The 126,904-nt window shown below is 38.9% G+C and overlaps 2 protein-coding genes across 3 annotated transcripts in view; one reads left to right on the plus strand and one right to left on the minus strand.

Moving 5' to 3' along the window:
* NRAP (nebulin related anchoring protein) overlaps positions 1 to 46,839 on the minus strand; it is an 84,274-nt gene extending 37,435 nt beyond the window's left edge. Inside the window, exons 1-25 of one of the 2 annotated variants that reach the window (XM_069099010.1) lie at positions 46,532 to 46,839; positions 46,086 to 46,180; positions 44,881 to 44,968; positions 39,656 to 39,760; positions 37,286 to 37,390; positions 35,398 to 35,499; positions 34,466 to 34,570; positions 31,578 to 31,685; positions 29,822 to 29,929; positions 26,097 to 26,201; positions 24,747 to 24,863; positions 22,675 to 22,779; positions 19,750 to 19,857; positions 18,875 to 18,979; positions 15,940 to 16,038; positions 13,850 to 13,954; positions 10,009 to 10,116; positions 9,627 to 9,728; positions 8,597 to 8,794; positions 7,788 to 7,892; positions 6,243 to 6,341; positions 4,621 to 4,725; positions 3,765 to 3,872; positions 1,471 to 1,782; positions 199 to 303 (exon numbers count right to left, since the gene is read on the minus strand). In XM_069099010.1, the coding sequence (XP_068955111.1) occupies positions 199 to 303; positions 1,471 to 1,782; positions 3,765 to 3,872; positions 4,621 to 4,725; positions 6,243 to 6,341; positions 7,788 to 7,892; positions 8,597 to 8,794; positions 9,627 to 9,728; positions 10,009 to 10,116; positions 13,850 to 13,954; positions 15,940 to 16,038; positions 18,875 to 18,979; positions 19,750 to 19,857; positions 22,675 to 22,779; positions 24,747 to 24,863; positions 26,097 to 26,201; positions 29,822 to 29,929; positions 31,578 to 31,685; positions 34,466 to 34,570; positions 35,398 to 35,499; positions 37,286 to 37,390; positions 39,656 to 39,760; positions 44,881 to 44,968; positions 46,086 to 46,180; positions 46,532 to 46,603 (2,874 nt within the window). In that variant the 5' untranslated portion in view covers positions 46,604 to 46,839. Of the gene's footprint in view, positions 1 to 198; positions 304 to 1,470; positions 1,783 to 3,764; positions 3,873 to 4,620; positions 4,726 to 6,242; positions 6,342 to 7,787; positions 7,893 to 8,596; positions 8,795 to 9,626; positions 9,729 to 10,008; positions 10,117 to 13,849; positions 13,955 to 15,939; positions 16,039 to 18,874; positions 18,980 to 19,749; positions 19,858 to 22,674; positions 22,780 to 24,746; positions 24,864 to 26,096; positions 26,205 to 29,821; positions 29,930 to 31,577; positions 31,686 to 34,465; positions 34,571 to 35,397; positions 35,500 to 37,285; positions 37,391 to 39,655; positions 39,761 to 44,880; positions 44,969 to 46,085; positions 46,181 to 46,531 lie in introns of both variants that reach the window. The other variant, XM_069099009.1, reaches the window with a different exon arrangement.
* A 7,559-nt stretch (positions 46,840 to 54,398) lies between these two features.
* CASP7 (caspase 7) lies at positions 54,399 to 115,056 on the plus strand. The gene is made up of 7 exons (XM_069099012.1): positions 54,399 to 54,660; positions 70,927 to 71,042; positions 106,078 to 106,223; positions 107,556 to 107,684; positions 109,494 to 109,669; positions 109,956 to 110,085; positions 114,395 to 115,056. The coding sequence occupies exons 2-7, from the start codon at positions 70,927 to 70,929 to the stop codon at positions 114,616 to 114,618; spliced, it is 921 nt and encodes a 306-aa protein (XP_068955113.1). The 5' UTR covers positions 54,399 to 54,660; the 3' UTR covers positions 114,619 to 115,056.
* Positions 115,057 to 126,904: the final 11,848 nt, after the last annotated feature.

Here is a 126,904-nt window from a genome sequence, read left to right on the forward strand (position 1 = left end):
AAAGGCTATATGGGCTCCTACCGGCGTGTGTTTGGTATGTGGTTTCCCTCTAATTACCAGTCCTAGTCTGGGTTTGGAGTCCTTTCATGTGGCATTGCCTTTTTCTTTGCCTTTTGAGTGGAAATGATTTTAATTTTATACAGGAATTTTGCACACATAATGCAGCCAGTTCTGTTACATGCTGTCACGAAATCTCACCTCACTAATGAGTTCTCCTGCCTTCTTAGCCTGTTCCACATTTAATGACCCAGTGGCTATCCATCCGGCTCCTTTCATCCAGTTCAAATCGGCTCTGTATTGGTTCTGACAAAGAAAAAAAAAATGCACCATTGTTGGTGCTCAGACATTTAAAGCGCCATTAAAGGATCCTGACATAGCCCAGAGACCAACTGAGTCAAATTAGCTCCTGCTTTTGTTTTATCTGCTTCTGCACAGTCACAGGTAGGGCCTCCCCTCCCTCAAAAAAATTAAATTAATTTTAAAAAATTGGAGCCATCCCCGCTTAGGATGACTTTATGTGATACCCAGTAATATGAGGAGGAGGGGGGAACTCAACCTTTTTCCTCATTATTGACTTCAATCCTGACTCCAGCAGCTGAAAGGAGCAGATCTCATTGTCTGTCTTACCAGTTTTCTTCTTTAAAATGACATGCAGGGGAGAAGAAAATGAGAATGCACAACAGAACGCAGGTGGAAAACTATTTGATGGAATTTCACAAGACATTCAATGCTTCCTGTGGTTTCAGTTCCTTCCTACACATCTCCATGGGGCAAAATATTCCCTTACTTGCCATTATACAAGGAGTTTTAATGGGAATGGCCATTTAAATGGATCCCTCATTGAAACTAGTTCACCTATCTACGGTGGACTAACCACACTGGTGAGGATGTGCCTGCCCCCAAAGTGCAATATTCAGCAGCATCTGTCCCGAAGCTTTGGTTCATGGCCACTATCAGGCCATATTGAGCTACATTTAAAAAAACGAAAATTTTTTAAAAGTACAGGTAGGGGTCAGAAGAGCAAAGAAGGGAGGAAATAGCTGATGATTTTCACCATTGAAGCCACTATTTCCTGGAAGGGCAGTATAGGTGAAACAAAATGTCAATCAATAAATACAAATTTATAAAGGACCTTCTACATTGCCAGGTCCTTTTCCCAACAGCCCACAAACCAGAGCCTACTCATTCCATTATAGCCTCTTTTTCCATCATAGTTCTACATGGGAAAAAATTTGAATATGGAAATATTCCAGGAATATTTGAAACTGTTGTGAAAATATCCCATGAAGAAGAAGATAGCCCCACAACTTCTTTGCTGGTGGGAACCTAAGTTTGTTGATTGCATGGGCAAGAGTGAAATAACTGGGAAACTAAACATTTTTAATTGGATCTATAAACAGGAGCTTCTAAGCACACAGTTGTTTTGAATCAACAGGAATCAGGTAGTGTCATTTAAAACAAGCAACTTACATCGCTTTGCAAACCATATGCCTTTCTTGCCCATTCCACCTTCATGTCTGTTGGCAGAGCGGTAAACTGATGCTGGGCCGTCTTATATCCAATGTCTGTGGCTAAATGTTGGGCCTTCTTGGCATGGACAAGGTGGATCATATCCATGGGAACATGGCAATGAGTTTTGACATCCTCAAATCTTCTCTTGTATTCCAGATCACTCTGCAGCTTGGACACTTGGAGAGAATGAGCCATCTGAGAATCACCCTGTACACCCTGGGCTCCGATCAGTTTGCCTCTGGACTTCTCATAGTCCTCCTTATACTTTATCTAATAGGAAGAAAGCACAGAAGGGCACATGAGACTTTCCCTGAGAAATGATCAAACCTCAGTCTGCAGTCAATACAGGTTACAAAACAAACCCCCAGAATATTTCAAACCCAGATCAGGCCTGATTGAATATATTTCCATAAACCCAATTAAATGAATGTTTACTGAACACCTACTATGTTCAAAACCCCATACTAGGCCTGAGGGAGATGCAAAGTTGAAAAGACACAATCTTTGCCTTCAAGACAATCTGGTAGGAGGGAGCAAACATATGCTGGAGGAATTTTATACAAACAAAGTAGGATAATAATAGCCTAAGTACAAACAAAATACTCTGAGAGTTTAGAAGGTTTCCTCTATAACAGAGGGTCTTTCTTAACTGGTGGTCTTAACTTGGATAGGAAAAAAATTACACATTAATTTTTATTCATCTCTAACTGAAATTTAGAATTTCCTTTAATAATTTTTGAAACATGGTTCTGAGAAGGGGGTCCACAGGCTTCATTGGACTGCCAAAGGGGTCCATGTCAGACAAAAGTGTCTGGAACCGTGGCTCTATACCAATTAGGTCAGACACTCAGTAACAGTGAGCAGATCAAAAAAATATGCTGTCTGGAGAAAAACTCTGGAGTAGGAGGGGAAGCTAGAGGCATCAACTAAAAGCCTCAGACACTTGCTATGTGACCCTGGGCAAGTCATTTAACCCTGTTTGCCTCAGTTTCCTCATCTATAAAATGAGCTGGAGATGGAAATGGCAAACCACTCCGCTGTCTTTGCCAAGAAAACCCCAAATGGGGTCACAAAGAGTCAGGCACCACTGAAAAATGACTGAACAAGTATAGTGGACAGAACATTAGACTTTGAATCAGGAAGGCCTGGGTTCAAATCCCACCTCAGATATTTGCTAATTTTGTGATTCTTGGTAAGCCATTTAATCTCTGTTTGCCTCAGTTTCCTCATCTGTAAAATGAAGATAATATTAGCACCATCCTCACAGGGTTATTATGAAGATCAATTGAAAACCATGCAAAACATAAAATGCTAAACAAATGTTAGCTGATATTACATCTTTTAAAACATTTTAACTTAAAAATATTAAATGAAAGAACTGATACTATCTGAGTACAGACAGTTTTTCACTTTCATTCTCTTTTATTCATCTTCTTGTACAAAATGACTAATATGGAAATGTTTTACATGATTGCACATATATAACCTATATCATATTGCTTACCATCTCAGATAGTGAGAAGGTTGAGGGAGGGAGGAAGGGAGACATCAAATTTGGAACTCAAAATTTTTTTAAATGTTAAGAAATTTGTTTTAATATGTAATTGGGAAAAATAAAATATATGTTTAAAATGAAAAATAAAATAGGTCTAAAGAGTACTATATGAATGTAAAGTAATATTACTATTACTTTTATTATTATCAGGATATTTGGGTTCTAGTTCCAGGTCTGACTACCTGACCTTGGGCAAGTTACTTGAAAGGCAACATGGTATAATAATAACAATCGTTTATATTTATGAAGTGCTTTTTGTAATTTCATTAGACCTTCACAACATTGAGGTATGTGCTTTTTTTGTCTCCATTTTAGAGACAAGGAAACTGAGATAAAAGAAGTTAATGTCGGAGGCAGGATTCAAACCCAAATCTTCCTGCCTACAAATCCAACATTCTATTGGATTGAAAGTCCAAAAACCTGGGTTCAAATCTTGACTGTGTTTCAGAGGCACCTTGTGGCCCTTAGCAAGACATTTCACACCTTTTGGGCTTTTGTAATATCTTTAAAATGAGAGAATGGGACTAAATGATCTCTAAATCCCTTTTCACTGTAAATTCTTGGATTTCCCCTCTCTGATTCTCTGTTTTATCGATTGTAAAAAGAAAGACTTCAACTAGTCAGTCTCTAAAGTGTCTGGGAACTGTAATAGTTCATGATTCAATTATCCATTCTAAAAGCTTGAGTAACCACTCACATCACTTGCTAGGTCCCTCTTGGCCTTGGCTGACAGAAAAGACAAGGAGTCCAGACGAAGTTCAAATCCTTTTGCCTTCTGTTTCTCCCAGCTGCTCTTATACAGTTTCTAAAGAGATATTAATTTTTTAAAAAATTAACCTTTAGGTGAGAGGTTGGCTTCAGACTTCTTAATAGCCTCATTAGGAAGGGAAATTAAATCACCAAATGTCACCTGCCAATACCTAAGAAACTACAATGAAGCTCATTAAAACTATGTGAGAAATAAAAGTATTGATTCTTAAGTCACCTGGTTGGGAATAACTCATATGTCTCTAAACTATCCACAATTTCATGCAGTCCACAAACATTTATTAGGCATCTGTGTACTGGACAATGTGTTAAGTACTGAGAGAGAAACATAAAGTTCACATAAGACAGGGGCCCCTGCTCTCATGGGAATTTACAATCTTGTAGTAATTAGGACATTTCTCTCACTGAATGATGTATGAATAATTGAATTATGTCACCAAATAGCTTCTCCTAAGGCACCTTTTTCTCACCCCAAACTCGAGTTGATCAGAAATAAAATATAAGTTAGAGGTAGGAAAACCCCTTACAACTTAGTTACAAAACCATAGATAGGTTGCAATCTGTGTTGTTGAAGGGACTTTCCATGCTGGTAGTCCCCCAAATCACCAGGTATTTCATGGACTCAAAAATGAGTTAAATTACGATCTAATCCAAGCACACAATACACGTAACCTTAGATGGCACTAACACATTGTCTGTTGTCCACAGGATTTCAAATGAAGCAGGTCACATAAAATCCCATTTAAGGAAAAAAAGAGTATAACATCCAGTCCCTCTCCTAGTACCTCACTGAGATGCTGGGCATTAGCCCTGGCCTGTAGGAAGAGTGGTTCATCTTTGCTGATGGTGTATTGATGAACACAATGCTCATTCCCGGACTTGTAAGCCACCTAGCCAATAAAAGCAAAATGTCAGCAGGAGAATCAACTCAATTCAATAAGCATTTAATACATATGTAAATGCTGTGTATTATACTTCTACATAGCTGATATTCATCATCTGTATCACTCCATAAGAAAAAGAAGCTAGGAACAACCATTCAGTAGTATGTTGTCTTTCCCTTGGTATCATGCTTAGGGGACTATCTTTGTAACTTCTACCCATTGCTCCTATTTCTACATTCTATTACTAAGCAAAATAATTTTAATCTTTCTCCCATTTGACAGCTCTTCAAATCCTTGAAGCCAATAGCACACTATTTTCCCCTCTACCACCATCTTGCACTAGTGCCTTCAAGAGATTCCCATATGGCATGATCTCAACACCCCTTGCCAACCAGGTTGCCCACCCTGGACACTCTTCATTTTATTAATGTCTTTCTTCAAATGTAGTACTCTGAACTGAATACAGTATACTTAAAATGTGGACTGACAAGAGTATGGAGGACCATGGCTTCCCTAGGCCTGGGAACTATGCTTCTCTTAATGTAGCCTCAGATCACATTTGTTTTGTTGGCCCCATCACATATGTTGTTGAGCCTGTAGTCCACTCAGACCCTCAGATCTTTTTCAGATAAACTGTTGTCTAACCATAGCTATACTATAAAATACTTTGTAAAGTTGACTTTTTTAACCCATATTAGACTTTGCATTTCCCCCTATTAAATGCTATCCATCCTAACTTTGTATCACTTACAAATCTGATAAGTGGGTCTTCTATATTTTTTAATTTCACTTATAAAAATGTCAAACAGCACATGCCCAAACAGAAAGAGATCCTGAGCACACAATTAATGACCTCCATACAAGGAGACTTGGATTAGATATAGTTAACCCTAAGAGAGCGAGAAAAATTCAAGGCAACTTCACCAAAATGAAAATCTAACTTCAGTTTGGTCCTCAAATACGTCCTCAAGTGTGCTTCATGAAGATGATAGAGATTAGGGATTCCAGGAAACTAGTCTTATAAAGGAGGTTTGAAAGTCATGCTAAAAAAAGAGACAGCCCATTTTAATTCTTGGTCAACTTCTTAGAAAGCTATTGCATCTGTCCCCGGGAGTTCACCAGGTTCATGGTAGAAGAGATCAGTGGAGATCGGGGAGGCAAGGTGACATAGGCAGTAGAAACCACACTTGACTATGAGTCTAAGTTGAAATCTCTTCTATATACATGGGAAATAATTTCACATACATGCACATGCACACGCACACACACAGATCAGGTTTTCCATCTAGAAAATGGGCAACATATTTTGGCGGAGAGGCAACATAGTAGAGGGGATTGGGTATAAGCCATGTGGACCTTGGCAAGTTATTCAATATCCTTTTGCCTCAGTTTCTTCATCTATAATATGAGGAGGTTGGACTTAATGACCTTTAAGGTCCCTTCTAGCTATCAATCTATGAGACTGACCCCTAAGGTCCCTCCAGCTCTAACCTTCTTACTCCAAGGACCAACTCAGTACTTACATTACTCTGCATCTCCTGGCTTCTCTTGGCATGTTCCATCTGGGAACTGTCCGTCACACTGGTGAACTTCAGAGCATCAGCTCTCTGCCTGTACTTTTTCTGTATAAAAGAGAAAAAAAAAACAAACAGAAAAGGAAAATACCATGATACAAAGATAATATTGAACATTCATTTCATTAAACAAAATCTTTATTGGCTATTCCTCACGACTCCTTATAGGACAGGGGCATTGCTACACATAGTGTTTAGCATAGTGTCTGGCATACAATAGGTGCTTAATAAATGTTGACTGATTAGTTGATCCTTAAATTTAAGTATTATCCTCAATTACTTGTATCTTGTAGGAGTCTCACAAAGGGAAGGAGTCTCCCCCTTTTGGGTCTAGTATTTGCCATTATTAAAGGGAACATTTTACTTTAGGTAGAATGGGTCCCCAAATCTAACTGTATACCCCAGGTAATGTTCATCTTAGAAGCAATGGAAATGGCATAAAAAAGGAAATTGGGGGGGTCAAGATTAGGATTTTATTTTTACTATTCTGAGAATATTTCAGCCTCTTGACTATAAGCAGGACTGAGTCAGAAGCATCTAAGCCACATGGGGAATCTAACTGTCACTTTGTGGTTTTTAGCATGTTTCATAATGAACTGAGTTACAAGGACCCAAGTAGGTGTTTTTGTTTTCTCTGCCCTCCTCTGTATACATGAGTTATCCAATTTATCTCTGCCACAAGAGAATGGTCAGTATCATGGGAAGTTTTCAGGACAAGGAATTCTTGTTGAATTCAAGTTGAATTCTTGTAAGAAAAACATCTCTTATGTGAACTTCAAAGAACTTTAGTAACCTGTTAATACAAATATTTTAAGTGGAATTAGAATTCAAATGCTGCTTTCATTTAAAAGGAGGAGGGGGAATAAAACTTCATTGACTTTATGTAAGAAGCTTCCCAAGGAGTCTAAGTAGTAAGAGGGGTGAAACTCAGTAAGATAAAAACCTTCCATTCTTCTCCTTTCCAGGGTATACTACTGATTCTCCTGGACTTTACTATGCCACAGAAACCTCTTAACCCTGGATTTCACACATTAGAACTAAACCTCTGCCTCTTCTTCTGATTGACCGGATCCCTCCACAACCTTGATTTTAAGGACGATACCCAGGTCAGCCATGTCTTCATTCCTCCCCAGGCTATACTCCTGACTCTCTGGGCTTTCTCTACAATACCCTGCCCTGAATACTTTTATTTCTTCCCCTCCTAATCCCTCATTTTTTGATTTGTGTTATTTTCACTCATACTTCTTGAAAATAGGTAGGGGCTATCTTTCTTTTGTATTTCTGGTGATTAGCATGGTGTCTGGCATACAGTAAGCACTTAATAAATGCTTGTTGACTTGACTTGATGATAAATGAATGGTGTAGGGTCTTTTATTCATCCTATGTAAAAGTTAGTGGAGGGAGTTCAGGGAAATTAAGAGATTTCATCAGGTCTCTCAATGTCTCCAGGACTGAACAAGGTCTGAGAGACCAAAATAACTGTATTTTGGGTACCTCACTAATCAGCTCTCCGGCTTTCTTGGCTTGTTCTATATTGAGACTCCCCTCTGCCAGCCACCCAACTCCCTTCATCCATGACAGGTCTGCCTTGTACTGCAACTGCAAGAGAAATTGAAACAGATATAGGAAAATTACCAGAGAACTGAAAAAGCCCCACACCTTATATGTGCCTTCCATTTAAAGCAAACAAACAAAAAATCTTGGGTCCTACTCAAGCAATGAAACAACTGGGCTAATCTTGTGTCCAACCCAAGCATGTAGTTTGTATTGCCCCACAGGGGCCCAATCAAAGGTGAACATTTGATGCTCTTTTGATAAAGGACCTCTACCCTTGCTATATGACTAAATTCCCAGTCTTTCCCCCATCTAACATCCCATTGCTAATACCTCTTTACCTTCCTAATATCTCCAGGCACCAACTCTAATTTTCTCTGCCCCAGATGCTATTCCATTCTCTCAAGCAGGGTCAACATCTCCAAGTTCTTTTTTCTCTTATCTTTTTTTTCCTATCTGGAGTCAGCCCTAATTCCTCCTTCTCTCCCATTACTCTAGGTGAATCAGAGAAGATCCCAAAGTGGATTTTTTTAGACTTTCTACTCTGAGGAACCAACCCTCTGCTGTTATATACTCGTGTCTTTTTAATTCTAAAAGATTTAAAGACTAAAAATTATCTAAGACTAAGACAAACTATCTAAGACCTAATTATGTAAGACAAAGACTAAGGATTATCTAAGCAGTCTGAGGTTACTGTGCATAGAGATCAGTTTGGGAATGCCTGAAAACAGGATGGATAGAGACCTCACCTCACTCTGAAGTTTGTAGGCTTTTTTGGCCCAGTTAGTTTTTATGTCCTCGGGGAGCACTGTATAGACGTGCAGCTTCTTCCTGTAGTCTAGGTCGCTGGCAAGAGCCTGGGCCTTCTTGGCATGCTGGATATTGACCATATCCATAGGCAAGTGGAAATGAGTCTTACTCTCTTCAAACCCTTTCTTGTATTCAACCTTAGGTACACATACACACACACACACACACACACACACACAGAAATGTCTGATTTAAAACATGACTGCAGAGAAGTAGAATGAGCAGGTAGAGAAATAAGTAAAGCTCATTTAAAGGAATTAGACATCTTCTAGGAGTTATCAGTGCCTAGGACAGGGGCTTGGCACATGGGAGGAGCTTAGTGGGCAGCTAGGCAGTAAAGTGGATAGAGTGTTGAATTTGGAGTCAGAAAGACCTAAGTTCAAATCTAGCCTCAGACACTTACTAGCTGTGTGACCCTGAGCAAGTCACTTAACCTTGTTTGCCTCAGTTTCCTCATCTGCAAAATGAGCTGGAGAAGATATTCTTGGAGTGACTTCAGGTTTACAAAATCTGGATTTCATCTCATAACATCTCTATGTGTTTTTTTGTAGGGAAATGGGTTCAGAAAAGTCAGTTGCATTGATAGTCACACAGCCCATCAGGTTTCAGGCATGGGATCTGAGCTCAGGTTCCTCCTGATTCCAAGTCCACTGCTCTTACTTTCCTAACGTAAGATGGAAGTCTTCTCAAACCCCATTCTAATGTGTAAATGAACTTCCAAGGCTATATTTATTAATTATTTCTCACTCTCCTGAACCATCCCTGAACTACTCTGAAATTATAGCAACAAGTCATGGCTAATGAACAAAGGTTGCACCCCCACCAACCTCTCCCTCAGTTCAGTCAAGGAACGGGCTTCAAGCAGGAGTTTCTAACTGGTTCATGGTCTCATAGGGTGACCAACAAAGAATGTTCACTGAAGAAGTTTTCCCTAAAATACATTATAAGTAACAGGAAGAAATACTTTACCTCACTGCTCATCTTGGCCACCTGCAGTGAGTGCAAAAGCCTTGAATCTTTGGTTCCCATGGCTCTCCCTTTTGTTTTTTCATAGTCTTCTTTGTATTTAATCTTGAAAAAAAGAAGAAAGTCTCTTGTGAGTGGGGAGAATGGGGGAAGAAGTCCGCCATCTAAAGAGTCCAGGCTGTTCCAAGTGCAAGGCGAAGGATACCAGAGGAAAAAAAAAATTAAAGCATCTCTCAATGTTTATCAAATCCAGAATAAGATGAAAGTATTAGAAGTTCTGCAACTTTAAAATGCAACCTAGCAATCATTATTTTCCCCACATGACCACCAACACCTCATTGGAACAATTTCTTATGCATTTACAAGTTAACGAGGTAAAACCTACGTTGCTGGCAAGCTCCCCCGAGGCTTTGGCAGCCAACAAAGGCATGGCATCCAGCTTCATCTCAAACCCTCGGCCCTTTGTCTTCTCCCAACCTTCTTTGTACTTAACCTGATAAAGGAAACGCCAGGTGAATAGGAGTAGCTATTGGCAGCTTTGCTCAAAGTCAAAGTGAAAAAGTGAAAAGAAAAGAAAGCCTCTATCTTCCCCAAGATACGGAAAAATGGGCTATCAGAATTAGAATTTTTACTATTGTACTGTCATTATTATTTTTATGATCATTAAGAGCTCATGATAACAGGGGCTATGCATTTAAATAAAGATAATAAAATTTAATATTATCAAGAACATATAAATATTATTAGTAATGTGAATTTTATGAATAGTGATAATACAACTAAGTTTAATATTATTGATGATATGGGAATATCATCAATCATATAAATATTGCAAATATTGATAACATGTAAATGGTGGTGACTAGATTTAATCTTATTGATACTATGTGAGTAGTATCAATAATGTAGATATCATTAATATTGATAATATAAAAATAACTATTTAATAATATTATGGTATATGCATATAATCAGTGACATAAATGTTGCAAATATTCATAATATGTTGTTCATAACCTTGTCTTCTTTCCCTAAGGTCCCCTATACCTCCCCAACCCTTCTTCTCATAACAAATATCCTCACCTCCTACTTGACTGGGAAAATGGAGGCCATCTGTTATAAGTTCCCCCACCATCCCCACTCCATATACAAAAACCCCTCTACAACACGTATTCCTTACTGCAGTAGCCCTTCTCCTTCCCAAGCATAATCCCCTGTCTCCTCCAGGGGTTTGCCCCTTTGAAAATATTTTCTTTTGTCTCTGTCTCCCTCTCCATATGTGTGTGTGCCTCTCTCTCTTCATACCTCTGCATGTTTCTCTCTCTATCTCTCTGTCTGTCTCTATCTCTCTGTCTGTCTGTCTCTGTCTGTCTGTCTGTCTCTCTCTGTCTGTCTGCCTCTCCCTCTCTCATCCTGAATCCCTCCTCAACTACTGGTTCTTTTCCCCACCACCTACAAATATGTTCAAGTATATAACCCATCCTTAAGAAAAACTTCTTTTGACCCTGCCATCTTCCCAAACTATCATTCTCTCTTTCTCTTCTTTTTTGGTGCCAAGTTTTCAGAAAGAATTTTCTACACTTGGGACCTTTTCTCACCACAATGTACGTCTCAATCCCTTGCAGTTTGGTTTCCAACCTACCCACTCAACTGAAATTGTTCTTTCCAAGGTTGCCTGCAAACTCTAAGCTGCAAAAATTGATTCTCAATCCTCATTCTCCTCAACCTCTCTGTGGCCCAGAGTCATACTAAGGGAAGGGAACCAGAGCTTTCCCCCAAGGGATCTGATTTCAACAATGACAGAAACAGAAAACAATGACATTTTCAGTCCTTCAACTGTTCAAAACCAACACTCATACAACAATTTAGCTCCTAGTAACCAAGAAGAATTCAAAGTAGGATGCTACCATGATGCAGACCAAGGTGATGTTTCTCCCTTAACCCTTCCTGAGAGTTTTCCATATACCACCTCATTTAAAGGCATGCTTGTCCTGGAGGGATCTGTCACACTCCTTGCTGTTGTTATTGTTTAGTCTTTTCAGTCTTGTCTGACTCTTCATGACCCCATTTGGGGTCAGACAGAGATAGTAGATTTGTTTGCCATTTCCTTCTCTGTGAGGAGCCAAATAAGCCTGGTTCAGAACTTAGATATTAAATCCTAATAGTGGATTTTAAAACAAGAATCTCTTTGAGATGCAAGTTTTCGTCAAGTTAGCTCCTGAGTTCTTTGATATGGGTTACACTTATAAGGATGTTACTTGAGTTCTGAAATCAATAGGCTATACCCCAAGATTTTAGTTATTAAGAGCTAAGATATTTGATTCAGCACTCAGGTATCTTTGGGTGGTCAGCTCTAAACGTGATATCTTTTGAGGACTGCAGCTCTGGCTTTGCAGTTTGCTCTCAATTGTATCTGTTTATGACTATGGCTGCATTAGCAGGTACCTGAGATCAAAGGTCTTACCCTAAAACTTTAGTCTCCTAGATAACAAATCCTTAACAAATTATCTATTCTGTGTTACTTTCAGCATATAACAGACTAAGATAATGATAAGAATACTTGAATCCCCTTCCTTTGTCTCATTGCTCTATAAAAACCTTGTCCTAAGAATCAATAAATGGAGTTCTTTGTTCTTCCTTGAACTTCCCATATGGTCTGGTCATTTCTTATTCACATCTCCGAATCATGCTAAGTGCTAGACACTCAGCAGCCCACAGCACTTCTCCAGCTCATTTTACAGATGAGGAAACTGAGGCAAACAAGGTAAAGTGACTTGCCCAAGGTCACATAGCTAGGAAGTATCTGAGGGTGGATTTGAACTCAGGAAGATTGGCTTTCCTGACTCCAGGCCCAGCACTCCATCCACTGTCTGCCACTTTCTCATCCTTCTTTTCACCATAATCTCTCCTCCCTTGGCTTCAGTGACACAGGTCTCTCCAGCCTGCCTGACTTCTCTCTCAGCCTTCTCTATTGCATTGCTGCCCATCTCATTTCCCCAAAGAGTGAGGGTCCCTAGTACTCTGCCCCAGGACTGAAGCACTTCATGCTGCCTCCCATAGCGATCCCACCCCATCCTATGGATTCAAATACTATAAGCTCTATGCTTTAAACTCCCACATATTTCTACCTAACCCTAGTCTGTCTCCTGGACTCATTTTTTTGTTGTTTTCAACTCCTTGATGGATATCTCAGCCTGGATATTCTGTAGACAAAGCAAATTCAGTATATCCAAACCAAAACTAACTATCCCCCTCCATACCTTCCCCCATCCCTCACACCCCTTCTTCCTCTATACTTCTCTAGTCCTGTTAAGGACACCACCATCTTCCAAATCTCCCCTGTCCATCACTCTGAGGTCATCTCTGTCTCCCTTTGCCCTCAGCTCACATTTCCAGTCAGTTCAAAAAGCCTTCTTGATCTAATTTCCACAAAATCTCTGACAATCATCTCTCTCTCTCTCTCCATTTACACAGTCCCTCCCCTAATTCCTGCCTTCATTGCCTTTTGCTGAAGCTATTACAAGAGCCTCCTAACTGGTCTCTTTGCTTCTAGTCTCTGACCTCTCCTATCCTTCCTCCTTGTATCTTCCAAAATAATCTTCCTAAGCCATAGGTCTGACATGTCCGATTTCATACCCTGCTCCACAACTTTGCCTTGGGTTAAAATGCCAATAACTCAAATCTGACAATTAAGGCCTGTGACTCCCATTAACCTTCCCAGCCTTACTTTGTACTACTCCCCTTCACCAATCCTACATTCATTCCAACCAAACTCAACCACTGGCTATTCCCCAGACTTGATGTTTTATATCCTGTATTCACACAAATCATCCACCATGCCTAAAGTGTACTTTTTCATTTCTGCCCTCATTTCAAAACCCTCACCTTTCTTCAAGGCTCCTCTCAGGTGTCTCCTATTCCATGAAGTTTTCCATGATTCCTTCCACCCCCAATTGCTAAGTCGTTCTGCCTCCCCAATTTTCTTTAGACTGTACTTATTTGCAAATATATTCTATTCCCCAATAGAAGGCAATTAAGTTCTTTGCACTTCATTTATGTCTTGTATTTCTAGTTTCTAGCAAAGTGATATGCACACAGTAAATATTTAATAAATATTTATTAAATTTAACTGAACTATCTCCCATGTATTCACGTAACAAATGAACTCAATGCATCTTTGTTGAATTGATTGAACCTGCTCCCATTCAGACACATTGTTTGCTTACCTCACTGAACAGCTCAGCATTGGCTCTTGCTTTTACTAACTGAGGTACATCTTGTGGCAGGGTATAATTTAACTTGTTTTTCTCATAATCTGCCCGGTAATTCACCTGTTAGGATCCCAAATACAAAGTTCTGAGTGCAAGGTTTCTAAGCAGGTCAAATGTAAACATGTGCCCTTAATTTAGACAAAAAGAATAAGGCTACAGGCATTCTCCTCCAATTTGAATCAAATTAGTAATCCTGGAGTGGGGTGAGGAGGAAGCTTAAGAAATAGGAGGAGGAAGAGGAAGAAGAAGAGGAGGAGGAGGAAGAAGAGGAGGAGAAGGAGGAAAAACAGGAGGAGGAAGAGGGGGGAAAAGGAAGAGGAAAAGGAAGAGGGCAATCCCAAAATGACTCCATAATTTGGTGAATGATGATACTTTTAAAAGGGCAGAATAGAGAAGCCAGATGGTAACTAAAACCACCAAGAAATGAAGGAAACCTTAGAGGCCATTATGTCCCACCTGTTCAGTTTACAGATCAAGAATCTCCATTTCAGAGCAGGAAAAGTGGACTGTGACAAACAGATCCGAGACATGAACCCAGACCAACTGGGCTCCCAGGTCTGCACAAAAGGAACTGGAGAAGTCAGAACAATTTGAAGAACTTCTCATAATAAGTTATGATTCCATTGCTTCTTGAAAGTCCCATGAGGACAGAAGCAGCCCATAGTGAAAAGCACGCTGGGATTGGAACCAGAAGATCTGAATTCCAGTCCCAGCTCTTAGACGCTTTAGCCAAGTGACTAGGGACAAATGACTCCACCTCTCTTACTCTGTTTCTTCACCTTAAAAGTAGATTCGAAAATTCTTGCATTACCTATTCCATAGGGCTAATGAGATAATGACTCCAAAAAAAAAAGACTTTATAAAATAAACCTCAAAGCATTATATAAATATAAGCTGTGGCTATATTGGTGTTATAGTTTATTATTATGACTGGCATAAAGAAAGTGCTATAGAATGTTAGCTATTCGCTATTATCATTATTATTATTATTAAGTTGCAATTTCTCTATTTATTGAAAAGCTTTGTATAATCATAACCCCCACTTACCTCTTAGGAAGGTTGGGAGAGAAGCTCTTGGTAAAACATTTAAGCAAGATATAAATGAGAGGTTTTATTATACTTTCATATTTACTTAACACCTAGTGCTTTAATAGGCACAAAGTAAACATTTATATATCACCTACTATGTTCCAGGCAAGAGCTAAACATTTAATAATAATAATAATAATAATGGTTAATATTTATATAGTGCTTACTATGTGTTAGGCACAGTGCTAAGCATATAATAATAATAGCTAATATTTATGTCATATTTACTATGTGTGCTAGGCACTGTGCTAAAAGGTTTACAAAAATTATCTAATTTGATCCTCACAACAACCCTGCAAAGTAGGTACTATTATCATCTCTATTTTTACAGTTGAGGAAACCGTGGCAAACAGGGTTAAGTGACTTGCCCAGAGTCACACAGCTAGTAAGTATATGAGATCAGCTTTGAACTCAGGTCTTTCCAACTCCAGACCCAATGCTCAATCCAATAATCCACCAGCTGCCTCAAGGACATATTGAATTGATGGAGTGATTTGACTGATTTTACGAAAAAAAATAAAATAAAATAGGAACCATTTCTTCAAAGGCAACATAAAAGATAAAGCACTGAGCCTGGAGTATGGGTCAGTCAGGTACAAATCATACCTCAGACACTACTCATGTGACCCAGAGCAAATCAACCTTTCTGAAGCCCTTTCTTCATCTGTAAAATGGGGTACTAATTGCATCTCCTTCACAGGATTACTGTTATGACAAAATTAGAAAACACATAAAGTGCTCTGCAAACATGGACATTATAAAAAATGAGAGTTGAGTCTGTGAAAAGCAACATGATGTCAGTTTCTCCATGTTTACACGGCTGATCATCAAGGGAGAAATTCAAGGTGGCCAAAAGCCCAGTGGATAAAGAGAAGTAAAATGAAGGTGATCACAATGTTCCCAGTTGACTGCCAAGAGTCAGGAATAACTCAGTGGTCAGCAGCACCCCCCCTTACATGACTGAGCTGTTGTGCATTGATCTTGGCTTGAATGATCTGAGGAGTATTTGTCACGGAGCTGTACTTCAACTTGTCAATGCTCTGTCTATAGTTGACCTGGGTCAAAAGGAGACATCAAAGAAGTCAGTTTGTTCTCATAGAAGGTAGACAACATTTACTTAGTTGTTGGATAGTAGTCCTAACTAAATATTTACTCATTGACTTGCTAAAAGGAGGCACAAGATAATTCTTGGAGACAGAAGACAAGATTCAGAGTAGATTTTGTAAAATATAAAAAGCCTGTATACGCTAAAAAGAGAGAAAAATCACAACAAATGAACATAATTGACCTGACTTTCTACAAAGGGGAATGAAATATCGATTGCTTTATTTGGAGACATTTCTAATTTCTCTTTCCCTTATATCCACTGGATCATCCCAGAATCATTTCTCAGTATTCTTCTTGGTCTATGAATAAATTTATGAACCTGCCTTCAGGGATAAGATGCTATATTCCTGCCAACCAACTGGACTGACCAACTCCTACTGTTGCTGCCTCATATTTGGGGTTGGTTCAGCTGGCTAACGCCTGAGGAAAATGAAGACAAACAAGGTTATGGACAACCCAGTGGGGCAAATGGGGTGGCTCAGGACAACTTGAAGGTACCCTCAGAGAGAGGCAAGAGGAGCATAGAAAGGGAGGCTGACGAATGCCTAAATTTTACCTATTTAAAAATCTCGCCAAGGTCTGTCCCTGGAAACCAGAAATAGGGAGGAACGGTCCTCCTTGTCACCTCTCCTTTCTGTGTGGCATGGCCCATGCTTCTAGCACTACTAAGGCCACAGTCCACCTTCATTATGGTTTCAAGAGGCTGTTTTGGGTTGGTCCAGACATCTAGAAAAACTGTTTTCAATGTTCCAAACAACCAGCCTGCAAAGGAACTTGTCACTTGTGAGGTGGCACTACCTGTACTAGAAATAATTCAAAGTATATGCCAATCTAGCAATGGTCTAGTAATAGTCTTGTGCCACCTTTGTAAGTCAATAGTAGAATTACTATTAGACATTTAGTTACTGATTCAGAATAAAGTTTGTGCATGGTCTGAGATTGGGGTATAGGGAAAAGTAGAAAAATTAAAGTTATTTCAATGTCAACCACTAATGAGATTAGCGTATGCTAGCTTCCTAATGTATTAATTCAGTAGCAGAAATGATCATCTTATAGGAAGTGAATTAGGATTCTGAGTTATGCAAGATTAAATGTAATGAAAAATATATTTTTTAAGCTGCATATGCCTTCCAGATAACTAGGCATTAAATACGGAGCAGAACACAATTATTTTTCACTGTAGGACATAATTAACAGTCAGCACAGTTAATCACCTCCTTGCGACATCAGAAATGCATGTATATTGCTTCAGTCTAGGTTCTGAAGGGGCTCCTTGCCATAGAGTGAAGTCTAATTTTAATGACATTTAATGTTGACAAAATCCTTCTAAATGGAATTCCCTTTAACTAAGTACTTCTAACTCCCATTTCATCTCCATTCTCCTTCCTTCATGGTTCCAGGACAGAGACAGAGCAGGGATAAGATGTTAGTACTTCCTGGGCAAAATTGTAACTCCTTGCATTTGAAAATTGAGTTCCTTGTCTGATACTGTCCACATGAAGCTTTAAGTCTACTCTATAATATACACAGAGTTAAAGGACTGTGTGTCATGGTAAGCCAGAATTTCTGGCATTAAAATATATACATTTTTAAAAGGAATCATAAAAAGTATTCCTCGCTGTGCTCCCTGAGTGTTTTACCTGGGGCAGTTGCTTGGCTTGTCTACCCCTAATTCTGACTATAGTTAAGAGAACGGAAATGCAATAAAGGTGGTTTTTTTCATATTTTTGTCCAGCAAGACTCTATAATGCTAGCAGTGGAAGACAGAAATAGGATGATAGGATGGATCATGGATTTAAATCTGAAAAGGCCATCAAATCCAACATCTTCATTTTACAAATGGGGAAACTGAGGTTGAGAATAGTTGATTTGTCACACAGAGAGTAAATCTCTGATGCAAGAAATGAGCCCAGCTCTTCCTAATTCCAAGTCCAGTCCTCTCTCTGTGCCATCACCTACCTCTACACAAATTGATAATAAGAAACATGTTTAACGTTTAATATTATATCAGATGTTTCCAACACATAGCAGGTAGATTTGTGGGGTATTACCTGACTGAGATTCCTGTTTATATCCAAATCCATACAACAACAAGTCTTGCTATTTTGTGACCTATAAAACGTTTGACCTATTTTGTGACTATATAAAGCTTGAAGACCTCTACTCTGAATTTTCATATGTCTAAATAAACCTGTTGGTTTTGAAGGATTCTGTCCTGCAAGGGACATGCTAAAGTACCCAACCTTTTCTAAGTAATTTTGCAGCAAAAAAAAGTCATCCATTTCTAGCAGATAAATTAAAGTCATCTGTTTCCAGAAGAAAAATTAAAATGTTGACCACAAAAAGAAACAGTGAGAACATAAGACAGTGGAACAAAGTCACAATAAGACAGTAAAAACACTAGCCAGATGCCAACTTTCTTATATTCAAAACTAACATTTTCTTCTTTCAATCAGCTACTTTAAAACATTCAATTCTGTTGCTTTCTCTCATCTCCATTAGGAAAGTATTAAGCTAGGTGGCACAGTGGAGAGAGTGCTAGGCCTGGAGTCAGAAAAACTCATCTTCCCAAGTTCAAATCCAGCCTTAGACACTTAGTAACTGGGAGACCTTGGGCAAGTCATCTATAAAATGAGCTAGAGAAGGAAATGGCAAATCACTGTAGTATCTTTGCCAAGAAAAGCCCCAGAATGGGTCACAAAAAGTAGGACACAAGGGAAAAAATGACTAAGCAACAACAAAATAAGCAACAAAAGTAAAAGAGGATCTTGGAAATCAACTTACATCCTTTAAGGGAATGAGCTTCATGGTTGTCTGATAGGAAGGAGTAAGAGTTGCTGGGTAGTTGTAATCAATATTGTCGTGTTTATAATCAGATTTATAGGCTATCTGAAATACACAGAAAGCAACAGCAGCAAATTCAGGGACTTGAGAAAACCTTAGTGATAAATTATTTGACTATGAGTTATAATAAAAACCAATGCCAACGTGAGTTCAAGATCATCACCCAGTAAGAAAATGGAATTATTTGCATGGTTTAAAAAAAAACACTAATTGATTCTATTTCTTCTATTCAATTGATATATCAGCTGCCTTTTATCTCTGATACATCTAATATAGCAGAAAGAGCACTGCCTCTGGAGTCAAAGAATTTGGATTAAAATCCAACCTCTGATATATATGATGCCACCTCGGGAGGGTCACAAGTTTTCTGAGCCTCAATTTCCTCATCTATAAAATGAGGGAAATGGGCTAGATGATCTCTATGATCTCTTCCAGTTATAAACCTATAACTGCATGATCCTTCCCCTCCCCCCATCTTACCCTTTCTCCAACTTAGCACCACATGCATAATAATTTAATAATAGTTTATTTTATTGAATACCAGTATCAATATGCTTCCTACATAACTCATTTTGATGAACTGAAAGTTAAATAAATTAATAAAAATCCTTTGGGAAACAGAGGCAATAACATTTAAATTCTAGGGGTTAGTTCATTTTAAAGCTCTGGTGTTATAAATGGGTCAGTGTTAAAATTCATCTTCTGATAGAAAAAAATATAAAAGAAAATTGGTCAAAATTTCCTTCCCCTTTCTTGAACCATCACCTGTTGTTCTGTGTTGGCCAGTTTGGCCTCAAAAAAAAAAAAAAACTTACATTGCTTGCCAGATTTGCGACCTTCATGGCATGCAGAGTACGCCGGTCCATGCCAACCCCTTCATAGTGGCCTTTCAGTTGGTTCTGATAATTTTCCTTGTATTTATTCTGTAAAGAGTCATCCGACATTCAATTTTGTCATTCTTTTACACAAACAGTACAAGAAAAACAATTCTCATTTTTTTTGTCTCAAAATCAAAAGAGAAATGATGAAATATGATTTTGTTAAAGTGTTTATTATTCTAAGCTATTATACCAATGCACTAAAAAACTTGTGAAGCATTTTTTAAACTCAAAGCTCTAGCAAAACACGAGAACATTGGTTGACTACATCCTGGCAAGCATATAGATAAAAAATATAGGTTTTTTAAAGCCAAGAAAACTGAATTTTTAAAGCCTCATCTGCAAACATAGCAATTTTCAATTCCCTTCTTCCAATGTGAAAACCTGTAGCATTTTAATCAGATTATGATCACTTAACTCAGTCAGTATTTATAGGTACCTACTATGTGCAAGGTCCTGTTCCAACAGGATTGTAACAAGGCATTATAAGCCACCTCTTTTCTTGGTGTTGCATTTTTTAAAAGTTCAGATAAAGGTGTATGTATATACATACATATATTTTTTGGTATCTACTCATCATATATTATATATGTGTATATAAACACACATATGTACAAAACCAAGCATAAACACAAAAATATATGCTATATATGTATGTGTGTATATCCACACAAACACAAACTAAGTTTGGAGATAACTAGTTAGCTACCTAGCTAGCTATCTGTGTATCTCTCTATATAAAGTGCATATCTGCATATCTATAGAGAGAGATATATAGATATCTATCCAGATCTCTATCTTTATACAGATATATTTATCAATCTGGATCTCTACATATCTCTATATTTTATATACATACATGTACATATGCATATATGTATGTATACATGTACATAGATATCTCCAAACTTGGTTTTTAATCAGAAACTTTGGTTTTGACCAAATTCAATTCAATCCAACACAATTTATTACTAAATACCTATTATATGGCATTCATATATCATGCTAGATATTGGGGATATAATGACCAAAAAAAGGCCCAGGCCTTCCATGTGTTACTAGGGAAAACAACCTATATACAGGTAAGTAGATACAAAATATATGCAAAATATGTATGAAATATTTTCTGGGAAAAGAATATTAACAACTGAGTGAATAAGGGTTCAATCTTGAAGAGAGCTGGGGTTCCCAAATACAGGAGAGACAGAGAGCATTGCAGGCATGAGAGCCAGCCTGGGTAAAGGCATCAAGATGGGGGATAGAACTGAAAACAGCAAAAAGGTTGGTTTGGGGAGAACATAAAAGTGACTGCCAAGGAGTATTATGCAATCAGCCTGAGAAGATAGGATAGAAACAGATTGTGAAGTGCTTTAAATTCCAGACAGAGGAGTGTGTATTCAGTCCTAGAGAGAACAAAAAATCATTGAAGCTTCTTGAACATGAGAGTAACATGGTTAGACTTGCATAATAAATAATAATAAACATGGCCCAAATATATCTAGCTAAGTAAGTGGTCTTGGTCTCTTTCCCTGCAGGGAAAAAAACCTTATCTTTCCTAATCACTCTGTATAGTATGAGTGTAAGCAGGCACTTGTGAAATCTTTATGATATTAATGATCACTGCTCATAGTAACACATTTTGCTTTTCAGAACAGCCTAATAAAAAATAAATTTTCCTATTACATTTTAAAATATTTCCCAAGCTTGATCTATTAGAATCAGTGGGCAGAAGAAGGCAAACCAGAGCCAATGGGAAGAGAGGAAAGGTAGACCAGATCTAATGGAGTTAAAAAAGAAAGATTCTAGCTCAACATAAATGAGAATTTATTAATGAATGCAACCATTGATTAGTGGAACAAGTTGTCCTGATAGGCATCAAGCTCCCTTTCTCTGAAGGAATTAAAAAGAGGCGGCCCTCTGTCAAAAATACTGTAGTGAGATTACTCAATGCGTAGGTCAAACTAGATTATTTCTAGGATACCTTCCTACTCCAAAGGCTATGTTTAAGTGAAATAAGGTGATAGAATAAAATCATGTACAAATCATGCATAGAACTGCGATATACTTATCACATCCTTTCACATGGGTTAGGAATATATTGTACACAAAATCAAAACTAGGATAAGACAACTGGAAATTTTCCCCTCAAGAATGGAAATTTAGAGTAATTTAAGTAATTTAAAAGTAAAATTTAAGTAATACGTTTAAGAGTATGTGATTTTTAAAATAATTTTGCTTTCATTTTTATAGAATTTTTATTACATTAGCTTCATATGAGTTACCAAGAATAATTAATTAAACTAGGAAATTATCAGATAGTGAGTTTCTCCCACTGTCACACACTAGGAGGGCTCCTTCCCCACTCAGCATTGCCTTGGTCCTTCTCCAAATAGAGTGGCCTCAAGAGGGTTTCTCCTTGACCCTAAGAAAGGGTCTCCCTCACCACGAATGATTTGAGAACATGTTTACTGCTACTTGACCAGAGCATTAAAATAGCTAGTTATCGCTCTAATTTAATTATACGTAATCCATTTTGTCAGTAGTGACTACTACATTCAAAAGCCAATGATGGGGGAGGCTAGGTGGCATAGTGAATAGAAACCAACCCTGGACTCAGGAGTACCTGAGTTCAAATCCAGCCTCAGACACTTAACACAAAAACTAGCCTTCTGCCCTTGGGCAAGTCACTCAACCCCAATTGACCTCCAAAAAGCAAAAAAACAAAAATATAAAAAGCCACTGATGTTCCTGCCATGCTTATCTTAAACACATACATTCCCGTTAACAAAAGCATATAGGTAGCCCTAGAAGCCAGGAAGATAATAGCTACAAGGCCTACAGAGTAAGGCATTAACAACTCACATCACTGGTGAATTTTGAGATCTTGCTGACGTTCCTGAACTGAGGAGTCTCACAGTAGTTAATACTGTGGCCTTTACTGTTTTCCAGATCTTTCTTATACTCCACCTGAGAAACCAAAATATCATGAGGTACAATATAACCAAACCCCAAACTGACCTCTAAAACCTCTAAAAAAAATTGAGAATGACTTAGAAAATTTTCAACCCAAAAGTTAAAGGATTTTAAAAGATTTTTTAAATAAGCATGTATTCCTCACCCTCCCATATCAAGATAGCTCTAATCATCCACTCCTTACCAAACCCCTCCAAATTTTTATCTAGTTCAAACAACATAATGAAAAATTTGCAATTGTTTAACAGATAATCATTGAAGACAGCACAAATAGATGAGGAGAGTTCCTTCTAATTTATGACTGCTTGAGAAACCCTGGATGACAGAATGGGAAATGCTATACAATAGCTATTAAATTGTCCCCAAATGGGGCGGCTAGGTGGCGCAGTGAATAGAGCACTGGCCCTAGAGTCAGGAGGACCTGAGTTCAAATCCGGCCTCAGACACTTGACATACTTACTTAGCTGTGTGACTTTGGGCAAGTCACTTAACCCCAATTGCCCTCCAAAAAGCAAAAAATAAATAAATTGACCCCCAAATCACTATGGGTAGTGGAGATGCCACTGGAAAGGCTGACTGAAGTCCTATTACCATTAATAGAGTCTTAACTGATCTGTCTCCACAGCTAACCATATGGTCAAAAGTAATTGGAGGACTCCCTGGTGCCCTTCTCTTACAAATGGAAATGTAACTCCATTCTATGTGACACATTACAAAATACATGTTTATGATTTGTCCTTTTTTTAAGGGCTTAAAGCATAATCTTGGAAATATCTTCCCCCAAATTCCACAGTACACTTCTCCTGTGTTCTAAATTTTTGTTTTGTTTTTTGGAGGGCAATTGGGGTTAAGTGACTTGCCCAAGGTCACACGGCTAGTTTTTGTGGTAAGTGTCCGAGGCCAGATTTGAACTCAGGTCCTCCCGACTCCAGGGCCGGTGTTCTATTCACTGCACCAGCTAGCCGCCCCTCTCCTGTGTTCTAAACATATGGATGCTATCTGTTTAACAATATCTTGAAGCTAAATCCAATGGGAGGCATTGCAGAGGAGTAGGAGAAAAGAGTGTCAGCATAAAAGTCACATCTGAGTGCCAGCTCTATCTTTGCCACTCTCTGTGAGACCTTGGGCAATCTCCCATCAGGGCCTCAGTTTTTCAAACTGTTCGATGATGGGGTGGGACCACATGGTCTCTAAGATCTATTCCAGTTCTGTGTCTGTGAAACACTTTCCTGGAAGCTAGAGTTGGGGAAGGGCCTTCAGAAGAGTTTCTGAATTAATACTCACCAGGGTTACGAGTACCTTCCACACCCTTTCTCACTTCAGATAAGAGGTGAATACAGCTAAATCCCAATGAATGTGATTAAAGAATCCTCTGAAGTAATTGAATTATTTGAATTCCCACTGCGTATTTCCATTGGGCTGGAACCAATGGCCACATTTAACATAATTATAACTTCAAAAAGTCCAAGTTCCAATGCATGGGACCATTTCTGGGGGATTCATTATTTATACTAGTTGGGATCTATGTAGTAATTGATATTAAGACCATTTTCCTACCTCTGAGTTTTAATGAAGATCAGCATTTGCAACTTGATGCCTTGTCTTTGAAAACTACTATATACAAAAACAACAAGCTATAGGAAAATCTAGCATGTCTGACTTCTAGAAACCTCAATATGCGTTCCATGTGACACTTCTCTCATGCTACAGTACAACGATAACTGATGCTTGTAATGATAATCTTAAGGTATCTCTTCATGGCATCTTCTGAATCATTAAGGAATCAATTATGTGTACAAGGTTTTTAATGTTGGACGCATTGTATCTCATTCTGTTTTTTGAAAATTTGCTAATCTATGTCCACAGTATTTGATTATCAGAATATCTTGTTCCCTGCCCATGCCACATAACAGTATCCCTGGTAAGACCATAAACACAGGTAACCCCCTCCTCACTCTTACCTCACTGACAAGTTTGTTCACACTCTGGGCACGTTTTAGGACCAAGTTGTCTTGGGCTGTAAGTGAGTGATAGTGAGCAGCTCCTTTCATCTTATTGAAATCCTGCCTGTATTTTATCTGAAAGAAACGATGAACAAAGGAGGTCTGAGATCGCCACTTTCCTGGGCTATGTCTGAAAGTGCCCCATAATTAGTTTATGGAAAAATGTTTCTTTACTAAATCTGACATAAACCTACAAAGTATGTGTTCAACTTTAGATGATCAATTAGCTACTTTACCCTTCTCTTTTCTCTTTGTGTATTTTCCATATATACATTCAATCAATCTATACCAACTGGTCATACAGGTGGAAGCAAAGTTTCCACCCCATGAGGAAAAAATCACCTTAGTATCAATGAGTGATATAACAGTGATTTGAATTTCACCTCTTCTCCCTTTACCAGAAGAAAAGTAGAGTAAGGGTAACATAGCCAATGATTACATAAGCAAGAAGGCTCAATGCTTGGAACTCCTCTTTATCTTTAATGAACAACAGACTTCAGTAAGATTTGACATCCTAGGGATTCTCTCAAAAGGAAGATATGGAAGATGGAAATAAAGATGATCTCACTCTCTCTGATTCCCTTTTGCATTTAGAGATTTATATTGAGTGAAAAGTTTCATTGGGTATTGGAGAAGATGTAGTTTAATTATAGCCCGTCTTTCAAGGACTGCCAGCTGGCTGAGACTCCATGAGGCAGACTCAGGTTACTGACTAGGCTCTACCAGTACAATCACATGCCCAGTACGTGTTTACCCAATCAGATATTCACCCACAGTGCTGAATTTCTAACACAGACTTCCATTTTATATTAAGCTATTTCTTGTCTTCATGCATGTTTCAACATCTGCATGAGCCCAAATTGGCCAGAAGCACAATTATCCTGTTTGTTTATACTACTGGAACAAGAAACTTCCAATAATCTCCAAAAAAACAAATAATCTCCAAATTGTCCCTGGATGCAAAACAGGAACTGAGGACTGGATATCTATGTTACTTCAGTTTCTTAGAACTGGAGACTGCTAGACCTGGAAGGGGCTTTGAGATCATCTAATCTATCCTTTTAAAATTTTTACAGGTGAGGAAACTGAGGTTCACCAAAGTCTAGTGATCTGACCAAGATTACAAAGGGAATTAGTGGAAAAACCAATATTAGAACCTGAGACTCCTGCAGTCCAGTCTAAGGCACCTTCCTCTTCCCTTTCTTTTTCAATACTGACATTACATAAGGTTCTTTAAGGATATTGGTGGAAAAGGCCAATTTCTTCATTAACTCTGTTGCCCTTCGGTCTCCTCCACTTTATACTTACATCACTTGCCAGTTCGTTGGCTTTCTTCGCATTTAGATAAGCAGGCGTGATCATAGCGGGAAAGCTACCTTTTCCCCTGGCCTCTTCATATTCTTCTGAATAGTCCTGCTGAGACATGTGGGAAGTTTAATTGTTAATGCTAACTTCACAGAATGAGTGGATGATGAAAGACCATTATCAAAACCCATACTAGAGCTGTACTTACAAAAAAAATCACTGAAAGAAAATATTCTTGAGATAATATTGGATAAATATTATTATCCAATTCAATGCAATCCAACGAGCTTTCTTTAAGTACTCATTAGGTGCCAGCCACTACGCTAGGCACTTGGGTATAAAGTAAAAATGAAACTGTTTCTGCCCTCAAGGAGCTTATATTCTGTTGGGGGGAAGGGGGAGGTGGCGTAAGCATTCAAAGTTTTATGTCTAGTTCCAATGCTAAATAATATATCTTCAATATTCTCAACGGTCCTCATTGTTATGTTCTCTTAGAGTCCTTTCTCAAAGCCTTATGTCTTCCCATAGATTCTGCATTATTATTGGGTTGTTATCTCCTTATGTCTTTCTAGATCTGAGTTATTACTGGGATGCCCTATCAGTCTCATCAATAACCTTATTCCAAGTGTGTTTACCATATATACTTGATCCTTAGTAGAGCCACACGAATGTATATATTGACATTTGGTCTCTACACGCATTGGTTTCTATCATTAATAACACAAGAATAACAATAGTGATAATCGTAATAATAACAGCTCACATTTATATAATACCTAATGATTACAAAGATTTTTCACATACATTAGTTCAATAATCCTCTGATAATGGTTATCATTATTGGTAGCTAACGATAGGGGGGTACACTCCAGAATAGGGGTTAACACTCCAGAATAGGGGTTAAAGAGTCATCCCACTATCCCTCAAGGGTAGCCCCTAGAATTCTGCAGGGAAGATGTAGCTGGTCTCCCTCTGTGAGAGACATCACTGCATGTGTATAAAGTATATTGTTACGTTGTTTTGTGCCCTTTCAGTCATGTCTCATTCTTCCTGACCCCATTTGGAGTTTTCTTCGCAGGGATATTAGAATGGTTTGCCATTTCCTTCTCCAGCTCATTTTACAGATAAGGAAATGGAGGTAAGCAAGGTTAAGTGACTTGCCCAGGGTCACACAGCTAGTGTCTGAGGCCAGATTTAAACTCAGAAAGATGTCTTCTTGATCCCAAGCCCAGTGTTCTATCCACTGAGCCACCTAGCTGCCCATATTGCTATGTACCATCTGCCGTATAGTTTGTGATAAAGATCAAATGAGTAAATGCTTCATGAACCTTAAAGTGTTATGTAAGTACTAGCTATCATTATTACTACTGTTAATAACATTATTCCCATTTAATGGATGAAGCAAGTGAGGCTGAGATGTTCAAGGGTATGGACATGGTGCAGTCAAGATTCACATGTAGGTATTTTGATTCCTCAGTACACCACACTACATTGCCTCCCAAAAGAAAGTCTGCATCATGCAGCTATATTCGAATTTTGGTATGTGTTTATGAAAAGGCAACTTCAAGTTGGCAGATGATTACCTGAAATGTAATCCAATGGATATTTCAGGCAGGGTATTTGACCCTACCCTTTCCCCTAGAGTTTTCTTTTATAGACATTCTGTCAATGCATGAATTATGTAAACCACATTGGCCATTTTAAAGAAGTGCTAATACCTCACTTGCTATGTGCCATATTTGGTCAAATTAAGACTTGCTCACCCTTTAGAGGAAGGAGTGAATAATGGGACATGTTAAGTGTTTGGGATATGTACAGCTTCTCTCTCTCCATGTGTCTTTTATCCTGGTTCTTTTTGTGAAGCAGTGGAACACAGAAAATCACACCATTGTCACACAGTACGCAAGATCACACTATCCTGAGGGCCCTCAACAGTTGTGTGTGGCTGACGATTGTCAATCAGGGCTTCCTCTGGTCTCATGTATGTTATAATGAGGCCTGGAGAAGACCATCTAAAAGGACTAAATTATCAGCATTGCTAGGAGACAAAAGCGGTATTTCATGTGTATATGTGTGTATATTTTTGTGTAGAGGAATTTTATCAGCAAACTATTGGTATGCAGTTTCCAACTTTTTAAATATCTAGGCAATCTATCTTGTTCACCTTCCCAAAATCCTAATTCTCATAGATTCATTTGTATTGAACCAATGCTTTTCTCCCGTCTCAATTCTTTGTATATGCATTCTTTTCAGATATAGTAAACAAACCAAAAAAATTTTCATGAAAAAGTGTGTGCGTGTGTGTATACACTGAGCCCCAGAGAGAAACAATTTGCCCAAGTGTATATAAGTGTGTAAGTATGTATATGTATATATGTTTAAATATTTCCATATATGTATGTATATGTTTTAATACATGTACATCTATATAGGTATATAGTGCATAAATTAGGTATATTTTATACCCATATGCATATATTTCTATGTATATATTTTAATATATGTATGTATATTTAGGTATATATTGCATAAATTAGGTATATTTTATATCCTATGATAGGTTAAGACCAGCCAAGATGTAGCTAAATCACTAGATTCAAATCTTCTTAAAATACATTTAACTAAAAGTTTTTTTTAAACCTACTTTGTAAAAAAAAATTATTTTAAATACATTTTTTTTCATTGAGTGAAAAACAAAGTGAGACTTCTATTAACTTATTCTTGAACTGCTGTTTTGGAATTCATCAAAACTACTTGGGTTTAAGAAAAACATAATTGAAACTGTTTTGTTTAAATGTTGAATTCAGCATTTTTTTCATTGAATCTCATCTACCAATTTTCAGATACCAGAATGCTTGCAAATAGTCCTTAACATATGTTATATACATATCCACACACTTTAATAGTATGAACAGACACTAAAAATGACCAAGAAGTCTTTATCAGTCAAAGAGGAATAATTTGTGGTTTTCCTTTTTTATGTCCTTTTTTATACCTATGCCAGGAAGATTGATAGCAAAATAACACAATATTGGCTAATTAAGAAACATCAATCCAATCTCTTTTTTGATAGCCCTAACTCTTCCTCCTCTTCCTAAATATTTTTCTCTCTCCTTAACTCTCTCACTCTAAAAATAAAAAATATAACCTCCCCAAAACAGTTATGTACTTTGCCAGAAGAGGAAAATATAGGGAGAAAAACCGGAGTTATCTTTTAAATGGCATCCCAATTGTTGCAATCACTGCACAGATTCAGTTCATGTACAGAGTGAGGCTGGGTAAAAGATCTGAATAATTCATCCTTTACACAGTGCTTTATGCAGTACTGCTCTCTGCCCAAGGAATGATCCCCAGTGCACCTGAATTATAGACTAAGTTTAAAGAAATGTAGTTTTATTACTGTCAAGTACATATTGCTAGGCTAGCTCGGTGTTGGTAATTAGCACTCCTTGTAACCTGCCTTAACGAAGATATAAGAATAATTTATAATTAACATGTTTGATATATTTGCAAATTTTATAAATGTTTTTAAAATAGCTTGTTCTCTTAGTTAAGTTAAACATATCATTTGTGGTTATAGTTTCATCAACTATTTATTGAGTAAACCTTTCTTTCAAAGAGTAGATCATCACCTATCCAAATGACTGAGCACCTCAAATTAGAATCCAGTTAATGAGTTCTTAAAGTATTGACAAACCAACTTCCAACAAGTAATCATGATTACATACCTGGCCAAATTGGTCTCCATATTCCTTTGCCCAAGGGCCTTCAGCTCCAGCAGCTGCATGGCTGGCTTTTCCCTTCATCTCCTTATGGTATTGCTGGTGATATCTAACCTGCACAAAGGTAACATGAACAAGCCAGACAAATTTAGTTGGCCATATACCAGTCTTAAAGCTTTAAAATGGGGGGCGATTAGGTGGTACAGTGAACAGAGCACTGGCCCTAGAATCAGGAGGACCTGAGTTCAAATCCAACCTCAGACACTTAACACATAATAGCTGTGTGACCTTGGGCAAGTGTCCTGCCCTTCCCCCTCCAAAAAGGAAAAAAAAAGGCTTTAAAATGAAATTGTCTCCTGATGATCCTTCTTGTTTCAAATTCAGGAAAATGTCATGGACACTGAAGAAGTCAGATTCCCAACATAGCCAAGTGCATCCATTCAACATTTAGAACACACTTAAGTGCTGACTCTGGGCAATAGTTTGTGTTAGATAATGGGGGTGTTACAAAGATAATTAATTTTCCCTACCCTTGTGGTAGTGTATGGGAAAATTCACCCTTATAATCCAATGGGAGAGAGAAGACATGTAAGATATATATATATGTATGTATGTATGTATATCCAGATCTGTGATCTTATTTATGAAGGAAACGCCTGGTATAGAAATTTCCTTCACAGTTTATGATGCTGCATCTCAAAGTCTTAAAAAAAAAACTGCCTTGGACATGAGAGGTTAAGTGACTTTTATCCAGAGTCATATAACTAATAAGTGTCAGAAACAGGTTATCAACCTAGGTGTTCTTGACTCCAAAGGTTAACTCTCTATCCACTGCACAATTCTGCCTCTCAGACGCTAAACAAAATATGGTAAATACGGCTTGATAACCATGTAATTAAGATGTTTTCTGGCTCTGGGTTCCATAGACTAGAAGTCAATTGGTTGCATTTTGTCTTAAAAAGAAGGCCACTTTTGTGGTTGTATATTGAATGACTAGCATGATGCCCGGTACACAGTAGGCACTTAATAAGTGTTTATTAATTAGTTAGTTTCTGAGCATGACAATGTCATGTTAATATAATTTTTTTTGTAGATTCCCTACTATCTTATGATAGAAGCCATACTTTAGTAGCCATCTGGGTGAGAAAGGGCAGTTATTCTTTCTACATTGTGACTCTCCTCATTGTAGTTTTGATATGTTGTGGGTCAGCATAAAAATTAAATGGGAATTTGGAGGGAGTTTTGCAGAAGCTGTAGATGACACATGAAGGCAAGTAGATGATACAGAACCTATGACCAAATACTTAACTCAAATTTTACACTAAGGTGCTGTAAACACCCCATAAAAGAAAAAGAAAAAAAAATTCAGACTTCTTCTCTGGTACAAACTGAGGGCCAAAAATTTTTACACTGATTTTCCAGATCACAGGGGCACTGTGCCCTTAAACCCCTCAAAGTGGAAGGGATAACTGTATACAATGATTTTTAAAAAAAGTCAATAGAGAAGAATTTCATTCTAAAAGCCAAAGAAAAAACTGTTCTTAGTAGCTACAAGTGAAGCATTAACAATACAAGCATTACTATTATAATTTATTAATGCTAAAAAAAGATAAAAATGACAATATGTCATATACCTATGGGTTCACAGACCCATGGTAATAATCCCAAACCAACAAGGCAAGAACCGCTGCCTCGGTCCTTAGAGTAAGCGTACTCCCTGGCTGTGATCCCCTGACATGAAAACATTCATTTTAATACTTACATCACTGGCTAACTCGTTGGCTCTTTTTGCAATCTGGTAAGCTGGAGTGATCATGGCAGGGAAGCTACCTTTTCCTCTCTGCTGCTCGTAATCTTCCATGTACTGCACCTAGTACAACAAACATTTACTGAGCACCTACTGTGGACATAGCACTAGGCTAGATACTAGGGTAACACCAAGTTCAGATAAAAGAAAAAGCAAGGGCCACTTGCTGTCACCACTTTTTCTACTAGGTATGGATTTGAAGAATATGGACCTCAGTCCCAGACCTGGATCTTGCAGTGACATTGGTGACAATGAGCATCCTTGTTTCACGTCTGATCTTACTGGGAAAGCCTCTAGCCTTATTCACAGCATAATACAACCATTTGGGTAATTGCACCATGGAGCAGAAAGGCTGTACAAAAGGGAAATTCTTTCTAGACATGGTGCTTTAATAACTTGTAGCATCAAAGAGAGTCTTTTTTTTTCTTTAAAGACAGTGAGATAGACTATGATGACAACAGTAACTATTAGGCTGACTAGACGGACTCCTTGGAAACTTGCTTAAATGCATAAATAAGAACAATTTATATTTAATGAGTCTGTTATGTTTGCAGATGTCATAGTAATAGTGTTGTTTAGTGGAAAACTATACAAAGACAATTATTTGACCCAGTGGATAGAGTACTGGGCCTGGAGTCCGGAAGACTCAAGTTCAAATCTGACCTCAGACAGTCACTAGCTGTGTGACCTGGGCAAGTCACTTCACCTCTGTTTGCCTTAATCCACTGGAGAAGGAAATGGCAAATCCAGCAACTTTGCCAAGATAACTCCCCAAAAAAGAGGTCAAGAGGGACACAACTGAACAACAAAAACAGTGGAAAATCTTTACCTTACAGTCAAAAGACTAATATCAAAGTCTTAACTCTAAAACTTACTAGTTTGTGAACCTAGGGAACCATTCAGAACCTTAGTTTTGTCATAGATATAGATATGTTTTTAATAAATTAGCATTTATTTTCTTTCCTCACCTTCCCCAAATCATTAAGAAAAATAGAAAAACAAAACCAAAGATGGGTGTGTATATATATATAATATGCATGTAGATTTATATGCATATATGTGTGTGAAATTTCATACGTAATATATTATCCATGATATGTATAATATATGTGTTGTATACATGGAATTATATCTTGTAACATATACTTTTTATTATATATGTAATGTATCTTTTATAAATGTGTATGTATTATGAATGTGTATATATACACATATATGTGAATATATGTGTGTGTGGAATAAAAATACTTACTCTGCTTATTCCAATGTGGTATTATAAGTGAAACATTTTGTAAACCTAAAAGTGTTACATGAGTGAGAACAGTCATGGGCCTCTCACGTTTTTCTAGAGTTCTATAGTTACAAAGCACATTCACACAGATCTCATTTCATCCTTACATAGAAAAGCGCCCACAGCTTCTCATCCTCATATATCATGTATAGAAGGAAATATAAGTATCACTACTTTTGTTTTACAGATGTGGACACTGATGTCGAGAGGGATTGTGACCAGCCCAAAGTCACAAAGCCAATCAATACCTGAGACTTGAACCCAGGTTCCCTCTCTCTCTTAGGCCAGAACTCTTTTTAATTGTATTATGTTATTCTAAATTCACTCTATCTGGAGTTTTGCCTATGAGAAATCCTATGATGAGGCCATTAAAAATGATGAAAGGGATGGTTTCGGAGAAGCCTGTGTAGACTTACATAAGCTTGTGCAAAGTGAAGCAAACATAACCAGGAGAACAATGTATCCAATGATAACATTGTGAAAACAAACAATTTTAAAGACTAAGGACTCTGATTGATGCAATGACCAACTATGATTCCAGTGACTAATAGCAAAGAAAGTAAAGAGACACACATTTTTGGACATGACTTCTCACTTATCTTTGTTACAAGAGTTTGTTTTTCTATTTTTCTTTCTCAATGACTTGGGAAATGTGAGGACAGAAAATAAATGCTTATTAATTGAAAATATAATTTGTTTTTAGAAAAAGAAAATATTCAGCAAAGTGAAGTGACAGATAAAATGTCTGACTGTGGAAAGAAATACGTTACTAGATTAAGAAAATTGCCACCAGGGGTGGCCAGGTGGCTCAGCGAGTAAGAGTACTGGCTCCAGTGTTGGGACGACCTGGAGATCGAATCCCGGGCTCGGACACTCAGCACCACACCCAGAAATAACTGGCCGTGTAACCTTGAGCAAGTTACTTAACTCCGATTGCTTAAAAAAAAAAAAAATTGCCACCAGTATCAAAGACAATTATCGAAGAACAGAATCACAGAATTACAATTAGAGGAGACGTTAGAGGTCTTTTCTCATTTTACAGATGGGGAAACTGAAGTACAAAGAGTTTTGTTGTTATTTTTTTTTTTTTTTGCTTTAAGTGACTTTCTCATGTCACGCGGTCCTATATTAAAGTCCTACTTTGATGATTTATCATGACATAGAAGGGATTCTGGGGTCTAAAAGGCAATGAAAAAAAGACCACAAGTTCTGGTGGGTATGACAGCTAAAAAAGTTATGTGTGAGGACCTGGTATGTGTACTATTGATAGACACTATGGATAAACTAGAGAAGGCCCATCACCAGTGGCTGGCCAACAGATGATGATTTTGTTAATCAAAATAATTCATGGAGTCCATCTACCAAAATGTAGAAGAATTGGGAGCTACATTGGTGGAGAGTCTGGGCATCCAAACTCTAAGATTTTCATAAGGATTGAAATAGATGTACCATACTAAGTTTCCTCCTACTTCCTTTCTCTTCCCCCTTCTAGGTGAGACATAGAATATAAACTGTAAATATGAATAAATGAGTCTCAGCCTCTAGTCCTTACATCACTTTGAAGTTGTCCACTAGCCTTGGCATGCAGGAGCTCCGGGGTATCTGCCACAGTGGTGAATCTGGAAACACGTTCATCATGCCCACGTTTATAATGCACCTGGTGGAAGAAGAAGACACAGAGCTTAAGTTGTGCCCATTCCTCAAACTTCTGATAGCAATTATTTCTCACATGCAACTGGTAGAAGAGGAACTAAATGGTTGGAACACCCCTAATGGTGCAGCCTTGAATGAAGTGGCTCTGACCAGTCCTCCAGGAGTCTGGCATGGTTATTTAAGCTAGTGGAAACTGCTGTGCCAATCTCTTAAGTCCTACTCAGCAAGAGTTCACCAGGTTTCATGCATTTGATAGGCTCATAGGTTTAGGAAAGACCACATCTTTTTCTAGACATGACACAGGGAAGCCACGCTTGTCCTCATTTTATGAATTTTATGGGTGAGGTATCTGGTATCGAGAAAATTAAGAGATTTGTTCAAAATTGGGTCTCCTACCTCTTAATTCATTACCCATGAAGCAGTACTGTTTCTACTAATTCATCCACCATTTTAGGATTATTTTAGTGGCATAAAGAAAAATTAATGCATGTTGAATGTGGCTGAGCTACTTTTTTAGACAGTCTAAAATGTGCGTGATTCTTAGGACTCTCTTAGAAATATATGAGTCACAGAGAATAATGGGGTATAATCTGCATCACTGGAGGGAATTGCCTATATTGGTGGGATCACATGTCCATTGAAGTACATTAAAAATAATGTGGGGGGGAGCAGGTAGGTGGCGCAATAAATAGAGTACTGGCCCTGGAGTCAGGAGGACCTGAGTTCAAATCCTGCCTCAGACACTTAACACAAAAACTAGCCATGTGACCTTGGGCAAGTCACTTAACCCCAATTGCCCCCCAAAAAGGAAAAAAAAGTAGAGAAACTTACCTGGCTAGCCAATTCATTGGCTTTCTTGGCTCGTTGGTAAGCAGGTGTGATCATAGCTGGAAAACTGCCCTTTCCTCTCTGCTCTTCATAGTCTTCTGCATACTTGGGTTGTACAGAAACAATGCCAAATGGCAGCTAATTAAAATGTGTAATAATATAGATTCCACATTTTTTTTTACCTCTGTGCCCTTGCTGACACTGTTTGCTATTCCTGGGATATCACCACCTTCCACTACCTCTACCCAACCATACCTTTTGACATCCTATATGTTACTCAAGTTCAAACTAAAATGTTATCTCAATGGGTAATTCCACTAACTGAAAATTATCATTCCTTCCTTAGATCTCACAGGAAGCACTTGGTTTCTATTGTGCTAGTGCATCTACCATATTCTATTTTGCATTATAGAATTATGGGATCACAGATTTAGAGCTGGAAGGAGCCCTAGAGGCCAGCTAAGCTAATTCCCTAATTTTTGAGATGAAGAACCAGAGGACAAGAGAGGTCAAAATCATACAGACAGCAAGTTACAGATCCAAGATTCCAATACTGATCTTCTTTTATTTTATTTTTTAAAGCAATAGGGGTTAAGTAACTTGCTCAAGGTTACATGGCCAGTTATTTCTAGGTGTGGTGCTGAGTATCTGAGCCCGGATTTGATCCAGGTCATCCCGACACTGGAGCCGATGCTCTTACTCGCTGAGCCACCTGGCCGCCCCTAAGCAATTGGGGTTAAGTAACGTGCTCAAGGTTACACAGCCAGGTGTTTCTGGGTGGGTGCTAAGTATCTGAGCCCGGGATTCGATCTCCAGGTCTTCTCAACACTGGAGCCGGTGCTCTTACTCACTGTGCTACCTGGCCGCCCCCAATCATGACCTTCTAACTCCAAATCCAATACTCTTTCTATTATGCCACACTTACTTGCCACTTGAGAATTTTCATAAAATAATATTTATGTACAGGTTATATCTCCCTCTTCCCCTCCTCATTAGATTACATAAACTCTCTGAGACCTGGGATCCTATCTGATTTAATCTTTGCCTTTCTCCTAGTGTCTTTTTCCCACAATAGTTTCTATAGTAAATACCTTTTGAATATATGGATGAAAGTACTCATGGATGGATACTATAAAGAAAAATTACTATGACAAGTAAAAGTGTCCTTATAAAGCATTGGGAAATGGAAAATGCTATCCAAAGGACAAGTAATAAGAAGGATGTAATAACTAGGAAATTCTATAGTCTTGATGAAACCTTTACCTATTGAATATTACTCCTTTTTAAAAATCAGTGTCAACTGTAAATCTGCTCTGACCTAAGTTATGGCCTCGGTCTCATTTAAACGTTTGTATGATGACTGATAGCAAAATAAGAGATCACTCATTTTCTGAAATAATAACATTTTCAAGGCAGAAAGTAAAAAGTTGTTGATGAGGTTCTCTCTAAACTAATTTGTATTGAAACTCTTTGTGCTGAGCATTGCAGAAGTTTTATTCCCCATGATGAGATCCATCTTCTGTGTATATGTATGTATATGCATGTGTATACAGGTATATATATACATACTATATACATGTGCATATATATGTGTGTATACATATACATCTATCACTGTAAGTAATGTCCAGTATGGAAAGCTGCTCTCTTCTCTTCTGTGGGAGCTTCTGCTGGATGAATAAGTGTTCATCTTTAACAAATTTTTCATTTTATGTCATTATTTAAATGGAAAATACAAATGGACAGAAAACTTCTTCAAAACTCATCACAAAGAGCTTTGATAAAAATGAGTTAGAGAGATTATGTGTGTGTGTATTCTTTCTGTAAACACTTGCCAAGGTTCCTAGTAGAAAGTAACAACCCAATAGAAAGTAATTTCTAACCTGCTTACCTGACTTAGAGATTTCTGTGCTTCAACCATTCTTACAATTTCAGGGTCTGGGAGAGTTCCAGGGGACCAAGAATTCCCCTCACCATATGTAGCCCAATAAGCTTTCTAAAAGGAAAAGAAGAATAGCTAGCATTTAAATGGTGCTTTAAAGCTTGCAAATTACTTCACAAATATTATCTCATTTTGCCTTCATAACAACCCCGGGAGGTAAGTGTTATTTTTATCCCCCATTTTACAGATAAAGGTTTTGGAGTGTGATTAAAGATACTTGGGTTCCAATTCCAATTATGCCACCAATTAGCTCTATGACCTGAAGCAAATCATTTAACCTTGCTCTGTATCTCCTTTTCCTCATCTTACAGATAAGGAAGTAGGATAAGGTGATCTCTATAATCACTGATGAGTTCAATTTTGGACATATTGTGTTTAACATGGTAGCGGACACCCAAATGAAGATGTATAAAAGCAAGTTGCCATAACAATAACAACAACTAACATCTGAAAATAAGCCCACATAAATCATCAACTTTTTTCTATATCACCAACAAAACTCTGCAGGAAGAGATAGTAAGAGATATCCCGTTTAAAATAATGGTAGACAATGTAAAATACCTGAGAGCTACCTACCAAGACAAACCCAGAAAATGCATAAACATAATCATAAGGCACTTTTTGTATAAAGTCAATTTTAAATAATTGGACAAATGTTCATTGTGGGTGGCAGAATCAATATAATAAAAAATGACAATTCTATCTAAATTAAGTTGCTTATTCAATGTCATTCCAATTAAAATAGAAAATAATTATTTTATTGAGTTAGAAAAAATAATAAAATTCACTTAGAAGAACTAAAGATCAAGAATATCAAAGGAATTAATCAAAAAATATATAGGAAGGATGTTTAGCAGTACCAGATCTTGCACTGTATTATAAGGTAGTAATGAGGTACTGGCTAAGAAATAGAAGGGTGGATCAGTGGAAGAAAGTAGACATATGATTCACAGTAGTAAATTATTATAATAACCTTGTTCTTGACAAATGTAAAGATTTAAACTTTTGGGATAAGAATTCACTATTTAGTTAAATAAAATTGTTGGGAAAACTGTAAAGCAATCTGGCAGAAATTAGGTATAGACCAAAATAAATCTGACACCATTTACAAAGATAAGGTCAAAATGAATACTTGACCTAGATGTAAATTGAGATATAGGAAAATTAGAAGAACATAGAACATATTATCTATCAGATTTGTGCAAAGGAGAAAAATTTATTAATAAACATGAGAGCATTATGAAATGTAAAATGAATAATTTTGATTACAATAAACTAAAAAAGGTTTGTACAAATAAAACCAATGTAGCCAAGATTAAGAGGAACACAGAAAATTGGAGGGAAATTTTATAGACACTTTCTCAAATAAAAGTCTCATATCTCAAATATATAGAGAACTTTGTCAAATTGTCAAATGATGTGAACATGCAGTTTTTCAATGAAGAAATCAAACTATATACAGTCATATAAAAATGATCTAGATCATTGTTTATTAGAGAATGCAAATTAAAACAACTTTGAGATATTTTCCTAGCCCCATCAGATTGGCTAAAATGATAGAAGGGGAAAATGACAAATGTTGGAGGGGATGTGCAAAAATTAGGATACTAATACACTGTTGATGGAACTGTGAATTGATCTAATCATTTTGAAGAGCAATCTGGAATTATGCCCAAAGAGTTATAAAACTATGTACACCCTTTGACCCATAAATACCACTATTAGGTTTCTTTCTCAAGGTGATCAGGTAAAAAGGAAAAAAAAAAACCTATATTTCAAAATATTTATAGCACCTCTCTTTGTGGTGCCAAAGAACTGGAAACTGAGGGGATGCCCATCAGTTGGGGAATGGCTAAACAAATTGGAGTAAATGATTGTGATGGAATATTACTGTGCTTTAATAAATTATGAGCAGTTTGACTTTAGAAAAACATGGAAAGAATTGCATGAAATACTGGAGTGAAATGAGGAGAACCAAGAGAACACTGTCTACACTAAGCAATATTGTTCAAATAGCTATGAATGACTAAGTTATTTTGAGCATTATAAATACTCAAATCAACTATTAAGGTCCTGTGAAGGACAGTGCTATCCACCTCCAGAAAATAACTGATAAATACAAGCATGCATAGTATGGTTTTGCGTACACACACACATACACACACACACACACATGCACGCGCGCGCGTGTGTGTGTGGGGAATGGTGGCCTTCTCTAGTGCGTGGTAGGGAGGGAGGGAGAGAGTTCAAAACTTAAAATGTAACAAAAAATTAATTTCATTCAATTTAAAATAATAATTAACATCTCTATTATCTTACCTCATTGGCCAGTTCTGGTAGCTTATGTGTGGCCGTATCAGCTTTGGATTTCATGTCCCAGTGAAAAACAGATTTAAATCGTTCTCCATCTTCTCCATATTTCATCTAATTGTTGTCAGAAAGGTTCCCAAAAGAAAAGAAAAAAGTCATTAGTTCAGAGCCAAAGTTGCAGAGTCATAGAGTGATAGTAAGACCATTCATTCAACAAACATTTATTAAGTATATATTATATTCAGTACATCATGCTACATTCTGGAGGAGACAAAAAGATGAAGAAGACATGGTCCCTGACCTCATGGATTTTCTAATCTCAAAAGAGTAAGAATGTAGATGAAATAATACAAGTTAAAGTAAAGTACAGGCCAGAGGCAAAAAGTACTATGTGATTTATAAGAGACAAATCACTTCCTACTGGAGGAATTTGGGAAGGTGTCAAAAAGTAAGTGATTGAGCTAGATTTCATTTAAACTATGATGACTTTTATTTTAGAGGAAATATTTCAAGAATCCATAATGTCACTGGCTGAGTTGCCTCATCACAGATACAGACCACAGTCCTTCTGTGCCTTTGGGGACAACTTTCATGAGTCGTTATCTTCTTGAAAAACTCAGCACTTAATGGCTAGCTTTCTGGTGATGCATCTCTTCAGACCTAGCTAGGCCAGTCCATGGGCAGCAGACTACATGGTTCATCTGTAGGCACCTGGTACCTAAAAGCTTTCTTGTTTAAAAAGGCTTCAAGTAGGACCTGACAAAACTTGTGTTCCAGATCCTTTGAGAACCTAGGGACACTTCCAAACAATAATAAGAAAGAGGACTTTAGTGGAAGTGAAAAAGAATCCCAAATTATAAATGGGAACTTTCATATTCATCCAGTCAACACTGCTTGAGCACCCACTATGTACAGAGCCCTAAGTGAAGTTATCATCTAAAAATAGTCTCATCCAACCAAATTTACTCTAGTTTGGTATTAGGATTACTTCTGATACCATTAGGATACCATTTAATGTGATGCTTTAAGAAACTCTGATATTTTTTCAGGACCTAAAAGTACAGAAAGATACTAACAAGCAATCTCTATTTGAAAACACATGACTACTAAGTGAGACTAAAGCATTAAAAACATTTGAACAAAGTAAGTTCTAGTCCTTTACAAAGCAAATTTTTTTTTTACCGTTCATTTCCACAATATCTATCAGTAGATACATACCAGTAGAATTCACCTGTCTGCCCCCTAAAAACTTCTCAGGAGTATACAGTGAATTGGTACTAAAGGCATTTAAGGCAAGGAAAAATGTCCTAAATGCTATATTTAAAGCAATTTCATTAAGGTCCATCTCAGATCAGAAAGGAGAACCAGATTTAAATATTCTCCTTAAAAAATGTGTCTATTATACCATTGATCAGAGAATGTTAAACAAGTTGTGGATGGATATGGTGAATTTAGGGTAAATATGGGAACTGATGCAAAGTAAAGAATGTAGAACCAGGGAAACAATATGCAAAATTTCTGCAATAGTGTAAATGGGGAAAAAAACACAACTAGAAAACAATTAAAACTGAATTCTATGAAATATAATGACCATGCATAGCCCCAGTGAAGAGAAATGAGAAGTCACTGCCTCCACTTCTTTGCAGAGGTGTGAGATTATAGGGGAAGAACACAACATACAATGTCAAACTTTTTCAATATGTTGGTTAGTTTTGCTTAATTGTTGTTTTTCTTTTTTAGTCTTTGTTATAAGGAATGTCTTTCTGTGAGGGGAGAGGGAGTACACGGAGAAATATAGATAATGTAAAGACTAAAATATACCAATAAAATTGTTTTTAAATGTATATATGTGCCTACTAACTAGATTTAAGGAGAAAATTCCATCCTGTAAAATTTTTTTAAAGAAAGAAAGTGAGGGAATTCTACTGAATGACCTCTAAGGTCTCTACCACCTCTAACATTCTATGACTTTAAATACCATTACAAGAAAAATATAAACCTGGCTCGAATCATTTCTCATCTTCCCAAAATTGCTGAAACTCTGTTGTATCAACAACTTCCTCAAAATCGCTCAAAGGTATAAAAAACTTAAGCCATCTTTTATCCCAAAGTGCAGAAAAAATCTAAATATACAGATACTCTAAGGGGACTGAGTTGTTGAATAGCATTTGTTTTTCTCTTGGTAAAGGAAGGAAAAGTGATCTCAGCAGCCAATTGTTCAGTTTACACCCACCTCTCTTGAGGTTCTCAGATTGCAGCCTGCGAGTAGAAATAGAACCTGTAGTAATTTCTGTCTCATTCCAGTACAGTCTGTCATACACCATTAAAAGAAAGTGAAGCCATTACTACCTTAAAGGATAGCAAATAATGCATGATTTTTTGGAGATCATGATGGAGAACTGAATTGTCTGTGTCAGTGAGGAAGAAAAAAATATACTATCAAGCTTATTTTTTCCTCCCCTGGGAAATGTAAAAGGTAAAAAATAGTAAGATGACTTTAAAAATACATCTCTCATATTAAAAATTGTATACATTGTAAAATGCTATAGCTGTCTTTGTTACATAGTATGTTTGTGTTTTTTGATGGTTAAGTTCATAATAAAAAGAAAATTTTAAATTTAAAAAAAGATGTTAAAATGCACAAAGATGAAATTTTAAAATATTAATGGTAAAAATGGCACATTGACTATAAAGATGATCTTCAACTTGTAAAAAAATTGTAAAGCACTATATGCCATGGAGATAGATTGATTTTTTTTTCAACTAGATATTTGGGTATCCTATCACTAATCCAATTCTATTTTATGTAACTATCCTTAAACATCAACAGCGAAATCTACAGATGTACCAGGGCTATTTTTCTTCTTGAGTTTTTGTGTACTATGTTCTACAATGTCAAAATCCCCAATTGAGAAATAAATGACACACAACAATTCATAAAACTATTTTGAAGCACTCTATAATAGGGTGCTATGCTATTCTATATGGACAGACCAGGAGCTGAGCTCAGTAGACTTTCTGTAATGTCTTGTTCATAAGGAGAGTAGTGGAATTCAGGTTAATCAGTCTATAATCCAGGGCAATATTTGGAAGGAATCCAAAGCAATTTTCCACTTTTAAATCATTTACCTATTTGGGGACTAGGAGAAGGAACAGCTAAATACCATCAAATAATTAGTTAAAAGGCAACTAGGTGGCTCAGTGGATAGAATAGTGGGCCTGGAGTTATGATACACCTAAATTCAAATCTGCCCTCAGTCCTTACTACCTGTGTGACCTCGGGCAAATCACTTAACCTCTGTTTCCCTTCCTTCACTGGAAAAGAAAATGGTAAACCACTCCAGTATCTTTGCCAAGAAAACGCCATGGACAATATGGTCCACAGGGTCATGAAGAGTTAGAAACAACTGAACAATTAGAAATTTAGAGAAATGTGAAATAAGTTTTATTCTTTAGCTGTAATAATAATTATAATAATAATACCTCATATTTACATAGTGCCTTAAGGTTTCCAAAATATTTTACATACATTATCTCAGTTGCTCATCACAACAGTCTCATGAGGGAGACTTTTTTTTACTTACCCTAGACTTTTCATTCTAATGCCTTCCCTCTCTTAATGGTTCCCTATCTATATTGTATGCAGCTCACTTTGTATATATTTGTTTGCATGTTGTCTCCCTCATTAGACTGTAAACTCCTTGAGGGCAGGGACTGTCTTTTGTCTCTTTTTTTATCCTTAGCACTTAGCACAGTGCCTGGCACATAGTAGGCATTTAATAAATGTTTATTGACTGATTGACCCCACTTGACAAATACATAAACTGAGGGTCAAAGATATTAAATGACTCTCCCAGGATCATACAACTAGTACATACTTGAATTGTAGACACTTTCTATAGAGAAGTATAAAATGCTGGAACTCTGAAGGCTCTTGGGCAGGGGTGGAGAACCTGAGGTCTGGAGACCACAAGTGGTCTTCTAGATCCTTGGGTGTGGCCTTTTGACTGAGTCCAGATCTTACAGAACAAATTCTTTTATTAAGGGAATTTATTCTATAAGTTTGGATTCAGTCAGAGGGCTACACTTAAAGACCTAGAGGGCCACATGTGGCCTTGAGGTCTCAGGTTCCCCAACCCAGCCTTGGGTATCACCTAGTTTAGTATTCTCATAAGAGATGAGGAAACTAAGGCCTAAAAAGGTATAATAAATCAGTTTTGCAGAGCTCATTAATGAGGGAACTTGGATTAGAATGCAGAGATGCCAATTCTGAGACTAGTATTTCCACTCCACTCTGTAGCACTGTCAATAACATTTTTTAAAAGGTTTTTTAGGGGTGGCCAGGTGGTGCAGTGAATAAGAGAGCCAGCCCCAGAGTCAGGAGACCTGGGATCAGTTCCAGCCTCAGATACCCAGTACCCACACAAAAATAACTGGCCGTGTAACCTTGAGCAAGTTACTGAACCCCAACTGCTTTAAAAAAAAAAAGGTTTTTTAAAAACTCACTCAAGTGTAGGCCCAGCATACAAGCATGTCACCCTGCAGCACAAAATATGTACTTAGTAGATATTTGTTGATTGATTGAAGGATAATTATTAAGAAAAATCAACCTTATATCCTATAGCCATAGGGTGGGTATAGAAGGTCTCAAACATTTCTACCCTGAGCTCTTTATATAGAGTTGCACCTTCAATGTAGCTAATAGTTTTCAGGTTGGGGAATTACAGATTTAAAATTACCTGAATGATTTCCCAAAGTGAGGACACACACATACACACACACACACACACACATACACACACACACACACACACACACACACACACACCAAATTTCATTGATGAGAAGAAAAGTCAAACTATACATCCTTTGTTCAATTCAACAAACTTCCATTTAACAATTCCATTTAAGCACTATAGTATGTTCACTACACTGAATTAAATGAATTATCAGATTAGCTAGAAGAATATGAAACTAGCTAAACCAATTATGCTGTACAGAAGCCTAAATAATATTTATTCTTTATCACTCAATAGGTAAGCACACTGAATATTTGCCATGAAGTTGGGAGGAAAGAGAAGTACCAACAGATAGAAAGCTCAATACTTGTTCAAGAAATACATAAGTGTATTAGAGTGGAGAAAAGGTCTGAGATCCAGTCTAGGTAAAGAATCCCAAAAGCAAAGTAAATTGAAATACAGATTTAACGATTTCCGAAGAATCAAGTTACTTACCTCACTACCTGCTTCTGATTGTTTTTTCAAATTTATATTTAATGGGCTCTGATACACACTAGTGAATGTGTTGTTCTTAGGGTTATGTCTATAAAATGCAAAAGAAATATGACAGGAAGTTAGAAAAATGTTAATCTCTCAGCAAATTACCTTGGCCCAACACTACTGATCATGAAGAATCTAAATGTACAGTTCCAGTTTGAGGCAGTAAATGTAATATCTTAAAGTTAAATTAATTATAATTTAGGCTTTTTAGAATTTTATTATAGATTTATAGATATATTTTTTTTATTATAGAATTTTAGAAACTATGAACTGGAAGGGACAAAAGGAATAATTTCAAATACTCCACCCCCCCTCCATTTTACAGATGAGGAAACTGAAGCCTAAAGAGAAATGACAAACAGGAAATGAACACGGCAGGGTTCCAACCAAGGTCTATCAAATCCAAGTCCAGAGTTCATTGTATAACACCAAGTTCTCATGTGTCCTATTTTTTTTAAAACCTCTATCTAACAGGGAATGGTCATTACAAAATGAAAGTTTTCTGGAAAAAAAGTATTTTTCAAAATTTTTTTCCAAAACTCTAGCCCTCATATCTTATGGTCATTATGTGAGTTTGCCCATTTCTGCAGCTCAGACTTAGTCACATTTATAATTAGAAGGGACTTAGGATGTCTGTCATCTGGTCCAACCCTCTCATTTGAGATGAGGAAACCAACTTCTAGGGACATTAAGTAACATGGCCACGGTCACACAAGTTTGAAGTTGCAGAGCTAAGGGAAAATGCTGCCCTTTATCTGGTTAATCTGACTTTTTCCAAAATATTTAAACTTGAGACCTCAGCTTCTTATTTATTTATTTTTTAGTTTTCAGCATTTACTCTTACAAGATTTTGAGTTCCAAAATTTTTTCTCCCACTTCCCCAAGACAGCAACCAATCTGATAGAGGTTATATATGTACAATCATATCAAACATTTTTCAACATTAGAACTTGGGACCTCTTTTAGTGCATGAAACTATACATCCTGAGATGTGTTGCAGGTTATATTTAGGAGAATACTTTTTGAAAGCCTATGCTTTTCTTTAGAATTGGCATCATTTATTTGAGTGGTTTCTTAGTGATTCTCAAAAATATATATATATATATATTTATTCAAAAGGGGGGGGTGAGCTGAGAGGAGAAAGCCACAAACACACTTACGCATGACAATAAGGCTTCTTCTGGTGACTCACAAAATTATTGACAGTTAGCATCATCTTGCAGATCTCACAGTGAAAACAAGCTTTGTGCCATGTCTAGAAACCACACAGAAAAGAGAAAGGGAGATTCCATAATTTCCAAATACTCAGATATGACTCAGAGTAAAACTCAGTTATTAAGCTTCAGTCACCCTAGGGTTTGGGCAAGAGAAAGGGTTAAAAAATAAAGCTTCCATATATTAAGTTAAAAGACTAGCATCTTTTCTTTCAAGATGATATAGACAGTCATATTTCTGCCCTAGAAACAGACCCAAGCCAAAAAAAAAAGGGGGGGAGGGAATCCATCCTCTTCAAAAGTTACCATTTCAAAATGCACAGGAGTTTTTACTCAGGTGAAAAAAATAAAAATAAATGTTTTCCTCAAAGACCAAAGAAATATCAACTGACCTGATCTATACAGTTGATCTTCTCAGCAGGATAAACCCCATACCCACACCGAGAACAAGCCTGCACATTCATCTTAGTGTCAGAAGAATGAGGGAAAAGAAAAGTAACCGACAAGAAATCCAAGGATAACTCGTCAAGCTGTCCAACTCCACAGTGTACCCAGGCCCCTTGCTGAATCTCCTTGTCGTCCTTCGTGGTCACCAGCCTGTGTTAACCTTCTCTATCAAACCACCTCCTTTGCTTTCTTGACTTTCTGGTTTGAAATCAGCAGCTGAATGGCTTATAAAGCTGCCACTTACTCAGAGGGTCTATTTTGGCACTTCTGTCAACACACATGCTGGGGGAAGGGAGAGTAAAGGCATTTCTAGCTGACATGGTTCTCTAAATAGAAAAGTGAACTCATGGACGGCATCATGCCTGTCTGGATTACCAAATCCTGGAAGGTGACCATTCTGCATTCACTCTTGGTTGTTTAATGCTAGCTGTGATCATTAGCTAAGAAAAGAGCTTTTAAAGAGATAACACTGTATCTTCATAAGACCATCAAGGAAGAAAAGTTACTCTTATGTCTTTTCCAGACCAGGTACTTCCAATATAGTAAATAACCCCCAAGGGCAAAAATATAAAGCTAAAAGGATAAATGAATGCTGGCTTTATCACTGAATATTTTTGCCCTATAATTGAGGTCAGAGTAAGGCTAAAGTTGTGGAGAGTAATACACTTGACATCGTGGGTTTGAATCCTACTTCTGATAACTGTCTTCATAGAACAGTCACTTCCCCTTCTGAGCTTTGGGATCATCTGTAAAATAGGGATGATGATACTCTACAATCTTTCTCACAGGGTTGTTTTCAGGCTCAAATGAGATAATACATATAAAGTACTTTGTCAATCTTAACATACCATATAAACACCAGGTATCATAACTATTTCAATGTCTTTAATTCACCCTCTTTCAGGTATCATGAACACCAGGGTAATTGTTATGTTTAGAATATAAGTTTCTTAAAGGCAGAGACTGGTTTGAGTTTGTTGCTGAGTTTTTTTATTTATTTGTTTTCTCTTTGGAATCTTAAGGCTTATCACAGTACCTCAAATATAATGACCCTCTTATAAATGCTTATTGAGCTAAATTGAAATAAACATGGTCTTTTAAAATTTTGTTTTTAAACTACCATTAATTCTATTTTTAAAACCCCTCATAAAATTGAGACATGGTCTAAATAGATTTATTGCCATCATTAGAATAAAAACACATTTAGATAGCAATTTCCTTTTTAAAAATATTGATATCTTTTGCTTTTTCCATCACTTTTCCTTCATCTTCTCCCTGAAAGCTGTCCTTTAGAGAAAATAAAAAAGGATCTTAAAAATAATTTATCAAAACTTAAAAAAAAGGTCAACTCGAGTCAACATTAAATGCAGTGTTTCACATCTATAGTCTCCTTTCTCTATAAAGAAGGGAAGGAGGTGCATTCTTACAACTCTTCTTTAGAGATTAATTTGTTCATTTAATTTTTCAGTATTCAGTTTTATTTTTGTTGTTATTTTCTTTCTATTTAAATTGTTAGAGTCATTATATAAATTGTTTTCTTGGTTCTGCTTACTTCACTTTCCATTAATTTATGTTCATCTTTTTTTTTAACAGCACAGAATGTTCAATAACATTTGTGTACCATATTTTGTTTTGTCATTCCAAAACTGGTGGGCTTTTACTTTGTTCCCAGTTCCTTGATATTATAAATAGTGCTGCTATAAATATTTGGGGATCTATAAGATCTTACTTTGTATCACTGACTTACTTGGGATCTCTAGGTGAAAAGCTATGGGTATTTTAATCAATTTCTTAGCATAATTCCAAATTGCTTTGCAGAATGGTTGGACCAGTTTCCAACTCCAGCATGCCAATTTTCTCATTAGTGTACCTACTATTTTTCCATACTCTCTCCCTCAACATTGACTATTTCCATATTTTGTCATCTCACATTTGGGTGTGAGGTGAAGAACCTCAAAATTGTTTCACATTTCTCTCAAATATACCCCTGATTTTGAACAGTCTTTAATATGATTGTTAATAACTTGCAGTTTTCTTTTGAGAACTATTTGTTCATATCCTTTGATGGGCTTTTGCTATTGCATATTTGAGTCAGTTTCCAACATATCTTCAATCAGAACCTTATCAGAAATACTTGACACAAAGATTTTTTCTTTGCTTATCAACCACTTCCTTTATTAATTTGGTTGCATTGATTTTGTTCCTGCAAAAGTTTTTCATTTTCATGTAATTGAAATTTAACTTGTTAAGATTACCCTTATCTGGTTAGAATTCTCTCCCTAGTTATAGCAACAAAAGGTACATGACCTAGTTCTTTTTTAATTTTTTATGGTGTGAGTTTAAATATTTAAGCATGAATCCATTTTGAGCTTATATCATATAAGATGTTGGTTTAAAACTAATTTATGTCAAAATGCTTTCAGTTTTCCAATAATTCCTATCAAACAGGAAGTTCACCAAGTAATTTATATTCTTCATTTGATTGAATTCTGGCTCACTGAGTTCAATTCCTTCTAATTCTTCCTTATCTAGTTAGTTCTACTGATCTATTTTTCTATTTTTAAAAAATAAAATAGGTTTGATATTTACTGTTTAATAGTATAGTCTGAGGTATGGAAATGCTATTTCCCTTTTTTTATTATTTCCTTTGAGATTATAGATTCTTTGTTCCTACAAATTATTATTTGTCTACCCATAATTTGTATTTCACATACTTGGTTCCCCTCCACCACCATCACCACCAAGTCTTCTCTTTTCAAGGTAACCATCCCATTTATTCAAATATTTTTATATACCAAGATTTATATATTCTTTATTATTTTAGTCACCTTTGCTTATATACACTTTGTCAATGACCCCTTTAAACTAGAGTAGCCCAAACTAAAAATAACACTTTAGATGCAATCTAGCCATTTTTTAAGCAACCATATCATACTGTTAGGTCAAACTGAACTTCCATTCAACCAAAACCCCTATACCTTTGGCAGATTTTCCCCATCTTGTATTTGTATTGATGCTTTGGACTTAAATATTGAATTTATAAACTTTATCTTCATTAGTTTAGCTCTCTCTTTTAAGCCTATCAGAATCATTTTTAATCTTAATTCTGCCTTTTAAAGCATTAGCAGTCTATTTCAAGTTTTCATTAACTATACATTTGACAAGCATGCCTTCCACATCTTCATCCATATCTTTAACAAAAAATATCGAATAAGACAGAATCAAGCATTATAGACAAGTAGTATGGCAACTGGAACAATCCTTGCTAACTGGCATGGAGCCATTGATAAACAGTTTGGATCCAGACATTCAGCCAGCTATGAAAATGTCTTACTGTATTAATACCCAATATATTTCCCATCACACCATATACTAAAAGTGACCTTTAACCTCTAGGACTTAAGAAGTTCAGTAGGGATTCTTCCCACTCTTCTACTAGTATTAGAGGAGGGTGTAGATATGGTATCTGAAGATGGAGTACACATAGAAAAGCAGAGACCAGTGGCATACGGAACAAATGCTCATGAATGGCTGGAGTTGTATCTGGTGGGCTACTAGGCTTCTTATTTAAAAGACCCTGCCCCTCAATGTGTTAGCTTTTCCAAGGATCTGTCGGGAAGAATGGAGTTGCAGAGAAAGCCCTGAGCAAATTTTTAGTAGTTAGGGATTTCTTGATAATTTCCTTCAATTCAAAGGCCTTTTCACTCCAATCTTCTTAGGTCATAGATCATGAAATTTTTGATCTAAAACAACCAGAGAGATAGTAGATATCTTTCAGTCCAACTCTCTCATTTTACAGATGAGAAAACTATGAAGATGAAGTTCACCCAGCTTCCAGTCAATACATTTTGCTTTGTCACTGGGAGCTGTTTGGAAGTCTATGAGAGAAGCAATGAGATTTCTATGAGTGGAAAGAGACTCATAAAAAAAAAACCACATTTTTTTAACTGACAACTATTAGTTTGGGGAAGTTGATTCAGTATGCCAACAGGAAGTTGTGGGATAATGGTATAACTTCATTCTGTTGCATCTTTATCTTATCTAGTTTTCTCAAAAAAAAAAAAGTTGTCATCTATGAAGGAATTGAGAAGAACAAGGTGAGAATAGCTTAGTACAAAGCCCAGCCTGCAAGTAAAATAAGTCAAGTGGCATAATTCTTGTTTTCAAAATAGTCCCACTTATAGTCCAAGAGTCAACAAACATTTATGAGGTGCCTATCTTGTTCTTAAACCCTTGGTTTCAAAAAACAGTCCCTGACCTAAAAGAGCATCTAATGAGAGAGACAGCAAGCAAACAACTATATACAAACAAGATGAATCATTAACAGAGGGAAGGCACTAAATTAAGAGGGCTTAGGAAAGGCTTCCTATAGAAGATGGGATTTTAGTTGGGACTTAAAGAATTCCTGGAACACCAGTAGACAGAGTTAAGGAGGGAGAGCATTCCAGGAATGAGGGACAACCAGAGAAAATGCTTGAAGCCAAGAGATGGAGTGTCTTGATTGTGGAACATCAAGGAGGTCAATGTCCCTGGATCAAAGACTATGTGAACAGGAGTAAGTGTAAGAAGACTGGAAAGGTAGAAGAGAGCTGGATTATAAAGGGCTTTGAATGCCAAACAGAGGATTTTGCATTTGATCCTGAAGGTAACAGGGAGCCACTGGAGTTTATCGAATAAGGAACAAGACCTAATCATACCTGTGCTTGAGGAAGATCAGTTGGAGAGCTGAATCAAGGATGGATTAGAGTATGGAGAAACTTGAGCAGGCAGATGACCAGAAGGTTCTTTAACAGTCCAGGCATGAGGTGATGAAGGCTTGCACCAGAGTGGTGACAGTGTCAAGAGGAGAGAAGGGGGCGTATTCAAGAGATGCTACGAAGGTAAAGTCAGTGGCAACAGATTGGATATGGGGTGAGAGAGAGTGAGGAGTACAGGATGACTGTGGCCCTCCAGGATTGGGAGGATGGTGTTACCCTCTATAGTAATAGGGAAGGTAGGAGAACAGGGAGGGTTTAGAGGGAAAGATATTGAATTCTGTTTTGGACATGTTGAATTTAAGATGTGTGCTGAACATCCAATTGGAGATATCTGAGCAGTTGGGAGATTCAAGATCAGAGGTCAGCTCAGCCTAGAGTCTTCAGATCATCAGGATAGAGATGGTAATTAAATCGATGGGAGCTGATAAGATCTTCAAGGCAAGTAGTATAGAGGGAGAAGAGAAGAGGACTCAGAATGGAATGCAAAGAGACACCTACAGTTAGATAGCATGATCTGGAAGAGAATTCAGCAAAGGAGTAAGAGAAGGAGCTTTCAAATAGGTAGAAGAAAAACCAGGAGAGAGTGGTGTCCCAAACATCCAGAAAGAAAAGAGTTTCAAGAAAGAGAGAGTGATCAATAGTGTCAAAGACTGCAAAGATTCCAAAGAGAATGAGGATTGAGAAAATGCCATTGGATTCAGCAATTAGGAAATCACTGGTAATTCTAGAGAGAGCAATTTTGATAGAGTCAAAATTGATCAAGCTGGATTATAAGGGGTTAAGAAGAGAGTAAAAGGTAGTGGAAGCTTCTCTTTTTCAGAAACACTTCCTATTACTATTGCTTCTTTCTTTACAATCTTTCTTCTTTGAAAAAGGATTCTCAAAATGTCATGGGCTGGGCCCTCCTTGAAAGTAGAGGAAAACATCTGACAATTAGCTGCTATGACGTGAAAGGCACTCTAAAAAGAATCAGCCCTACTAGAAGGTGTTGGGGATTCCCATTACTAGAGACATTCCAGTTGAGGTTTTGAAGTCTCTAAAAAAGTGGCAAGTTTCATGATAGAGTGGAAAGTAAGCATTGTTGCGCTGGCAAATATTTAACAACTGTCTCTCTCCCTCCCCCCACAAAAAAAGTACTTGTGACACACTTTTAAGTTTAACCTACATTATTTTCTTAAGTCTAGACAACCAACAAAACAATAAATCAAACCCTAATTTATGTTTGCCCATTTCCAAGGTGCAAATCCTCCTACAGAAAAATGGAATAATCAGTGGGAGTCAATTTAAGCTGTCTCTAGAATGCTCTGAAGGTAGGCCTTTAGGATAATCTAGAACCTGAGGAGCCATAATTATCAACTATCCCAACCCCCAAAAGTTATAGATCAGGACACTGAAGTCCAGAGAGGGTCAATAACATACCCACGGTCATACAGTTAGTAAGTTGTAGAGACCGATTTAGAACCCAGATCCAGACTCTTAAGTTCGGCACTCTTTCAACAATACCATATAAAACCAAACTAAGATTGTGGGACACTCTGCATATCAGAATCCAACAACTCTCAATTGAATCAAGATGAAATCTGTGACCTTGTGCTACATATGTGCATGATACACAACTGGTACAAAACAAATGGATGTTGAACGAATATTTAAGGAGCAAATGAAAGCGGTCTCAGGTATCTGACCCCAAGAATTGGCAGAGGTAGCCTTTAATATTCTTAACTCTTTTCCTCAGGCCCTTTGTAGGAGTAAAGGTGGGAAGGTATATATGGAGTATAGCAATGGTTGAAAAAGGCCCCATTGCCTAGAATGCTGTCAGACTAAGACAGAAAGGTCTGAGCACCAATTGCTGATAGAAAAGGGAGGATATATGAGCCGGGTAGGACATGGAGAAGAGCTGTCACATGGGGGAAGGGAGGGGACTCTGGATGAGGATGCAATTACTCCTGGGAACTCTGTTATCAACCAATTACATCTCAAAGTGAACCCCTGTATTTGATGGCCTATTTTGACCAGGCAGAGAGAACAACGAAGGGATGAACAATGCCTTTTTAACCTAGTTTTTAAGGTCTTCCACAATCTCCCTCAAGTTACCTTTCCAAACTTTGTGTCTCAACTTCTTATACTCCAATTAAGCCAAATTGGATTTTTCATCATTCTCCTACCTCACTGGCCTTTTCCATCCTCCATGCTATTGATCACATGGTCTTTCATGAAGGTAATGGCCTTGCCCACTCTCATCTCTGCTGTCAGTCCAGGTACAGAGTACAGAATTAGTAAAGGGAAGAGGCATCCTCGCCACTCTGAATGAGTCATAGCCTCTCTGGGCCAGTTTCTTTGTCTTTAAAAATGAGATTAAACTTGATTTTCTTTAAGATACAAATTCCCCTGATCTGTTTATGTCTCTTATCTTTTTCCCCCACTTGTTTTTTCCATTATTAGAATGTAAGTTCCTTGGGGCAGAGAGCTTTTGTCTTCTGTATCCCAGCGCTTAACACAGGGCCAGGTTACATAGCGAGCTCTTAAGCAATGTTTGTTGACTAACTGCCTCGACTTGACCTTCTGAGAGGTCTTCCTCTATCCTTCCAGGATCCCTCCAGGTAAAAATGACATATCTTTTCCTGGATTTAATCTCCTCGGGTTTTTGCACTTTCTCATATTCTAAAATTTATCCTAATTTTTTTCTCAGCTTGCAAGTAGGGAGGGGTCTCATTCACCCTTAAACAGCTACTGGATGGGATTGCTGGCCTGGGTGGGTGGGGAAACAGAGCCTGGATTGGGGACTAAAAGGCGCTGTCAGGAGGACCACGTTTCCCGTTCTTAACAGTCCAAAGTCTTTTAAACTCTCAAGGAACACCAGACTCTAGACTCCAAAGGTGGGAAATCCAGGAGATGGATTCTCTTCGGAGAAGCGGGCGAGACAGGGAAAACAACCTGGGTAATTTCAATGCTAAGAAATCAGGTGGCCTCCTCCAAGCTGCTGGGCCCCAGAACCCGGAAAAACTCCATAACGAGGCTCACAGACACCTCCCCGCGCGCATGGGATGTGGGCGGTGTACCAGGCACTGCAAACTTAGGGAACTGGAAGCTCGCTCCGCCCTCCCAAAACCCCACGCTGGGGCAGCCCAAGGGCCGCGTACGTTCGAGGCGGGCCCTGGGGGAATCGGACTCCAACCCCTGGCCGGCCTAGGCTCCGCCCCTCTACCCATTTTCGCTTTCGCGCCTTAAGCGCTATATAACCTGGCCCGGCTGGCACCGGAGACCAGTCTTTTTGCAACGTTTCCTCCACCTCCTCCAGGATCCACGGTGGACACACGGTAATCCCAGCTTGTCCCCTTCCCCCGACTTTCTCTTTTCTTTACTGTATGGGCTTCCTGCCTGTCAGCCCCCACAGCCTCGCTGACCTCCCCAATCCCTTCCTAACATAGCAGCCCCCTCTTTTCACTCTCTCGGTTTCTGGGGCTTTTCTGGGGCTGCCTGGCCTTTGGCCGAAAGAGCAGTTAGGCTGTCTGATGGAGTTAATACTTGTTGATGGACAGTGGGATATTTGTAAACTCCTGGAGAGTATGGGCTGGTACATAATTGAGTTTGTATGCTTGTCTAGGAAGCCACGGAGATAGGTCTTAATACACTTTTGATAAGTTTAGTAAGATAGATATATAATCGTAGCTAGCATTTATTACAAGGATTTAAGGCTTGCAAAATGCTTTACATGTGTTATTACAACATCAGGACACCTGGGAGATAGGTGCTATTATTTTCCTTTTTATATATATATAATAGGTAGTAGATATTTACAGAGCTCGTTAAAGGTTGCAGAATGCTTTACAAACATTTCATTTGAGCCTCACCACAATCCTGGGAAGTAGGTGCTATTATCCCCATTTTACAGATGAGGAACATGAACAGTAACAAAGGTTAAGTGATTGGCCACACAGATTAAGTGTCAGATGCAGGATTCTAGCTTGTGTCAGGACTGGGAAGTAGATTTAGCTAGTGGGGGCAGGGAGAGATCATAGAAAGGAAACCAGAAGGGATATTGGAGATCATAGGATTGAAGATTAATAGTTGGGAAGAAGTTTGGACATCTGGGAGTCTAACCTCCCTCTTTCTTACAAATGAGGAAATTCAGGCCCAAGAACAAATGATTTAGTCTTACTGTCTGATACATGAGGAAATTGAGACTCAAAGGACCATAGGATTTTTAGAGCTGAATTTTAGACATGGAAAAAATGCTGGATTTAGAGTTGCAGAACCTGGGTTTGAATCCTGGCTCTGTCCAGGGAGAGTTAGCTAGGTAGTACAGTGGATACAATGCTGGGCCTGGAGTCTGGAAAGCCTAAATTCAAATTTAGCCTGAGCCACTTACTAGTTGTGTGACCTCGGGCAAGTCACTTGACCCTGTTTGCCTCAGTTTCCTCATCTGTAAAATTAATAAGGAAATGGCAAACCATTTTAGTATCTTTGCCAGGAAAACCCCAAACACGGTCATGAAGAGTCAGACGTTACTTAAAAATGACTGAACAACAAACAGTCTACTATTTAATTCAAGTGTGATTTTGGCCAATGAGCCCACTCTTTGGGCCTCAGTTCATCTATAAAATGAGAGGGTTGGACTACAGGACCTCTGAGATCCCTTGTAGCTCTAAATCTGTAATGCTTTGACCATAAGCAATCCACCAAGGAACATTTATTAAGCATGTGCATTGTATTAGGCCAGGCACAGAGCTATGTGCTGTGGATACAGAAACTACAAAAAAAAAACCACAACAACCAAACAGTCTTCCCTGTCAAGAAACATCCCTGACCAGCATTAGACACCAGGAATATAGGGAAGGGTACTACAACAGTGATCTCGTTGTGTAGGGAATTCCCCTGTGAGAAGACTCTTCACTAATGCAGGTTTGCATCTTCTCTAACAGTTACAGTCTTATAGAGTAGCTTAGGGCATGAGAGGTTAAGCCCTTTGCCTGTGGTCACACAGCCTGTATAGATCAGAAGTGGAACTCAAAATGTAGGTTTTCCTGCTTGTGAGGCCCACTTTACTGTATCATGCTGCCTGTATTGTGCATGTATAAGGAAATACAATATACATATATAGGTATACATGCATATATACACACATATTTTGTTGTTCATTAGTATCTGACACTTTGTGATTCTGTGGACCATAGCATGCCATCCTGCTGTCATATCTTTTAGCATTTTAATTCTGTCCATGGAGGTTTTCTTGGCAAGATACTGATGTGATATGGTAGATTGTTCCAAGCTAGACAGTCTTCAGGCATGGCTGCTAGTGATGACTGTGTCTCAGCTCATAGGGCACCATGTTCAGAAAAGTTTCTCATCAGAATGCTTTTCTTTCTCCTGTTAGTTTTTTGGACACTGTTTTGAAGCAAGGTGGAGTAATAATAATATAATAATAATAATAAGTAATAAGATAAGACTGAAATCTGTATGGGTGGAGTCCCACATAGATGAAACCAGTAAGCCGAGAAGTGTTGTAGCATGTCTAATCTAAACAATAACTTACCTTTATACAGTAAATCATTATATATGATATTTACATAAAACTTTTCTCATGACAGCCCTATGAAATAATTAGGGCAAGTATCTTTATTTTACAGGGGGGGAAACTGAGGATTGGAAATGAAGGCACATGCCCAGAGTCATTCAGCTAGTGATTTAGAGAGCCATGACTTTAGAGACCCAGGTCTTTTGTCTCCCAATACAATTCCCCTTTAACTTAATTAAATGCCAATTATTCACTAAAATTAATTACTAATTAATATTTACAAAGTATTTTTATGTACATTATCTTATTTGAGCCCTGAAATCACCCAATGAGGTAGATAGGACAAGTACTGCTATCTTTTTGTAGCTAAGGAAACTGAGGCTCAGCCACCCCCCTAATAAAGACAGCTGTAGTCTCTTCTGACTTTTTCCTTCACTAACTTCCGTTAGACTGTTCTGATCTAGGCATTTATTGGCATTGCAGATTTAAGAACTCTCTTCCCATAAGGAAGCTCCTTCCAGATTGTGGGGTTTTTCTTGGTGAGTGAGTCACCAAGAGTTCCATGGAAGCTTGTAAAGGCCCCGTAAGCAAGTACATGTGGCCTGGACACCCCTTTTACTGAGCATGAATTTATTATGAAATTTCCCAAGAAAACCAGACTTGGCTTTAGAAATCTGGGAACCTGGTGTCCTTTGAGATAGAAGAAGCAATGAGCTGTCCCTCCCTCTGGGTAGGAAAAGTTTATAGTGGAGATTATCTGTTCAATTGTTCTGGGGAAGGAGCCTTACCAAGCTCCGGCTTCCTTTTCCTTCCTGTGGCAAACCCTGATGGTTTTGTTGTTGTCATTTATTTCCCCTGAAGTTTATTCTTTAAAACCACTGGACCTCTTGAACCTGTATTCTTGGGCATAGGGCCTGTTCAGAAATTCCCTTGTTCTCATTAAGGATAGGAAAATTGATTTTTTTTTTAACCCCATGTGCCCAAACAGTAAGTAGGTGATTTCTTAGATGAATTTTAGTTCAGTTCAACAAGCATTTATTAAACACAAAACATACAGAGCACTATGCTGGGTAATGCGGTACACAGAGAAAGCCAGAAGAAAAACTCAAAGTCTACCTGTGTGACCTTGGGAAAGCCTCTTAACTTCTCTGGGCCTCAGTTTCCTCTACTATAAAATGAAGGGGTTTCTCTGGATGACCTCTAAGGTTTCAGCTATAATTCTATTACTTTTTGAAATAATAATAATAATAGCCTTATTTACACATTTTCACTGATGAAAACATGTTTTCCTTACTTCCAACAAACCCCTGCGGTAGACATTAAGAAGAGATCCTTGTTTTCATGAAGCATACATACTGGTAAAGCTAGCTATAATAAATCTCATTGAGTAGAGTGGCTTGGAGTCAGAAAGACATCTTCCTGAGTTCAAATCTAGCCTCAGACATTTACTAGCTGTATGACCCTGGTCAAGTCACTTCACCTTGTTTGCCTCAGTTGCCTCATCTGTCAAATGAGCTGGAGAAGGAAATGGCAAACCACTCCTGTATCTTTGCCAAGAAAACCCCAAATGGAGTCACAAAGAGAGTTAGGCATGACTGAAAATAACTGAATAATAAAAATAGAAATGGTCACCAGAATTATTTTTCTTCTACTTTCTATTAAACTATTGAATTTCTAATCAGCTAACATATTGAAGCCTTTTGAGTCAAGTACAACAGTTTATTACTTTGTGAGTACTAGCTATGAAGCCAGAGAACATGAGTTCAAATATGGTCTCTAAAGGAGAACCATATGATATCAGATAAGGCTTTTAATTTCTCCGAGCCTCAGCTTCCTCATCTGGAAAATTTAAAAAATTGGATTAAATGGCCTCTAAGGCCCTGTCCCACTGGTGATTTAAGATCCTGTGACCCCATTTTAAAAAAATACCTCACACCAGGCTCTAGAAATCATTTTTTTTCACTCTGTGGTGGCTTTATACATAATATGTTATTCAAATTATTAAACATTTTAAAACAATTTTCAGTCAGCACCATTAAATGTCTGATTTGGGGACTGTTTGATAGTATGGGAAGGCCACTGAATTTGGTGTCTAAAGATCTGGGTTCAGATCCTACCATTGACACTTAACCTCTGTGACTTTGGGCAAATCATTTCATTTCTCGGGGATCAGTAATGGCGTAATGATCCTGATGGTCCTTTGAAGCCCTGAATCTTTGTGATATTCCTAGAGAACATGCTTATGGGGACAGAGTACAGAGTAAATAGACACATAATATAGTTGATAACTTTAAGGTGCAAAGTCCATTCATTTCAGAGTATCTTGTAAGTTTGCCAGTTTCATTTCCTTTGTAAAGGCTCTAAGCTAGGAATAGGCAAGAGAAGCTGTTGCCTACTCCATGGCACTGTTTCAGTGACACTTTGTTATATTTTATAAGTGCACTTATTTTCATACAGCTGGAATATTCTCCTGCCTATGGCATGAGAATGTTTATCTGCGACATAAGGCCTGAGTATGTTACAATTTATTTTTAAAACTTGGACTGGAATGCCTTGCCCTAGTTCCGCCTAGGTGTGGTGAATGCCTGAAAATGCTCATAAATTCTGCATTGTGGCAACTTAAGTCCCAAAGGTGTTGTGATTAGTAGTTTCTCAGAAAGTTGATTTGGAAGAATACTGTAATTACTAATTTCTAAACAGAGAGGTAGCCTAGGGCAGGGACACATGTAATAAATGTGAGACTCTGGCAAATAACTCAAACTCTCAATACTCGAGAGCAGCAGATCTCTAAGTGTGGACTGAGAATCCTTAGGAGATCCTTTCAAGAAGTCCACGAAGTTGGGCTGGCTAGGTGGTGCAGTGAAGAGAGCACTGGCCCTGGAGTCAGGAGGACCTGAGTTCAAATCCAGCCTCAGACACTTGACACATTTACTAGCAGTGTGACTTTGGGCAAGCCACTTAACTCCAATTGCCCTCCAAAAAAAAAAAGTCCATGAAGTCAAACTATTTTCATAATAATTCCAAGGCATTATTTATCCTCATATTTTTACTCTCATTCTCATATAGGCTTCAGCTTGACTGGTGAATTAAAGATTTAGCTAACAAACATAAAAACTGAATTAATATATCTCATCAAATCTACACATGTGCCTGGGCTTGCTGTTTTGCTTAGATGTGGCCAGCATCAGCACCAGCTAATGGTTGAAGATTTTGTTTTTTTTTAGGAGAATGCTAGGTCGCAAACACAAACAAAAGCGGTGCTGAAGTACTCACAGTATTAAATGACTTTTTTAAATGTCTTGGCGAATCCTGCCACTACTTTGTTGACACTGATGGTGCAGAAGCAATTGGTAGGTCAGCCCATTGACTTGTTAGCAGGAATCATGTCAGTGGCATCAGACTGGGCTACTTATCATTGCAGCCCTCACAGGCAGTTTTAAAAAAGGTTTTCTTCACTTAAGAGTTTCTCTGATGAAGCAGTAAAAATGATTGCAAATTAAATCTTGTTCCTCGAATACACATCTTTTGAATATTCTGAGAGATGAAATGGGAAGTACTCATAAAGTACTTCTTTTGAGCACTGGGGTATCATGGTTGCAGGGAGAAACAGATTTGTATCACTGCTTGAGCTGTGAGCCAAACCAGTGGATTTTTTTCCATGAGACAGTACATTCGATTATAAGCTCCTTGAGGGCAGAGACTGTCTTATGACTCTCTTCATATCCCCAGTGCTTGACCCAGTGACTGACATATAGTAGATGCTTCATAACTTCATAAATGTTTATCGATGGATTACTTTAATTGCTGCATTTAAATGACTGAGGAACTACAATTTCAAAATTACATAATCAGAAAACAAACCTTGCATTGAGCAAACCAAAAATAAAAGAGGAACTGAAAACCCCAATTCCAAGGAGAAATAACTGAAATATCACATCAATATTCTGTGCATAAAAGAAATCAAAGGAAAAAACTAGAATATCATCTTGGAACAAAAAAAGCATTAACTGGGACCCCTTCCTCACACCCACACACACACACACACGGTCAGTCAATAATAAAGGGAAGGCTTTAAGTCATATTTTCAAAAGGACCAACAGTATTGACGAACCCTGGATTCTATGTGAATTCTAGTACTGCACTAATGAATGCAGACTTGGGTCTACTTTGGGATCCAGGGTGACTTTCTTACATCTAAGATGCACCAGAAAATAGCTATTCCATTAATGCTTCAGTGAAGACCACATCAGTAATCCTCTTAACCAGACAATCCAATCAGCTTCTTGCTTTCTTTTGGAATATTACCCGATTTGTGTCTGTCACCCCTGTTTTTCTGTATAGTCTATTCTAGCAATTGTATCTTTTACAGATCCTACCTTAGTTCAAGAAGTGTCCGATGCTGGTCCAACTGCTCATGTCAACACTGTCCCTGTTACCACCTTGTATTTCTCCTTATCCACAGATATCACTCCCTTGACCAGGCAGGCACATATGACTTGCTTCTCTCTTCTAAACAGCCAACCTCTCCTTCTCCATCTCTGATCTTCCACCTGCCTCTCAAAAAGTACATTTCTCACATGCTGCTTTGATTCTCCAGCATTTTGGAAAACACATCATTTCTCAATAGCAACCATGGTATTTGGACTCATGGACTTCATTCTTACCACAGCCGAATATGTTTGTTTTGCATGTTTGGTACAAGGAGACTTGGCCAGCTGCTCGGGGTGCACATCAAGCCATCATTACCACCTGCTCTATTGCTATATTTCCTATTTGCATTTTTATGTCCATGATTAGATTTTGAACTCCTCAGAAACTTGGGCCTTGTTACTTTCTTTGACATTCTTGTCTGCCTCTTTATATTTGCTTCAGGGAACCCTGTGGGTGGTCAATACATGCTTGTAGAAAAATTGAAAGGGGGAAAAGATTTACAGATTAGTTGTGTATCTGCAGCAGTGGAGGAGAATTTCTGCCTCAGCAATTCTGTGCATGGCAAAAATAATGACTGGAGACATTTATAATTCTATAACCTACTTCTCAAACCCTACCACTGTGACTCTGAGGGCTGGATATGATGCCTGTGACTAGGGTGTTAACAAGTGTTAACCCCAGGCATTGAGTTCTGTCTTCTCCCACCACATTTTAATTAATATATTTTAATAGTGGTTTTTATTTTTGTTGTTCGTTTGTTCAGTTGTGTCTGATTTTTTTGACCCCATGGACCACAGCACCCCCCAGCGCCTCTGTCCTCTACCATCTCCCAAAGTCTGTCCAAGCTCATCTTTGTTGCTTCCATGACACTCTCTAACCATCTAATTCATCATCTGCCGTCCACTTTCTCTTTGCCTTCAGTCTTTCCCAACATCAAGGTCTTTTCCAATAAGTCCCATCTTCTCATTAGGTGGCCAAAGTATCTAAGCTTCAGCTGCAGTATCTGTCATTCCAGTGAATAGTCTGAATTAATTTCTCTAAGTATTGACTGATTTGATCTCCTTGCTGCTGACCAAGGAATTCTCAAAAATCTTTTCTAGCACCACAATTCAAAAGCAACAATTCTGTAGCACTCAGCTTTCTTTATAATTCAACTCTCACAGCTATACTTTGCTACTGGAAAAATCATAGCTTTGACTATACGTGTTGGCAAGGTAATGTTTCTGTGTTTTAGTATGCTGTCCAGATTTGCCACAGCTTTCCTTCCAAGTGATTTTTACTACTACTGTGCAGTAAGTCACTTTGAACAGTCTTCAGAATGTAAAGACACCTGGCATAGTGTACATAATGCTGGGGTTGGCATCAAGAGGGCCTGAATTCAAAGCCACCTCTGACATATACTACTAGCTTGTGTGACCTTGGACAAGTCACTTAGACTCTGAGTGCCTTAAGTAATTCCCTAGGATTTAACAGCTGAGTAATAGACTGGTTGGGATCTCTTGGTAGAGACAGTTCCCATTTGGGGAGTTCCCTGCCATGACAGCATCACACATCCTTTGTGTATTTGAGTATAGAAAGTGTGACTTCACAGCAAGGGTGTACTGGAGGGCCTATAAGAGCTGATTGCTAAATGTTCAGTGAGAGCATTTGTTGTTATTATTATTCAGTTGTTTTAGTCAGGTCTGACTCTTTGTGACCCAATTTGAAGTTTTCTTGGCAAAGAGCCTAGAGTGGTTTGTCATTTCCTTCTCCAGCTCATTGTATAGATAAGGAAACAGAGGCAAGCAGGATTAAAGGGACCTGCTCTCATAAGTGTCTCGGGTCAGTTTTGAATTCAAGTCTTCTTGACTTCAGGCCCAGTATTCTACACTGCACCACGTAACTATACTATATGAATATTTACACCATAGAAATCTTCAAAGGTTACAAATTGGGGGTTGATTTATTATTTCATTGATTTTCAAGACTTAAAAAAGTGATGGAGAAAATGTTAATAATGAATATTAAACCTAAAAGTGTGTCATTCAACTCAGTTTAATTCATTAAACATTTATTAAGCACCTATTATGTGCCAAGCATTGTGTTAAGCTCAAAGGATACAAAAAAAAGGTAAAAGACAGTCCCTACCCTCAAGGAGTTACATTGTTTTTTTCTGGAAAGACAAATGTAAACATTTACCAGCACCTGTCCTCCTTTATAGCAATATGACATACTCCCAGCTGCCCCCAGTCCTAAAACATCTAAAATATTGTTTGAAGGCCACTTCCAAACTCCCCTTTGCTTTCATAGAATACTTAGGGTTAAATGTTTAGTGCCCTACATGCTGTAACAAGGCATTAGTCGTGGAAGGAATCTTAGAAATTTTCTAGTTCAGCCCTGTTATTTTGTAGATGAAAACCAATCAACAAGCATTTATTAAATATGTACAATGTTCCAGGCTCCGTATTAAGCACCGAAAATACAAAGGCAAAAACAAAACATTCTTAGCTGCCAAGGAATTGAAATTCTCTCAGGGGATACAACATATACATATATAATTACGTGGAGAATGAACACACGGTTGGGAAGGAGTGCGCTAGTAGTTGGGACATCAAGACAAATTTAATGTTGATGATAGTGCTTGAGCTGAGTTTTGAAAAAGTGTGAGGGATTCTGAAGGGTGTTGGTGAGGAAGGAGTTCATTCCTAACATGGGGGACTGCTAGTGTAAAAGCAAGAAGTGAGAGACGTAGGTTAGAAAGGGGAGAGAGAAGGCTAGTTTGGTTGGTCCATGGAGTTATATTGAGACCTAGCTATGTGGCGTAGTAGATAGAATGGAGTCAGGGAGAACAGAGGGCAAATCTAGCCTCTGAAACTGGCTATGTGAACCTGGGCGGATCACTTACACTCTGTTTACCTTAGTTTCCTCATCTGTTAAATGAGGATAATAATAGCACCTATCTCCCAGGGTTATTATGAAGATCAAATGGGATAATATTTGTAAAGTGCTTTGTGAACCTTAAAGCATTATGTAAATGCTAGTTACTAATGAGGCCAGAAAGATAGGTTGGGGCTAGATTGGCTTTTAAAAAAAGGAACATGGGGCGGCCAGGTAGCACAGCAAGTAAGAGCACCAGCTCCAGTGTCCGGATGACCTGGGGATCGAATCCCGGGCTCAGACACTTAGCACCCACCCAGAAACACCTGGCTGTGTAACCTTGAGCAAGTTACTTAACCCCGATTGCTTTTAAAAAATAAATAAATAAAGGAACACAAGGGTTTATGTTAGATATTGGGGGTCATGGGGGACACTGGGACTTACTGAGTTGGGGAGTGGTTTAGATCAGGGAGATCAATTCAGAGTCCATTGAAATAAAGAGAAGGGTCAGATATGAGATGCCAAGATTGGTAACTGATTTGGGTATGAGAAGTGATATGAGTCAAGGATAATGCCAAGGTTGTGAATTTGGGAGGCTGGAAGAACAGTGATGCCCTTGTCAGAAGTAAGGAAATTTGATATAGGGGTTGGTTGGGTAAGGAGGGGAGCAAGGAGAGTGAACGTAATGGATTCTCTTTTGTGTGTGTTGAATTTGAGACTTCTCTAAGATATCTAGTTTAAAAAGTCCAGTAGAGAACTGGTGATGTGATGCTGAGGCACAGGAGAGATTCTGGAACTGGCTATATAGATATGGCAGTATAGAGAGCTGGGAGTCATCTGCACAGAGATGGTAATTAAATTCATGGGGGCCGAAAAGGTCACTCAGAATGTAGAGAGAGGAAGGAAGGAAGGAAAGAGGGAAGGAAGGGAGGGAAGGAAGGAAGGGAGAGAGGGAAGGAAGGAAAGAAGGAGTATTTATTAGTAGTACAATTTAGGGGCTTATTCCCTCACCCCTATTAAGTACCTACTATGTGCCAGGCACTCTGCTAAATGCTTTACAGATACCCCCATTTTAACCTTACAGTAACCCTGGAAGGTAGGTGTCATTCTTATCCCCATTTTATAGAAGAGGAAACTGATACAGACAGGTTAAGGTCGCACAGCTAGCTAGTGTCTGAGACCAGCTTTGGACTCTGGTCTTCCTAATTCCAGGCCCAGTGCTTTCCCACTGTACCACCTACCTGCCCCTGCTGAGCCTTGGGGTATACAATACTTGATTGATGTTTATGATGAGCTAGCCAGTTGAAGAGCAGTCAGGCATCAAAAGAAAACCAGGAAGAAGAGAGGTTGTCAGCAGTGTCAAATTCAACAGAAGGGGCCTGAGAAAAGACTTGGCATTTAAGAGATTATCAATAAGTTTAGAGAGAACAGTTCCATTTGAGTAATAAGGTCAGAAGCCGGGCTTACAAAGAGGTGAGGAGTGAGTAAAAGGTGAGGACGTTGGGGTATAGGTAACTTTTTTTCTAAGCATTTGGCCAAGAAAGGGAGGAGAGACTGAGTGGATAGTCAGCTCTAGTGAAGGATTTTTTGAAGATGGAGATTTGTGGCATGTTTGAAAACAGTAGGGAAAGACCTAATAGATAGGAGAAATTAAAAATTGGAAAGAGGGGAGATGATTGAGGGGGCAATGTGCTGGAGAAGAGAGGAGGAAATGGATTCATTGGTATAAGTAGCGGGGCTGTCCTTGGTAAGAAGAGTCACTTCATCAGAGCCTGGGGAAAAGAGAGAGTGGAAGGTGATGGCAAGGAGCAGCTCATACTGAACGGTCTGTTTTCTTAGTAAAGGAAGAGAGAAAAGAAAAGTAATTAAGAGGGAAAGTCCTCAGAGGATGTGGGTGGAAAGTAGGTGAAGAAGCCTTGGGGACTTGGGGAGTGGGAGAGAGAATCATTTAAGGAGGAATAAGAAGATTTCTTTGTTGTAGTCAGGGACCTGCCAAGTTAGGGAACATAAAGTTTAGGTGTCCCTAGTCCAGTCTTTCTAGCATCAGGTGAGTAGGAGAGATGGCAAGGAGTGGGGAGAGTAATCCTAGGTTGGGGTTTGGCAGGATGAGCTTCTATCAGACAAGGGGGCAAGTGATTGAACAGTTTGGAGGTGAGCTCAAATCCAAACAGCTGAATTTGGTCAAAGGGCCACACTTAAGGACCTAGAGGGCCACATGTGGCCTCGAGGCTGCAAGTTCCTCACCCATGTAATTAACCATAGTATTAAGATTGAGTAGGAAAAGATTTAAAGCCAGAGAAGGGACAATAGCCTGAGAAAATACTGAGGAATTAGAGGTCACGGTGCCAGTAAACAGTAATTTTAGTCCAGTCTTCTTGTACAAAATGACTAACATGGAAATGTTTCACATGATTGCCTGTGTATGACCTATATCAGATGGTTTACCATCTCAGGAGGAAAAAGGAGGGAGGGAGGGAAGAAGGGATAGAATTTGGAACTAGAAACTTTTTTAAATGTTAAAAATTGTATTAGCATGTAATTGGGAGAAAAAGAATTTTTTTTTTAAAGAAAGTTCATGGTGCTAATGGGACATCCAAGTAGAGATAACACAGCAGGCAGTGTGCAGAGTAGAACCAGGACTCGGAGGAGTTTGGGCATTCAGGGCTGGAGGTATAGTTCTGTATATGGTAGATAATAGAAGCCATGTGAATAGATGAGTATTAAGTCAGACGATCAATAAACATTTATGTAAGTAACTACTACATGCCAGACATTGTGTCTAATACTAGATTAAGACAGAAGAGAGCTGGGGTGGCCACGTAGCACAGTGGGTAAGATCACTGGCCCCAGAGTCGGGATGACCTGGGGATCGGATATGGGCTCAGACACTTAGCACCCACCCAGAAACACCTGGCCGTGTAACCTTGAGCAAGTTACTTAACCCCAATTGCTTAGGGGCGCAGGATGACCTGGGGATTGAATCCCGGGCTCAGACACTCAGCACCACACCCAGAAATAACTGGCCATGTAACCTTGAGCAAGTTACTTAACCCCAATTGCTTTAAAAAAAAAAAAAAAGAAGAGAGGACAGAGACTTGTGAGACTGAAAGCAGTAAATGAACAAGAGAGGAAGACTAGGAAGGGACATTCAGATAGTCAATAATATGCTCTGCTTACATTTATCATTTCATTTATTCTTCACAACAACTCTGCTTATGAGACAGATACCACAAACATAATAGACCCCATTTTACAGATGAGTAAACTGAGACTCAGAAAGGTTAAGTGACTTACCTGAGGTCACACAGCTAGTCAGTATCAGAAACAGCTTTTGAATGCATATCTTCCTGACATCAAATTCAGTAGTCTATCTACAAAGAATAGGAAGAGGGGAAAGTGAAAAATGTCACAGATGAGAGTGAAGGAAGTATCGAAAAGAGACCGCAAGCAGGTTTGTTGTTCAGTCATGTCCAACTCTTTATGGTCCCATTTTGAGGTTTTCTTGGCAAAGATATTGAAGTGGTTTTCCATTTCTTTCTCCAACTCATTTTACAGATGAGGAAACTGAGGCAAACAGGATTAAGTGACTTGCCCAGGGTTACACAGCTGGTAGGTGTATGAGGCCAGATTTGAACTCAGGAAGATGAGACTTCCTTACTCCAGGCCCAGCACTCTGTGCAGTATAAGAGTTAACATGCTATAAAAACTGTAGATAGAAGAAAAGTAAAAAATTGGAATAAATTTAAAATATAGTGAACTGTACAGCATCTCTTGTTTTGAGTAGCACATAATAATCTAGTATCTTCTCCCTGTGTCTTTTTGTGTAATTCTCTCAACTTTTTGTCTCTTTTTTTTTTTTTTAGTAATATAAGCAAGGCTACATTTTAGGGGGAATTTTTAGTTTACTGATGATTTCATAATATATTTAGTCTCTCTTCCAGATTTATGGCAGGAAAAATTGCATTCAAAAGCAAAAGTTAAATCCCAATTAATCTCCATTAGAAATAGTACTAATGAAAGCCAGTTGAATTTTCCTATGCAGCTTTTAAAAACTTTGCAATGTTTCTTAAAGTGACCATGCAAAACAAAGTAATTGAGACAGGTTAATATAATTTAGAAGACTTGTACCTAATAATTATCATTTAATACCTTTCCTAAAAAAAAGAAGAAATTTAGGAAGAATAAGGCATAGGGAGAGATGGTATACGTTTATGGTGGTGAGATAGGAGAATGTTAGATTCGTGATTCAATAAACATTTGTTGATTGATTGATTTATCAATAGGCCTGACCCATGCATTAGGAACAGATCTCAGTCAGCACACCCACTGCTTACTACTCAGTGTTTTCTTCCTCCCACTCTGAAGCCTTCATCCCACCCATCCATCTCTAGTTTAACAAGGCCAGTCATTCTCTCCTGGAAAATGGTTGTAACCACTGGAAAGTCTCAGATATAAACAGTTATTTGTAAAGTACTTCCTGTTAGCAGAAGTATTTTTGAAAATACATTTTCAAGGGAGAGGGGGATTTTTTAAAGTGTCCAGATGTTGACTCTGCCAAAAGGTTTTACTTTTATCAGAATTGTCCTTCCGAGAGTCCCAGAGACGTGATCTAGCATGGGCAGGAGCAGGATCCACCCTGTGTTGCTTCCACCAGTATTTGTAGCCATGTAGAGGGCATTGTTTTACTGCATTAATAGCATGGAGGAGTTTGGGCATAAGGTGGGGAAGAGGAATCACCCAAGAATTATTGAATCTCGGCCTAGGAAGGGACCCACTCTATCTACTCCATTCAAGAATGTCCTCTACAGTATGCCTAATATATTGCCATTTAGTCTCCATTTAAGCACTGCCAGGGACAAGGAACTCTTTACCTTGTGAAATAGCCACTGTTGGATAGCTTTAATAATTAGAAAGTTGATTTATTGTGTTTAGTTAAAATCTGGATCTCTCTAACTCTTACCCATTGAGCTCCAAAATTCCTTTGCTAATAGCCAACATTTATATAGTGCTTTAAAGTGTGTAAAGTACTTTACAAATATCTCATTTTACCTTCACAACAACTTTTGTTGTACATAGATGCTATTATCATTTCCATTTTATAGATGAGGAAACTGAGGCAGACAGGTCAAGTGACTTGCTCAAGGTCACACAGTAATAATTAACCTGGGCCTTCAGTGAAGAGAGGCAAACATTCTATTCCTCTCTAATTGATTCTCTATCCCACTTTACAAAGTTACTGTTCCAAATCCCTTACCCTACCTTAACCTCATACTTCACTCCCCAAAATTAAGGTCCTTGCTCATCCCATATAACCAGTTCATCACCAGATCTTGTCATTTCTACCTTTAGGACATCTTACACACACACACACACACACACACGTATGCATACATATACACATAATATAGGTATGTATGTGTGTGTATGTATGTATATATGTGTGTATCTCCTTCTCTTCATTCATACAGCCATGATCCTAACCTAGAGTACTACAATAGCCTTCTAATTGGTCCCCTGTCTCAAGTCCCTCCTCACTCTAGTCCTTCTTTTCTCCCTTCTTCCTACCTTCCTTTCCTTCCTTCTTTCCTTCCCTGCTTCCCTCCATCCTTCCTTCTCTTATCTCTCCCTCCCTCTCTTCTTCCTTTCCTCCCCCTCCTTGTTTCCTTCTTCCTTTTCTCCCTTCCCTACTTTCTCTACCTCCTTCCTTCTTTCCTTCCTTTCTTCCTTCTTTCCTTCCTTCCTTCCTTCCAACCCCCTCACCCTTGGAAACTAGAACTTTCCTATCACCCTTAGTGGCCATATTGTACTTGGCATATGTTACCCTTTATAATTACTTCTTCCTTTATGTCTACAACTAACTCTCCATCTAGACTGTATGTATATCAAAGGCAAGGACCATTTTTATACGTTTATTTCCCCATTGCCTAGCATAAGGCCCTGCAGAAAAAATATAGTATGCAAATATTTGTGGGTGACAGTTATTTTAGATGGTAAGCAAAACAGGGAAAGGTCATTAATAGAATTGGAAAGGATTTTAGTAACATGCTGATCTAACCCTCTCTTTTTTTCCTGATGAAGAAACTGAGACCCAGGGAGAGGAAGTGATTCACCCAAAGTTGAACATCAAGATAATAGTAAAATTGGTATCAGAATCCAAGTCTGCTATCTGATGCCAGTAATTTCTTTGCTACACACAGTTAATCAGGAGCAAACATGGTGTGTATTGGACTGGGATTGAGGATTTGGTTTAGACACTAGTTTGGGGCCAGATTATAAAGTACCCCGAAAGCCAGGGAGAATGGTTTGGACTGGATTCCTTAGGCAATAAGAGTCATTGAAGGTTCTTGAGTAGAAAAGCAACATGATAAAAGTAATATTAGGGGAAGATTGGGTTGGTAGTGCTCTATAGGATAAATGAGAGGCAGAAAGCCTCTCATCTTTCTGGTTATTAATTCTAAATTGGACTTGAGTGGAGATGGTGTGTCCTAAGTACTAACTGAAGCTTAGTTTAGTGATGTGAGTCAGAAAGTTTGAGTTCCAGTTCTGATATTTATCTGCTGTGTGACCTTGGGCAAGTCACTGAAACTCTATCCTTTAAGTTCTTCATCTGTAAAATGGGATAAAAATGAACTACGTCCCTCACAGAGTAGTTGTAAGAAAAATGCATTGGAAACACCAGCACTTTATATATGTGAGCTCTTTATTCCGTGATGCTGTGATTTTGATTGTGTGTGTGCATGTCTGTCTGTCTGTTTATCTATGCTCTTCTCTCTCCACATAGATGGCCGATGAGTTGGAAGCTTCAGTGCATCAGGGAGCAGGGGATGTAGAAGAAGAAGATGATGACGACCTCGTAGATGCCAGGCCCGATCGATCCTCCTTCATGTCAATGCTCAGGTAAGTTACTTCATTCCAAACTGTGGAGTGGAACCAGATCTCTATACTCTTTCTCTCAGGGATCTCACTAGGTCCTGTGAGTTCAGTTACCTCTAGGAAGATGACCCCCCATCTATATATCGCATCCTGATCTCTCTTGAGCTCCATTACCTCATCTCCTACTGCCTGTTGTATATATCCGACTGAATGGCCCATAGGCATCTCAAAGAAAGGGGTTAGACTAAATGACCTCCAAATTAGGTTCCTTCCTCCTTCAAAGTAAACATGTCCAAAATGGAACTCATTGTCCTCCCCGCAAAATCTCTCTGTCCTTCAGACTTCCCCAGTTTGTTGATTGCACAACATCCTTCTGGTCACCAAGAGTTCTTACCTTGAATTCATCTTGGGCTCTTTCTCTCCTTCACACATGCATCCAGTTAGTTGCCAAACCCTGTTCTAACAGACAGTCAGAATGCTGTGGTTCATCACATGTCGCCATAATCTTGCAATTCATGTCTTCTCTGTGGTCCAACAGTTCATTAGTGTCCTAATTTTCTCACATCCTCTCCAGTGTTTGTCATTTTCCTTTTCTGCCATATTCGCCAATCTGATAGGTGTGAGGTGGTAACTCAGAGTTGTTTCTAATCAATAGCGATTTAGAGAATTTTTTTAATAAGACTGTTGTCTCCCCTGGTGGAATGTTAGCTCCTTAAAAGTAAGGATTGCATGGAGCAGCTAGGTGGTGCAGTGAGTAAAGCGCTGATCCTGGAGTCAGGAGGACCCGAGTTCGGTTCCAGCCTCAGACACTTAACACACACACACAAAAACTAGTCATGTAACCTTGGGCAAGTTACTTAACCCCAATTGCCCTCCAAAAGGCAAAAAAAAAGTAAGGATTGCTTCATTAAAAAAAAAAATTGTATACCCGGTTTATACCTAGCATCATGCCTGGCACACAGTAAGAGCTTAATAAATGCTTGTTGATTGTATTAACTGATTTATATTATTGGTAGTAATCATTCAGGTGTAAGCAGTTCACAGAAGTCAGTCCTCCCATATAGAAACCAGGGTGAATGCCAAGCAGTATGGCCACCACCCAATATGTAGTAGATCTGGTATAAGATTCTGTGATAGCTCCCAAATGGATTCTGTCTTTGGAAGATCTGTTCTAAAAGGGACTAACTCATTTGCATGCACCAGAGGTCCTAAGCCTCAGGTAGCCAGAGACAGAAGTGGGCCTGTACCAAAGAGGACTCATCTCTGTAGATCCTGAGCAGATTTGTTAGAGGCCTGAGCCAGAAGTGCTAGAGGACCTCCATTTCCAGTGTCTCAGAAATGAGGGACTAGAGGCTTGCTTGGGTATCTTTTGTTTCGTGTTCTCCTCCTCCCTTTCTTAAGCAGTTCAGTGCCTGGCTCATGGTTTTTCTGCCTTCATAATGGGAACATTTTGTAAATGTGGGGTTTTTTTTAAGTTTTATATATTTTTTCCAGTATATATATAATTTTTAACATTTTTTCTTTTAATTTATTTTATTTTTAATTTATGGAATAAAACAAGCATTTCCATAATATAACACAATAAAAAATTTTAAGTTCCAAATTTTCTCCCTCTCTACTTCCATTCTCCTCACCTCAAGAAGGCAAGCTATTTGACATAGATTATACATATGCAGTCATGCGGAATATATTTCCATATTAGCCATGTTGTAAAAAAAAAATAAACAACAGGAAAAAGAAAGTTAAAAACAGTATACTTTGATCTGCATTCAGACTCTACCAGTTCTTTCTCTGGAGATGGATAGTATTTTTCATCCTAAATCCTTCAGAATTATCTTAGAACATTTTTTTGCTGACAATAGGCAAGTCATTCACAGCTGATCATCATACAGTATTGCTATTACTGTGTTGTTCTGGCTCTACTTACTTCACTTTGCATTAGTTCATGTAATTCTTCCCAGGTTTTTCTGAAATCAACCTGCTCATCATTTCTTATAGCACAGTAGTATTCCATTGCAGTCATATACCACAGTTTGTTCAACCATTCACTGATTGAAGGACATTCCCTCAATTTTCAATTCTTTGACACCACAGAAATAGCTGCTATAAATATTTTTGCACAAATAGGTCCTTTTCCCTTTATGTTGATGCCTCTGGGATATAGACCAAATAAAGGTATTGCCAAGTCAAAGAGTTTGCACCATCTTATAGCTCTTTGGGCATAGTTCCAAATTGGTATCCAGAATTGTTAGATTATTTCCCAGTTCTACCAACAGTTCTACTACATACAGTTCTACCAACTACATTAGTGTCCTAATTTTCCCACTTCCCCTCCAATATTTGTCATTTTCCTTTTTTGTCATATTAGTCAATCTGATAGGTGTGAGGTGGTACCTCAGAGTTGTTTTAATTTGCATTTTTCCAATAAATATTGATTTAGAACATTTTGTCATATGACTATAGTTTTGATTTCTTCATCTGAAAACTGCCTGTTTCTGTGCTTTTACCATTTATGTTGCAGACATGTTGATATCCTCTGCTACCCCAAGCAGAGATTCCCACTTCATCAGCCTCTTCAGATCTTGTGACCTACATCTTCACTCCAGCTTAACCACCCACAGGGTGGGATCATATTGTGGATCTCACTTTACATCCCTCCATAACCTCAGACTCTGAAAATTCCCTTTCTTGGGGTGGCTAGGTGGTGCAGTGAATAGAGCACCGGCCCTGGAGTCAAGAGGACCTGAGTTCAAATCTGGCCTCAGACACTTAACACAAAAAACTAGCTGGGTGACCTCGGGCAAGTCACTTAACCCCAATTGCCCTACCTTCCCTCCTCCAAAAAAAAAGAAAAAGAAAATTCGCATTTCTAATCCTAACCTTTCCTGCCATCTCTCCCATTGCCTCATCCTTTCTCCTATACTTCATCTTTTTCACCATGGCCTTCCAACTCTGCACTCTCAATTCATCACCTCTTCCCTGGCCTGACTTTCCTCTCTTGACAGTCTTAACCCAGTGGGCCATATCAATTATATGTCACCCCCATCTTTGAATTCCTTGCCCTCCTTGTCCTGTTGCCCTTCACACCTCGCCCATCTTCAGGCCTGGGTTGTCCCCACCATTTGCCCTAAGAAAGAGTTTTCTGTACTTTCTGAACTCCCATTCCTTTGCCTCCTTGCCACCTATTTACTTATCAGCCCCTTACATTTAGCCTGTCTGACTTATGCCCTGCTTTCTGCAAGGTTACCATACTTTCTGAGTAGGTAATATTTATACACAATATTTATGCACATAAATCATAGCTTTAGAGTTGGAAGAGATGTTAGATGTCATCTGGTCCAATTCCTTAGTTTTGTAGATGAGGAAACTGAATCTCAGAGTTTTATAACCAGCCGAAGGCGACCCAAGGAGTACAATTGTCAGAGTCAGGATTTGAACACAAGTCCTTGACTCTATATCCCACTCTGCACAACTTTTTTAATGAAAGGAAGGCGATATATTTATCTCCTCCTTGGGATTGAGATTAGCTAGTCAGACATTATAATTAGATAGAATGACAAGAGAAGAAGACCCAGAGGAGAGCCCTGAAGGACATCCATGCTCGAGAAGTGAAAGATGGATGATAAAATAGAGTCAATGTGCCATTGTAGACACCCAGTCTCTGATTGAGAAGGACATAAATTCAAATCCTGACACTGCCATCTGACAGAGCCTGTGACTCTGATCGTGTCGCTTCATCTCTTGGTGCCTGCAGCAACTTTCTAAGATTGTTGTAGAACTCCACCAATAGAAGAATTTTCTTCACTGAGTGTTCCTTATGCCTAATTAAATCATAGGACTGGTCCAAAATAATAATAATAATAGTGATAATAATTATTAAGTGTTCCCCTCAATTTTATTTTTCACTTATATTATTATAGTCATTATTTATGGTTTTCCTTAAAATTCCTTTTAGTCACAGAATTTCATATAAATAACATTAGTTCACATAAGTCTTCCTGTTTCTTTAAGTTCCTGTTGTTGGCATTACCGTTCAGTCGTTCAGTCGTGTCTGTGGACTATAGCACACCAGGCCCTTCTGTCCTCCACTATCTTTCAAAGTCTATGAAAGCTCGTGTTTGTTGTTAAAGGTTTGGGTAAATGACTCTCAGAGCAAGTTGGTCTTCTTTTCCATGTTTCCCAGAGAATGGAGTCCTCCTGTGGGGTTCCCCTGCTCTGTTGTTGTTACTATTCAGTAGTTCAGCTGTGTCTGACTCTTCATGATACCATGAACGTGAATCCTTCTGTCCTCCATTATCTCCCAAAGTCTGTCCAAGCTCAGGTGTGTTGCTTTCATGACACTATCTATCCATCTCATCCTCTGCCATCCCCTTCTCCTTTTGCCTTCAATCTTTCCCAATATCTGGATTGTTTCCAATGAGTTCTGTCTTCTCATTATGTGTTAATTATTTAAATTTCAATATTTGACCTTCCAGTGAATAGTCTGAATTATAGTTTCTTTTTTATTTTTCTTTTTTTTGCTTTTTGGAGGGCAACTGGGATTAAGTAACTTGCCCAAGGTTACACAGCTAGTTATTTTGTGTGGGTATTGTGTCCGAGGCCGGAACCGAACTCGGGTCCTCCTGACTCCGGGGCCGGCGCTTTACTCACTGCGCCACCTAGCCGCCCCAAGAATTACAGTTTCTTTAAGTATTAACTGATTTGATCTCTTTGCTGTCCAAGGGATTCTTGAAAGTCTCCTTTACCACCACAATTTGAACGCACTAGTTCTGCAGTACTCAGCTTTCCTTATAGTCCAGTTCTCATAGCCTTACCTTACTTATGGAAGAATCATAGCTTTGACCATACAGACCTTTGTAGGCAAGATGATGCCTCTCCTTTTTAGTATGCTGTCCAGATTTGCCAGTAGTTTTCCTTCCAAGGGGCAAGCATCTTTTAATTTCATGGCAGCAGTTGCTGTCTACAGTGATCTTTGAGCCCAAGAATGTATTCTGACATTACTTCCATTTCTTCTCCTCTGTTTGCTAGAAAGCAATGGGACCAGTTTCCAGATTTTAGTTTTTTGGATATTAAGCTTCAGACTCCTAGTGTTTATCATTTCTAACATGATATTCTGTTACATTCACATACCAGTTTGTTAGCCTCTTGCTGGTCGGCCCCCTCCTGGATAGTATCTCCTTCCTGGGCTTCCATGATGTGTTTTTTCCTGGTTCCCCACTCTGTGTAGCTAGTCCTTCTCCGTCTCTCATGCTATTTCATCATCCATCTTTCACCACCTCAACATGGATGTCCTTCAGGATTCTCCCCTGGGCCTCCTTCTTATCTCATTCTACCTATTGACTCATCGAGCCTCATGAATTCAACTGTCGCCTCTGTGGAAATGATTCCCAGATTTATAGGCCTGGCTTATGTCCCCTCTCTAATGTCAGCCAAACATCACTTACTGCCTGCATAGACACAGCAAATGTTGCTTCTTCAATTGAACAGAAAACCCATGCTGACTTAGCATTTTCTTCTGGATTTCTATTAAATGAGGAGTTTGAGTATATAGAAATAGTAGATTGAGTAGTTCATTTCTCATTTAAATCACTGTTGCTTCCATACATCTCATCCTTCCTTGTGCCCATCACTGAATCAGGGATTTGTTGTTCTACCCTCCATGCTCCTTCTTCACATTTTTGGACATTAGATGAAATTATTAACCTTGTTACATTTTATTTGTTTTTTGTGACGTGATATACTTTTTAAAAAATTGCTTGTTTGTTGCCCAGTCTTATCTACAAATGAATGAGTTCTCTGTCCACCCTCTTGAAAGATTCTCTTCAGGGTTTAAGAGGACATCTCGCTTACTTAGCATGTATGGAAAATTATGGATTGGGATCTCCTGATGGATCTGGAGCCTTACCCAGCAGATCTCTAACATCCCTGTGGCTCCCACAGCCCTACCCATCTTATTTGTGTCTTTCACTTTGCTAAAATTCCCACTGGGCAAGTCTGGATCAGCCAACCACTTTCTCTCTTCCTTCAGGGACTTTGCTGCAAGGCCTCCCTTCCTCATTCTTCTCCCTTGACAGGATTCCAGGTGAAAAGTAGCTGCTCAGGAAAAGATTGTGGGAAGTCCTGGGAGAAGGGAACTTGCCAAGTCTTAGAAAGAATCCTGTTTCTCACAGTTGAGAAGATGGGTTTTGATGGCAAAGAATATATGCTTTGAAGCTAGAGGAAGGACCAAGGTTCAGATCCAGAGCTGCTACTGAAAAGAAGCTTTGTGACTTGGGACAAACCAGCTCACTGCTGCGTCTCTGTAAATCGAGATCACTTTCAGTTCAAAATGTGCATCTGTGACCCTAATAGCGTTTTTGTCTCATGTCCACTAGGTGGCAGGAAAACATCATTTTATTTCCAGTTTGTTTGGCAGACGAGAACTAAATCATTTGGGAAGGCTGCTTTATAATTACTTGAGTATTTGAGCTTTAAAAAAAAACTACTTAGAAGAAATAAATGTGCTTGTAATCTGGCTTAGTTGTAGATTTATGGGTTCTAAAAATAAAGTCTGGTTTCTGAGATCTGGGTTATGGAGGTATATATGTATATAGTATTTTTACATAATAGTATTACATATATACAGTGTGTGTATATATATGTATGTATATATTTTGTATATAGTATTATATATGCATACTGATATATACACATCTATGAGTGTATTTGTGTATATAATATTATATATCCATACATATATACACACATACACATATGAGTATGTGTATAGCATTTTTTAGTTCTTCAGTCTTGTGTGTCTCTGCATTACCCCATTTGGGGATTTCTTGGCAAAAATACCAGTGTATTTTAATTTTGCTGATGCCTTCTGAGTAATGAGTGCAGTGCATCGACTAGTGGTGGTATTAAATTACTTTGATTCTATTTGCCCTTCTAGACTAGAATACCTCAGATGGGGTGGGGGCAGGAGTTGTGATACCTTCGGTCTTGCGGCGTCATTCCTGCATGGTACAGGGTTAAGGCAGAGCCCAGAGGCAGTGAAAGAGACGTGCTTACCCATATCTACCCTGACTGTTGTTTTTTTTTTTTTTTAACTCTGGAATTCTGAACTTCCAAAGAAAAGAGTTTTGAGCCCTAGCTCCGGATTCCTCCAGAGCTACTCATTGTCTTGGAAAGTCGTCTGTGCCCCTACATTAAGTCTCCCCGTCACCTCTCTCCCTCATAAATACCTTTCATGGGGAAAAAAAAAGTCCAACGACCATGACTTAGTCTAAGTGGAACAGAGATAAATGATTTATCCAGAGAATCTGGTCAGTGTTATGGGCCAGTGTGACTAGACTAGGTCAAAGTTAAGTGAGTCTTGAGTTTAAAACAAAAATGACCCGGGAGCATTATGCTAACTTGGCTTTCCTTTACTTTGGCACACATCCCTGTTGGTCCCGGAACACCTTTTTGACCTTCATTTTTTCTCTGTGGATAATATTAGTGAAAAATGATTCCATGAGAAAAAGGGCAGCCAAGTAGTACAGAGGCTAGAGCACCAGGCCTGAAGTCAGAAAGACTTACCCTCCTGAGATCAAATCTGGCCTCAGATACTCACTGGTTGTGTGACCCTGGATAAGTCATTTAACCCTGTTGGCCTCATTTTCCTCATCTCTCACATGAGCTGGAGGAGGAAATGGCAAACCACTCCAGTATCTTTGCCAAGAAAACCCCAAATGAAGCCACAAAGAGTCAGACGTGACTGAAATGACCAAACAACAATGTTCCATGAGGACCTGTTATGTACCCAACTCTGCTAGGTCCTATAGTGAATCCTAAAGCCAGAGGCACAATCTTTGTCCCCAAGGAACTCACCATGTAGCCTAAGGACAAGCTTTGAAACTAGAAAACAATATAAAATAATGCATAATTAAGGATTAAGCTATACAGAGGCAGCCTGCTAGAGGAGATAGAGGATTATACTGTATAGAGACAGCTTAGTAGAGTAGATAGAGGGGCTGCTTTCCTAGGCAGGAAGACCTGAATTCAAGGTCCACCTCTGATGGTAACTGGCTTTTGTGACTTTGGGCAAATCATGGCCTCTCATTGCTTCAGGCATTTCTCTAAACTGAATTACAGAATTGTTGATATGTGTCTGTGGGGTCGGCACCCAAAGTTCCCTACACCAGGGAAATCACAGTTCTGGACCAAAAAAGAAAAACAAAGTATAGTGAAAGCTGTGTGATGAGAGGTCAGGGAAGGCTGATTGATTTGATTAACAAGGAAGGCTTTGCAGAGGGTATAGGACTTGAGGAATGGCTTGCATTTAGGTTAGAGCAAAGTCCATGATAGAATGGATTATATATTGGACTTGGAGTCAGGAAGACCTGGGCTTGGATCCAGGCTCGGACACATTAAGACCTTAGCAATAATTATATTAATAATAGCATTAATATAGCTCCTGCTGTGTACCAGGCACTGTGCTAAGTGTGTTGCAGATATCCCATTTGATCCTCGCACAACAACCCTGGAAGGTAGGTGCTGCTATTATCTCCGTTTTACAGTTGAGGAAACTGAGGCAAACAGAAGTTAAGGGGCTTGTCCAGAATCACACAGCTAGTAAGTTTCTAAGGCTGGATCTGAACTCGGGTCTTCTTGACTCCAGGCCCAGAGTTTTAATTACCTAGCTACCTCTGCACCTGTATAGTGCCCAACGTGTTGTTGTTGAATTGTGTCTGACTCCTTGGGACCCCATTTGGGGTTTTCTTGGCAAAGATAACGGAGTTGTTTGCCATTTCCTGCTCCAGTCCATTTTACAGATGAGGAAACTGAGGCATACAGGGTGAAGTGACTTTCCCAGGGTCACATTGCTAGTGTCTGGGGTCACATTTTTAACTTGTCTTCCTGACTTCATGTCCAGCATTCTATCCACTGTCCCATTTAGCTGCCCCATACATAGCAGATGCCTGATAAATGCTTGTTTCTTTCTCCTCGTATACTTTAGTTTCCTTTTCTGTGAAATGAAGGGGTTGGAACCAAGTCTCTAAGTGTCTCCCACCTCTAACCCTATGACCCTCTTAGCTAACATGAATAAAGATGGGCATATCCTGGTATGTTTGGGGGAAATAAACTAGGCCGGGCTAATTAGAACAGAGGATGGGTGTGGCAGACCAGAGAGGGACAAGACTGACTAGGCAGGGTTCTATTAAGTTAGGAGGGCCGTCAAAAGTCAGGCAGCTGAGCTGAGCAACCTGACTAGGTAGGTGATGGAGAGCTACTCTAAGTACAAACCTTGCCTCACAAAAGAAGACAAAATAGATAGAGTTGGTTGGGGAATCGAAATTCTCCTGGCTGAGCTCAAGGTCAGAAAGAAACAAAACAGAACAAAAGTGAATTGATTTTGTGCGATTGAAGGTTTCACCAGGACCTGCGCCCTATAGACGAATGCTTTGTTTATGCCCCTGGTCCCCCAGAGTAGAGGACAGGAGGGGAGGTCAGCAGGACCTATTTTTCAGTGACTGTTTCAAATCAAGAACTCCTTTTTTTGTCTCCAGTATAAATATTTTTTGGGTCCTTTGTTCTACCCATTCCCCCCAGGGTTGCTTGATAAATGATAGTACATTTTCTTGTATGCTGTGATTTTGATTCTCACAACTAGAAAGTGTTATATGTAAACAGATCTCCATAGAAAATGTGTTATTTGTGCAATTATAAGAGAGATCCAGGTGGTCTACCTTTTCCTTCAGCAAAAAACTAAAAAGAAAGAACTTGTATGAAGAAATAATGCCATTAGAGCTGGAGTGAAAAAAAAAATAGAACAAAGAGGAGAGATGATGTAAACTTTCCCAAGCTGTGATATTTAACAGTTTCCTGAATCAGATTGTGGAAATGTACCTGAGAATGCCAACACTGATTTGTGATGGGCAGCCTGGTGCTAATGATGATGTCATATAAAGAGACTATTTTCATTCTCTCCAGGGAAATATGAATGTAAAAGCAAATTTGATTGCATTTATTACTCAAGACCAGCATCCTGAAAGTCAAGGGTATTTTTTTCCTTCTTTTTTTGGAGGTGATTGGGGTTAAGTGACTTGCTTAGGGTCACATAGCTAATAAGTGGCTGAGGACAGATTTGAACTTGACTCCTCCTAACTCCATGTCTGGTGCTACATCCCCTGTGCCACCTAGCAGTCCCAAGTATATTGTTTTAAAATACCAATTGATAATAATTTGAGAGACAGAGTGGATATTGAAGGGAAGGCTGTCTTTGGAGGATTTACTTTTCGATCCTGTCTCTAACATCAGTTAATGGTGTGACTTTGGGTAAGTCACTTAATCTCTTAGTGAGCCCAGGCAAGTTTCAAAGACTTAAGTCACATCTACATGAGTCCAAGAACTTTCCACACCAGAAGGCCTCACCCTGTGATGAAATCACAGTTCTGGGCCACACCAAAACAAACTCAAAAAAACCATTCCTATACCCTCCAAAATTAATTATGTATGTCTGATTTGATGGAGAACTAATTTTTAAAACTATAGCAGCTCTGACTCTTACTAAGTTTCTTGAGACTGGATCTTAACAGTCTTTGTAATTAAGGACAGCAAGAAAAATCCTTTCTGCCTTCCTTCCCTCCAGCACTATCCCCTTGAATTTTGAGTTTTGTATGAAATATGAAAGACTGAAATTGATAGGAATAAGGGAATGTCTAGGAATTAAGCATTCCAGGCCTATAGTTATACTTAGCTACCACAAATACATACTCAGTGTATTCAGTAACCCAGAGCCCACCGTGGAGATGTTTCACTGTAGAGTTCTGAACAAGTGTTTGGGGCTTTTTTGTTGTTCCATCAGATCTACAACCAAACTTCCACATAAATTTTCCAGCTGGGAGTGAGGTGGAGGATGAAAGGAAGCAATTCACCAAAAATTCATTGTGTGCAATGCAAAGTACTATGCCAGTCTTGTAGGGTAGATTCCATTCAATTCAAGAAACATTAATTAAGTGGCTGCTGAGTGTACCATGCTAATAGGATATAGACCCCCAAAATGAAATAATCCAGAAGGTTGTTTTGGGAATCAGAGTACTTGAGTTTAAATTCCACCATTGATGATCTCTACCTACATGACCTTGGACTTGTCATTTCAACTTTTCTGGGCCTTGGTTTCCTCATCTATAAGATGAAGGGTGTGGACAAGATGGAGCCTTGGGTCCCATCTCATTCTAACTCGGTGATCAATGGGCTTGTATTTTACTGGGAAACATTTAATATGGTCACAGATAAAAATTAAGTATATACAAAATAATTATAAAGCTGTTTAGGGGCTAGGTAGAGATTACTAACAATTAGGGGTATCAGGAAAGACCTTGGATAGGAGATGGTACCTGAGCTGAGCCTTGAGAAGAAACTGGGGATTCTAAGGACAGAGATGAGAAAGTACACTCTACATATTAGGGAGAGCCTCTGAAAAGGCACAGGAGTGAGATATAGGTGTACATCAGTCAACATTCATTAAGCGTATATGAAGAACCAGGGTCAAGATGACAGAATGAGAGTCGGCGTTTTTGCCTGTATCTATACGGCCCCTGCACAACAGCCGAGAAAATGTACCCATGCAAATTCTGATCAAAAAAGCCAAGAAAAAGTCATAGTGAGTTATTTTTCCACCTCAGGGCAGCTTAGGAAGACAGAGGTCCACAAACATGTGGGTGGGGACTTCTCCTATAATATCTATATTATAAAAATAACTATTCACTAAACAATTTTTAAAACTTTGTAAACTGATGAAGAATTAAATGAGAAGAACCAGAATAGTTTATTCAACAAACATATATTATATGCCAGGCACTATGTTAGATTGTGGGGATACGAAGAAGTAAAAAGTCTCTGTCCCCAACAAGCTTACTTTCTAATGAGAGAAAAGATCTGAACCTACCTAGTTATGCATAAGATATTTACAAAGTCATTACAAGATAACTTTAGAGGGGAAGGCCCCAGAAGACGGGGGAAACTGGAAAAACCTCCTGCAGGAAATGATTATTAGGCTAAGTCTTTTGTCATTATTTTTGCGATGAAGTTTTTTTAATGGCTACCTGGGTTAAGTGACTTGCCCAGGATCACACAGTTATAAGTGTAAAAGGTCACATTTGAACTCAGTTCCTCCTGACTCCAGGGCTAGTTCTCTATCCTCTGCGCCACCTAGCTGCCCACTTAGGCTAAATCTTGAAGGAAGCAAGGGGTTCTATGAAATAGATGTAAGGAGGAGAACATCTCAGGCATGAAGGATGGTCAATACAAAGGCACAGACATGGAAGATGTGATGTTGCTTATGAGGTCAGTGGGACTATGAGAGGGAAGTCATTTATAAGAAGACTGGAAAGCTAGGAAGGGGCCAGATTCCAAAGAGCTGAGTACTAGACAAGGGACTTTGTATTCTATCCTAAAGAGAATGGAGCCATTCAAGAACCTTGGAGCTGACATGGTCAGCCCAGTGCTTTAGGAATCTCAGCTTTGCATACATGAAGGGTGAATTAGAGGAGAGATGCTACACATACACAAGTAACTATAATAGAATGACATCTAAGTACTTAATGAGGAAAGGGCCATGAGTCAATAATCAATAGTCAATAGACATTCATTAAGCGCCTACTTTGTGCTAGGCACTATGCAAAGTTATGAGGATGAAAAGATCATCTTTGTGTAAGGGTATCCAGGCAAGCACTAGTGGGCCTTCCTTTGGGCTATTTGTACTACTTTTAATTATAAACGATACACATAGCCAGGCTTCTCGACTTTTTTGGGTGCTGTGGACCCCTTTGGCAATCTGGTAAAGCCTATTATTCTCAGAATAATGTTTTTAAATACATAAAACACAGGATTATAAAGGAAAACAATCATACTAACATAATTATCAAAAAATGTAAAAAGCTAGTTCACAGACCTCGGATTAAGAACACCCTCCCGCCCCATAGATTCCTACATCTAAAAAAATGTGAACATGAAAGGATTCAGCCAGCCTTTCCTCTCTCTCTCTTTCTCTCTCTCTCTCTCTTAAAGACCAGTCTTCTTTCATGTGGGCCAGTGATGGGGCATGCTGTACTGTGACTTTTCTGCTTGTCAGCAGAAGTAGCCACCCAGCCCTTTGTGACCCCAGTAGCTCACTAGCGCTGATAGTTTGAATAATCCTATGGAAAACTCCAGCATCTCTCTTTCTGTCTCTATTTCTCTGTCTCTCACTGTCTCTCTCTCTCTCTCCCGCACATACACACCCATCCATACATACACACATACACATACACACACACACACACACACACACACACGCATCTCGCTGATTCAGTCACTTTGTCAGGCCTGGATGAACAGTGTCAGGTTTCCTGGCCAAGCCTAACCCTGAATATGCGAAGTCTCTGATACCACCAACAAAGAAGATAACTTGCCATCCCACACTGGGTGAAATCTCTTTCCAATGCAGAGTGGAGTGCTTTTGGATGAAGAGCCTAGGTACTGAATTAATAACCCTCTTTCTCTCTGTCTCTTGGCCTCGCTTCCATTTGGGTGGTAGGTAGGTCTTTGGGATTGTCATCCTTTGGAATGTCAGCAGCCAGGGATGAATCATCCCCAAAGAATTTGCACAAAAAGCTGGCTAGGGAAAGCAGAGTTCTGGTTCCATGTGAAATAGTTCTGGGGAAAATTGTGCCTGGTGCCGTATTTACTTTCATGCTAATGAAAGGCTGAAAACAGACCTGGCTTCTAGGAAGGATCCTTCTATAGCGGATAAATGGGAATTTACCAACAGGATTTAATTTACTCTCTGATACAGTATCATGTAGACAGGAGAGCACTCTTTGAATAGTGCAGTGGAAATCTGTAAGAGGATAAAATCTGCATTGACGATCTCTTTTGATGAAGTTATGCTCATGCCTAGATTTTTATGTGTAAATGTATTTTGCTAAGCACCCAGGAATAGAGCTTTATTTCTTTGTTTTTGTGCCCCCCCCACACACACACACCTCTATCCCAGCTATCTTACCTTTTGAAAGGCAGAGCGGTAGAGTGGATAGAGAGTTGACCTCAGATCCAGGAAGACGCAGGTTCAAATTCTGCCTCTGACATACATAATGACTGTGTGACCCTGGGCAAGTCACAACATCGCAGTGCTCTAGACTCTTCTCCAAGACTATCAGCAGCTGACTGACTAGAAGCTTGCTTTGGTAGGAGTTTCGTCTTCTGGCAACTCCCTATCACAAGGAATTTTAAAGGTGCAATGTTTGTCTTATCATTTGGAAAGTGAACATGTGTTCCACCTTTCTGATGTATTCTGTCATGATTATTATTACTATGCTAATAATACATTTATAATATATTATGTAATACTATAAATTAATATTTATTATATTGGGAAGGATTTTTATGAGTTAGGCTTAATAGGTCAGAGTTTTATTTTATACTTCTCTTAGTTTCTTGACTAGCTATTATTGTTATTAATCTAACACAAGACTGAGTCTGCTCAGCATACAGGCTTTCAAGGGTCAAAAACACCATGACATTTCTGGATAGGTGACTAGATTGAAAATAAATGGAACCTAGACTTCTTCCTAGCACCCTCAAATTGTCCTCCTGTGAACCCTACAGTCTTTTAGGTCTTCTGATAGCATCTAGGAAATGAGAGTAATAGTGAGCAGGTACCCATATTTATGCCCAAGGTGAGGTTGGGAGAGCAATAAAATAATTATACTGAAGCCTTCCCTCTAACTAGGTTTGTGTTGTTGGGCTGGCAGGTCCTTATGGAAAAGGCACTAACTCTGGTGCCAACACCTTGCTTCCAATCCCACCCCTTACCACCTCTGATCATGGGCGTGTAATTTAACTGATCCCCCTGGACCTCGGTTTCCTAATCTGTAAAATGAGGAGGTTAGACTAGATGACCTCTGAGATCCATTTCAGCTCTGGGTCTATTATCCTGTCATTAAATGATCTCAAAGACAGCTGAGTGTCTCAGTGGATCTGTAGTCAGGAAGATCTGAATTCAGATCCAGCCTTAGACACGTACTGGTTGTGTGACTCTAGGCAAGTCACTTAATTGCTTTCTTCTCAATTTCCTCATCTATAAAATGTGAGTAATGATAGCCCCTACTTCCTAGGGTTGATGTGAAAAAAAAAATTTATAAAGAACTTTGCTAAGCTTAAAGCATTATATAAATGCTAGCCTTGTTATTATTCATATTATTATTTAAATCTAAATTAATCACATTCATTTAGACGTCAGGAACCTGTAGGTATTAGATCATATGAGAAACTTTTATTCAACAGCTAGTATATTAACATACCCTTAGAGTAAGTTAAAAGCCCTTTAAATAATATCATTATGTAAATGCATAAAGAAATCACAATTTAATGGCAATCTTACCTGAGATAGGTAATAGTGGAGGGAGCTGACCTTTGTTCAGGAAGACCTCGGTTCAGATCCCACTTCTGACACATACTGGCTGTGTGATTCTGGACAGGTCACTGTGTTTGCAATTCTCTAAGGATCTTATGCGGGGGGGGGGGGGGGGGGGGGGGAGGGCCGACCCAACCTACCCTGGTAGAGAGAGTTTCCTTACTCATGAAATCAAAGGTCCAGTTCCAGTTTCCTACCCATATAAAATACCCATTAAATATACAATGAAAAGGAAAAATAGTTGACAGTTTTTTGTTTTTTTTTTAATTAATAATAAGCAATTCCAAAAATCAAAGTACATAAACTTGGGAAGGACCCAGAGCTTCAAACATAAAGCTCTGGTTTATTATGATCCCTACATTTAATCTCCTGACCATTTCCCTCCTCCTGTCCCCCACAGCCCCTAATGTGATGACCTTAGCAAAGGTTTTTCCTTCAAAATGCAAGGCAGGCAAGATATAAGCTAGTCCTAGTGGCAGAAAATTATCAGAGGTAGACTGGGCAGGAAAACCTGACCGTAGATCAAATATACATTGGTACTAAGGACAACTTTCTCTTGCTTGCATTTTTCATGACTGTCGATTTCTTGCTCATGTCTGTAAAACAAATGTGGTGATGGCTATCGGAGTGTTTGCAGAATGATCTTAATGATCTACGAGCATAAGAGATTAGTATGGGTAAGTGGAAATACAACTTTAAGAAATGCCATGATGAGGCCTCCACCAGTTTTCTGTCTGTAATGGCACTTGAAAGGCAAACACAGCCTTTGTTTTAGGAGGTTGGTTCAGGGATTCTGTGTGCTCAAAGTAAGTTTGGTAGGAAATCCAAACACCAAGCTGAGCCAGAATAGCTGTTTTTGTTTTTGTTTTTGCTTCAATCTGTGTCTGTCCTAGAGGACGAAGTTCTGTGACTAAAGAAGGTTATTACCTGGGTCTTTGAAAGCTGCTTATCTCATGCCGTCAGAACCCTGCTGTGCCCTTCAGTTCAGAACATGGCCGTCTTTCTGCAGCCTGCTAATTAATCAGTTCTGTCTCCTTGGAAGTCTCTGATCCTCTCCCTTAGAAGTCTCTGAGGCTATTGCTGACCAGTAGAAAGAGTTCATCTGATTATCTGCTCAGCAACCCTAATTAATTACCAAACTGATCACAGTTCTTTTACCAAATAGGAATGGTCAATCCCCTGTTGTACTGACTGCATTTACCTTCTCTGCCTTATTGAAAGTGAAATTGTTCCTCAACACTAAAGACAACCTGCCATGCTATTAAGAGAAGCGCCAGATGGTGTGGTTGTGGGCTGGCTTATAGCATCACCAAACCTGGATATGGTATTCACTGAATGGTTATTTGGAAACAAGGTAGAATGATAATTACATTTCAGGCATGGCAATGTTTTTTCAAAACATTCCAGTGGTATCATTAAAGTAATTTCATTTATGTGTTACATTAGGATGTCCCCACAGGAAGAATATTTAGTATGAGATATTCTCTTTTATAAATCCTTCATACACTCACTTGCACTAATTTGGCCTTGCCACAAAAACATTATTAAAAATCCTGTCTCAACAGATCTCCCAAACAACCTTGTTGGTTGATAGTTTTATGGAATGGACTAAGGCTAGCTAGGCAGTGTGATCTTCATCTCTCTCTAGGCCGCACTGCTGACTCATCTCTATAGGACTTTATTATTGACCCTATACTGGATAATCTGCCTCCCCTTCCCGCACCCATGTTGTTCATTCCTTTCAGTTGTATCCAACTCTTTGTTACCTTATTTGGGGTTTTCTTGGCAAGATACTAGAATGGATTGCCATTTCCTTCTCCAGGTCAATTTACAGATGATGAAACTAAGGCAAACAGAATTAAGGGACTTGCCCAGCATCATACAGCTAGTAGGTGTCTGAGACTGAATTTGAGCTCAGGTCTTCCAGATTCCAGGCCCAGCATTCTGTCCACTGCACCACATAGCTGCCCCAACATGTTTTGCTTATATTTTATATTTTTAGTGGTTTCCCTCCTTGTCTCCAGTAAAAGTTCCTTAAGGACAGGTATAGTTTTATGTTTTTTTTTATTATCATCTTTAAATTTTAAGTGCCTAGCATTTAAACCCTGACAATACATTCCCCACCCACCCCCCAGATTTGGTTGCAAAGATAGAGGGAATTTTGCATAGGAAAACTCCCACCCTGAAGGAGTCAGGGAAGCCAAGTTGTGGAGATGAGGGATAGGGAGTCCCAAGCATGATGGACAGCCACTGAAAAGGAAGAGCATTGTCTGTGAAGTATCATGTATGAGGAATATGTAGGAGGCCAGCGTCACTGGTATGTAGAGGACTATAAGAAGACAGGAAATGTGGGGGGGGGGGGGGCAGGTTTTGAAGGGCTTTAAAAGCCAAACACAGGATTTTATATTAGATCCAAGAGGCAATAGGGAGCCACTGGAATTGATTAAATTAGGGGGCAGGGGAAGTGACATGGTCAGACCTATACTTTAGATTGATTTAACAGCAGAGTGAAGAATGGTCAGGGATGGGCAGAGGCTTGAGGCAGGGAGACTAATCAGAAGGTCATTATAGTAATATAATGAAGGTAAGATAATGAAGATCTACACCAGGATAGTTACAGCATAGAAAGAGAGAGGAGGGAGATATAAATATGTGTGTATGTGTGTGTGTAGTATGTGTGTATTTGTGTGTGTGTGCATATATGTATGTATGTATATGCATATACCTGTGTGTGCATGCATACATATATATGTGTGTGTATATACATATATATATATATATATATATATGATAGGACTTGGCAACTGATTGTATGTGGAAGAGGGGTGAGAGAGAATGCGGAGTCAATGACACCTAGATTGGGAACCTGGGTGATTGAGAAGGTAGCAGTATCCTTGACAGACAGGAAAAACAGGAAAAGTGGAGGGTTTGGGGGGAAGATCATTAATTCCGTTTTGGATATGTTGAGCTTGAGTTCAAGACGTCCAGAAGACTTCTACCTCAAGATGTCCAGTAGGTAGCCAGGAGGGTGGAGAAAAGGCATTTCCCTTCAAACAACTTTAAATAATACTTCAAAACAAAAATTTTGGAGTGGAAGAACCCTTAAAAGGATGGGGTGGGAATATTTTCCAGCCCAAGACAGCTTAGAAGGTCTGCAGGAAATATCTGTCTAGGGCTGGCAGCAGACCACAGCCCAGCAAACCAACAGCAGGCCTTGGGAATGACTGGATCAGCTGAAGCGGTTGATCTGGCTGCTTCCAGAATTCTCACCCCCCAGACAGTAAGGTGGTCAGACACCTAGTGAACAGGAGATTACAGTCCCTTTACTGGTGCCAGGGGCAGACCCTGTTGCATTGCCTATATGTGGATTTGGGTCTCAGTACTAGGTTACAGTCCCAGGGTGAGAAAGAGTAGCACTAGCATACAAGAGCTTGTGGGAGTCCTAGTCACAGTACCAGGGCAGAAAGCAGTATTTGTAGTCACTCATAGACAAGCACAGGCAAGGAGAGCAGTGACCACACCCCTCCTCAGATCATATCACTTTAGAAAAACTGAAAACATACAGACTTCCAGAACTAGCTGCACAAAAACCTTGAAGCTTGGGATAGTGCTCCTTCCACCCCAGCAGCAGAGTCCAATAATATATACTTAAAAATCAAGCAGTGGGCTGGGAAAACAAGCAAATAACAACAAAAAAGTCTGCTGACCATAGAAAGTTACTTGTGGTGATAGGGAAGACCAAAACATAAACTCAGAAGAAGACAACAAAATCAAAACTGCTTCATCCAGAGCCTCAAAGAAAAAGTGAATTGGTCTCAGGACCAAAAAGAATTCCTAGAAGAACCCCAAAAGTATTTTTAAAAAAATAAAATAAGAGAGGTAGAAGAAAAATTGGAGAAGGAAATGACAGTGATGCAAGGAAATCATGAAAAAATAAGTCAACAGCTTGTTACAGGGGCACAAAACATACTGGAGAAAAGAACTCCTTATTTTAAGGAGTTAATACTCTTTAAAAAGCAGAATTGGCCACATGGAAAAAGATATATAAAAATTCATTAAAGAACTCCTTTAAAAGTAGAAATGGAGGGGCGGCCAGGTGGCTCAGCAGGTAAGAGCACCGGCTCCAGTGTCGGAATGACCTGGGGACCAAATCTGGGCTCAGATACTCAGCACCACACCCAGAAATAACTGGCCGTGTAACCTTGAGCAAGTTACTTAACCCCGATTGCTTTTTAAAAAATAAAAGTAGAAATGGCCAGATGAAAGAGGGGGTAAAAAAGCTCAGTGAAGAAAATAATTCCTTAAAAGTTAGAATTGGGCAAGCAGAAGCTAGCAATTCCATGAGACATCAAGAAGTAATAAAACAAAATCAAAAGAATGAAAAATATAGAAAATGTGAACTTTCTCACTGGAAAAGCAACTGACCTGGAATATAGAGTGATAAGAGATAATTTAGGAATTATTGAACTACTTGAAAGCCATGATTAAAAAAAGAGTCTAGACATCATTTTTTAAGAAATTATAAAGAAAAACTGCTCTGAAATACTGGAACCAGAGGATAAATAGGAATTAAAAGAATCTATCAATCACCTCCTGAAAGAGATCCCCAAATAAAGACTGTCAGGAATATTATAGCCAAATTCCAGAGCTCCGAGGTCAAGGAGAAAATATTGCAAGCAGCCAGAAAGAAACAATTCAAATATTGTGGAGTCACAGACAGGAAAACACAAGATTTAGAAGCTTCTGCATTAAAGCATCTGAGGACTTGGAATATGATATTCTGAGAATCAAAGGAGCTTGAATTACAACCAACAATTACCTGTCCAGAAACACTGAATATAATCCTTCAAGGGGAAAAATAAATTGATATTCAATGAAATAGAGGACTTTCAAGTATTCTTAATGAAAAGACCAGAGCTGAATAGAAAATGTGACTTTCCAGCACAAGACTCAAGAGAAGCATAAAAGGTAAACAGGAAAAAGAAATCCTAGGGGATTTAATAAGGTTAAACAGTTTACATGGGAAGATTACACTTGTAACTCCTAAGAATTTTCTCATTATTAGGGCAGTTAGAAGCCATATACATAGTCGGGGCATGGGCATGAGTTGAATATGATGGGATGATTATCTAAAAAACTAAAATTAAGGGGTGAGAAAGAGGAATGCACTAGGAGAAAGGGGGAGGTAGAATGGAGGTCAATTATCTCATGTAAGATGCACAAAAGAGCTTTTACAGTAGAGGGTAAAATGGGGGAAGTAGGAGAAAGCAGGTGGATGGTAGAGGAAGGGATAAGAGAAAATGAGAGGGAACTTCTCTCTCATCAGATTTGACTCAGAGGGAATAGCACAATACACACACTGTTGGGCATAGAAATGTGCCTTACCTTATAAGAAAGTAGGAAAGGAAGGAGATTGGGGTGGGAAGACTGATAGAATGGAGGGTGGATTGGGGCAGTAGTCAGAAGCAAAATACTTTTGAGGATGGGCATGATGAAAGTAAAGAGAGTGTAGAATAAATGGGGGGGGGGCAGAGAATAGAATGGAGGGAAATACAGTTAGTAATTAAAAGTGTGAAGAAAAAAATGACAGCAAGTTTCTCTGATAAAGGCCTCATTTCTTAAATACATAGAGAACTGAGTCAAATTTATTTTTTAAAAAAAGGCCATTTCCCAATTGATAAATGGTCAAAGGATATGAACAGGTAGTTTTCAGACAAAGCAAGCAAAGCTGTATCTTTAGTCATATGAAAAAATAATCTATCACTATTGATTAAAGAAATGTAAATTAAAACAACTTTGAGGTACCACCTCACACCTATCAGATTAGCTAATATGGCAGAAAAGGAAAATAACAAATGTTGTAGGGGACGTAGGAAAACTGAGACACTAATACACTGTTGGTAGAGTTGTGAACTGATCCGGCCATTCTGGAGAGAAATTTGGAAATATGTCTGAAGGGCTATAAACCTGCACATACCCTTTGACCCACTAGATCTGTATATCAAAGAGATTTCTTTTTAAAGAGGGGGAAAAGGACCTATTTATACAAAAATATTATTGCAGCTCTCGTGGTGGCAAATAATTGGAAGTTGAGGGGCTTCCCATGAATTAGTGAATGGTTGAACAAACTTAGGCATACAATTGTGATGACATATTTTTGTGCTGCTATTGATAAGCTGGATACTCCCAGAAAAACTTGGAAAGGCTTGCATGAACTGATACAAACTGAAATGAGTAAAGCCAGGAGAACATTGAACAGAGTAACAGTAATATTACATCATAATCAACTGTGAATGACTTAGCTGTTCTTACCAGTGATCCAAGACAATTCTGAAAGACTATAATGAAAAATGCTGTCCATCTCCAGAGAAAAGAAGTGATGGAATGTGAATGCAGATTGAAACATACTTTTTTTAACTTCATTTTCCTTGTATTTTTTTTGGTCTATGTTTTTTTTTTTTACAGCATGACTAATATGGAAATATGTTTTGCATAATTGCACGTGTATAACCTATATAAAATTGTTTGCCTTCTCAGTGAGGGGGAAGGGGAAACGAGGGAGGGAGGGAGAGAATTTGGAACTCAAAATTTTTAAAAGTGAATGTTTAAAATTGTTGTTATATGTAATTGTGGGGGGGAATAAAATATTAAATAAATTTTTAAGTCCAGTAGGGGAGATACAAGACAGGAGGTCAGGAGAGTGGTTAGGGCGGACAAATAAACCTGAGAATAATCTTTATAGAGATCATAGTTAAAGCCATGGGAGATAATAAAATGACTAAGTGAAATAGTATGGAAGGAGAAGAAGAAAAGACCTAGGATAGAACCATAGGGTACATCCGTGGTTAATAGGTGTGATCTGAATGAAGATTCAGCCAAGGAAACTGATCAGGATTCGTCAGATAGGAATTACCTCATAAAGAAAACAGCACAAATTGGAATCAGATGCCACAAGTTCTCTTAATTTTGGACTGTTTTTGCTTATAAGGAATTCTAAATTAAGAGAATAGACCCTGAGGACAGAATAGAATGAAGACTTTGATGCCTTGGTTTTCCCCATCTGTAAAGTGGGGATTATAATAGCACCTACAACACAGTGTTGTTGTGAAAAATAAAGTGAGATAACTTCTATAACAGTACTTTGAAAACCTTCAAGTGCTATGTAAATGCTAGTTTATTGGTTTTTTTTTAAGTGCCATTTTTTGGTAAGAACTAGAAGACATTATAGAATTTATCTAGTCATACTCCTTCTCTTTATAGATGAGGAAACAAAGACCCAGGAAAATAAAATGAGTTGATTCAAGTTTCTCCTCTAGTTAGTGACTAGAACCCACATCTCCAAATTCCCAATCTAATGCCATTGTTCCTGTACCATCCTGCCACTCCCTTAAATATTAAATATTATAATAAAAATTATTGAGATGGAAAGGAATCAAGAATACTAAAAGGTGGGGGAGGAAAAAGGAAGTAGAATAAAAGGAAGGTGATGGAGAATGGGTAGAATGGGTATCCCCTGAGATTATATGGAAGGCTATCAAATAAACAGTGGTAGAGACCAGGATATTTTCTTTTGGTTTTTCACCGCTAATTAGGTTTCTGTTTTGGTAAAACGTCCCTTTCCTCCCACTTAGCCTTACCTCTCTACCTCCCACAGGCAGACAAACATATCGACACTCTGCCTAAGCTGCCAAGAAATTATGTAAATGATGAGTTGACACTTGTTTTTAAAATTCTCTACCTTAGAGGTGCACTATTAATTGGATTAAATGAAAATAGAAGATTAAATAGGAAGGGAGAAAGGGGAGGGGGGAACTAATCAGCACAAACAATGCTTCTAAATAGTGTTGTATTTCAAGAAAAAAAAATTCAAAAGCAAAAGAGCCCTAATGTCTACTAAATAAAAGAAGTAACAATTGTTTTTATGATAAAGTAGCTTCCTAATGATGTTTTTCCCTCAGCTCCTCCTAGTTAGGCTTAATCTTTATATATCAGACCTTATCTAATATTGTTGCAGCTAACAGCAAAATTAAACAATATGATCTCTAAAGAGCCTTCTAGATTGAAGAGACAGTGATTTGATATAAATGTCACGTCAGAACTCCCTGATCAAACCTCTGGACAAAGTTCACAGGCAAGAATGGGGAAGGGCTCCAAAGGTGGTGTCAGGGCTGCAGCTATCACTGATCTTGTGACAGCATCATCACTGTCCAGTCTTTTATTATATGTCATGCCTTAAGAGATCCAGCAGCCTGCAGTGCAAACTAGTGCCTGAAACAGAGGGGGCAAGGGGGGACACACAACTCAAGGGAAGGCAGGCATCTACACACACAACAGAGAAAACCACCCGGGTATCCAGGATCTCCAGAGCTATATTGATATGCCACAAAGCAGGGCTCATCTCACTTCCTTGTTTTCATTTCCTGTCGCTGTAGTCGGTTCTGCAGTGGCCTGGGTTATGAAGATTGGCCCAGAAACCTGGGCTAGCCCTCCTTTAATAACCTGGCAGCTTGATAGTGATATTGCTGCTACCTTCCTTCACTAAATAGCACTTGCCTTGCCTTAGGAAAAGTTTATGAGGCTGGCCTGGGCTGATCCAAAGCATGTTGAACCAGTACCTGCATCTGGGCCAACCCAAGCATCAATAAGACAAGGAGTGGTCCTATCTCATAAATCCATCATATGCCATCATTTAAAGTTAGGTCATCTTGGACCAATCCTTGAACACGTTTCCTAGGCCAGAAACACTAAGTGCACTAGGAATAATTATAAAATCCCTTTTTTACTTTCTAAAATGAACTCATATGTCATAGAGAAAAAGTAGAGGGGTAGCTTTTTTTTTTTTTGCCTTGAATTCGGGCTCAACAAACAGCCCTTCTGTATAGTCCCACCCATGTTCATCACAGGCTGGCAAGCCCTCCTTTGTGTGCTGAATGACCCTGGTCCAAGCCAGTATCAGACAGGTCAGTGTGTTGGTGGTATCCAGTGGGCATTTCTCCCCAGAAATCGTTTCTAGGCACACAAAAAGTTCAGTGGAATAGATAGACTGCTACATGACACTACCCCTAGTAAAAGGTAGGATTATATTCTATCAAGTTTTGTGTTAAAATACCTAAACGCATTCCACTTATATAGAACTGAGGCCTGCAGAATGGGATCTGTTGTCAGTCAACAGGATTTCATCAAATACCCTATCTCTCCTCTCAGGGAACTTAAAATTTATAGTGAATTTGGAACCAGTTGAAATGACCTGACCCAGAGAATATCACTGAATGGAATCACATCTCAAGAGAGATCTCTGTGGGAATGTCCCATGGATCTGTTTTTAGACTGCTTTTATCAGTGACTTGGCTGAAGGCTAGAGGATTCTTAAATAAATCTGTCCAAGACCTCAAGCTAAGGAGGTACAGTTTATAATGAAAGAATATGTATCCAATAATAATTACTCCTATTTTTATGTTTAATAGTTTACAAAGCACAGGGTAATAGATTTAGAGCTGGAAGGTTCTTCATAGATGTCTAGTTTAGAGGTGTCAAACGTGGTCCACAACAGTGTGCACATCAAAATGTTATAGGGAAATATTTAACCAAATAAATACAATAAAACATAGATAATATATTTTAAAACTAAGTCAATGTGTGGCCTGCAGGGATCCTTATGCATGGTTCCCATTTCTATTTGAGTTAGACACCACTGACCAGGCCAATCCAGGGAGGTCTGAATTCCTTGCCCAAGGTCATTCACATGGGTAGTAAATGGTAGAGCAAGAATTCAGACCCAGGTTTTCAGACTTCAAATCTGGCCCTATTTTCACTGTACTATGCTGCCTCCTTATGATCCTGTGAGGAGATAGTAGAAACAATGTTTTCTCCATTTTAAAGGTAAGGAAACTAGTATTTAGAGATATTAAGTGCCTTGCCCAAAATTACATTGCTCGTGGCTTCTAGAACTAGGACTTTGAGAGACTAGAATAATGGACCAAACCAGATAAGATAAAATTTAATAATAATAATAATAAATTCCCATAGTTGGGCTCAAAAACAAACTCTATAAGTATAGGATGAGGGGGAGGTGTGACTAGACAATAATTTGTGTGAAAAGTTTTAGTTGTCTTATTAGACCACTAACTCAACATGAGCCAATAGAGTGAGATGCTAACTTTTAAAAAATAAAGATATTTTTTATTTTTATTTTATTATTTTTAATTATTTATTTTATTTTTATTTTATTAAAAAAAGTAAGATCTTAGGATCTTAGAAGCATTATGTCCAGAACAAAGGAAGTGATTGTGGAACTGTGCTCTGGTTAGATACATCTGGAGTATTGTATTTAGTTCTGGGTCTTGGGTTTTAAGAACGACATTGACAAGATGGAATGCAGCCAGAGGGTGGTAAAGGGACTAGAAATTAGAACATAGGAAAATCAGTTGGGATCTTTGGGAGATGGCATGTTGAGTTCAGGGAATCAACAATTTTAGAGCCAGAAGGAACATTAGAGACCATCTATTCCAGGCCAGTCTGGCTGGTACAGAGAGTACATATAGAGAAGTAAATGATTGAACTAAGTACCTTTGAAGGTCCCATCCAACCCTGGAGTTCTATGACTATAATCTAGTGGTTTTAATAGGGATAGGAACTCAGGCCTGTGATTTCATTAGTAGAGGGAGATCTGAAATGAGCAAATTTTCTCTATCGTTGCAGGTCAACATCTCCTCTGCAATTTAAAGTCTTAAAGATTGGCCTAGAGCACTGAAAGTTTAGGTTAATGTGTCAGAGGTGGAATTTGAACCCAGGTTTTCCTGACTCTAAGGCCAGCTATCCATTTATTATTCCATGTTGCCTCTCCAATGATTTAAATGTTAAGACAGTTATATTGTCTGGACTTTGAGTCTGGCAGAATGTATCTCTGTGGAATGGGACTTGATTTAGACATCAAATCTTTCCCCTTGGAGGTTTTTTTCCATTTGCCTCTGCTTACTGTGTTTCATGATATTTGTCTCAGAGAGTGCTCAGAGAGCAATGTTAAGAGCTTGGAGGGTTGAAGATCATTTTGTCCAACTCTCTACTTTTACAGATGAGGAAACTGGAGCAAAGAGAGGGGAACTGAAATCCAAGGTCAACGTGACCTTGGTAGAGCTAGATCTCAGGTCTTCTTAATCCTAATCCAGTGTTTGTCGAACAAAACTCTGCCATCTCTATCATTACTCCCCAGAATGCTCTGGGCCATCAGCTATAAATTAAACCAGGAAAACAAACCTTTCTTTTATGTGTTGTCTCCTCCAATTAGAATGTGAGCTCCTTGAGAGGAGGGAATATCTCTCAATTTTCTGTTTGAATCTCCTTGTACTTGGCACATAGCATATAATCTGTGCTTTTCCATTCCATTCTCTCTGACTGCTTGTGTGAAGCTTGGCTTCAGGATTTCCCCTCCCAGTTATAAATGGCATCTTCCCTAAGAACTTTTCTTCTTAGAAAAGGATTGATCTAGGAAGGACTAAGCAAATAAGTTCTGACTACCACTCCCTGCCAGCACACACTGAGTGGACTTGGAGAAATGATGGTCAATTGACATTTCATTTGACTTTAAGGAAGGTCTCTGACTTTTAGTTCTGGAATGAGGAAACATTAGGTTCTTGTATAAAGAGTAGAAGTTTTGTTCCAGGGCAGGATAGGTAAAGTTCCCTTTATCTGTCTTTTGAAACCTGGGGAAGATCATTATGTTTCATCCTTAAAACAAAACAAAACAAAACAAACAAAACACACACCCTTTTTGTAATAGTGGAAACTTTTTTCTTAAGCTGTTTCCTTAAATAATATCTGTATTCTTTCCCCATTATATTTATTTCTGGCCACTTGATTAAATAAATGTTCTAATAAAAAGCACAACCTTTTCTTTTTCATGTTAATCGTGTCTGATCATGTTGTTCCAATGACAGTTACTTTAAGGTTTTGTTTAAATTGGAGCTCAGTGGGTACTAATGGCAGCTTCCTTTTAATCATAGACCAAATGCTATTCAGATGCCTAATGCAGTTGCTTTAAAAAATCATTGATGATGATGCAAAGGGTAACTGTAGGCTTCTTTCTCATCCACACATGCAGCGATTCTTCTTTTCCTTAGGGCATCTTTTGGTGCTCTAAAATGCTATGGTTGTCATTAGTTTATTACATAAATTATAACCTACCCTGCACCACATTAGCGTTGCAAAATTTAGGTAGCTGCTTTTTGGGGAGATCTGGGAACAGCTCTGGTCAACCACAGGGGCCCTATTGTGTGCCCTAGAAAGTCATATTTAATGTCTTAGAACCCAGTTTAGTGAACAAAATGGTTTCCATTGAGACCAGCTCAACAATAGTTCATTTTAAGTACCTACTGTGTACAAGGCATTGTGTTAGGAGATGGCCTTTACAAAGACAAAATGAAAGAGCCCCTGCCCTCAAAGAGCTTACATTTTAGCAGGGGTATACAATGTGAACACAAATAGTATAAGGGAGGAATGAAGACTCACAACTGGAGAGATCAGGAAAGACTTTATGAAGAAAATGGTACCTAAGCTGAGCCTTGAAGGAAGCATAATATGTGTTGTTTTGGGGGCATGGGATGCATTTACGGCATAGGGGAAGGCAAGTGCTGCCCAGAAGTAGAAGATAGAGTTTCCCATTCAAAGAACAGCTAATAGGCCAATTTGACTGGGATGTAGTTCATGAAGGGAGATAGTGCAAAATAAGGCTGGAAAGAGAGTTGGGAGCCAGATTATGTAGGGCCTTAAAAGCCAGGCTAATAGAAGGCCAGACTTCAAATCAGGAAGGGCTGAGTTCAAATCATGTTTCATACTCTGAGTAGTTGTGTGATTTTGGACATATCATTTAAACTCTGAAAGATTAGCCTCACTTTCTTCATTTGTAAAATGGAAATGATAATAGCACTTATCTCACAGGATAGGATAAAATGAAATTGAGGATCAAATGAGAAATAAGTATATAATTGTGAGAAGCACACTTATAGGCATCACAGGACTTCCCAGGAAGGGTCAGGGAATTAGCCCAGACAAGCTTCCACTGTCCACTGCTTCCCTGGGGGCCCTTAGGAAGGTCCACATGATATACCTGTTAAAACAGTAAACCCCTTCTCCTACAAGGAAGCAGGTGTGGTGCTCACCAGGAACACACCCACACTAATAAAGAAGCAGGTGTGAAGGTCTACAGTTCAGTCCTTCCAGGTAGACTTAGGATTAGTCAAATTCCTCACTCTTTCCCTACATTCCCTAGATGTGTGCAGATTATATGCAGATTACATAGGCGTGGTAGTGAGGATATTTATGAAGGGGTACAGGGAGGGTGACCTCCAAGGTCAGAGCTGTTCACCACACCCCCACCTTTCTGGTTCCCTCTGGCCATTGTCATAGTTCCAGGTAGGCCATAGTCTTAGTAAAATAAGGTAAGCAAGCTATTGATTATTTTCCAGTAACTTTTGTGGGACCAAAACAATATACCATAATATCACCTCTTACCTAATACACTTTGCTTAACGTGCTACATAAGTCTTAACTTCAGTTATTGTTGTTATTACTTTTTCTGATAAACTCAGGGGAGAACGACTGGTGGCTTTCAAGGGCGGGAGTGATGTGGTCAGACCTATGCCTTGGCAGCTGTAAGGGGGATGGATTAGTGAGGGCAGAGAATAGAAATAAGGAGTTGAATCAGGAGACTATTTTTGTCCTCGTAAGTTCCTAAAATAGTATGGTGGTTACATAAATGGAAGAAGAGCATGCATAGGAGATCTGGAGGTTGCGATGACAAAATATGGCCAGTAGTTGAATATTCAACCCATATCTTAGGGGGGGGAGGGGTGCTGAAGAAGAGGAAGGAATCTGAGATGACTGTGAGGTTACAGACCTGGTTCACTGGGTAACTCACAGAAATAGAAGCTTGAAAGAATGATCAGGTTCTCAGGGGAAGATGAATATTCAACAGGCGATGGATAATGAACTGGCCTCCCCACCATCCAGAATGAGCTCCCTGCACATTGTTATTGCTGTTGTTTGTCCTTCTTTCTTGAAGAGGACCATGACACAAGAGGTGATGCCATGACATTCAAGTGAACTGGATTTAAGTGAGGGAGGGCGGTTCCGAGTCACCAGCCTCACTTTCTCCTCCAGAGCCATCTGGACCCAGTGGCCAGATATTGATCAGGATGACTTGAGATGGTCCAGAATGCAGTGGGAGACCTTGGGTGAACCCCTGAGGAAGATTTTGGGGAGAATGTAGATTCATGTTTCCCAGAATGACAGAACATGGACAGGATGTAATTTGCATCATTTCCAAGAAAATATTCACATCAGTGAGATAACAGATTGATCAAAATATCTTTGCTAAGTGGTTCAGGACAGATTATATATTACAATTTTTTCTTAAAATTTTTTTCAATAAAAAACCATTCATTTTCCTTCCCTCCCACCTCTCTTCCTTCTCCCCTCCCCACCTACTGGGAAAAAAAAAGAGAAAAATAAACCCCCATTAAACAAATAGAGATCAGGAGGTGAGACTCATGTTTTATCATGGGTTCTTTGGAATCAAGATACATTCATCAGAATTCTTGAGTATTTCTAAGTTAAAAGTCTTTACAGTATTGTTATTATACAGATTGTTCTCCGGGTTTTCCTCACTTCACTCTCTCTTTGTTTTTGGTTTTTGCTTTTAGGAGGGCAATTGAGGTTAAGTGACTTGCCCAAGGTCACACAGCTAGTTAAGTGTCTGGAGCCAGATTTCAACTCAGGTCCTCCTGACTCCAGGGCCAGTGCTCTATTCACTGCACCACCTAGCTACCCCAGCCTCACTTTATTCTGTATCAACTTATTCATACAAGCTGTATTCATATGTCATAATTTGTTCAGCTATTCCCTGACTGATGGGCGAGCTCTTCACTTCCAGTTCTTTGTCACTAGGAAAAAAAAAACTACTATAAATATTTTACTTTGTGAATTCTTTTTCCTCTCTTTCTTTGATTTTTTTGAGGTATAGAGACCTAGTATTGCTGAGTCAAAGAGTATACAATTTAGTCATTTTGGAGGCATGGTTTCAAATTCCTTCCAGAATGAATGTACCAATTCAGAACTCTTCTAACAAAGCCTCAATGTGCCCATTTTCCCACAGCTCCTTCAATGATTATTTTTTTTCTCTTTTGTCAACTTGCTAGTCTGATGGGTGTGAGAGGTAAAGCCTCAGAATTGGTTTAATTTGTATTTTTCTACTGTTTGGGAGGTCTCTCTTTTAAATATGGTTATTGACAGTTTGAACTACATCCTTTGAAAACTGACTTCATGTCCTTTGACCATTTACCAGGTAGAGAATATGAAATGTTAGCACTTGATGGAACTCTGGCAAAAGTCCAAACCAAGAGACCCAGAGATAAGACGATTGTCCAGTATCTCAGAAATAAAGTGAATGGCACAGCCAGAATTAGACTTTGGACTTACCCTGGATTCCAGACTGGGAGTCATTAAGTATATCATACTATAAGGGACAGCGACAGGAGCCATTAAGGAAAAACGAGTTTAATGAGTGAGCCACAAGGAAGTGCATTCTTGCCTCTGCTCCCCTTTGCCCTGGCCCATAGCAGCATCATCCTCACTTTGCCACTGCTGGTGTCCTTAGGACTTTGGCTAATATCAAGATGGAGGCTTGACTTGAAGAGCCGAACATTCCCTACTTCTGTGAGCACCTCTGGTGGCTGAGCTTGTAATCCTGACTGTCCTTTTTAGCATTAGGTGAAGAAAACAATGTGCTGAAACCCCCTAATATCCTCCCACGTGACATAGGAAAGAAACAATAGGACAGAGTAGCCTAGATGTGCAAGTGAATTGGTTCCATAAGGAGAACACGTCCTTTTTTTTTTTTTGCTTATCTGTGTTGTTGCTTTGTTTTGTTTATTAAGAAAATGTCTGACATCCCATAACAATGAATGCAATCATATGAAAAGATTCAAGTCCTGTTGAGGATAAGGGATTGAATCAGTGATTTCATTGGTATAGAAAGCTCCTTCTTTGCAATTTATTCTCTTTAAGATGTTTGCCTAGAACACTTAGAGAGTAAGTGACCACCTCACAAACAGATAGCCTATATATGACACAGGAGACTTGACCCTGAGACTTCCCGGTTCTGAAGCTGGCCCTAACCATTATGCCACAAACAGTGAATATTTTTTTTTTAAAGAGAAATCTCAGAGTTAGGCTTGCAAGCCTAATCCAACCAGTCCCCATACACAATGCCTCACATACAATGAAGACTTAATAAAGGTTTATTGAATTGAAACTAAATCAGTCTATGGCTTGGTAGTTAGTGGTAGTGATGGGAGTGTAAGATTCTGAGATCCCTAGGCCTTTTAAGGATGGAAATCTCATTGGAGTAGGTGGATCCTGACTTCACTGAGACAGCTTACAGTTCCCTTATAACTTGATAGAATATCTTTAACAGTTGCTGCTACCAAAAGCTTTTCTGACCTACAGCTATCTTGTTGTCAGGCATCTCAGAATGTAACTAAACTAGACCTTGAACAATAGCTGTACAGTGTTTGGTCAGGCCTGAACTGTTAAGGGGTAGTCAAAATTGACAGAATTAAATTTAAAGAGGACAAAAATTGTCAAGATCAAATCAACTGTATAAAATGACACATTTTATATGACAAGATATAATAGGGAGGAAATATGGTATGGGGAGAGATCATTGGACTGGGGTCAAAAGATCTGGGTCTGATCCTGGCAACATCACTTGCTACCTGTGAGTAAAATACATAACTACATAAAACTTCCTCAGTTTCAGTTCACCTATCTCTAAAATACCCTACCCACCTCACAGGATTGGTCTGAGGAAAGTTTTATAAACCTTAAAACACTATATAAAAATGAATAGTTATTATTATTCTTTTCCTCACACTTTTTTGTGAGGTTCAGATGAAACAATCTGTACTTTGTAACCAACCATAAGGACAAGAGGCAGCAGGATGCAGTGAATGGAAAGCCATCTTCAAAGTCAGGAGAACCTCTGTGACCCTGGGAAATTCACTACATTTTCAGTGCCCTAGATCAGAAGTTGCAAACATTTAGGACCCTATACTCCCATGGCCAGAAGCAGATTAAAATGCATTTGGGGGGGGGGAGGGTGGCTAGGTGGCTCAGTGAATAGAGCACCAGCCCTGGAGTCAAGAGGACTTGAGTTCAAATATGGCTTCAGACACTTGACACTAGCCATGTGACCTTGGGCAAGTCACTTAACCCCAAATGCCTTGCCTTCCCCTTTCCAAAAGAGAAATAAACAAATAAATAAAGATACAGCAAAACATAAATAACTACATTTTAAAACTAAGTCAATATGTGACTCATTGGGATCCTTATGTATGGACTAGTGGTCCCCATTTCTGTTTGAGTTTGACAGCACTGCCCTAGATAACTTCATCTTCTTTGGCAGAATAAGTTCCTTATACCAATGAAATCACAAATCCAGAACAAAAACAAAACAGAAAAAAATCAGTAAGGGAGTTGGTGATGTGGCCAGATGCTATAATTTCATGGTCATTTTGATCCTCTGCACTTGAAACATATCTTTGGGTAAAAGACATCAATATTCATCTACTTCCATATAACAAATCATAAATGCCAATGTATATGGAAAAATCGCTGGCCTGAGAGTCAGAAGACTTAATCAACTATGAGATTTGGGGCAGGAGATTTAGTTTACTTTTATTCCTTTTATTTTGTGTATATTTCTGTCACTACCCATTAACTCATCTTCCTCCCAGTAAAGGTAAACAGATCAACATATTGGCCATTTCTAATAAGGGCTATCTTAACCTGTACTTCTAGTCCAAGGCAGGAGGCATGCTTTATTAACATTCTTCTAAAGTCATAAGCTATCTTTGTGTTGATCCAAGTTTGGAAACATTTCAAAGTTGCTTTCCTTCTGTTTTCTCATCTGTAAAATAAATGTGTGCACTAGATACCCTGTAAGGTCCCTTCCAGTTCTGACATTTGAGGTTTCTATCATAAAATTTAATTCAGTTTTAAAATGTCACCAAACACATAAGACATGCAGGCCATATAAAGGTAAGAAGCAATACAGTTTCTGTCCTCATGGAGCTTAAATAAGAACTGATGTGAACAAAACTGAGTGTAATCCAAGGTTAGCATAAGAAGGACAAAGGAAAAATAATTTTCAGTTTATGGGAATCTCAGGCTAAAGAGGAAAAAAAATTAACACATACAGATGAGTATTCTAAGCATTTGTGATTGTTTGGCAAGAGGATAGATTGAGATTGAGTGGCTAATAGGACACAAGAACATAGAATTCATGAAGGGTAAGTAAGACTAGAAAGGTAGGTTGAAACCAAATTGTAGAAGGATTTAAATCCCAGGTTAAGAAATCTACATTTTATCCTACATTTTATTAACATGCTTAGAACCTGTGCATTAGGAAGGTGATTTTGACATCTATTGAAAGAATGACCAGGAAGATGGAGATCCCTGAAGCCTGGAGAATAGTTTAATAACTAAAAAGTGATGAGGGCCTGAACAAGAGTGGGGAAGGGAGAGTAGATTTTAGATAGAATCTAAAAAGACTTGGCAACCAATTATAAATGAGGGGAGGGAAGAGGAGCCTGTATTATCAGGATTGACTCCTAAGGTTTCAGATTTGGGTGACTGGGTGCCATCAACAGAAATAAGGAAATTATCAGGAAGGATGGCATGGGTTTATGAAGTAAAACGATGAGTTTGAAGTACTATAGAAATCCAGGTAGAGATGTTGAGTAGGCAATTAGAATGGGGGCTGGTGCTATGGTGAAACATTGAGCCTATATAGGCACATTTGAGAGTCGTCTGTATAAATAAATGATGATAACTGAACTCAAGGGGACAGGTAAGATCACTGTGTGGAAAAGTATAGAGAGAGAAGAGCAGAAGGCCTAGCACAAAGACTTAGGGAATGCTCTTGGTTGATGATTGTAGGATGGGGGTAGGAGAAGGATAAAGGAATCAGTGAAAGAACTGAGAAGGAGTAGCTAAACTGGTAGGAGAATGAGGAGAGAGAGCAGTTTCATTCATAGAAGCCATGGAAAAAGTTTATCCGTGAGGAAGGGCTGGTTCATAGTATCAGATGCTAGAGAATAAGGTAAGATTCCTCATGCATCTGTGAGTTTCCTATGTTTTGGATGTTTAATAGCATCCTGGGGCTGGGGACCTGCCTTTATTTTATTTGTAATATCTTTTTGTCCTTTTAATATGTTAATTAGGCATCGATCAACAACTATTAAGCTCCTCCTGTTTTCTAGGCACTGTACTAGCTGTGAAGGATACGAAACCGAGAATGAACCGTGAAACAGTGAGCTCCTTGACATCAGGGACTGTCTTTTGTCCTTGGTATCCTCAGAGTATCCTCACAATACCTGAGCCTTAGGAAATGCTTGTTGAGTATCAGGTGGCGGGCGCAACCATCTTCACACTCACATTAATTTTTCTGCACAGATAGACATGTTGGTGGGCTAGAAGTCCTTCATACAGGCAGACAGTAAAGAAGGGAGCCAAAGAGGTCACATCTTTTTCCTTTCATGGCCTCTAATTGGCTTTTTGCTTTTGTTTTTTTTTTTTCCCTAGGAAAAAGAAAAATGTACCAGAGAAGTCAAACCAATCTCTGCATGATCATAAGCGAGTAGTTGTGCCCAATTTCCAATATAATATGAATTACAAGAAGGTTGGCAAATGCATCATAATAAATAACAAGCACTTTGATGATAGAACCCGTAAGTCCTACTTGAAATCAAAGCCATATGAAGATTGCATAAAGGAACTGGGAATGTCTGATCTGCAAAAGACTTAAAGAGTAAAGAGAATGTCAAATGAGTTAATATTTGACTTTGGGGGGAGGCTTTCTGGAGGGGGGAGACAAGGCAATCAGAGTTAAGTGATTTGCCCAAGGTCACACAGCTAGTAAGTGTCAAGTGGCTGAGGTGGGATTTGAACTCATATCCTCCTGACTCCAGAGCTGGTGCTCTATTCACCGTGCCACCTAGCTGCCCCTTGGGTTAATATTTGTAAAGCACTTTGCAAACATTAAAGCACTATGGAAATGCTATCATCATCAACATTATTACATCTGGGTTCAAATTCCAGTTCAGATATAATATCTTTATGCCCCTAGGCAAGTCTCTTAACTCTTCTGGGGCTCAGTTTCCTCATCTGTACCATGAGGGCGTTGACCTAGATCAGGGGTGGGGAACCTAGGCCTCAAGGCCACAAGTGACCCTGTAGGCCCTCAAGTGCAGCTCTTTGACTGATTTGAAGACCTAAAAGGCCACAGGTTCCCCACCCCTGACCCAGATGATCTCTGTGGTATTGAACCTGGATGCAGGAGCTCTCTGAAGAGAACTAATAAACAGTAAATTCCAGCTTGTGGTCCTACCCTAATAGCCAACAGTTGGCATATGTACCCAAGATTTCTAAAGTGCTTTGCATAGATTACCTCCTTTGGTCTACAAAACAATCCAGGAAATGTGATTGTGTCCATTTTGTAGATGGAAAAATAGGTTTAATAATTTGCCCAAGATTATATGGCTAGTAGATGATGGAACAAGGACTTCAGTCCACATCTTCTAACCATTACATCTGGGTCAGATATTTTACCCACTATGTTGGGTAACACTTAGAAGTTAACCATTATTTAAGGGAGAGGGTCTTAGATTAAGATACCCAACAATCAATATATTCCAACTTGATAACAAAACCCCCTTTAAAGGCCTGTGTAGGGTGGTTCAGAAGGCCCATACAAGTAGGTTTTTATTATGGAAATGCTCAGTTTTTACCAGAATATTGATTCAAAGGGATTGTCTCTCCCTTGTTTGGTTTGAAAGTGCTTTGAACCATTCAGGTTTGGTTTTTATTTTGCTTTTTTTTTTTTTAAAGTTTGGCCTTTCAAGGCACCAAAGTAGGAAATGAAATTAAGAATGAATGATATTAAGTACTCAATGGCCTCTAGCTTGTTTTCATATTCCTGCCAGATTTGAAGCTCTTAAGAAATGTTTGTTGATTGATTTGTTGGCTAACTAATTTATTGATTAATTCCCCTCCCACTCCAGGCATGGGTACAAGGAATGGCACAGATAAAGATGCTGAAGGACTATACAAATGCTTCAAAAACTTAGGCTTTGACGTGACAGTCTATAACAACCGGTCTTGTTCCGACATGCAGAACCTTCTCAAACAAGGTGAGCCCACATGTCTTTTTCTCCAGTGAGCCAGTGTTAATGCAAGTGAGTGGTACAGAGCGTGAGAGTGTTTAAGGCCTCTTAGCCTTGTGTGTGTGTGTGTATGTGTGTGTGTGTGTGTGTGTTTGCATAAGGGCTATTATGGAAATGTGTTCTGGATGACTTCACATGTATAATTGATGATATGTTGCTTGCCTTCTCAATGGGTGGGGGAAGAGTAGGAGAGAATGTGGAGCTCAAAATTTTAAAAGATAACTGTTAGAAATTTATAAAGATGACATATTGGGAAATATTTAACGAGATTTTTTTTAAAAAAGACCTCTTAGCCAAGCAGAGAGAGGGAACTCCTACTATGTTGCCTGTCTGACCAGAATTTAGCTTATTGGTAGTATGATAGTGTTGAACTTAGAATCAGCAATACCTGCATTTATATCCCATTATATAAACACCAGCTGTGTGACCACTGAATAAATGCACAAGCTACTTCTGTCACTTCCGGGACTCTTGAAAAGAACTAGAGGACAGCTATAAAACAATAAGATATAGACTAAAAGTCAGAAGTAAGCAAATTCACTCCATTTTAGAACTACCTCTTTGAGAGAAATTTGAGAGAGATATGGAAAAAGGCAAGAAAATGGACAGATGTGGGATGCCTATCTTTGATAGACTTGGGGAAAGGATTAAAGACCTTCATTGGAAGCCTTCAAGTGAGAGGGATTAGCCTTCTTTTTACCTTATATCAATCACATTGAACTTCTCTGACTATACCCAACAACTTATACGTGGACTAGTAGGGAAGTCATTGGGACAGCTAAGTGGCTCAGTAGATAGAGTGCCAGGCCTACAGTCAGAAAGACTCATCTTCATGAGTTCAAATATAGCCTCAGACATTTACTAGATGTGTGACCCTGGACAAGTCCCTTGACCCTGTTTGCCTCAGTTTCCTCATCTGTAAAATGAGCTGGAGAAGGAAATGACAAACCACTCCAGTACCTTTGCAAAAAACACAAAACCCAGATGGGGTGACAGAGAGTTGGACATGACTGAAAACAACAAGAGGAAAGTCACTGCTAATGTTTCTGTAGCTGTTGGGGAAACCAGCAGCCCTCCCTAGGTTATAATGGATAAGATGACAGACCACATTGCAGTTTTAGTCAAGTCACATTTAGGGAGAGAAATCTGTTATTTTTTCAGACCAGTGTAGTGTTCTGAATGGTTTTCCTTATGACACTTGATAATGCCCCTGAGAAAACTGGAATAGGTAATAGTCATAGAGTTCTCTCTTACTGGCATGTCAGATGGACAGTTGTTTTCCCATTATCTTTGACTGCACTAGTGGTAGCAGTGAGGGCAAGATGTCACTGAACTGACTTATCTTACTTTATTTCATCTTAAATAAGTATTGGAAAAAAAAATATTCTGAGTGCTGTCACATATCACTACCACCCCACCCATTTCCTCCGGCCATAAAAGAATTTTAAGAGCCCAAGGTATCGGGTAATTATAATGGAAAAGGCTCTGCCTCTTTTGTCTATACCCACTTCACCTGGTGGACAGCATGTGGTGTTTCCTGGTAGAACCTGATAGGCAAAAGAGAATGAGAATGAAGAAAACCCAACTATCTCCTTATTCCAACACTTTTCCCTGAAGCTACCCACGGACCCTTTTCTCTATATGTCCACCACTCAAAAATAAATACCAGATCTGAGGAAAGGTTAATTGTGCAGAGGAATTAGTGGCTGGGGAGGGAAGAAAAGAAGGCCCGAATGCTCTCTCATCTTCTCATTATAAATCACTTGTTAATTACAGTTTCTCAAGAGGACCATAGCGACTCAGCCTGCTTTGCCTGTATCCTTCTGAGCCATGGAGAAGAGGACCTAATTTATGGGACAGATGGAGTCACCCCAATAAGAGATCTGACTATCCACTTTAGGGGAGATAAATGCAGGACCCTCTTAGGGAAACCCAAATTATTTTTCATTCAGGTAATGACTTTTCAAAGTCAATGAAGTTAGAGAAAAGACTGCCCCACAGAGATACTTGAAACTGTGCTATATCCATGTATCCACATATTTGCTCTCTGGGTTTTAAAGACAGTTGAGCTTTTCCCCCCTTTTTCTTTAGAGATTAGTACATTAGTTCCCTCACTGTGGACTTTGTGGAAATAGCTTGCAACACTTCCATTTTCTATATTCACCATAACTTGGTAGGAGGCCAACACACTAGTTTTAATTTTAAACTCTGTTGGGTGGATCCTGCTTTGGTTTTCAGGCTTGCCGAGGTTCTGAGTTTGATGATGGGATCCAGACAGACTCCGGACCTATAAATGATACAAATGCTAATCCTGGATGCAAGATACCAGTTGAAGCAGATTTTCTCTTTGCCTATTCCACAGTTCCAGGTATATATCTAAATATACTCCTCTAAATGTACTATTCTGGGGCAAAATGTCAGGTTCAAAAGTATTTTCACTAAAGTCTATTAATGTTTATATAAATAGAAACACTCTTGTGGGGTTTTTTGTTTTGTTTTGAGGTTTGTGAGCATCAAGTGCACGGATTCAAGTAACATTTGCCCAGATAGATGCATTTATCAGGATTTATGACGGATAAAAAGAGCAAGTTCCCACTCTTAGCTTCCCCCTGTTGTTCGCCGCCCTTTATTGCCACTCCTCATTTAGCCAAGGACAGAAATAGCCAAGAACAAAACAAACAAGTATGGAGAAAAACAAAAATTCCAGCAGTCTGCAAGCACCCTTGTTATTTGTCATTAGGAGAACCTGTACGGATCTTGTGTAATGAAAGCCTTCATTTTTGTTCTAGTAAAAAACATCATACCCGAGTTAAAAATCTTATAACTCTAAGGAGCAGACTTGGTAAGTGTTGGCTCTAGAGGAGATGCTGACAGCAAATAAATACTGAGGAAGAGATTAAGTTAGGTTGGGATGGAGATGGGGACTCTACCTGCGGTTACATTGCTGTAGAGAATTCCTGAATGAAGAAACAGGATCTCCACAATTTAGAGAGTTGCTTAAAGCACCAAGAGGTTAAGTTGTTAAGGTTGCCTAGCTGATGTGAGTCAGAGATGGAACTGAAACACAGTCCTTCCAGGCTTTGAGGTCAACTCTCTATTCACTGTGTTCTTAAAATGATTCAGGGAGACCCTACTAATGGACTTCTGTGAAGCTTTTAATGCCACAGGATTTAAGAAGTTTGCATGATGGAACATTTGGAGTCAGAGGAAGGACCTAGATTCAAATTCTGGCTGTTTTTTTTATCACTTCTGTGGCTCTGAGCAAATTAGTTAACTTCTCGTTAGCCTCTCTAATGTCCCTTCCAACTCTGAATCTGGTGGCACCTGGACTGAAATCCCAGCTCTTCTACTTACTTATCTCTGTGGCCTTGAGCAAGTCACATTATTCCTCTGGTACTCATTTTTCTCATATGTAAAATGGGGGTGTTGGCCTAACCTTAATGTTATTTCTAGCTCTAAATTTAAATTGTCCTCCCTATCATTTCCTCCCTTTTTCTAATCTTCAGTCTCTATTTATTCCTTCCTTCCCTACTGCTTATAAACAAAGCCATGTCTTCCCCATCCTTTGGAAGCTCTAACTCAAGCTTTCCATCCTCCCTAGCTTTTTTCCTGCATCTCTCCTCTCTTTCTCAGATAAAGTCCTCAAAAAATCTTTTTATACTCATTGCCTCCACTTTCTCCTTTTCTAATAAACCCTCTGCATTCTGGCATCCAACCTAATCACTCAGCTGCCCACTCCAAAGTTATCTCCAGATTGCCCAATCTAATGAGTTTTTTTATCTCAGCCCTCATCCTTCTTGACCTCTCTACAGCACTGTACTATTGACTACTCTGTCTCAGATACTCTTTCTTCTCTGGGTTTTCATAAACACTTTTCTTCCTTCCTTGATTCCTTCCTCCAGTCTGACTACTCCTCAGGCTCCTAGGATGAATCTTCAACCATATCACACCCACCCTACCATATATATCATGCTACATCCTTCATGATCAGTGGGGAGAGGGACGGGGAGGTGATAAAATCATAAGACCACTTTATTATGAAATTCAGAGTTCAAAGAGACCCCATTTTTACCTCAACTCTCTGTTCTAGTTCCTCTTTTCTTTCTGTACATTCTTACCTGGTGATCTTATCAACTCTCATAAGTTTAACTATAATTCCTATAAACATAACTCTCCTATCTATAGATAGTGATATTTCTATGTGTAGTTCCTTTCACCTCTAGTCTCTCATTAGCAGCTGTCTATTGGACATTTGAAACTGTTGTCCTATAGGCATCTCAAATTCAACATATCAAAGAAAAACCAAAACCTCATTCCTCCCCCCCCCCCCAAAAAAAAACCTTAACCCTCTTCTGAATTCTTGTTACTTATATCAGCAGTTTTCAGAGTGTGGTCTGTGGACCCCTATGATTTCCCCAAAACTTTTTCAGAAGGTCCTACAAAAACAAAATTTTCATAATAACACTGAGACACAATTCTATATCTTTGTGAGGCTGGATTTTCTTCTTATATCTACTTCAACCAAAACAACATATTGTAACAGATTGAATGCAGAAGCAGATAGAAGAATCCAGTTGCCTTCTATTAAGCCAGACATTTAAAAGATTTGCAAAAAAAAAAAATGTAAAACTGCTAATCTTCTCACTAGATTTTTTTTTCATTTTGGAAAATATAGTTATTTTTATAAACTTTATTTATGTTAACATGTAATGGGTTTATTATTGTTATTTTAAAATGAATTGATAAATATTTTTAAATTTAGCACTTTTAATTTCTAATACAGTAAATGTTGATGGACATAACCCACATAAATGAAAGTTCTTTGGGGTACTTAGTAACTTTCAAGAGTGTCAAGCGGTCCTGAAACCAAAAAGTTTGCTCTACATTATAAACTTATCTCCAGATCTTGTTTCTATCTCCATTTCACATCTACCCCACCCCTGTGAAGTAGAAAAATAAGTTGGGGAGGGAAGCAGAGATTCTGGAACCCATGTATTTTTAAGCTTTGAACAGTGAAAGAAGAGTTGAAGTCGATTGAAAGTTAGTAGACTCCTCTGCCTCTTCTAAGTCTGTCACAGGATTTAGAATTAAAATGGTCTTTAAAGATCACATAGTCATTTTACAGGTGAAGAAATAGACCTGGATAGGTGAGGTGACTTACCCAGGGTTAATGTCAGCCAGTTGGCAATGGAGCCAAGATACCTTGGTCGGGGCATCTTGCTCCAAATCCAAGGTCCTTTTCACAATTCTTTCATTACCAAGCATTTATTAAGCCCATACTACATTCCAAGCATTATGCTAGACGCTTGGAATAAGAGACAAAAACAAAGAAGCCCCTGCCCATAAGGAGCTTACATTCTATTCTAAGGAAAAAACATGCATGCAAAGTAAATACAAAATTATTTTCTTGTGGGGGGTGCAGGTAGAGGGTAGGTGAGAGCACAAGGAAAGAAAGTCACTAGCAAATAAGGTAATTTTGAATAATTATTTTCAAGTGTATATATTTTTTAAATGTACAAAGAGATTGCTTTTTAGTGGGGCAGGCAGCTTCTAGTCTAACCAATATAATAACTATCCTACTACCTCTTGAAGTTAAAAAGATCAAACTAGTAGTAATACAAAGTAGTACTTTGAAAGCCAGAAAATATAATGCAAGTCTTAGGAAGTAAAATTTTCCCATTGGACTTAGACAAGGACCATGCTGGAAGTATAATCAGGCTGGGATTTTTTTTTTGATGGTGGCTGATGCTGTCCTTTCATAGGGAAATCTGAAAAGAACCATATAATCTATAAACAAACAGATTATTCCTGATTTGCTTGAGGTCAGAATGTTTAACCAGTGAGGTTCCCATTGAATGCTCAGTAATATACAGGAGTTGAATCTATTTCCTCTCTTTTATTAACCTACCACTAGTACCCTTCAGCTTGTTTCACAGTGGTGAATGAGTATAGCACTGTCCTGTCCTAATAATTATAAGAAAAAACTGTAACCCTATCTGCCATGCCAAACCATAATAATAGCTAGTATTATATAGTAGTTATTATCTGAGCTTTCAGTGAGAAGAAACAGATTCCATGCATGATCTCCATGCTCATGTAAAGCTCTTTACGTATATTATCCCATTTGTTGTTCACAGTATCCCTATTATTAATTGCATTTTATAGATAAGAAAACTGAGAGATTCAGGGACTTGCTCAGAATCACATATTATTACTAATAAAATATTACATAAAATACATAATATTATTAATAAAATAAAAAACACAGCTAATAAGTGGCAGGATTTGAACTCAGTTCTTCCCGATTCAGAGTCCAACACTATCTACTACCTGCCAAGCTGGACTTGGAGTCAGGGAGACTTGGGTGCATGTCCCACCTCAGATACTTGCTTTATAACCATAGACAATTCACTGACGTTTTCTGGGCCTCAGTTTCCTCATCTGTAAAATAAGGACGTTGGCCTCAATGATGTCTGAGGTCCCTTCCAGTTCCAAATCTGTTATCCCATAATCAGCAGTAACTCACACAAGTGTAATTAGGAGTGCTTAAGAGTATTTCTGAAAAGCAGATCCAAAAAGGCCTTTCTAATATGTGAAAGCTTATCTCTTCACAATGGCTCTTGGGGAACCAGCTGCCAAAGTCACCCCCTTTGATCTTCTTTCTCCCCTCTCTGAAGGCTATTATTCATGGAGGAATCCAGGAAAGGGCTCTTGGTTTGTGCAGGCACTCTGCTCAGTCCTGAATGAGGACGGGAAAAGCCTGGAGATCATGCAGATCCTCACTCGCGTGAACTACAGAGTGGCCATGGACTTTGAGTCTCAGTCCGACAACCCATCTTTCAATGAGAAGAAACAAATTCCATGCATGGTCTCCATGCTCACCAAAGAACTCTACTTTTGACAACAAACCCAACTACAGCTAGGAGATTTCAAACAGAAGCTATTTATCTTTCTCATTTTTTAAGAAAAACTTCTAATTTGTTTTGATGTTACAATCGATGATCTTAAATCTCCAGAAGTGTTTAATTGCAGGGAAAACCATCAATCCAGTGGAGAACACTTCCAGTGTTCCTTGGTGCTTTCGTGAATTTTTGAAGGGACTATAATTTTTTTGATTATAGTTTTGTTTCATGGCTGTTTGTAATTATCTCAGAATCCAGAGATAAGGGGCAAAGGGTTTGTTGATGATTTCTTTTGAATCTTTATGGAATGTGATGCAAACAACAAAAGTGACCTCTCATTGGATGCTCAGGGTGTGCCTCTTGGTTGTTCACGGACATGGGAAGAAATACACATCTACATCATCAAATAAAATTGCTGCTGTCAGTCTTGGAAAGAATCATTCATCTGTGTTTGTCTGAGATGGATAGAAGCACTTGACATTTAATGGTGGTTCAGAACAGTTTTCACACATACATGTATCACATACCCTAATAAATTAGAGAAACTATTAAGAAGTGGTTCTGTTGTGGGCTTAAGAATACAACTTCCTGGGCAGCTAGGTGGCGCAGTGAATAGAGCACTGGCCCTGGAGTCAGGAGGACCTGGGTTCGGATCCAGCCTCAGACACTTAGCACAAAAATTAGCCATGTGACCTTGGGCAAGTCACTTAACCCCAACTGCCCTCCAAAAAGCAAAAATAATAATAATAATACAACTTCCTCATGCCATCCCCTGGGTGCTTTGGCTCCAGTTGATTGACTAATATTTATTAAGCAATGTTTTTGTGAGAGGCACAGGGTCCAAGGTATAGAATTTAAGTATTAGACCAGACCTCACAAGCCATATAGTTCAGCCTCTACCTGGAGAAGAATCCCTTCTATTTTCAAATAATTACTAGTTGACTTTTATTGCAGAAGATTTTTCCTCGAAGTATGTGCCAATACTCATTAAATAGTTTATGTTAATTAATTGTTTTCAATTAACAAGGATATTTTCTCTTCCTCTCACCTCTTCTTCTGCTAGGAAAAAAAAAAAAAAAGAAAAATCAGGTCCTCATAATGAATATAGTCACACACACACACACACACACACAAATTCCCACATTGGTATTTCCAAAAATGTGCATCTTTCTTATTCTGTAGATTTAATCTCTTTACCTCTAGATCAGGAGGCGGATAGCATTCATTGTCACTGCTAAGTTCTTTTTAGGGGAAATTATGTGTTCAGTATAAAAGGGACAAGGGGACCACTGAGATTCCTCCCAACTCTGTAATTCTGTTATCTACAACAAATGGTCTCCTAGTCTTTGCCCAGGCCTGGAGCCTCCTGAGGCATCTCTTATGTTGAGAAGTCTTTCCTTTGCATTGAACCTAAATGTGCCTGTAAAACCTCCAACCATAGCTCCTACTTTGTAGTAAAAGCTACAGCAGAAAAAAAAATCCATTCCTTTTCTACATGCTAGTCTTCAAATACTTGAAGACATTGGGTGGGTAGGTGGCACAATGAATAGAGCACCGGCCCTGGAGTCAGGAGGACATGAGTTTAAATCTGACCTCAGACACTTAACACTTATTAACCGTGTGACCTTGGGCAAGTCACTTAAACCCAATTGCCCTGCCTTCCCCCTGTAAAAAAAAAAAAAAAAGACTCAGCTCAGATACTTGAAGACAGCCATCACGTGGCCAGCTAAGTCTCTTCTCCAGAAGAAAACCTAAAATGGTCAGAAAGATTACAGATAACGTTTTACTGACATGGAGTGCAGCCAGCATTAATTGGCAACTCTGTTACTCACACCTATCTCTGGGTCAAAGTTCCAGGGTGGAGAGAAGCACTTCTGGTCAGGCACAAGGGAGCAGGGGACCTGGTCACAGTTCTATGGCCAAGGGAAGCACTATCACTTACAGCTGCAGAGGAGCAGGAGCCTTTCCTGGGTAAGGAAAATTCCTAAAAACTAATCATAGCGACTCCTTTATTTGAGATCAATTTTGGTGATTCTATCTCTGGAGTTTAGAGAAGAATCTATGATAAGTATTGTCTATGTGATTTCTGAGTAGGTTTTGTTTTCTAGATTCTTGATCCTTATCACTTCTGCTTTAAGTAACTGGTTACCCAGCAAATTTTCATACTCACCAAATAATCAAGAATAACTCAATTCCCCCAACTCCCTCCATTCTCTTACCTATCCCTCCTTTCTACTTTCCCATCTTTCCTTTCCACTTTGAATATCTTTTTTATCGCTCCATGGAATTGAAAAGACCCTACTGATTTGTATCCAATATAGAAAAAAATAAGAGATTCATAAAACGAGGAAGTAAAAACTCATTTGGGAAATGAGGTTTTTCCACAGAGAGTTAACCAACTCACAAGGCTATTTTGTAATGAATAGCCATATTTGAAGGTGTCGATGGAATCAAATACTGGCAGGTAGCCTCTTTCAATTAAAAAAATGGGGTCGGTTTATTACACCCATCCCTGGTTGCCTGCCATCTAAAACAAATGAAGATGAAATTAAGCCTCCAAAAACATCTGACCTACCATTCCCACAATTCACAGGACGTTCCTCTTTGGAAAATATGATCTCCTATTGGATTTCCTTATTTCATAGAAAGAAATATGCCTCTGTGAATTGTAATTGGAAACAGAAACAAATAATAGGCTCAACTGCTTTGCAGGTTACATTTGCAAACAAGAATTACTCAAGACATCAGAGTTAGAATGGTTTCTGATTTGCTGAGATTAGGAATAACCTAACAGCACAAGTAGGTACAGAACTCAAGCAGATGAAGACAGTTCTTTTAAAAGGTATATTATGTTTTGCATAACTTCATATGTATAAAGTGTATCATATTTCTTGACTTCTCAGTGGACTGGGGGAGGGAGAATTTTAGAGTGAAAATCAAAATTAAATATTAAATTCTGTCTTACCAGTGTTTAGCACAATGACTGGCACAAAATAAGCACTTAATATTTATTGATTGATTGGGGAAAAAAAGTCTTTATGAACAGCACCATGAGCCAGTGGATAGAGGACTAGACTTGAAGGAAAAGCAGTATTCAAATCATGCCTCTGTCCTTAGCAGCAGTATGACCGTGGGCAGATTACTTAATCTCTCTAAGCCTTGGGGATCTCTCTTAAGCTTTAAGTTATAGGCAGGTTGGGTGCTCATTGGGATGGAGTTCCCAAAAATCAGAAGTCCTTGGGGTATTTTGGAGATCATAACTCTGGAGCAGACTCAAAGGCCATCTGGTCCAATGCCTTCATTTGCCAGTTGAGGGAAGCAAAACCCCGGCAGTTTAAAGGACTTACTTTTGGGGCATTATGGACTGTTGTAATCAATTACTACTCCCCACATCAGACACCAGCTGCTGTCTGGCGCTGCCTGCAGTTTGTGGTTTTACTATAGTCCCCACAGTGGTTTGGATCATACCCACATACCTGAACATTCTCATTCTCTAGGGGAAGACTAATGACTGGGTACCACTGAAAGAGAAGGCAAACACTTATCCAGCACCAACTAAATGCTTAGGACCCTGTCCTAAGTGCCTCACATAGAAAAACAAATAGTCCCTGCCCTCAAGGAGCTTAGGTTTATAGGGGGAATACAGCTCTGACTCACATGGTAAATGCAAAATGTATGTGCAATAAACACAGTAATATTAGATGTGGGGTAGGCATAAAGAACTAGGGGGATATAGCAAGAGGCATTTGAGCTGAGCCTTGAAGGAAGCTAGGGTCATTAATTCTCATTTATTATCTGCTATCAGAAGAGTTCCAACTTCCTGGCAGAAAGAATACCATCCTGATCATTATAAACACCTGTTCTACAGATATCAAATTGTCCAATCCCTTGACCCAATGTATTCACTGATTTCCTATGATACAAAGGCTTTAAAGATAGTCTACCTCATTAGAGTCACTGGGTGTTGAATTGGAAGGGTTCTTAACGACCACCTAGTCCAACATCTTCCCTCCCCTCCCCCCCATTTTATAGATCAGGAAACAGGCCCAGGGTGGATAAATAGGTTGCTAAAGGTTTCACAGTTAGTATCAGAGTTGAGATTCCTAGAAATCCAAGTCTCCTGATTCCCAGCCAAGTATTTTTCATTACCTCTCAAGAAGTTTAAAGTCTATTAGGAGAGTAGGGGAAGGAAGACAGGCATATGTGTTGTAAGCACTGATATGTTAACCAATAGACCTGAGCTCAAAACCTGATTATGTCATTTACTATCTTTGTGACCCTGGGAAAGGACCTACTTTGGCATTTGTTTTCTTTGGTAGCATAGTGGATAAAGTGCCAGTCTTGGAGTCAGGAAAATTCTCCCTGAGTTCAAATTTGCTCTCAAGACACTTACAAGCTGTGTGATTCTGGGCAAGTCACTTAACCTTATTTGCCTCAGTTCCTCATCTATAAGTGAGACAGAGAAGGGAATGGCCAACCACTCCAGTATCTTTGCCAAGAAAACCCCAAATGGGGTCACGAAGAGTCAGACATAACTAAAAAGATGACTTAACAACAACAAAATGAAGAGTTGGGATTGATGGTCCCTTCTAACTTTGAATCCTGCAGAAACTCTGAAGTAGCTACAATACAAGCTACAATGTGGTAAGTGCATTAAAGAGGTTCAGAGTCCCATCAGAAGTCAAAGGAAAGATGAAAGGGAATTGCTTGGGACCATCAGGGAAGGCCTCAGAGAGGAAGTAACATTGGAGCTGGGCCTGAAAGTGGGATAGTAATCCAGTTCTTATCCATGGAATGCAGACAGATGGCAGTATCTTGTGCCAGAAGCAGTGGAATCGCTATGGTTGCATCAAAATAGGAATTTAATTTTAACTCCTTTGAGAATATGATCCAGAAGATCATGCTGTTGATCTGGGTCTTTGCTTTGTTTCTCTAGGGCAGGGTTCTACAACTACTCTTTAAGTAGATAACTTTTGATTTAAAGCCCCCTTATAATTAGAGAATGGTATGAGTAAAGACAGAGGCCTGGAAAAGACAATAGGTCAATTTGGGGGGACGTGGAGTGAAACAAAACAGTCAAATGTCTTAGGTACTCCAGAAATGAATCACTAAACTCTAAGGTTCTGGTTGAACTCAGGACCAACTAGAGCTGTCGCCTACCTATCCCACTGCCTAACCCCTCAGTTGGGTTATAAGGACAGTGGGATTCTGCGCTTTAAGCATCCTTAGTAATAATTTAATCCAACCCTCTCATTCTGATCTCTTTTCCAGGCAACCTCTGATGGCTTGAGCCAAGAGAGTCTCTTAAAGTAATTACTAATAACCCCTGGATAACTATTGTGGTTTAATAGCTACAAACTGTAAATAGCCACCAAACTCTTAGACATTTGTGGTCCTTAGAAGTTCTTCAAAAACACAGAGGTCATGAAATCTTCAAAAAGAGTTCAAATACCTTCCGTGCCTTCTGGCCTCAAAGTCTAAACTTCCTTTCCTGACTTTCAAAGCCCCTTACAATCTGTCTCCAGCTTATCTTTACAACCTACCCTTCTTTTCCTACTGCTCCCCAATCTACTTAAAGACTGTATTTCTTGCTTCCCTACCACCTCTCCTTGTGCAGTGTCCCCCTTTCTACATCTGACTGTTGAAATCCTGTGCATTCTTCAACATCCACTTAAAATGCCACTGCCTCCATGATGCCCCTGTCTCATTCCTACATCGTAAGGATCCCAGTGAGATTGCTTCTTTCTCTGAGGTTTCATAGCACTTTGTTTATGCTTCTTATGTGTATTATTTATCACATTTTAATTACATTATAGTGCTTGGTATCTTCTCTCTCCCACTAGATTATAAACTCTAAGGTCGGGTAATCATTGAGCTCAATATTTACCTTTGTCTCCTAGACTAAGTATACCCTCAGCACTTAATACAGTGCTTTGAACAACTGATATGCTCCAACGATATTTAGTATTGATGAATGAATGAATTTGATACTTGCAAGAAAGTGTTCAAATGAATGAAATCTTATAATCATATAAATTTTTATATGATATCCCAACTCCATTTTCCAGGAAATCTCTTGTTCTCTCATTTGTCAGTCTGTCCAACTCTTCATGCCCTCATTTGGGGTTTTCTTGGCAAAGATTTCTAGAGTGCTTTACCATTTCCTTCTCCAGATAATTTTACAGATGAGGAAATAAGCAAATAGGTTAAGTGACTTGCCCAGGGTCATACCATTTCTGAGAGTGGTTTTGAACTCAGGTCTTCCTGACTGCACCTGGGGCTCTGTCCATTGCATCACCTACCTGCTGAACAATTTGAATACTCTCATGAAATCACTGAATATTGTGGGTATCAGCCTTGAAAATGTCTAAATAAGCAGAAGACAAGCATGGTGCAGTGTTTCCTCATTTGTAAAATGAAGGGATTTGCACTACATCTTTGGTCTTACTATATGTTTGTGAATTTTGTTCCATCCATTCATGCACAAAAGCTAAAAACTAATGGGAACTTGACTTCTGAAGTGGTGACTGAAACCTTTGTAAATATATCCCTGGTGGTTTTGAGTTAATGATTTATGGATCAATTATTTAAGAGGCACCCAAAAGAAACATTTGTCATTTGGTCCAAAATAAAATGCTAAATTCTATTTCTAGAAAGACTAGAGAACCTAGGGAGTTTTTGAAGAGAGGAGAAAATAAGTATGAAATATTACCAGTAATAGGATTAAAGATTTAGAGCTAGAAGAGAACTAATATGTAAATATTACATCTGTATATATAATATGTGTGTGTGTTTTCTGCAATAAATAGAACGGTGCCCAGAAGAAAATGTTTCAGGGGATTTATGGTGGAAAGGCATGAAGGGTAAGGAATTCACCAAAGAGCAGAACATACCTAGAGTTTTGATGCTCTGACCCAAATAGAGGTGTGTGGAAAAAGCATTGGTAGGAGTAAAAAAGGAGACACTTAACTCTATCTTCCCCACTCTCCTTTCCTTTTAAGCAGATGCCCTTCAAATTACAGGCCCCTGGTCACCCATTGTGGCTTACGCCAGAAGGTGGAATATTCTCACACTCAGCCTCCAACCAGGGACTGGGTGAGAAGCAACAGGCAAGTTGATCTCAAGGCTTAAGATCAAGATGGCCCTTTTAATCCTCCATCACAGGGAGCTCAAGCAGACCCCGAATATGGACAAGACTTTCAAGTGCTTGTCTAAGAATTTAGGCATCTTTATGTTGAAGCAAAATAAAGATATTTTAGTGAAGCAATTATAAAGGTCTCACAAAAGGGCAAGAATTAAACTGTTGGCACACACACATCACTAATAGGTAATAATGATAATAGCTCACATTTACAGGGCACTTTTCAAAGCACTTTCCTCACAACTGTATGAGTCTAATCAGTGTCACACCACCATTTTACAGATAGAGAAGCTGGGATTAAGAAAGGTCACTTTGCCCATAGTCACATGACTAGTAAAGCTAGTGAATAGAAGAGGTTGAATGCAAGTCTATCATATGCGATCCAAATCACAACACATGCATATCATTAAGAAAACACATATCCTCTACCACACCCTTCTACCCCCACAAAGAGTGAGTAGGGGATGCATCCAGAATGGCTGGGGTCAACTGAAAAATCAGATCCACTCAGCACTCAGATCCAGAGAACTGAGATGAGAGGCACACTGGTTGCCAAGGCAGAGATTTAGGCTGAAAAGTCTACCCAAACTCTGCAGAAAGCAAACTGCAGAGAGTGCCAGGAAATTAGCCAGTTGTTTGCTTCAACTGGCCTCCTCAAGTTGTTTGATTTTTTAATATTTTGAGACCTATATTTCAGTATAATTCATTTCCTTTGTAATCTTGTGGGTTTTTTGTTTGTTTGTTTTACACATTTTAAAGCACTTTTCCAAGAGGGCCGCCAAGTCTTTCATGGGGACTGCTGGTGTTTGCCCCCACCCTCACTCTTCATTGCTATGTAAGTGGGATGGGATAGGGATGGGGGCCACCATGCTCTTTCTTGATTTAATTGCTCCAGTTAGACTGGGACTGAATGAGATCTTACTCCAAGTTCAGTGCTCTTTGTTTAAGACTAGGAGAGCTCCTTGAGAGTGGAGATTGCTTTTGGCCTTTCTTTGTATTCCCAGCATTTCACACAGTATCTGGCACAGTATCTGGCACATATAGCCTAATAAATGTTTGTTGACTTGACTTTCTTTTCCACCTCACTGCTTCTGTAGCAGAACCAGCTCCGAAGTGAAGAACAGAGGACCTTAGGGCTAGTGCCCACTCCCCCAGCAACTTTGGGGTGCATCCACTGATATGCTATGCCCAGAGCAGCTCACTGGGAAACTTCAGAGAAGTGAGAAACGATTCACGGGCAATGGGACTCAGATTTATTGGGCCTTTCTCTGGATTATCCCAAACAGTGACTGTGCTAGAGCAAGCCTGTGAGAACCAACTGCTAAATTTTCAGTGTGAGCATTTATTTACACCTTAGAAATGAGCAAATGCTACAAATCAGGGCTTGATTTTGTTGTGGTTGTTTTTTTAATTGTTATCGTTGTTCATAGTCTTGACTTAACAGTGATGGAAAATGTTAAGAATGTTAAGAATGAAGATGAACTATAAAAGTGTGTCAGTATATAGTAGGCATTTAATAAATGCTTATCAACTGTTATAAACTATTCACTGAGCTGGGTGACTCAGTGGACAGAGTGCTAGGCCTAGAGTTAGGAAAGAAGAGTTCAAATTTGACCTCAGATACTTACTAACTGTGTGAAGAGGCAAGTCACATAATTGCTGTTTGCCTCAGTTTCCTCATTTGTAAAATGGAGATAATAATAGCACCCAGGGCTGTAGCAAGGATCAAATGAGATATTTCTAATGTTGTGTACAGTGCCTGGCACATAGTAAATACTATGCATTATAAATGTTAGTTTATTTTTTTTCCAGAGAGCTGGTTGTTAAACATATACAAGCATATCTCTGAATCCCCAAGCCTTCTCCAACTTTCCTCTTTTACCCTTTAAATCATACAATCATAGAATATCAGAACTAGAAAGAAATTTGGAGATGATTTATTACAATCCCTCATTTTAAGATTAGAAAACAGAGGCCCAGAAAAGTAACCATAAGCAAGTCACATTACTATTCATTACACGTCTATAAAATGGGAGGATTATGCTAGAGCTGAGTCCAATAAATACAAATAAAACTTCATTTTTTTAAATGTAAAAATCATTCTTAGGTCAACAACCATACAAAAACAGGCAGCAGGTCACATTTGGCCTGTGGGGTCATAATTTGCTGCACCCTCAGACTGTGTTATCAGCAAGGTTCCTTCCTTCCCCTTTAAGACCTCATGTTGCTTATGACTTTTACAAGCCCAGGAGTCTGCTGACATCAGGTCTAGGATGTTTTTCCAGGACTTCATGGGATTCCATTATATAGCCATATCTGTTGATGGTGTTTGTCCTTTGTTTTCAAAGAGGGCCAATGACATCGTGGAGTGATGTCTTCACTTGTGCATGAATTGGATTGAAGTGAGACAAAGTTGCACAAAGTTGTCAGCCTTACTCTCTCTTCAAGAGTCATTGAAGTCGCTTGAAAGACGAAAGTCAGGATGAGTAACAATGGCCGGGATGCAGTGAATGACCTTGGGGTCTTCAATGTCTGACCAAGCTCTAAGCACTCCACAGTGCCTGCTTTAGCCACCTTCATGGCTACTGGAACAAACTACTCATCAATCCATTCAATCTTTACATGCTTGGGAAAGACATCTAACTCACTGATAGGCTTGAGGCCCACAGGCTACCCTTAAGTGGTTTAGTCCATCTGCCAAGATGGTTTACTGGGGTTGTGGCTGCTGAGCACACTATAGCTTCTTGGAGCCACAGGAGAAAGTTAAATACCAGGTAGACACCAAAGGTGGATGAGCAGCCCTGAAAAGGGCTGGGCATGCCTTCACACCAGAGTGCTAGTCCTCATGAACACATAACAGTTCAACCCCTTATTCTCCCTGCTTCCAACACTGGCCAGTCAGTATCCCACAGTTGTACCACATTGCCTTGAGCAGTGCCCTCAAGGTTCAAACAGCCTTTTCTTGTGATTTAGGATTTGCATGCATCTAGACCAGCAGTGGGGAATCTGCAGCCATAAGGCCACATGGGGCCTTCTAGGTCCTTAAGTGCAACCTTTTGACTGAATCAAAAGGTCGCACCTAAGGACCTAGACCTTCTCCAAATGTCCAATGAACATTAAATTCCCAATTAATGCTAACCCAATTAATTTTGCTAAGTAGAGAAGTAGGGGGGAAATCAAGTGGGTATTTTATATCCTGTGCTGTACAATCAACTCTTAAAAGCTTAGAAAATCCGCTTTTGCAAATTCTCTTTGCTAAAGCCTCTAGCAGTATTAAGTGCACTGGGTTTCAGATGAAAGAGACAAATCCATTTTTATTTGTACAGCTAATTACAATACTGTTTGATATGATTGGGCTCCATAAAGCCCTGCTTTCCTCTTGAGATAGTTGCTAGCCAGAGACTTTCTTACACAAATATTTACAAGCTGTTAAAGTATACAACACAGACCACTTACACCAAAAAGATAGGGAGCATTATTTGCAAACAGACTCCCCAACAAAATGCTCCAGTTGGAGAGTGCCACACAACCAGTAGAAGCATTTACTCCTTCCTTGCTTTCTCTGTATGTTTGAGAAGAGCTTCTCTGGACAGATGTGTGTTGGTCCTATGGCATTTGACATCAATTACTTTCGCCATGGGCTCAGAGAGGGACATGAGGTTTTTCAGCGTAGAAAGAAAGATTTCCAAGAATCTGTCGGCCTCTTCTGGAATCCTGTACTGTCAGCATCTTTATCTCCAAAAGCCACCCACAGGGACCTGAAGAGGTTTATCCCCTGGTTGGGCTAAATCCCAGGGTTTTCTTTTCTTTTTTTTTTTTTTTTTTAAAGCAATAGGGGTTAAGTAACTTGCTCAAAGCTACACGGCCAGTTATTTCTGGGTGTGGTGCTGAGTATCTGAGCCCGGATTTGATCCAGGTCATCCCAACACTGGAGCCGGTACTCTTACTCGCTGAGCCACCTGGCCGCCCCTAACCAATTGGGGTTAAGTAACTTGCTCAAGGTTACACGGCCAGGTGTTTCTGGGTGGGTGCTAAGTGTCTGAGCCCGGGATTCGATCTCCAGGTCTTCTCAACACTGGAGCCGGTGCTCTTACTCGCTGTGCTACCTGGCCGCCGCAATCCCAGGGTTTTCAAAAAGCTGTTGGGTGTAGTGAGCAGGAAAGCTTGGGCAAAGTCATGATATCTCAAGGAGCCTCACCTAAGGTGATCACCTTTGGTTCATTTAGGAAATTTTTTAAAAGATGAGTAAGAGATAAAGAAGAGGTAGGGAAGCAGAGAGTAGTTCATGGGTAGAAATCTACTCTTTCCATCTTTATTTTACATATGACAAAACTGAGGCTGACAGTTAAGTGATTTGCCCAGCTTACCACAGCTGGTAAATGTCTGAGACAGGATTTTTAATTCAGGTCTTCCTGATTCCAAGCCCTGAGCTCTCTCTTCTTCAACAGTCATGTCTAGGGCACTAGGGAAGCTAGCTATAAAGCAAGGGTTTTTAATTTGAAGTGTAAGAACTTCAGTTTTTGTGTTTGTTTTCATGTTTCAAAGTCAGAATTTAATTGTAATAAATTTCCTCTACAATTCTAAGTGTTTTATTTTATGCATTCGAAAGCATTTTTTTTTTCTGAGAAGAGGTCCATAGGCTTCATGAGCCTGCCAAAAGAATCCATGATTGAAAAGAGGATGAGAACACCTTCTATAAAAGGCATCTCAGAATGACTCCTTTATTAAAGTGATTTTATAAAGTAAGTAACTACTACCCCCCAGTCAATCCATCTACTTTATAACCTCAGATTTTCCAATGTGGGTTTTAGGATGAAGGTCACCTCTCTTTGGGGTTACAGTGAGTATATTGTTCTACATTCAGCCTTGCAAATATCAGAGTGACAGAAAGCAAGAAGCTGGGGCAGCCAGTGGAGGTGGGTGAGGAGGGAAGAAGGGGAAAATATCTGGAACTCAAAGTTTTAAAAACAAATGTGTATTTAAAAAATTGTTGTTGTTATTTTTACGTGCAACTGGGAAATAAGATATACAGGCACCAGGGTATAGAAATCCATCTATATGCCCTACTAGAAAGTCAGAGGGAGTGTGGGGGAATATATAAGAGAAAGCAGATTGGGGGAAGGGATATTCAGTAGGATCACTAT

Source organism: Petaurus breviceps, unplaced genomic scaffold (genome assembly GCF_028583685.1).
Source record: "Petaurus breviceps papuanus isolate PSGF00001 unplaced genomic scaffold, PetGlider_PUasm1.0 37, whole genome shotgun sequence".
Taxonomy (NCBI): Eukaryota; Metazoa; Chordata; class Mammalia; order Diprotodontia; family Petauridae; genus Petaurus; species Petaurus breviceps.

Excerpts from the sequence above, each read along its gene's own strand:
- CASP7 (XM_069099012.1), top strand. The coding sequence starts at position 70,927 with ATGGCCGATGAGTTGGAAGCTTCAGTGCATCAGGGAGCAGGGGATGTA. Across the intron at positions 106,224-107,555 it reads GCACTTTGATGATAGAACCC|GCATGGGTACAAGGAATGGC; the intron begins GTAAGTCCTACT and ends CTCCCACTCCAG. Across the intron at positions 107,685-109,493 it reads GCAGAACCTTCTCAAACAAG|TTTCTCAAGAGGACCATAGC; the intron begins GTGAGCCCACAT and ends TGTTAATTACAG.